At 36.5% G+C, this 122,172-nt stretch overlaps 13 protein-coding genes across 21 annotated transcripts; 6 read left to right on the top strand and 7 right to left on the bottom strand.

Moving 5' to 3' along the window:
• The first annotated feature begins 6,655 nt into the window (after positions 1–6,655).
• On the top strand, positions 6,656–16,338 carry LOC130748700 (putative ABC transporter C family member 15). Its single transcript, XM_057601942.1, has 12 exons — positions 6,656–6,803; positions 6,884–6,963; positions 9,438–11,785; positions 11,901–11,987; positions 12,228–12,884; positions 13,264–13,428; positions 13,805–14,099; positions 14,261–14,475; positions 14,590–14,895; positions 15,085–15,148; positions 15,230–15,469; positions 15,724–16,338. Exons 2-12 carry the CDS (start codon positions 6,924–6,926, stop codon positions 15,861–15,863), a joined length of 4,557 nt encoding a protein of 1,518 aa, XP_057457925.1. The 5' UTR covers positions 6,656–6,803; positions 6,884–6,923; the 3' UTR covers positions 15,864–16,338.
• A 1,135-nt stretch (positions 16,339–17,473) lies between these two features.
• Positions 17,474–19,404, top strand: LOC130743532 (uncharacterized). The gene is made up of 2 exons (XM_057595780.1): positions 17,474–17,678; positions 18,611–19,404. The coding sequence occupies exons 1-2, from the start codon at positions 17,474–17,476 to the stop codon at positions 19,402–19,404; spliced, it is 999 nt and encodes a 332-aa protein (XP_057451763.1).
• Positions 19,405–22,691: 3,287 nt separating this feature from the next.
• Positions 22,692–29,162, bottom strand: LOC130748197 (ribose-phosphate pyrophosphokinase 1). Of its 2 annotated transcripts, none has more exons than XM_057601366.1 (9): positions 28,957–29,162; positions 28,666–28,857; positions 27,451–27,699; positions 26,476–26,619; positions 25,566–25,733; positions 25,049–25,118; positions 23,936–24,017; positions 23,450–23,609; positions 22,692–22,987 (listed from the first exon to the last, which is right to left on the bottom strand). In XM_057601366.1, the coding sequence occupies exons 1-9, from the start codon at positions 29,065–29,067 to the stop codon at positions 22,970–22,972; spliced, it is 1,194 nt and encodes a 397-aa protein (XP_057457349.1). In that variant the 5' UTR covers positions 29,068–29,162; the 3' UTR covers positions 22,692–22,969. The 2 variants fall into 2 exon arrangements, with proteins under 2 accessions (XP_057457349.1, XP_057457348.1); XM_057601365.1 differs by having other exon boundaries at positions 22,692–23,057.
• A 4,496-nt stretch (positions 29,163–33,658) lies between these two features.
• Positions 33,659–37,881, bottom strand: LOC130742738 (uncharacterized). The gene is made up of 5 exons (XM_057594838.1): positions 37,633–37,881; positions 37,176–37,292; positions 36,627–36,661; positions 36,032–36,132; positions 33,659–33,993 (listed from the first exon to the last, which is right to left on the bottom strand). The coding sequence occupies exons 1-5, from the start codon at positions 37,797–37,799 to the stop codon at positions 33,907–33,909; spliced, it is 507 nt and encodes a 168-aa protein (XP_057450821.1). The 5' UTR covers positions 37,800–37,881; the 3' UTR covers positions 33,659–33,906.
• LOC130742739 (uncharacterized) lies at positions 34,079–40,807 on the top strand. 2 transcript variants are annotated; one of them, XM_057594840.1, is made up of 4 exons: positions 34,079–34,404; positions 38,544–38,686; positions 38,891–38,992; positions 39,074–40,807. In XM_057594840.1, the coding sequence occupies exons 2-4, from the start codon at positions 38,546–38,548 to the stop codon at positions 39,191–39,193; spliced, it is 363 nt and encodes a 120-aa protein (XP_057450823.1). In that variant the 5' UTR covers positions 34,079–34,404; positions 38,544–38,545; the 3' UTR covers positions 39,194–40,807. The 2 variants fall into 2 exon arrangements, with proteins under 2 accessions (XP_057450823.1, XP_057450822.1); XM_057594839.1 differs by lacking the exon at positions 34,079–34,404 and adding an exon at positions 37,986–38,317.
• Positions 40,808–41,938: 1,131 nt separating this feature from the next.
• On the top strand, positions 41,939–48,017 carry LOC130742737 (uncharacterized). 3 transcript variants are annotated; one of them, XR_009021259.1, is made up of 9 exons: positions 41,939–43,181; positions 43,299–43,355; positions 44,532–44,607; positions 44,962–45,041; positions 45,198–45,247; positions 45,344–45,428; positions 45,542–45,640; positions 46,951–47,380; positions 47,665–48,017. XR_009021259.1 is itself a non-coding variant. In XM_057594836.1 (9 exons), exons 3-9 carry the CDS (start codon positions 44,059–44,061, stop codon positions 47,170–47,172), a joined length of 699 nt encoding a protein of 232 aa, XP_057450819.1. In that variant the 5' UTR covers positions 43,107–43,181; positions 43,299–43,355; positions 43,993–44,058; the 3' UTR covers positions 47,173–47,640. The 3 variants fall into 3 exon arrangements, 2 of the variants coding, with proteins under 2 accessions (XP_057450818.1, XP_057450819.1); XM_057594836.1 differs by lacking the exon at positions 47,665–48,017 and adding an exon at positions 43,993–44,145 and having other exon boundaries at positions 43,107–43,181; positions 46,951–47,640; XM_057594835.1 differs by lacking the exon at positions 47,665–48,017 and having other exon boundaries at positions 46,951–47,640.
• Positions 48,018–50,067: 2,050 nt separating this feature from the next.
• On the top strand, positions 50,068–52,233 carry LOC130749021 (glycine-rich protein A3-like). 2 transcript variants are annotated; one of them, XM_057602285.1, is made up of 3 exons: positions 50,068–50,224; positions 50,879–51,169; positions 51,826–52,233. In XM_057602285.1, exons 2-3 carry the CDS (start codon positions 50,890–50,892, stop codon positions 52,053–52,055), a joined length of 510 nt encoding a protein of 169 aa, XP_057458268.1. In that variant the 5' UTR covers positions 50,068–50,224; positions 50,879–50,889; the 3' UTR covers positions 52,056–52,233. The 2 variants fall into 2 exon arrangements, with proteins under 2 accessions (XP_057458268.1, XP_057458269.1); XM_057602286.1 differs by lacking the exon at positions 50,068–50,224 and adding an exon at positions 50,239–50,260.
• A 1,631-nt stretch (positions 52,234–53,864) lies between these two features.
• Positions 53,865–55,883, bottom strand: LOC130748447 (uncharacterized). The gene has a single exon (XM_057601666.1). It carries the CDS (start codon positions 55,585–55,587, stop codon positions 54,154–54,156), a length of 1,434 nt encoding a protein of 477 aa, XP_057457649.1. The 5' UTR covers positions 55,588–55,883; the 3' UTR covers positions 53,865–54,153.
• A 7,103-nt stretch (positions 55,884–62,986) lies between these two features.
• Positions 62,987–67,523, top strand: LOC130745907 (uncharacterized). Its single transcript, XM_057598329.1, has 3 exons — positions 62,987–63,188; positions 65,096–65,763; positions 66,608–67,523. Exons 2-3 carry the CDS (start codon positions 65,156–65,158, stop codon positions 67,290–67,292), a joined length of 1,293 nt encoding a protein of 430 aa, XP_057454312.1. The 5' UTR covers positions 62,987–63,188; positions 65,096–65,155; the 3' UTR covers positions 67,293–67,523.
• Positions 67,524–80,899: 13,376 nt separating this feature from the next.
• On the bottom strand, positions 80,900–104,402 carry LOC130748668 (uncharacterized). Of its 2 annotated transcripts, XM_057601907.1 has the most exons (26): positions 104,208–104,402; positions 103,830–103,910; positions 102,829–102,966; positions 102,021–102,131; positions 101,872–101,922; positions 101,673–101,773; positions 100,858–100,951; positions 99,628–99,759; positions 99,220–99,480; positions 99,043–99,121; positions 97,497–97,588; positions 97,328–97,411; positions 96,035–96,109; positions 95,439–95,486; positions 95,167–95,262; positions 89,717–89,946; positions 86,101–89,609; positions 85,919–85,995; positions 85,692–85,772; positions 84,404–84,475; positions 84,223–84,328; positions 84,045–84,099; positions 82,885–83,013; positions 82,676–82,793; positions 81,786–81,868; positions 80,900–81,663 (listed from the first exon to the last, which is right to left on the bottom strand). In XM_057601907.1, the coding sequence occupies exons 1-26, from the start codon at positions 104,370–104,372 to the stop codon at positions 81,240–81,242; spliced, it is 6,492 nt and encodes a 2,163-aa protein (XP_057457890.1). In that variant the 5' UTR covers positions 104,373–104,402; the 3' UTR covers positions 80,900–81,239. The 2 variants fall into 2 exon arrangements, with proteins under 2 accessions (XP_057457890.1, XP_057457891.1); XM_057601908.1 differs by lacking the exons at positions 99,628–99,759; positions 100,858–100,951; positions 101,673–101,773; ... (3 more) ...; positions 103,830–103,910; positions 104,208–104,402 and having other exon boundaries at positions 99,203–99,323.
• A 975-nt stretch (positions 104,403–105,377) lies between these two features.
• LOC130746943 (pentatricopeptide repeat-containing protein At2g29760, chloroplastic-like) lies at positions 105,378–107,467 on the bottom strand. The gene is made up of 2 exons (XM_057599740.1): positions 106,001–107,467; positions 105,378–105,967 (listed from the first exon to the last, which is right to left on the bottom strand). The coding sequence occupies exons 1-2, from the start codon at positions 107,200–107,202 to the stop codon at positions 105,388–105,390; spliced, it is 1,782 nt and encodes a 593-aa protein (XP_057455723.1). The 5' UTR covers positions 107,203–107,467; the 3' UTR covers positions 105,378–105,387.
• Positions 107,468–107,647: 180 nt separating this feature from the next.
• On the bottom strand, positions 107,648–113,745 carry LOC130746944 (protein NUCLEAR FUSION DEFECTIVE 4-like). Its single transcript, XM_057599741.1, has 3 exons — positions 113,225–113,745; positions 109,148–110,049; positions 107,648–108,262 (listed from the first exon to the last, which is right to left on the bottom strand). Exons 1-3 carry the CDS (start codon positions 113,531–113,533, stop codon positions 107,776–107,778), a joined length of 1,698 nt encoding a protein of 565 aa, XP_057455724.1. The 5' UTR covers positions 113,534–113,745; the 3' UTR covers positions 107,648–107,775.
• A 699-nt stretch (positions 113,746–114,444) lies between these two features.
• Positions 114,445–120,406, bottom strand: LOC130748117 (uncharacterized). 3 transcript variants are annotated; one of them, XM_057601264.1, is made up of 4 exons: positions 120,145–120,406; positions 119,910–119,966; positions 118,822–118,871; positions 114,445–114,919 (listed from the first exon to the last, which is right to left on the bottom strand). In XM_057601264.1, the coding sequence occupies exon 4, from the start codon at positions 114,906–114,908 to the stop codon at positions 114,522–114,524; it is 387 nt and encodes a 128-aa protein (XP_057457247.1). In that variant the 5' UTR covers positions 114,909–114,919; positions 118,822–118,871; positions 119,910–119,966; positions 120,145–120,406; the 3' UTR covers positions 114,445–114,521. The 3 variants fall into 3 exon arrangements, with proteins under 3 accessions (XP_057457247.1, XP_057457246.1, XP_057457245.1); XM_057601263.1 differs by lacking the exon at positions 119,910–119,966 and adding an exon at positions 117,544–118,141 and having other exon boundaries at positions 120,145–120,405; XM_057601262.1 differs by lacking the exon at positions 120,145–120,406 and adding an exon at positions 117,544–118,141.
• Positions 120,407–122,172: the final 1,766 nt, after the last annotated feature.

Here is a 122,172-nt window from a genome sequence, read left to right on the forward strand (position 1 = left end):
CAAAAAAATTGTACTCTATTCATTATAGAGAAGAAAGATGAGAGGAGAGACCAAAATTTATCATACTAACAATATACTCTTTATAAAATAAAATAAAGTAATTATAATTTTTTCAAAAAAATATTGATAAAAAATAAAAAATTATAATTATTTTTTAACATTTTACATTAGGGTAAAAAATGTCATTTACATAATAAATCATATTATATTTTCTCATTTTCTATGCAACGAGATGATATGAAGTAGTATCCTTATTCTCTATGTACATTCTCATTTTTATTTCTCTCATACCTTTACTCTTCCTCTCACCACTTTCCCTTTACTCACATTCTCTCTCCCATTTTTTTCTTCTATTTTTCTCTCCTAAACCAAACACAACATAAGAAACACCATATGACCATATTTTTTTTGAAATTAGAAATTGAATATATTGAAGAATAGACAAGTATAAAGTCTAACTCCAAATGGAAACAGAACCCCAAACGAGACCAAAATCAGAAGAGAAATAACCGACCCCTCAAAAACCCAAAGAGAAACAAAATCAAAAGCTCTAGGAACATCACTAGATAACAAAGCCGCAACGAAAACAACATAAAACCCAAAAAAACCCGAACCAAACAACCCATAATAAGAAAAATGGGCATCCCAAAAGAACCTATGCGAGAAGGACCAGGATCAACAACAATAAATAGAGAAACCATCACTATTTAAAGGCCATGCGAGCACGAATTTAGAAGGCAATCTGATTCAGAGTAGTCTTAGTCTTATTTGTTGTATTCCACAAGTCCAAGACTTAAAAAAGGTTTCCAGATAAATCATATGACAAAACATTGTGACATCATTTAATTCATGTAGTGGAAAAAATGTTCGATTGTTGCAACTAACTAGATAATAAGTATTGTAAGTTTCATACAAGTTCTCTCTCTAGAAGAAGATACTTTTTAATGATGAAAAAATGACAAAGCTTGATGACAGAATAACAAAGCTTGATGACAAAGACGACTAAGCAACAAAGTGTATATTGAAGATCTTCATGAAGAATGAGAAGGACCAATGCAAAGAAAGAAGCGTCAAAATTGCAAAGAGAAAAGTCAACTAAAACACACAAGACTAACTCATCAAGTGTCCCCACATCCTTCCAAGAGCCCCAGTTCTGGTCTTAATTTCAAGTTTTTTGGGGTCAACAACCTTTTGTAGCACATCCTCGTGGGGCATCTCTTCTCTTTGATTCGCATCAGCAGAACGCACAAGAACCTAAATAGTCACCTGATGCGGAATCCAGGCATAAAATGGTTCACATGGGACCTGTTCCATCCTATAAAACCTACAAAGAAAGCTCCAATCAAACGTGTTGTTGCTTCAATACCATAGGTGGTGCACTAGATCCAAAATGGGGCATGCACAAGGAAAATTTTGCTAGAGACAACATTCACATCGAAGGTATTAAGCATCACAATATGGCAATTGAAGATCGAGGGCCCCGAACAGAGCATCGGGTCTCAATCTTGTGAGGAAGAGGTGAACAAATTCTGCCCCACCTAATGGACCTCCAAATGGTTTCCTTGTTTCACGCAACTTGTAGGTTTTATAGGATGGAACATGTTTACCACATTGATCTCCTCCTTCTCATTGTCGTCCAACTTAAAATTAGGGATAAACTCCATGACGCCAAAAGTTCAGACATAGAGAGCAAAATAGCGAACACATGGGACTAGAGATGAAGAAAAAAAGCTGAAACACCACGTGAGGACTCACCACACCAACACTGCACGACCAAATTAGGAACAACACTAAACAAAGGACACAAGGAAGACTGTCACATAAATACATGTCACGACCAAATTAGAAACAACACCAAACAAAGGAAACATAGAAGACCTTCACAAAAATATACGTCATGACCAAATTAAAAACATCACCAAACAAATGGAATAGGGAAGATTGCCACGGAAAAATATGTCATATGAAAACCCTAATCGTCCGTTTTCAAAAACCCTAGGACTAGGAGAGACATATTCATAATGTATAGTCTTCCAATCAAAAGTGTTATAAAAGATGCACATTTTGCATGTGTAGAGGACTTTCAAGTTTAGGAATAAATGACGCAATTACATGAATTTGTGGTTACAACCTTTAGCCGTGCCTAATTAAATGTAACCATTAGACATTATGGTAAAGTGCAACTCTACTCTTTCTACTTATTTGAGAAGTCCAATATATACAAGGAGATAAAAAATTTGCAAAATAGAAAGAAAAAAAATAGCTAGTTCTTGAAAAATTATATATTTTTTGTGCTTATACTACTCCTTATGTTTTAGGGCCCGTTTGGTGCGACGTATAGTATAAGGCCTGATAGTATAAGACCTGATAGTATTAGGCCTGATAGTATAAGCTCTGATAACTTTCTTATACTATCCAGCGTTTGGCCATACTCTGTATAATTTACCATATCCTTTAAATTAATGCAATTTTATGTTTAATGAAGTATTGAATAATGATATATAATAAAAATCAAATATGGAGGTGATTATAACAGTGGTGGCGGTGGTGATGGAAGTGGTGGTAGGTTGGTGGTGGCAATGGTGGTAGGTTGGTGTTGGTGGCGGTGGTGGTGACAATGGAGATAGGTTGGTGGTGGTGGTGGTAGCGATGGTGGTTGTGGTGGTGGCGATTATAGGGTGGTGGTGGTGGTGGTGGTAAGGCGGTGGCGACTGCGCTAGGGTGGCAGCTACGGTGGAGGGTGGTGGCGATAGAGTGGTGGTTGTGGTGTCGGTGGTGGCAGTGGTGGCAATAGAGTGGTGACGACGATTATGGTGGTGGTGGTGATGGCGGTGGGGGCAACACCAGTGGTGGCGGCAGCGGTGGTGGTGGTGGTGGTGGCAACGATGGTGGTTGTGGTGTTGGTGACGATAGGGTGGTGGTGGTGGTGGTGGTAAGGCGGTGGCGACTGCGCTAGGGTGTCGGCGACGGTGGAGGGCGGAAGCAATCGTGGTAGTGGTGGCGATAGGGTGCTGGTTGTGGTGTTGGTGGTGGCAATAGAGTGGTGGCGGCGATTATGGTGGTGGTGGCAGTAGGGCGGTGGTGGTGGCAACACCAGTGGTGACGGTAGGGCAGTGGTGGCAGCGACAGTGGTGATCGGGTGGTGGCGGCAACACCAGTGGCGGTGGTGGTGCCAATGATGGTGTAAGTTGGCAACAATAAAGAGTGGTGGTGATGGTGACTTATACGTCACAATCTTATCATGCCTTATCCATCACTCACATGATGAATTAAATAATACGTCATTTTAACGTATAAGGGGACTTTAATGGATAAACTTATACAATATAATGTCATCACCAAACAATGGATAAACTCATAATGTATTGTATAAGCTTATACTATCATGCCTAATACGGCGTGCCAAACGAGTCCTTAGTTTTTTCTTCTTTACAACATTTCTTTAATTTTTAAAACTTTTTCCCATTATTTGTTGTCAGTGAGTATGTGTTCCATGAACCTGTTTCAAGTTGTGTCCGACTGACTTATGCGGATCCTAACTAGCAGGATTCGAATCTATATGATAACAGACCATAGTTTAATATCAGATATCGATCCAGTTGTAAATTTACTGTATCAATCTCATTACCCCACTGGCAATCTAAACTCAAAAATTTAGACTTATTCGGATACAAATTTCTTTATTTTCCTAAGTGCCAGTCATTTTAATTTTAACTACTCTAGACACATGTCAGCATTAATTATTTAGATCTTTTAAGATTTTTTTAATTGAAAGAATAAATCCACTTTATTTTTGAGTCTAATTTATATGTACTCGCAATATAAAGTTTTACACACACATTTAATCATATTACTCCATTTTTGGTTGAAATTTTTACAAATTTTTAACTTTAATTAAGGCATGATAAATTGATAAATTTTAATTGGATAAATGTATTTTATAATACAAATACATAGTAATTAAACTTTTATTGTAAACTTTAAAGCACTACTATATCAATTTGATTTATATACACAAATAGTCGTACGGTGTAAAGAGTTTTCTACATACATCCTATTAAGTGTCTCCATTTTTTTTGTTTTAAATTAAATTTTTTTTATGACATAATAAATTGATAATTTTAAATGGATAACTACGTACAACTTTTTTACACCATCAGTTCAAGGAGTATGAGAGGAAAATCACGCAGTTCAATTTGATTTTAACTTCTTTATGCTAAAACTCAATAATTCCATGTTGCACCAATTCAAATGTTCAATGTGGTGGAGTTGGTCGAGATTCCGACGGTAGGTGGTTGTTTGGATTTTTCCGGAATTTGGGAACTTTTAATGTTGTGGGTGGAGCTTTGAGGTATCTTCACAGTTCTTTCCATAGCTTGGGCCAAGGGCTTCCCTAAGTTGATTGTTGAGACTGATTCAAGTGTTGCGGTCCGACTCATCAATAACGATTGCGACCCGAACCATCCTTATGGTGGCCTTGTTAATCAGATTCAAGCTTGGAAGGAGATGGATTGGGAGTACCCGCGCGTTCATGTTTGTCGGGAGGCCAACCAGGTTGTTGATTGCTTAGTGGGTTTGGCTAATGACTTAGGGCTTGGGAATCATGGGTTGAAGAGTCCTCCGCCTAGTTGTTATAACTTACTTTTGTATGATGTTGTGGGTGTTTCATTCCCCTGGGCTACCCGCATGTAGCTTCTTCCTCTTTCGGGCTTAGGCCCTCCCTTTGACAAAAAAAAATAGTTACATGATTTTATATTTTAATTATATTTAAATTTTTTTTGTGACTGATAAGTAATTCTTTAATATTAGTTTAAAGAAGTTTTACACCGTGGTAAATGAGAAGTTCTGTTTCCAGGCATGAAAGAGCTTGTTTATGGATATCCATCTCCTTCTGTTTCTCAACGACTCAACTAGGAGGTTCACTTGCGACATATTACTCGCAAAGTCAATGGTCCTAGGAATTACCTTGCCAAAGTTAAAAGTTAGTGCTCAATGTCACTTTACATGCCTTGATACGCCTATAGGCATTGTGGTTCCTTAGCTGTATGCTTTAGCTTGTTTTAGTTTATTTTTCACACTAAAAAGTTTTACACCATGAAAGTGCATGTAGATTTTCATAAGAAAAGAATTGGTTTTATAAATATACATAGAGAAGGTTCACTTCATGCGAACATGGTGCTGCTAATCATTTCGTTTTATTTCATCTTTTCTCCCTATATATAATTTAAAGTTGTGCATTTCAAAACAAAGATTTAAATTATAGACTTCAAAAAAAAAAAGAGGAGAGTAGTTATCTTCATTTTTTTTTTGAACGTAGTTATCATCATTGAACAAACTGATTAAAATCATAATAATTTTTATCAAATAAATAGACACATATAATAAACTTTAAGGTTAGTAAATCCCAGCCAATAATTCTAATACTAAGTGCCAAACCCCAAATCAATAATGTCAAGTTTTAACCTACATATAAAAAATGTTTACCCACAAAAACCAAAACATCAAAATCAAATTCTAGTGTGGCGTGATTGTTTGTGAGGGATCGATTCACCACCTCTCACTCACACAGTTCTGATCTTCAAAACCAATACCAAACACTCGTTGTTGTTGAATCATGAGATTGGGTTTAAGATGTTGACATGTGAATTGATGAGGTATGCGATGCAAGTGTTAGATTTCCTTCACAGTTTCTTTATACATGAAAGAGAGTACTGTTCATTGATTTTACAATCTGTACCACGTACTATTGTACAATTAATGTGATATTAATTGTTTATTTTATTCGATATTCGATTACAAGGTTTTGTGCGATTGAAGAATTTTGGTTTTTCATAACCAACCGTCTTCAACCATTTGTAGTTGAATGCCTCGTACAGAGTTAGACAAGAAGAATTTGATTTGGTTTTGAGGGAAAATAAGAAGTTATATTGGGATTATTATTATTTACATTCACGTGTATCTCAAATTATGAAAATTGTAGTAGCAAGTAGTATATATTTGATTCTGGAGGCGAACCTAAGCAATAGTAAAATGGGGCTATAGTGTCCTGCAAAACAATCTTTGTTCTTATTAGAACAATATTCAAATGTTATTTTCACCATACATAGTTTTCCTAATTTCACCCAGTTTGATATTCATTTCAAGTAATATCTCAAATTCGAGTTTTGGAAATATGAAGAACTCTCTGTAACGAGAGCTAGACTCACAAGGATACCGTATGAATGTTTCCGGCTTAAATTAATTAACTTTTGTTCAGAATACTTTGTATTAGATGAAAAAAATAATATTATGAAATGTGTAGAATTATTGTTGTGGTGCATGTTTAGATACTCGGTAAAAAATCATAATGAAGCCAAAATCATGTTAAATATAAGCACAAACTAAAAAAAATTACTTCTGTCCACCATAATTTTGAAACCATAATTTTCTAGCGTATATTCAAACATCCACATCGTCCAATTCAAGTGGCTCTGCTTTTACCAATGTTTGGTCTATCAAATATGTTTTATTTAGTTTAGTGCAGCTGGTATGCTCCTCAACTCTGTTGTCCTACTCAAAGATGAAGACCCCAAACCATCAATCCACACATGACGCCAAAAACCAATTATTTAGACTCTCACGTGACATGCATCTAACAGTCCAACTTTCTTTCTCTCTCAGTCTCTACTGAAAAGTGACCAGAAAAAATAACATTTATATAAGCCACACTATTTACCTTTATAAAATGTGATGATGCTCTTCTCTTTTTTATGTACTAATTCTAATGCTTTTCAAATCTGCTCTGTTTCTTTCGGATTCTTTTGGTAAGTACTAACCTATGCATACTATATATTATCAAAACCTGAGAAATCTAAGCCAAATCATATTGTAACATTTCCTGCAGAACCAAAAGCAGAGTTTGAGCTTCAAGTTGGGAACCAAGCATGTCGTTGGAGAACTTCTTCAACATATTTGGTGCAACAAGTAAGTCCTAATCAATATTTACAAGTGCATGAACCATTTCCTCACATGATTTACTCTATGGAAGTTGAATAAATCTTTGAAAGATGAAAGAATCATTTTACTGGAAAAAATAAGATCCCATAAGAAGTAAATCATACTTGTACTTGAACCAAAAGCAGTTTGTTTTTGAAGTTCTTGGTAACTCAGAATGCATTAAGAGATTCTAAGATTAGAGAAAAATCTGTTGGAGTATCCATTGTGCAGCCTTCAAGCATCACTGAATAACACTGGTCAATTTCAGCAATGATATTCACAATTACACACAATTGAATGATACAGAGCTATTCAGTGTAGGAAATTACTTCATTTAGATTTCTTCTATTGAGAAAAGTTATATATGTGCTTGTTACATGTAGTTGTGGGCTTGTGAGCCTTCAGTATTTCTTAAAACAATAATCATAATTAGAGTCTATTTGGATGCGGAGCAAAGAGGCTTATTTAGTGTGATTTTTTTGTAAAGAAGCTCCAACACAAATATAATATCTTTATATTCTTTGTGATTATTATATTATTCGTTATTCCACTTAGTGCATTCCTAATAGGTTCCACAAATTGGAAATCAATGGGTTTCTGATATTGAAGTGACAAACATGTTGTAGCTGTCAGCAACTCCGTACGTTGTCTTCGTGTGTGGATTATTGATCAAATTTTTACTCATATGCACTAATTTCCAATTATATAATTCTACATGTCATGGACCAATTTCGTTGGAAAAATCGAAATTGCATTCCTTTGGCATCCTGGAAAGTTAGAATAAAACAAAAGCTAATGGGGAATTTGAAGTTGATGTGATACCACTTTTTTAGAGTAGATAGGTCACTTTATATCTTTACAAAATTTGAGATTGATTTCTCATGTGGGTCGGAACTTACCCGACAAAGAATTTCGCTACCTTAGAACTAATATAGTTATGGCTGTCGTTCACCATGGTTCGGTCGCCGGCTCCCCTGTGTTAAATATATTTTGAAAAAATTTATAAGGTGATTTGTTTGAAATTTTTAAAATTAGATCAATGTTGAGTTGATTATACTGTCATCTTTCAAGATAGCTATGTAGTGTTTACTCCATTTTTTCACTTTTGATTTGGTTTTGTTTGTTGTGTGTGTAGTATTCACTCTGACAGCTGTGCACTGTGATTACTTAGCGGTGATACCAAAACTATCTCATTATTTTGTTTTTTTACTTTTTAAAACTACTAAGTTAAGTAACTCAAGTTGATGAGAGGTTAAACATGAGTTAAAGAAAAGGACAGAAATCAATTCAAAAGTTAAATTTGGAGAAATTTCTTTTCATCGTCCATTGGAAATTAATTACGTGTGATTGATTTCAATTATAACAGGCAGTTTGCAATATTAAAAATGATATGTGATACAATCATACACGAGTCTGTGTCTACTTAAGCTATTTTAAATGATTTTTTAAGATTGGTGTTTTGATTAGTTTATTATTTGTTTGTTCCTGTGTCTGATCTGCACATAGATAAATTGTGTATGTGTTTCAATCATTTTCATTATATTCTAAACAGCTCTTATTTGTATTGTCATCCATAGTTAATGTAATTCGTTTTTCTTATTTTTAACCAATTCAAATTCTTCTCTAATTTACATTTTTTTAATTTCTATATATAGCATCAACAATTATATTTATGTATTAACTACTATAATTCAAAGAAAATACAAAATGCAGTTGTATGAGAAGCCAAACCAGAAAAAAACAAAGAACAAAGGAGTGGTTCTCCTAGATTTAGGGTACTAACCCATTTTCAAGATTATGCCACCTACCCCTTTAACTCTTATGATTAAGCAACCAAACCATTATTTTCATGATTTTAGCCACTAACAATAAACAAACTTACATAATTGAAAACATTATATTAGAAAAACTAAATTGAAAACTCAATCAGCTGGAGTTAGTGCTTACACGGTGAAGCTAAAATCACAGTGGACAGTCTTAAATGTCCTAAAAAAACTAAGGAAAGTTACTTCTATTCATCGTGATTTTGACTCATTGTGATTTCCCACTGTATATCTAAGCATGCTGTTAGTTGCTTCGCGGTCCTGAAGCACATAATTAACAAGATGGTCTTTTGAAATTGTTTTCATGTATAATGTTCACTTTACTTTTGCCATTTAGTGTGACTTGGTTAGGATGCAGAATTTAATTTGGGTTTGGTTTAACTAGAAGTTATAATTCAAATCCCTAATCATTTGAATACTGTACTAACATGTTTCATATAGATATAAACGAGGGATGAAATGGAGGATTAAAGGAAATGACATCCTTTTTCACCTCCATCGACTGATTTATTAATTCAACTAACTACTTATAATCCATTTTAATTAAATTTAACATTATTATTAACTTTTACTTGAACTACATACCATGTATCATGTATCTTGATGACTTTGACATCACTAGTGGTTTAACTTTGACAGAGCTCAGAAGTCTGCTTTGGACTGCATGGCCACCACTAGACTCAACATGCTTGTTGGAGCATGTAACTCTACCTGTGGAACTTGGGTTCTTTATGATCTTGCTAGTCCAATTCCTAAGAAAATGTATGAACCTGATCAGAAAGCAAAGCAAGGTCTTAGATCATGCCACAGAGATGCGTCCAACTGCAAGAAAATTCGGTTTGGCTTTCAAACTCAGCTTTGTTTGCACAACTTTCTTGTTGGCTGTTCGCATCTTCATGCTGATACGAATGCTCGATCACGAGGCTCAGTGTACCTCTAAACTCCAGGCTTTTTCATCAGAGATAATTCAAGTGTTATCATGGGCAATTAGTCTAATAGCAATGTGCAAGATAACAAAATCAGACACTCATTTCCCTTGGATTCTAAGGGCTTGGTGGCTTTTCAGTTTCCTTTTGTGCATTACCAGCACAGTGCTTCATGCACATTCCATTTTCACCAACCAGGGTCAGATTGGTGTACGAGAATATGCAGATTTCTTTGGATTGATGGCTTCTACATGCCTTCTAGTTATTTCAACAAGAGGGAAGACAGGCATTGTCATAACAACCGCCGCAAATGGTATATCAGAACCACTTCTGGGAGAGAAAACACTGAAACAGAAACATTCTGAGTTTCAAGGTGAATCTCCATATGGAAAAGCTACTGTTCTGCAACTCATTAACTTCTCCTGGCTCAATCCTTTGTTTGCAGTAGGGTACAAGAGACCCCTTGAACTGAATGACATTCCTGAAGTTGACATCAAGGACTCTGCTGAGTTTCTAACCTGCTCCTTTGATGAGAAGATTAGACAAGTTAAGGAGAGAGATGGGACTTCTAACCCATCTATCTACAAGGCAATCTACTTATTTGCTAGGAAGAAAGCAGCAACCAATGCGTTTTTCGCAGTGGTGAGTGCTGCAGCATCATATGTTGGTCCATACTTGATCACTGACTTTGTGGATTTCCTAGGCGAAAAGGGAAACCGGGGGTTGAAGAGTGGGTATCTTCTGTCACTAGCCTTCTTGTGTGCCAAAATGATTGAGACCATAGCTCAGAGGCAATGGATTTTTGGCGCCCGGCAGTTAGGCCTTCGCCTCAGAGCTGCATTGATATCTCATTTGTATAAGAAGGGCTTGCATCTATCAAGCAGATCGCGCCAAAGTCACACAGGCGGCGAGATAATGAATTATATGAGTGTAGATGTTCAGAGAATTACAGATTTTGTTTGGTATGTGAATGTAATATGGATGCTGCCTGTACAAATTTCTTTAGCTGTCTTCATTTTGCATACAAATCTTGGATTAGGTTCATTGGCTGCACTAGCAGCTACACTGGCAGTGATGGCTCTGAACATACCTCTTACAAAAATACAGAAAAGATACCAAACGAAGATCATGGAGGCCAAGGACAACAGGATGAAAGCCACTTCAGAGGTTCTCAGAAACATGAAGACTTTGAAACTTCAAGCATGGGATAGTCAATTTTTTCAAAGGATAGAAGCATTGAGGCAAATAGAGTATAGCTGGTTATTGAAGTCATTAAGGCAAGCAGCATTTGCTGCTTTTATCTTCTGGGGATCACCCACATTCATTTCTGTGATAACCTTTTGGGCATGCATGTTCCTGGGGATTGAACTCACAGCTGGAAGGGTCTTATCAGCATTCGCCACATTTCGAATGTTGCAGGATCCTATATTTAGTTTACCTGATTTGCTCAATGTGATTGCTCAAGGGAAAGTTTCAGTTGATAGGATTGCTTCTTTCCTCCGGAAGGAAGAAATCCAACGTGATGTAATCGAACTTGTCGCGAAGGACAAAACAGAATTTGACATAGTTATTGATAAAGGGAGATTCAGCTGGGATCCTGAGATGACTAGTCCAACCATTGATGGAATAGAATTGAAAGTTAAGAGAGGAATGAAGGTGGCAATTTGCGGAACTGTAGGCTCAGGAAAGTCTAGTCTTCTCTCAGGGATTTTGGGAGAGATCTATAAACAATCTGGGACAGTGAAGATTAGTGGAACAAAAGCTTATGTTCCACAATCAGCGTGGATACTAACTGGAAATATCAGGGACAACATTACCTTTGGAAAAGAGTACAATGATGAAAAATATGAGAAAACTGTGGAAGCATGTGCACTGAAAAAGGACTTTGAGCTATTCTCAGGTGGTGACCTTACAGAGATTGGAGAAAGAGGGATTAACATGAGTGGAGGACAGAAGCAAAGGATACAGATAGCTAGAGCAGTTTACCAGGATGCTGACATATATCTTTTTGATGACCCTTTCAGTGCTGTTGATGCTCATACCGGCACCCACCTCTTTAAGGTCAGATATTTTATTTTTTTTACTTAAAATTATATAATTATTTCATGGTCTGACCGTCTGAGGATAGATTTTAGAGAAATTTGCTTCACTAATTTGTTCCACATGTTTCCTACAGGAGTGTCTTATGGGGATTCTCAAAGAGAAAACTATACTTTTTGTTACGCACCAAGTTGAGTTTCTTCCAGCAGCAGACCTCATTCTGGTAAATGCAGTGTGAAAGTTTGGTTCTATAGTTATTTAGTCATTGAAGAGGACATTAAATTATTCTATTTAAGACATTAAAATCTGTTAAGTTGCTTTTACTGTTTAGGGGAGCCATTACATTCCTTAATCTTGATTTACATTTTCCATTTTTATCATGCTTATGTATAGTGAATGAGTAGGACTGAAGCAATGTAACATTGTGTTATACTGTATCTCAACTGACCCAAATGAAAACTAGGTGATGCAAAATGGAAGGATAGCACAAGCTGGAACCTTTGAAGAACTTCTTAAGCAAAATATAGGTTTTGAGGTTTTAGTTGGTGCTCACAGCAAAGCTCTAGAGTCAATTCTTATGGTTGAAAATTCAAGTAGAACAAAATTAAGTCCAATAGCTGAAGGGGAATCCAACACCAACTCTAGCTCAAGTCTTAAACTCGAGCATACACAGCATGATGACTCGGTGCAAGATAATCTTCTTCCAGATAGCAAAGGCAATGTTGGAAAATTGGTGCAAGAAGAAGAAAGAGAAACAGGAAGCATATCAAAAGAAGTTTACTGGTCTTATTTGACCACAGTTAAAAGGGGAATCCTGGTTCCACTCATACTATTGGCACAGTCTTCATTCCAAATATTTCAGATTGCAAGTAATTATTGGATGGCCTGGGTTTGTCCCACAACAACTGATGCCAAACCTATTTATGAGATGAATTTCATACTACTTATTTATATGCTGCTATCTGTTGCTGGTTCATTCTGTGTTCTGGCGCGAGCCATGTTGGTGTTAAATGCTGGACTTTGGACAGCACAGACGTTTTTCACCAAAATGTTGCATAATATCCTCCGAGCCCCCATGGCGTTTTTTGATTCCACCCCAACTGGAAGAATCTTGAACAGGGTAAGCACTCATGACTGCTCTTAATGTTCATTATTACTTTTGAAGACCCACATTGATTAGAGATATGGCCAAAGCCAAATTAGTCTTTATAAAGGGTAGAGCAACCCTCACCTATGAGCTAGCTAACTTTAGGGGTAGAGTTAGGCCTAATCCAAATTCTGATAATTATTACCACTATAGTATTTCTTAACTCAATCACCACATAAAAATGTAATAAAGGGATTACAAGGGAATAGGCTAATGGGTTCATTGTAGTGTGACAGAAAATAGTGCCAGAGTTCATCAGATCTATGTGGAGAAAAAAATTACTATTTCTAATGTAGATTCCAAATAAAATAGAAAAGGTAATGATTCTAATACCTGAAAGATTTCATTTCAGGCCTCTACAGATCAGAGTGTGCTAGACTTGGAAATGGCAAACAAAATAGGATGGTGTGCTTTCTCAATAATACAAATTCTGGGCACTATTGCAGTGATGTCTCAGGTGGCATGGCAAGTGTTTGTCATCTTCATTCCTGTAACTGGAGTCTGCATCTGGTATCAAGTATGTGATCCTTTTTCCTGTTTGATATATTCATGATGAACATAAAACAAGTGAGACTTATTCCTAATTTCGAAATTCATGCAAGATATGATATGATTTCTCCAGTTCATGTAATACACAAGTACAGTCAAGTTAGTAATGTAACAAAGTTAAAACAAAGAGATTGAATATTGCCAGATATGTGAAGAATATATTCAAATTTTATATCTAGCATTTGAAGCAGATATAAGAGACAATACTCGTCTTAAAATAATAGGTAGAAAGGATTATATTTAAGTTATTTGTGTTCTTACTATGATTTCATTTTCTTTCTCATTGTTTTTCTCCACCATTTCTCTATGTTATCCTAACAAGAACTGAATGATGTTTTTTTCAGCGATATTATACGCCAACAGCAAGAGAATTGGCTCGGTTAGCACAGATACAAATTACTCCAATTCTCCACCATTTTTCAGAATCTTTAGCAGGAGCAGCATCAATACGAGCTTTTGATCAAGAACATCGTTTCGTATACACAAATCTTGGCCTTGTGGATGGCTTTTCAAAGCCATGGTTTCACAATGTGTCTGCAATGGAATGGCTTTCTTTCAGATTGAATTTACTTTCAAATTTTGTTTTTGCCTTCTCACTGGTCATGCTAGTGAGCCTCCCTGAAGGAATTATCAATCCAAGTAAGTGCCTACCCGTCTTTAGTTGGAAACAGAAACAATTAATTATAGTCAAGAATAATTATATTCTTTAATGTCATCAAACATCCATGTATTTTGCAAACATACAAAGTTATTCTCAGATAATGCACCTTTTACCTTTTTCTGCAATCTATTTGTTACAGGCATTGCAGGGTTGGCTGTAACATATGGAATCAATCTAAATGTCTTGCAAGCTTCAGTTATATGGAACATATGCAATGCAGAAAACAAGATGATATCAGTTGAAAGAATTCTTCAGTATACACATATAGCAAGTGAAGCACCTCTTGTGATTGAAGACTGCAAGCCACCAAGCAACTGGCCAGAAACTGGAACAATATGTTTCAAAAATTTGCAGGTTCGCGATAGCAAGAATACAAATAATAACATATTTCTTTCAATTACATGAGTTTCTAAGTCCAGAAGCATTTTCTTATATTTCTTCTACTATCCGCAATAAAATGTTTGACAGATACGTTATGCTGAACATCTCCCATCTGTGTTGAAAAACATCACTTGCACATTTCCTGGAAGAAAGAAAATCGGTGTTGTAGGACGCACCGGAAGTGGAAAATCTACCCTCATTCAGGCTATTTTCAGGATTGTTGAACCCAGAGAAGGAAACATTATCATTGACAATGTGGACATATGCGAGATAGGCCTACATGACTTAAGGTCAAAGCTAAGCATTATCCCACAAGACCCAGCCTTGTTTGAAGGCACAGTTAGAGGAAACCTGGACCCATTGGAGCAATACTCTGACATTGAAGTGTGGGAGGTAAATATTGTAATCAAATAGCTAGATAAAAAATATGAAAATGAAGTTTAATACACATACAAGCACGCCAGTGCGCAAACACACTTATTTAGTTTGCTATTTGTAGAGTAGGTAGAATTTTGTTGCCCTTTTATTCTCTCAAGATTAAAAAGATTATTATCATCAGCCAAATGATTTTTTCGTTTTCAGGCTCTTGATAAATGTCAGCTAGGACACCTAGTGAGGGCCAAGGAAGGGAAGCTGGACTCCCCAGGTTAAATTCATCAGCTTTGAACTTTGCATTGTTTGTTAAGCTTTTGACAATGATGATTACTAAATTGAAATGCTTATTCAGTTGTTGAAAATGGTGATAACTGGAGTGCCGGACAAAGGCAACTATTTTGCCTTGGAAGAGCCCTGCTGAAGAAAAGTAGCATACTAGTACTGGATGAAGCAACAGCCTCCGTGGATTCTGCAACTGATGGTGTGATACAGGATATCATCAGTGAAGAGTTCAAAGATCGAACTGTGGTCACCATAGCTCATCGAATCCACACAGTAATTGATAGCGATTTGGTTTTGGTTCTCAGTGATGGTAAGTACACATGGGGAGTGTATTAAGCGAAAATATAAGATGACAAGAGTAAATGTTGACTATTTAATCTTGCATGGATTGATTATCATGATTAACTCTTCATTTGGGTGAATATTCCACACCCAAATGAAGTCACAAACACATCATGCACACTAACACCAACATATTGACATAATGCATACATGAAAATGGAACTAGGACTTGATATACAAGAATGCCAAATAAATTGCTTAACACATAGCTTTACTTTGCAGGGAGAGTAGCGGAGTTTGACGAACCATCAAAGTTACTTGAAAGAGAAGATTCCTTCTTCTTCAAACTTATAAAGGAGTATTCAAGCAGATCACATAGCTTCAACAGCTTGGCAACTCAACATGTCCAGAGCAGGGAATGATTCAAAGAATATGTGTATATATTAATGTGTTATATGTACACCAGAGTTCCAGATTGGTACTTGTTGGAACAGAAAGGCTCCAAACTGTTCCAACTGCAGCTTCATAAAACAACCTGGGATACATATAATGGAGCTTCTGGTCCCATGTGAGGTGACATTGTTGTTGTACTTTTCCCCTGTATAAAAGCAAATCCTCAAATGGCTCTTCATTGAATGTATATGAAATTTGGAGACCCCCATAGCTAGTTAGTTAGTCAAAGATAATTAGTTAGAGAGAGGGGGGATAAGAAGAGGATATAAATAATAGAAGGAAAATGTATGTGAATGTGAGATTATTCATTCAAGGAAGAATTGGGTGGGGTATTTGGAGATCCTCAAAGTTCTGTGATATTGGTTTATCTATCCCCATTTTTTTATGATAAAATACCATTGTGACATTCAAATGAATTGAATGAATGCATGTTTGAATCTACAAGTCCAGAATAAAATCATAGGCATGAGGTTACAAATCTATATACTTTAGAAAAGAGGAAGGTTGTGAGCCCCACCTCCATGATTTGGCACTCCAATAATGGCTCTCACCCACCTCCCCTCTTTACTTGACAAGTGTCACCGTCTTATTGTTTTGGACTAATATAGTATAAGCCCATTTTGATTTCAGTTTTTTTATGGAGGCCCATTATTCAAAGTCATTCAAGTTTTTGAAACTGAATTTTCATTATGTTTTTAAAACGGATATTTTTTTGTATAAACCATTTATTAGGAGCAAAAAATTCCATTATAGGTTTTTAAAACATTCCTTATTTAAAATCTCCAACAATTTTGTGGTTATGGATTTTTAAAAGAAATGGAGGAATTAATTCAATTAGCTCTATTTTTAACAATTTTTTCGTTTTTTTTAATTTGAAATAAATCAAGCAAAGATCAAAATTTGAAAAAAAATGTATTAATTCAGATTTTTTTATAAAATATAAAAACCACGAAAATTGGTGTTTAATTAAGGAAAAAAAAGTCAGGCCATTCATTAAAAAGGTTTAACTCAAATTGCAAAAAAATAGTGTTAATTTTGCTTAAAAAAAGTCAAGAATTAAAATGGTGTTAATTTTGTTGAGGAAGTCACGGTTGAATTTCATTCAAGCATTAACACCATGTTAATGTTGTTTGCAAAACAAGTCAAACCTAATGAACTTAGTGTTATTTACCATCAAGGTTGCTCGACGATTTTAACATATTAATTAATTTCCTATTTAACTGTATTAAGACCATGTTAATTATATATCCTATTTTCATATAATAGGAAATTATGATGAGTAATTCACGTGCAGCCTTCAAATTTGGTCCATATTAATTAATTTTTATACAGAACATTGAGCTGAAATCTCACACATGCAGAATTTGATTCCAAGTTTGTGTAAAACAAAAAATCAACAATATGGGTTCCTAGGAAAAGAGGCCTTTCTCTTGGTCGATTGCAATTTATTGCTCCTGGAATGGGAGAAAATTACTACATGCGGGTTTTATTAACTAGGCAAAAAGATTGTGACAGTTTTAAAAGCATAAGAACTGTTAAGGGTGTTGTTTATCCCACATTCTGCGATGCATGCGAAGCGATGGGATTAATGGAGGATGACCGAGAGTATGTTGATGGAATTTCAATTGCAAGTGAACTTGGTTCCGGATCTCAGCTAAGGAAATTATTTACTAGAATGCTGATGACAAACTTGATTTCCAGGCCACAAGAAGTTTGGAGAAAGTCTTGGACTCTTTTAAGTGATGGGATTTTATATGACAGAAGAAAAGCACTCAACATTCCAGGTATTTCATCAAATTAATTTTTTGGACACAATTAGTAATATTTACTTTTTTCTCCCTTATGAATTAGTATGCGTTTATTTTTTCACATGTATAATTGTCCATGGCTATTACTATTTATTTCCATATGTTAATTGAACCCAACAGTATTTACCGTATTTTAGAAAGTACGCCACAACCTAAGAGATTGGACAACTACCATATCATAATTATATACCATATCTATTTTCTAATTTTTATAGAGATATTTTGTTCTTATACTCAAATTAACCTATAATTAGTTTTCCCAATAGAAAAAAACAAAGATTCACCTACAAATCTCACTGTTATTTGTTGCAGGTTAAAAAAAAATCAGAAAAAATCTATATCAGAGCTTCTATTGTCTAAATAAATGTGTCAAGTTTTTTTTTTAAAGTTTTATACCTGAGTATCACGTTAAAAATAATACAATTTTTTTAAAAAATATTCCAAATTTGACATTATCAAAATATGACGAGTCTTATTAGAAGGAAAAATTTAAGTTGTGTAAATGCATTTTCTTTCTCAAAAAGAAAAAATTAAAACTCAATATTTCTCATTTAATTTAATTTTCTTATTTAATTTATTTTCCTTATTTCATTTAATTTCCTTCAGATCTTCGTATAGAGGATGAAGAATTACATAACTTATGTATGATTGAGATTGAAAAAATATTGCAAGGCAATGAAAGGTCACTCAAGGAATTTCCATGTTTACCATACCCTAAATTTTCAGAAATTCATAATTTTGAAGATAGATTCGTTGCAGATGAGTTGAAATATAATAGGGCTGAAATGGTAAAGATTCATGATGAATTGGTCAGTTCTCTTACTTCAGAGCAAGAGATTTTTATAAGAATGTTTTGGATGATGTTTTGTCTGATAACAGTTGATTCTTTTTTCTATATGGTTTTGGAGGAACTGGAAAAACATTTGTTTGGAATATATTATATGCTGCTTTGCGTTCAAGGGGCCTTATCGTCTTAAATGTCGCATCTCGCGGAATTGCATCTCTATTGTTACTTGGAGATAGAACTGTTCATTCAAGGTTTTCTATTCCTATTTCAATAAATGAGATATCAACTTGTAATCTTCGTCAAGGTTCCCCAAAAGCTCAATTATTGAAAAAAGCAAGCCTAATTATTTGGGATGAGACACCTATGTTAAACAAACATTGCTTTGAAGCTTTAGACAGATCTCTAAATGACATTATGAAGACTCAGTCTACCCATGGTTATGACATTCCATTCGGAGGTAAAGTTGTGGTACTGGGAGACGACTTTAGACAAATACTTCCAGTTATTTCTAAAGGAAGCCGTTCTGAAATTGTCGGTTCAGCTATCAATTCTTCATATCTGTGGAAGCATTGCAAGGTAATGAAGTTGACTGTTAATATGAGATTGCAAAATGCTACATCAACTTCTACAGCAGCAGAAATAAAAAAGTTTGCAGATTGGTTGCTTCAAGTGGGAGATGGTACAGTTAAAACGATTGATGAGGAAAAAACACTTATTGAGATTCCTCCAGATCTTCTTATTGAACAGTGTAAGGAACCGTTGCTTGAATTAGTTAATTTTGCATATCCGAAACTTGCACATAATTTGCAAAAAAGTTCATTCTTTCAAGAAAGAGCGATCCTTGCACCAACACTTGAAAGTTTAGAGGAAATCAACAACTTTACGTTAGCAATGATTTCTGGTGATGAAACATAATATTTGAGCTGTGATACTCCGTGCAAGTCAGGCAAAGATTCAGGTGACAATGCGGAATGATTTACATCTGAATTCTTAAATGATTTCAAATGCTCTGAAATACCAAACCATGCAATTAAATTGAAAGTTGGTGTCCCTATCATGCTCATTCGAAACATAGACCAAGCTGTAGGGTTGTGTAATAGCACTCGAATGATAGTCAACGCATTGACTAAATATATAATTGTTGCTACTGTTTTAAATGGAAACAAGATGGGTGAAACAACATTTATTCCAAGGATGGGCTTTACTCCATCTAATTCTGACATTCCATTCAAATTTCAGCGCAGACAATTCTCTGTTACTTTATGTTTTGTGATGACTATAAATAAAAGTCAGGGCCAATCTTTATCTCATGTTAGACTGTATTTGCCAAGGCATGTCTTTACTCACGGGCAGCTATATGTTGCACTTTCTAGAGTTAAATCTAGAAAAATGTTGAAGATGCTCATCATTGATGACGAAGGAGTTGTATCTAACACTACACGCAACGTAGTGTATCAAGAAGTCTTCGATAATATTTGACATGTAAGTGCTGATTTATCTTACAATTAATTTGAATTTAAATTTTAGAAATAGGAAAACTGATATGATTATTCTCTTTATTGTTGGTAGCATAAAAATATAACAAGCAACTTGAAATTATACACTGTTTATATTTGTATTGGTTACTGATTTTTACACTTATAATTTGTTTTTTTCCTTTCTAGGTTCTATAGCTCAAATATGCTTATTGACAACAAGCTCGATTATGAAGTTTATATCATTAATCATGGACTACAATTTTGAATAAGGGTTCATGTTGCTGTCATTGTTATGTTTATCTTATTTTAATTTCAATGTAATGCATTACTTAAAAAGTTGTTTTTTATTACTATTCAAGTGTTGACATAGTTAGGTATCTACAACCTCATCAAATTAATCTATTTACTGTGCTATATTCATCTACATGTTTGTAACATATGTTCGGTTTCATATCTTTTATACTTATTGAAAAGAGCCTAAACTAAGTTAAAACACATTACTACTGATTCATCTTTACAATAAATTTAATCGCCGTGCAACGCACGGGTAAAGAACACTAGTAGGTAGATAAATCGATAATCTACAAATACATAAAGATTTTAAGATAGTAGTTCACAACGAGCACCTCACAAAGCATCCAGAGGAGCTAGGGATGGAAGAGAGGCCAGCACCACCGCCACATCGCGGAGGAAGAAAAGCTACTCTGATGACCCTTTTCAGTACCTCTTGACTTTTACAGTATTCTATATAAATACCATATGTTAATGACAAATTAACTTTAATCCTTAATTTACACAACTTAAATTAGGAATTTTAATATATTGGTCATTAATACAATATTAAATAGGAAATAAGAATAATAAAGAACATCTCTCCTTAAATTCATACCGGTGATCAAAGAAGCATTAATTTACTAATAGAAACAAGTGATGAGGACGAGTAATGGTTTTAGTGAAGAAACTTATAAGAAGTTGCGACAAGACATGAGGAAAATAGATAACATGATTATCTAGAGCCTCACGAATAGAGTGACAATCCACTTCATATGCTTAGCGTGCTCATTAAAAAACGAGTTGATACCAGAGAGACGTAGCATCCATTTAGGGGATTCAAGTTCAGCCAATAAATTATGGAGTCAAGTTATTTCATAACAATTGTATAGATAGCTCGATATTTAGACGTAATGGATGACTTGGAAAATTAGGCCTGATTTTTTTTTCTTCCAAGAAATTAGGACATGATCAAGAAACATACACCAATTTGTATAACCCTTGGAGTTTCTGGACAACCCGCGCAATCTGTATCACTAGAGGCAAGAAAAGTAACATATGTAATTGTCCAAAAAAGCCCTGATGAGAAGTTTCTTTCAAATAATATATGATGCAACGAATAACAATCAAAGAGAAGATGACAAAGAGTGCAAAAATTGGCTAAGTGGTTGCCTTTACAAGAAAATATTCAGACGTGTAATAGTCAAATAGTTAAGAACTACCCACCAATTGACAATATAATAAAGGGCCAGGAAAATGATCACCTCAACATGATGGTTTTGGCACTAACTTTGAGGGAAGTATCCACATGGGCAATAAACTGAAGATCAATTAAAGAAACTAACTCCTTGATATGCATGTGCTAATTGAGAAAGATACATTTGGAGTAAGAAAAACTAATAACTCACCAACTCTTTTCTTGCAGTGCGACACTTGGATGCATGAGGTTCTTATAATTTTTCTGTATTATATCCTTTATATAGATTAAAAAAAATTTAATGAACACTAAACCAATGCAAATCATTATCAGACACTCATTTTTATGACGGTTTTTAACCGCCACAAAGTGTACTAGCAATAAAAAACCGCAGAAAAATGAGGTGTTCAAGAGTGGCTCGGAGTATTTGGTATTTTTGTATTATTGCTGATATAGATTGGTTCAAATTGCCATTTGCACATGGTTGGCATGTGAGAGGCTTCTTTCAGTCTTTCATATGAAGATGCATATACCTAATTGATAAGACGCGATCAATATAATTGACCAAAAAAAAAACACATGATTATTAACACATGGTGAAAAATAAAGCCGTGATGGATTTTTTTATTGTCAATTAAAATCTGTGCAAAATATTGGTCATCTTTTGAGCGGAAATAATCTATGAACCCACAGATTTAGCCAACTTTTACAGCGCTTAAAACCGCTGCTATTTCCTTTATTTTTTACGTAACTTGTAGGCAATTATTTTCTAGTTGTTAACATTACACGTTTCACTAAGCTGATCGTGAGTAAGTTGATTGTGAGTCTGTTTGCTTTACCTATTCTTAATGAGAAAATAACTTATTTCAAAATAAAAAACAGCAAAAAGAACTTTAACAAATATTTAGTGTTTGTTTATATCTGAAAAGCGATTAATTTCTATGCACCGACGGTGTAAATAAATTTTACACCATCATTCAATAACATCCCTTCATTTTTTTATCTCAAAATTAATTTTAAATTTAATAATATCTGAAATAGAAAATGGAAGATTGTGATTGAATGATGGTGTAAAACTTTTTACACCGTCGGTACATATAAATTAATCTCATCTGGAAAATCATACCCAGAAAAATATTTAGTGTTTGTTTATACTTCGATTACAAACATCAAATCATAAATGTTAAATTTAGTTTGCATTTTTGTTTAGGCCAGCATAAACTATGCATACTTTTGATTTTGAATAGAATGTTCCCTTTGAATACACTAGGACAATCAATAAAGTGGCAGTAATATAGTTTACACAATTCATTACTCTTCATGCAGTATGATTCACCATTTCTAGTTTCTACTTCAAAACTGTACGTACTCAAGAAAAAAGAACAGCATAGAGGCACAGTTTTCCGTTGTTAATTTCACATATACCTATGATAGTATTTTACACGTACAAAAAACTCCATGAAACATCTCTCTAGAAGAAGGTATTCTTCAAGTAAAGCTTTTGCTTTAAATCGCTTTTACAATCTGTCACTTGTTACCGCAGCGTCATAAGCTGTAACCACCATAACATGGATACAAATTGTTCAATCAATGCCCAAGCTGGAATAAGGTTCAATTCCACCCTGACAAAGATAAAAGAAAAAGGGGAAAAAAAGAGAACAGTTGCAAGATAAATCTATTTTTGTCACTACTCCATCCCATAATAAACAAAACTAGAAAAAATTCTAGCTCAAGTGAAAATAAAAAGTTCAATGAAAATAAAAAGGGGTAACATACCACTTGATAAATGGAAGTCAAATTAAAGCGCCAGGCATGCAATTAAATAACAATTTATTGATCAATTGAAAGAATCAATTCCTTACTGCACACTCAATGTTTTCCAATTAAGTTATTTGAAAAAATTGATTTATATATGGATGCAATCAGTGGTCTCAATTGTACTCAGACATTTTGAACTTTTTCTATAAGCAGAATGAAAAATAACCAACTAATTTTACTGAAATATGCTACTCACTGAGCAGTCATCATGAACACGCCATATAGTCTCTCCCAGAAGGTTGGCCACTGATAGGACAGTTAGTTGGGGGAAATAGTTCTGTTCCGCCACTGGAATTGTATTTGTAATGATAACTTCTTGAAACAAACCGCTTGACAACCTCTCTATAGCAGGAGGACTGCAAAGGCAAGAATGATGCACAAGTCATGAGTAAGACAAATATGTATTAACCATCATTGCAACCGGATCAGAATGTAGGAAGAAAATGTGTTCATTCTCAAAACAATAGTTCATACAGCAAGAACTAGTGCCTACTGCCTACTGATTTCTTTTCCCTTAAATATGCTAAAATAATGAACAGAGAGCTGAATTAAAACTTCACAGAGAAAAATCTGATTGCAATTGGCTTCAGTAGCAGATTCACCATAATTGACGTGGTTAAAGTGCCTCAGTGCAAACCAAAGTTGAAATAAATTATTACAGAATTTAAAGCCCAATGTATACCTGAAAACAGCATGAGTAGTGCATGCATAGACTTCTCTAGCACCTTCTTGATGCAATAGAGCTGCACCTTTGCTAATAGTTCCTATAAAAAGTCAATTAATTAGGACATTGATTTTTTTTTCAAGTGCTATGTTCCCCCACTTAGCTAGTAATACAGAAACAAAATAACAACCAAGCCTTTTTCCAACTAGGTGGTGTCTAGTCATGCGTCAGTCTAGCCATAATGTTATGTCATGCATTGAGTTAGATTATTTTACAGATTGATTATTTACTTTTAAATATCACTTGATTATTTCACTTAATTTTCTCCTCCTCATCATGTACAAGAGTTTGGGCATAGACTTTTAAATATCACTTGATTATTTCACTTAGTTGTTAGTTTGGGCCTGAATTAATAGGCCATTCTAACTGTTAGTTAGGTTGTTGAAACAATTGTTAGTTAGCATTCCTATAAGAAGAATGAGGAAGTTGTTAGGGACGTTATCTGGAAAGTAATTAAGTTGTGGGAGAGTACTAGCCTCTTGAATGCCAGCACCTTGTATACCCATTTTCAGTCTTTTTCCATAAGAGGACATTTCTTTCCTCTCAGTTTCTGGTCCAATTCTATCATAAGTTCTAATTATCAGAGGATGAGGACCTAATTAATTTAGATTTGCATATTAACAAAAAATCAAATATTATACACTGTTCTGTTGTAAGTAACTTTGACAGTTAAGGAGTTAAGAACTCAAAAATAGCACCAATAAGAAAGATATGTATGTAAAGTATATTTTTTTTTTATCAGAAGTGATTGAAGACCAAGCAAAAGAGACCAACAACTTTACTTCTTAAACATAAAACTGTCTCTTTGTTGAAGTAAATAAAGATTCCTTTTTAACCTATAATCATACAGTTTGCCAGTTTTTCTACACCATATATCATCACTTCGTGTATGATTAAGCAGAAATGCTGTACTATTTACCAAGAAAAAAAATTGAAACCAATTGAGAGAGAGAGAGAGAGAGACATAACATGCGAGTTTTGAGGTTGAGGCACTAATCTAACTGAATATAGGGTCAGAGACAAACTACCATTATTGCACTAGCACATTAAGAGTTTTACACATGAACTCACCAGCAGTATCAATCATGTCATCTACCATAACTGCTACCTTTCCCTTCACATCACCTATCAAATTCATCACCTGAAATGTGAGATTCACCCAATCAGATAGCAAAAGGTGCTTCATTTATGACTATAAATATAAAATGCTTTATATTAAGGGAACAACTGTGCTCAATGGTCACCCCTCAGTGGTCATAGACTAGTTTTAACTCCCAAATCAGAGTTACCTGACCAACCATATAAACAATGGGCTATCCCTGTTAGTAGTTTAGACTAGTTTGAACACCCAAATCAGAGTTACCAGACCAACCATATAAACAATGAGCTATCCTTCTAGACTAGTTTTAACACCCAAATCAGAGTTCCATATAAACAATGAGCAATCCTTGTTACCAATTTGGATTATACATTTTATACTGCAGAACCATTATGGTAATCAAATTAGGTTGAACCATCCCTAACCCTGCTGGCAACTAATCTAAATCAGGATATCTAAACTCAAACTTAAGAAGAGCAGAGATCATACCTCAGCAACATTATGCCCATGACGCCTTTTATCAACAATAGCTAAAGGAGCATCAGATAATTTTTTGGCGAAAGCACGTGCTCTAGCAACACCACCAACATCTGGTGAGACAACTACCAAATCATCTGAACAAATAGTCTTGCTGGCAAGGTAATCAAGTATAACAGGCTGGTAGTGACAAAAAAAGAGTAAATGATTAATCACTGAACCAAATTACACTGACAGTTTCAATGTAAGAACTTCTGCAAAATTCATAAAAATATAATTCAACGCAAACTGTATAAATCATTAGGAGATCTCAAATATTGTTACAGAAAATGGCAGGTACCATTTGTAATGCTAAATCATATATTATCGTATATAGAGAATTTAGGCTAGGCCTAACTCTACCCCAAAAGTCCAAAACCTTGTATTGTCGTAACCTTTACAAAGACTTTTCAGCCATATCTCTAGTCAACGTGACCCTAACACACCCCTCACACCCAGGACTAGACATCTCGACCATGGAGATTACAAAAATAATAAATTTATGAAAATGCTCTCACACCCATCATATCTATAGGGGCAGATTACCAAAATCCTTTGAGAATATCAATTTGTTAACCGTATAATTAACAAATCCGTCTTTTCAAGAGACATCCAAGTTTAGACTTTAATGAATATCTTGTAGACATGATATTGCAGAAGAAGCCAGACAATTCTCATTACCACCACTAATCACAATCATCATCAAATAGCATCAAGATCAACACTTATTTACGAGAAATGCTAACAACACACTCTTTTGCAGTAAATTATTACAAATAGATAACATATCACATGTTTGTTTATGTTTAATAGAACACATATGCTTTTTAATTTTCCACGCTAGTTTACACTAGTGACACACCCAAGTACTGTTTTCCGTTACCTGTCCATACACATGATCAACTGGAATATCAAAGTAGCCCATGGACTGCCCAGAATGGAGGTCACAAGCAAGAACACGATTTGCACCTGCTTCAGTAATCAAATTTGCTACAAGCTTGGCAGCAATGGATTCACGCCCTTGAGTCTGCAAGAGTAGTTGCAGATCATATTTAATCTAAACTAAACTAGAATGTCAGATATTTTCAGTTAATATCATCAACATTGGCTGTGAAATAACTTTTATGTAGCAATGTGCAAGTAACATTAGGTAGCAACTTTTAGGGCTAAAAATTTATGTTGTTAATGACTTCAATATCATCCATCATCTTTATATCCAAACTATGATACGCAGATATCCAAAGCAAGAGTTGCTTGTACATCCTTATTACATGTATGTCTTACACTGTCATACTGATACTCATTGGAATGTATTTTGTAAACTTTTTCCCTTATTGTGGTTCTGGAAGATACAGTCACAAGTGTATATTTTGCGTAATTTCTCATCAACTATCAAAGGAAAGTGTTATGTATAAGTCTTCACCAAATAAGTTAAGCTTTTGGGAGAGTTCGTGATTGACAGAAAGAGTCAAAGAAAATAATGCCAAGGGAGGTGGTTATCAGTGCAGATGCTACCAAATGCAATAATTAAGACAATGTGTCATATTCAAGGGATAAATAGCTTCACAGATGATTATGTAGCATGTAATAAGTTTTACATATTCAAATCTCTCTTAAATATTGTTATGTAATATGTTCTATCTTCTCAATCTTAACTGCATCCTATGTTTTCGGGGAAAATGGCACTGGTTTGCAGATAATTGTATCCATATGGGCCACATATGTGCAAAATAGTAGCAAAATCACAATACGCATGTAACACAAGAAAAATATGGTGGAATTTGAAGAAGCATAAAATGTCATCACAATCACAAGTAACAAAAATATAATGAATATGTAATCAAACTGACAAGCAGACCTTTCTATCAGCTCTAGCATATCCAAAATAGGGAATGACTGCTGTAATATTTTTGGCTGAAGCTCTCCTGCAGGCATCGATCATTATTAGCAGCTCCATAAGATTTTCATTGGCAGGAGGACATGTGGGCTGCACAAGAAACACATCACAACCTCTGACACTTTCTTGCAGCTGAACGTATATCTCACCATCAGCAAAACGTTTTATCTTTATTTTTCCAAGCTCCAGTCCCATGTAGCATGCAATTTCCTATTTAAGTAAAAGTTAATCAGACATTTCAGTAAATAATTAAAGGCTACTTGGTGCATAATATAAGATTTCAGATATTAGTCAACACTTAACAATCAAAGTATGTTCAAAAAGTACAATATGCTTTCCATAAGGACCAAAACATTATTTCCTCTTTGTATAAAAAAAAGAGAAATGAAAATGAAATGGAAAATATGCTGTTTTGCTTATTTTTCGGATTTCATTTTCAGATGATATGTTTTCACCAATATTTTCAGAAAGGAAAGCTCCAGGTACATGTAGCAACCAATATCCTATTAAAGTACATGACTACATACAAATCAGACATTTCACTTACAATACATCACTAGTAGTTTTACACAGACGTCTAATCATATCTAACCATCGTGGCTTTTTAGTTCTTTTAAAGAGTTTGATAACTATACCCTAATAGTGTAACACAATCATCCAATTAGAATTCACAATTTTTCCACATTATAACTCAATTCAATTAAAATTGATAATGAATAAAAAAGGAAAATGTAGAAATGTGATTGAATCTCTGTAAACTGTAAAACTAATCAGACTGCAAGTGAGTGCATATTAATTAAACTCTCTCTTAATTCTAATTTAATTACGATGTGATAAATAGTAAAACATAATTAGATGTATTATACTGTCAGCATATTATATTTGAGCTTATCATATAGCATAAGCGATTATTCAAGTGTTTAGAAGAGCTTATGTAAATAGCTTATAACCTAGTATAATTTATATTTTCATAAGTTCTTCATATCAGCTAATGAATAACATTTATAACCTATTTTAAGCTCATTTCGACAAATTTCTCAAATTAGCTTATGAATAATCGCTTATACACTTAATTAAGCTCATCTCATTTGTGCTTTCATTAGATATCAAACCATTAGCCTACAATCAAAATTGAACAAGTAAAAGCGAGTGATGAAACACGAATTGAGGATTGACCTGAGCAAGAGCAGGGTTAGCGGTACCGGAAAATATTCGAAGGCGAGTGTCATTTCCGTTAACCAGATCCTGGATGCGCGCGTTTGGCGCCACCAAGAAGCTAGGAATCGCACTTCCGCCGCTGCTAACAGCAAACTCAGCCGGACTTGGCCTCCCATTGTCAAGCCTCACCGCTCCGATTACCTTACATTTCTGCAATCGCAATTCACATACAGTATCAAACAATCAAACAAAACAAACACAGTTCGCTTTTCAAAAGCAAAATCGGGAAGGGGAAGGTGGGTGACTTACGACGCCGTTTCGGAGTGAGATGCGAGGGGAAGAGAGGAATGGAGTGATGTGAGAGAAGGAGGAGGAAGAAGAAGAAGTGATGGTGAAAGAGGAGTGAAGTAGCGTAGACATCGCGATTCTCGTGAGTGAGAGCGGTTATGAGAAATTCAGTTCAGAGTTCAGACTATAGGATTATGACACTTTTTCAGAGTTCATAGACTAACAGATTACTACAATTGCGTGTTTTCGGATATATTCTAATAATAGTAATCATAAATAATCTTCAACCATTTTTCATCCACAAGACTCTTTCCTAAGACCCGAATTATAAAAAAACCCCACCACTCTCTCAACCCTACCTTATTTCTTTATGTTATTGATTTGCTTTACTAATTTTGTTTTACTTTGTTTTTGTTCACAGATATGGGTAGAACTCGTGGTAGCAGACGTCGCTATGCACTCGCCCCCATTGAAGATTGTTGGGTTCCGACCGCCTCAGCATTAAGAAGCGTGGTGGTGTTCGGGTGGACCATGAGGAGGAGGACGAATATGAAGGGGACTTGGAACCGGAGCAATAATAACAAGTATGAGGATGATGACGATTATGGAGGTCATGATGATGTTATAGTGCATGGCGGGCAACAGGGTGGTGGCGGTGGACACGGTGAGGATGTCCGGGAGTAGCAGCAGCTCCTACGGCAACAGAAGCTGCAATTTGATGAGGCTTACAAACACTTGACTTCATTCCCAAGTGGTCTGAGGGATTTGTCTTTGTTGCAGAGCTATGACACTCACATTGTTGGGCGGGTGCAGAACTCTTATATTAGACCACAACAGATTGTTGACAGGGGAAGTGTTGAAGGTGTACAATATTGGGAGGAAGTTTTATGGGAAAGGATATGGAGACCCTTACATCGTTGCGGTGGTTCAAAGGTCGGGTCTTGCCCCTCTTGTGGACTGCAACTTCGCATGATTGGCAAGGGACTAATTTATGCATTTGTTGAGAGGTGGCATCTAGAGACATCATGTTTCCGTATGTCATTTGGTGAGATGAAGATCACCCTAGATGACGTATCATCTATACGGCATCCCCATCCGAGGGAACTTCTTCACACTTCCTGATGCAGATTTAGATGACTATGTGATGGCGTTGGTTGAGCATTTAGATGTGACTAGCACAAAGGTATTGGCGGAGACTTAGAAGTGTAGGGGCAAGGTTGTAAGCTTTTCTTGGATGAAGGTGGTTAAAAGAAACATTAAAGATAAAAGACTTGAACTCGTTGTTAAGGCATTCATGCTACGCTTCGTGGGCATGACCTTATTCACTGACAAGTACAGGATCCATATAGATGTTCGCTATCTATCCCTGTTTAAGGACCTCACGAGGGTGGGCTCATATGCACGGGGTGCAGCAGACTTGGCCTATTTGTACGACCATCTCTATGATGCTAGTCGGAGGAGATTATGCACTATGGGAGGCTATATATACAGAAAGGGAACCAACATTGAAACATCCAGCAAATAAAGACATGTCATATAAATAACTAAAATACAAAAAGAGGATTGTATAGCCAGGTCTAAGAAAAGCTTGGCCTATTTTCTTCTTTTGTTTGCTATCAACAAAAGAAGAAAATAAACTGGAAATTTTCTCAGGAGAAAAAAAAAATCAATTAACAAGATTCTTTTCACCGACAAAAGTACCCCAGCCAATAGTGAGTATATGTTACTTTGGGTAACCTGAAAGAATAACCACAATCCACATGGTATTAATTAAGATAAACAAGCATAGGAATATAAAATTCTCAAATTCCTCACCCCAATAATCTGCCAAACCTAGTGATTCAGGATGGATAAACAAGGACCATTGTCCATTAATCTAAACTCTTTCCAAAAACTGATTTAGCACCCAAAGAGTATAAAACATATCTAATACTTGTAAGATTGAACATCAAGAAAGCTCATTTCACCCCATGAGTTCACAAACTACATAACACTAATGTCATCGAACATGTAGTGGTAATGCACAACCTAAAATAACTTTTAGTCTCTACATTTGTTAACTCTAACAGGCCCAACTTAAGGTTACTAGAGCTTTTTTGGCAATGCCACATAGGCGCCGTCGTGACACATAAGCCCGGTGATCAGCGCCACCCTTCCTGCAGGCCCAATCAGGACAATTTCCCATAGTCTGAGGGCCTATTTTGGAAGTTACGTCGGCAATGAACAAAAATCAAACATCGCTCATAGTTCAAGGACCAAAAACGTATTTAACCCAAAATAAAAACTCTAACGGGCTCAACTCAAAGTTACTAGGTTTAAATATGTTTATGTCCCCCTAAAATAGCGAAATATTGAATTTAGTCCCTCTATAATTTTTTCGTTGATTTTAGTCACTCTAAAATAATGAATTCTTGATTATTCCCTCAATCCATTTTCGTGGCATTTTATGGCAATTTAAACAGCCACTAACACATTTTGTTACGGTTAAAAACCGTCACTAGGGTACATAAACCGCAACAAAATGCCACGAAAATGGATGGAGGGACCAAAATCAATAATTAACAATTTTAGGGGTCTAAAATCAATGAAAAAATTAAAAGAGGACTAAAATCAATATTATGCTATTTTAGGGGACCAAAAACATAGCTATCCCAAGTTACTATCACTATTAAGTGTTAAATATGTTTTTCCCCATAAATAGTGAATTATTGTATTTGGTTTATGTAATTTTTTAGTTGATTTTACTCCCTCTAAAATAATGAATTATTGACTTTGGTCCCTTCATCATTTTTGTTGCATTTTGTAGCGACTTAAATTGTCACTAATATATTTTGTTGTGGTTTAAAAACTGTCATTAATGCTCAAAGGCCTGCACAAAATGTGTTAGTGGCGGTTTCAATCGCCCGAAATGTCACGAAAATGAATAGAGATACCAAAATCAATGAAAAAATTAGGCTTAATACATCATAAGGCCCCTGTAATTGTAAAGAGAATCAAATCCAGGGCCTAGAAAATTTTTGCATCAAATTGGGTCCCTAGAAAAAAAAATTTAATTCAATTTAGGCCAAAGTGTGCCAGCCCTCAATATTGTCCCAGTCATCAATACCACGTGACTTTTATTATTATTTTTTGATTAAAAAAATAACTTTTAATTCCAACTCAATTAAATAATCAGAAAAAAAAATTAAAAACTTAATAAAAACCTAATCTAATAATCTCTTAACTAAATAATCTAATAATCTAAATAATAAACTAATCTAATAATACATAAACCCAGAAACACATAATCAATTTCCAGCAACATCTTGAAGAAACCCAGCAAAATCTTGATCCAACAACAAATGCTACATGTAAGGAGAAAACATGCTACTGGCAGTAGCAACAAATTCAAAGGGTTGAAATTCAACAACACTTTTATGCCTGCAACCAGATTAGTGAACCAAACCTCCTCACCCAAACCCTCCTCCACCTGCAACAAGATCTGTGAGCCCCACCCCCACCTGCAACCAGATCAGTGAACCCCAACCCCACCCCACCCCCATTTGCAACCAAATCTGAGGACCCACTTCCGATAACGTGTTGCTGGTTCTGATCTTCATCGCGGTGGCGTTGTATCTGGTGAACCGGAACAAGGGTTTAATCCAGAGAAGCGTTTCGGTTCTGAAGCATTTGTGGGAGCAGGCTCGATTCTGCAAAATGTGAAGCTCCTTCTCCGCGTGGCTAGTGGTGGCGCTCGTCATCTCTATGCTTCTCTCTCTCAGGAACCCCAAATCCACACCAAACGAAAATCAGAACAGGATTTGGGTGGGTATGGTGGCGGTGGGGTTGAGGTTGAGGTTGGGGTTAGGGGTCGGGTTGAGGTTGAGGTTGCAGGTGGGGAGGTGAGGTTGCGGGTGGGGTGGGGGTTGAGGTTGAGGTTGGGTTGCGGGCGAGGATGCAGGGTAGGGTGGGGAATTGGATGATGATGATGAGTTTTTTTTCCCTGTTAATAGGGTTTTTTTTTTTAAAGTGTTAATAGGGTTAATTAAAGAGGATGAGGAAATGTATCAGGGATTGGATGATGATGATAGAGATTTTTTATTAAGTTTTTAATTTTTTTTTTCTGATTAAATTATTGAGTTGGAAAGAAAAATAATTTTTTAATTAAAAAATAATAGTAAAAGCCACGTGGTATTGATGACTGGGACAAAATTGAGGGCTGGCACACTATGACCTTAATTGAATTAAAAAAAATTTCTTAGGGACCTAATTTGATGCAAAAAAATTTCAGGCCCTGGATTTGATTTTCCTTACAATTACAGGGGCCTTCTGATGTATTAAGCCATATTGAGAGACTAAAATTAATAATTCGCTATTTTTGGAGGAAAAAAAACATATTTATCCCAACTCTAATTTATTACTTGAAGGTTTTGTTAAAGAAGCAAATTTGAAGCTATGTCTCTACTTTGACATTGAAATTTTCTCAACCAAAAAATGTATCGTTATATGTCTTTTTCAAGGGGAATAACCCATTTCCTTACCAGCAAAGAACCTAACTTATCAACTCCATATTCCTAATTAGTTGTCAAATTATTAATTGTTTTCTATTGAGATTCCCAACTACTAATTGTTAACAAAATAACAACTCACCTCTGCTCCAGTAGGGGGGAAAAAGAGGATTTGGTAGCAAGAAATGAACAGATTTTATTTCCAAGTTTCAACTCTTAACAAAAATGAAATAGCATTAAAACCAAACAGCCACTAACTAGAAGCCAAACTTGCATGGATCTGTAAAGAGCTGAAGTCTATACATTGTAATTATCCTTATTACATTTGAAAATGTCATCAGACATCAAAGCACTCTTCTGAGCTAAATTGACAATGTCCTATTGATATGTCAAAACTTTCTACATGGAAAACCAAAGCATTTCTCAAGGATTCAGGATAAGATTTTAGTGGGGGTGGACGTGACCATTGGAGGGAGTCCAAGTTTCATGAAGAAACACCATGCGGAAGAAGCGCAGCAGCCACAATACGACCTTCTTCATTCAGTATGTTGTAAGTTGATGCAGCATTTCTCTGGTAAATAATAAAAAGCAGTAAGTAAATAAATCAAGTAACATTCAAAATTCAAAGAGCAGTCAATCTGGTAGTGGCCATATTTTAGCTGATCAATTTTAAGCTACTGGAATAATTGTTCAATGATTATATAAAAGGATTTCTTCTATAGATCGATTTAAATCATTGTTCAATAATTAAACATAATTGCAAATTAAGTCACTCTTTCAATGATATGGCAACATATTGAAGGAGTGTAAAATAGTCATGATTTTACAGTCGATTACAACGGCTCACCCTCAGCCGCCGCCAGATGAGCCTTGCATGTGCCTCCCCCTCTCTCAGCCTTTCAGTTTCACGCACTGGCGTGTAGATTCTTTTCACCGCTTGCTCTGTTCTACTCACCGCACTAGTTCTTCCCCTGAATCTGAGGTCAGGTTTCATTTCCTCTATCTAACCTGTTGAGATATCTATTAAGAGATATCTATTACAATATATCTTGTTGAGGCGATTTTTTAGGATTAGATTTTAATGTTATGATAGATTAGGATAAGATTAGGACAAGATAAGATTTTGTTATTAGATTTTATTGTTTAGAGTCAGTAGTTGATGAGGAAACCTCTAGAAATCTAGTCTATAAATATTGTACTTCTGAATTGTTGAGAGGCGAACACGGCGGTGGCAGCGGAAAACTATGACAGCAGTGGCCAACGGCGTCTATGGCGGCCAGTGGTGCTTGCTTCCAGTGGGTAAATCAGAAACAGAATGGAGTTACAAATTTTAAGGAACTCAACAGCGGAATAGTGATGGCACGGGTCACAGAGGATGATACCACTCTGATATACCATGTTGAAATTATAGGATTTACTCTTTTAGTTTATGAAGAGAGAAATTGGAAGAGAGAAATTGGAAGTATTCTAAATAACTATTGACACTTGATTGGTACTTAATTCCTTCATACTTGATTCCAAAGTATAATATTTAAAGAGTACATTCCTAGAGGTTTCCTAGTCAACTACTAACTCTAAAACAATAAAATCTAAATGATAAAATCTTATTTTATCCTAATCTATCATACCAATATCATAATAAATATAAAATCGAATCCTAACAAACCATATCCTAACAAAACTATTTCGACAAGATATGTCCTAATAGATATCTCTTAATATATCTCAACAGAGAGAATTAGTTTTTGACTTGCATCGATCTCAGGCAGATCAAGTATGAGAAGTTGTCTTTTGAGTTTTACCTGCCCATGGATTTAGCAGAAGTTCGAAAGGTTATTCAATTCAAATATTCACCAAGACCTTCATTATTAAGAGATATATATCTCTTGTTCAGATAGATTCGTTACAAGCTTAAAGCTTCATAAGCTTTAGCTTGAGGGGGAGTGTTGAAATATATTAAGAGATATCTATTATGATATATCTTGTTGAGATAGATTTGTAAGGATATGGTTTGTTAGGACTAGATTTTATATTATTATGATTTTGTTTTGATAGATTAGGATAAAGGTTATATTTTACTACTTAGATTTTATTGTTTTAGAGTTAGTAGTTGACTAGGAAACCTCTAGGAATCTAGTCTTTAAATACTATACTTCTAAATCAGTAATTAATCAAGTATCAAACAATTATTCAGAATTCTTCCAATTTCAACAGAACCGTAGTCCTAAGGGTATGTTGGGACAGGTCTAGCACCACCATGTATGAGGAAAAAGGACCCAAGATGACTTCAAAGCCCAATGTAGCTCAGCTGAAACCACTGAACCCCAATGACCATCCTTCATTGAATGGTACCTACCATCTTGATGGGTGGAACTATTTCAGTGGGCCCAGCTCGTTCGAACCACCAGAGCACTACGCTATATTGTCGTTCTATTGCCAATTTGACAACATTGCTATATCGTCGTTCTATCGGCAATTTGACAACATTGGGAGTACCTAATTGTTTACTTTAGATTATTTTATTATTGATAATCATTAATAGTAACAAGCACTAAAAATGTAAGATGAAGTCAAACACAGGTCTCATAAATTAAAGCAATCATATATACCGAGTCAACAGCTTCTAACTTCATGCCGGTAGACCGAATAAACTTTCTAAGTTCAGGATCTACAGGCTGAATGTTCCTTCCACAGCCAAGAATCAGTATCTCTGAAAAATAATTCCTTCATGTGTCAGTTACTCGGTTAATATTGATCAAAACCATTGTGAAAGGTGATACATCCATGTACTAATATAACGAGAAGAAACCTGAGTCTACTAATTAGCTAAATGGTTTACTGGTTAGCTAAAAGTGATTTCTGATTAGCTAAAAGGTGCAGTAAAACCGAGAGAGAAGAAAGAGAATTAGAGAAATTCACAAAAGTGAAATGACATTATCAAATAATTTGCATCCATTATGACAGTGGGCTTAGCACTTAAACTACAAGTGCATGTAAAAAGACTGACCACCAGTCTTCAATCTAGCAACCACTTCCCAAGTGAATTAAAAAGTAAGCTGCAAATTCAGTAACTTTTATCTATGGGATAACACATTATCAAGTATCCCCAAATAGAATATATGTAAGGAAAATTAGAATTGCATCCAATAAAAGGGAAAACCAGAAAGTCAAGGAAAAAAGAACAGCTAAACTAAAAAATCCAACCTGGAATAGGGCGAACAATTTGGAAGAGTGACAAGCTGTAACAATGAAGAAATGAAAACAAATAAGATATCAAAGCAAGATAAGTAATGCATATTCCCCTAGTACAAGACAGGTAACAGGTTCACCTAGAATGTTAAGACATTCATTTCTCACTGTTTGCTTGCCTGTTTAATAATTATCACGAATGTATGATGGTTACATTATTTTTATAAAAAGGGATACTTAATCAGATGAGTCATTTCCATCTATCAGAGGATCACAGATTATCATTCATGACTTCTTTTATCAAATGTGATGATATGTAAACACAAATGGATTTAACAGTTAACACTATAAAAGTGGCAGTAGTATTCAAAGATTAAAGGAAATGGAGGGTCCTACAAATATCTTTTAATCTTATAAGGAAAATAAATTTTGAGAGCGAAGCAAGCAAGTGCATAGACTGAAGGAACAAGAGACTACAAAAATGCTTAGTTGCTTACCAAAAGAAAACCAACACTAGTAAAGGATAATGAGGAGAAACAAAGGGCAAAGAACAAAAAAACCTACCTATCAGCAGTGATTTCTGAAAACTTGTTGGGTTTCCAAGACAAGAGCAAATTTCCAACACAAAGCAAGCTTCCTTCATATTCAACTCTATTTACAGTAAACCCCGTATCACTATACCTAAAAAATTGATTGCAAACAATGTTAAGTCCCTGCAGAATATGATCTTATAGCTAACATTATTCACATTTCAGAAAACCCATTTCACATTAAACACTCTTCCTTGAACCCCATAATCAAAACTTAATAAAGATCAAAAATTTAAGACACCCCATTTAAGCAATTGCAAACAATGTTAAGTCCCTGCAGCAATTATAGTCTACCATATGATATTGGCTAAGATTATTCACATTTCCTTGAACCCCATAATGAAAACTTGATAAAAATCAAAAATTGAAGACAACCCATTTGGCATAATGAAGTGAAAATGGGAATTAGCAGAAAATGGAGTGAAGGGTACCCTTGAAAGCGAAGCTGGTCATCGGGGAGTTTGTCAATGACGTTGATCTGATCGTAGAGAGAGAAAGCGCGACGGAGAGAAGGTAAGGCATGGTTTTGTTGAGGCTTGAGAGGTTGTTCATTGCGGAGAGTGCGTATCAGGTTTGGAAGTCTTTGCTTGATCGACATGTTTGTCTGCCTCAAGTTCCCAACACCACAGGCCTCAGCAGCCTGAGGGGATTTGGGTTTGGCACCCCACCCTTTAGGCTACGCGCCCCAGCATTTTTTTTTTATTCCAAAACTACCCATCGGTAAATGATTTGCCGATGTCAAAATACCAATCGGTAAATCATTTACCGTCATTGTTCCTCAGTATGAACACCTTCATCCCATTACCCAGAACACGAAGAACAATATCGGTTAATAATTAACCGATTCTAATATTGTATCGGTATATCATTTACCGATTTGTAATCTGGAAGTTTGATCACCTTTTCACCATTACTCCTCCCTCCACCAACCCCTCCACCATTACTCCTCCCTCCAACAACCCCCCACCAGCCCCCCATAACTCGCCCAAACTACCTTATTCTCCATTACTCCACTCCTCCCTCACATTTCACCTTCCCACCACCACCACCATCTCCACATTTCCACCACCACCACCACCAACACCACCACCACCAAGGGAAAGCTTTTAACTTCTGGTAAGTGTTGTTAGCTTTGGTACTTTATTTATAGTTAGTTTAAGTAGTTAGTTGTTAGTTTAAGTAGTTAGTTTAGTTAGTTAAGTTGGTAATTTAGGCTGCTGAATCGTGAACTGAATCGGTAAATGATTTACCGTTATAGTACCGGAATTTGATTTACCGTTATGGGGTCGGAATTTGATTTACCGTTATATGGTCGGTTATTGATTTACCGTTTTTGTTCCAGGGATGACAGAGTCATTTTTCTTTGGTGAATCACAATTGATACATGCTGCTGGATTGGAAAATGATAATCCAGAGGAGCAACCATCACTAGCTGAACCTCCGATTATATCTATAGATGTCTCTCATTTGTATCATACTGATCAGGTACTCATTGCACAAATTTTTGCATGCTTTGTTTGCTTTGTTTATGCCTTGTTTTATGCCTTATGCCTTGTTTATCCTGAAACAGCGTTTCCCTTTGAAAGATGATCTTATGAAATGCCTTATGCCTTGTTTTGTAAGGCCTTGTTTTTTGTCCCCCTTGACTAACCGTTCTAATTTACTTCTCAAACGATTTCAAAAATTTAGGACCCCACGGGTGCCGTTGATGCTAGCATCCACCGCAAGGCATTTACTCACAGTGAATTTGCGAATGACATAACTGTTGGATCTGTTCTCGTTCTCCAAAAGGTCTGAAACCTAAACATGAAACTTGCTTCATTTTTTGGACAGTTAAGCATGGTTTAATTAAAGTATACATTTCACTTGCAGGTTGCTGTGTTTGCACCTAGAGGAACTGTTTGTTATCTTAATATAACATTGCCCAACCTAGTGAAGGTATTCCCAAAAGATTGCGGACCCCATGACTTCATCGATATCACAGAGGAATAACATTGCCCAATCTCCGGTAACCCGCACCAAGGCAGGTGATACAAACCCGTCTGCTGCAGCAGCTGTCGCACAGCTGTGTGGGCCTCTGAATCGCCATCACAGGGGAGGTTCCATACCTTCCCCCCAACAGTGGCCACCCTCAATGTCCGACGGTCCACGTACCGCGGGTCTGTGCGAAGAAGTGCCTGCCACGTCCAAGGAGCCTTGTGGTCAGGATAATGCGCAAGAAGCGACAGATCCTCAGGCCCCCCGGGAAACGGTGCCACCCTCTGGATGAGGTCGTCATCCGCGCCGCCCTCTGCCACCACATCTGGCACAACATCAGCAGCATCAATCTCCTCCTGGAGAATAAGAGGCTCCTTCTCCTCACCACTGGCCTCAGAAGCAGTCTCAGAAGCAGTCTCAGAAGCAGACTCCTCGCCACTGGGCTCCGAAGAAGACTGTGTAAGATCAAGATTTGGTCATGTGGTACAACTCTATGTTTTGATGATAACAAGTATTTATTTGTGGATGAACAACTATGATACTCTAATGTTTGTCTTGAGTGTTTTGACAAACAGGTTCTGATTCTGACACCAGAAGATATATTCGTCAGAAGTTCTGAAGATCAGAGGATCTGAAGATCAGAGGATCAGAGGATCAGAAGATCAGAGGATCAGAAGATCTGAGGATCAGAGGATCTGAAGATCAGAAGTTCTGAAGATCAGAGGATCAGAAGATCTGAGGATCAGAAGATCTGAAGACCAAAAGCTCTGAGGGACCAGAGGCTCTGAAGGTTCAGAAGCTCTGAAGGTCCAGAAGCAGAAGTTACGAAGGTCAGAGGATCCAAGCATCCCTCTGACTCTGATCACCAAGCTTCACAAGTTCCAACACGAAGCATTCCTCTGATCAGAAGTCATTGGTTAAAGGCAAATGTCTCTATCAAGAAGTACAAGAGCAGTGTACTATTCTGAAAAGCCTACCTACCAAGGTTCAACCACAGCAGGTTCTGGAAGTTCCAGAAATGCCCTCCAACGGTCATATTCTCTCAACAGAAATATCCTTTGCACCTTGGACTATAAAAGGCTGAAGAAAAAGAAGAAAGAGCGAGAGAAATCAAGAGCAAGGTCATGGGTTCGAATCCCCCGGCTAACACTGGGGGGGAGATTGTTGGATTTATTAATCCAGCGTCACCCTTAGGATTCGATGGGCTTAACATCCCACCCCATGGCGCTTAACATCGCAGCCCCTTGAGGACTCTGTGCTATAAGGAAATAAAGTTGCGCCCTCACTAACAGCAATTGCTTTTGGCGTAGTGGTAAGCGCTGGATCCAATATGTGGTATCAGAGCCAGGTCCCGTGTTCGAATCCCACGGAAGGCATGCTGTGCAGCTAGTTTGGCTGGCAGGTGCTGGGGGGGGATTGTTGGGTCCAGGTGGGCCAGCATCCTGCCTGCAGGTAGCATTCGAAACGGGGCGCTGTCTGCTACGCTATAAGAAATAACGTTGCGCCCTCACTAACACCAATTGGTTTTGGCGTAGTGGTAAGCGCGTGATCCTACAGATTGCTCGCCAGATGTCTCCTCAAGAGGTAACTCAACCATCGGAGAGACCGAAGTAGGATGAGGCTGAGGCTCAGCCGGAGTACCTGACGGAGCTGTAGTAGATGGACCACCTGACGGAGGTGTAGCAGACGGACACGGAGACGGAGCCCCGGCCGGAGTAGCAGACGGAGACGGGGCCGAAGCCTCAACCGCCTGACTAGCTGCTCGATGGTCGCCGCGCCGCGTAGAAGCATGCAAGCGCTCGTGGCGATCCTCTGCATCATCGACTGTAGAAGATCGAGACCTCTTCCTCCCGCCCTTCATTCTCCTATGAAAAGCAAACAAATTTAACATCAAATTACAACTTGAACAACTTTAACAGTTACAACTTGTACAAACATCTCTCATATAGCAACAAACATCTCTCATATAGAAACAAACATCTCTCATATAGCATCAACACCCTTTCTAATTTGTCAATCTAGATAACTAAAATGCAACATTAAGGAAGTTCCCTAGTTCTAATAAGCCGATACCATCAACACCCTTTCCCAGTGTCATGACACTAAAATATTTGAAAATTTGTACAAAATATTCAGCCCAATAGATGGAGGAAAACTAAAAAAAACTGGCTTAAAAAAACTGCCTTAAACTGCCTTAAACTGGTTTAGAATCGGGAAATGTTTTCCCATTACAGAATCGGAAAAACATTTTCCATTACAGAATCGGAAAATGTTTTTCCGATTTTACAGTAACCCAGAAACCAGAACTGGAAACGACCCACTCGTGCCCATGACCGTTTCATGCCATTTCAGTCAATAAAACCTACCTCTAATCAATAATCAACTACCCTAGTGTTCAACATTCACCTAATAATCCATCAACTACCTCTAATCATCAATCAATGTGAGAGAATCAATAAAAATGGAACTTACCTTTTGAATGTAATGGAATGGGAGTTCCGGAGCTTTGAGGAAGCTTTGATGATGATGGGACCGAACGCAAGTTTGGGAGAGATTTGAAGAGGGAGTGATTTGGGGAGGGAAATGGGTTTTGAAAATTATGTTTCAAAACCTATCTGATGCTGTTATATCAATACGAATCGGTAAATGATAAACCGATACGTATCGGAAAATCATTTACCGATATTAATCCTGAGGGTTTCCGGTAATTTCCCCACTTTAAGTGGGGCGGGAAGCCTAAGGGCTGGGGTGTTAAACCCAATTCCCCTGAGAAAGCCCTTGGTGGTGGTGGTAAGAAAATAATAATAATAATAATAATAATAGGTAAGAAAATAATATATGGTTTTTTTCTTAAGGGGTGATACGAATATTGAAGAGGATGGCACCCCAACCCTAATACCATAGGGTTGATTTGTCATAGAAAATTTCAAATTGAAAATTAGATCATTAAAAACCTACATGTAAACTTCAAGGGGTTGGATGGACTCCAACGACTTTAGGTCGGAATATTGGAAAAGCTTACTATGAGATAGATTGCTTGTAAAATGTGGACATTTTCACTCATGAGAGATTCAAATTCCATGTATGCGCTAGTATAACGGGCATCCACCTTCTTTTTGCGTCAAACTAGGACGTTCGCATTCATCATATTCCTTGGGAAGTTAATGACTATGCAGATTATCTAATGGCTTTGGGGGCTAGCCAACAATGTGATTTTACTAATATTGATGTTCCCCTGAACAATGTTGCTCAATTGTTAGCCAGAGATGCTTTAGCGTTGTAGTTTCTTCGTCTTTATTTTCCCAATCACCAAAAAAGACCTCAAGGGGTTGATATAGTGGAGTATGACAGAGTGTTGTACTTGACGTGTCATAGGTTTCAACCCCTACTAGTCTGTTGGGGTTAAGAGGTAAATGTACGTATTTTGTAATTGTTTTTTGAGCTCAACAGTTTTTTCTACCTTAAACTAAAGCACCATCATCGCTCATCCTAAATTTAAATTTACTGTAACAAAAAAAAACCCTAATATGTCAGCATAACACATCATCACTAAAATGGGTGGAAAGACCCAAACCTCACACAAGTTATTAAGTTAAGGGTTGATTTTGTTGAAAATTTTATTTATATTTAGTGACCAAATCTAGTTCAATGAGAAAAAAAACACATTTAACCCATTAAACTGAGAAGGGGAAGGAAGAGTGGAAGAGTATGCATGAATGAATGGCATGTTCCCATTTGCTGAAATTACACTTCCAACATCGCGACAGCTTCTATGTCACTGCTCCGACCGCTAATGTTACGACGAGTGTCACCCTTTCTTATCATTCCCTCTCTCACTCCCACTCCTTCTCTTCCATTCTGTTCCAACTGCAACCTTCATTCTTCTACTTCTCCTCAAGTTGCAGTCCAAGACCAACAACAACAACAACAACGAGAGCCTCATCTGCATAGCACACAACTCGTTGCAGCGGAATATGCTGACCTCAATCTCTCTTACGACCTGGTCATTTTTCGTCTTTTTCATTTGCCTCGCCTTTGTTAACGTATAATGTTCAAGTTTTTGTTATTTTGTTCTTTTGTGGATTTTCTTATCACTATTATTGTTAATTTGTGATTTCAGGATCTGGGTCATGTCAGGATCAGGCAACATGTCAATCCTCTTAGCTCTTCTTTCTCTGTATGTTACTTTACATTTTCAGATCCTCAATTCTGTTGTTTTGTCCTAGGATAATGCTCATCATTATTGTAAGATTGGATACTCTCACCACAAATTGTGTGTGAGGTAGACAATATTATTTATAATAGAAAATTACAGAATATGCTAAGGAATATTTTGAGGTATATTACAAAATATAACAAATAATAATAAAGGAATATCCTGTAGGATATTATGGCTATTAATCTCTAACAATTATGTTTGTTTTATTTGAAAAAAAGGGACTTTTTCTCTTTTTGTTTCTTCAATGAAAACTAATGATTAAGTGTGTGTTTGGCTTAACTCCAAAACTCAATTAGCATCAGTTAGCATCCAGTGGAATAGCAAAACCCACTTTCCAATCACAGGAAGAAATTGGAGCAACAATAAACCAAATACAGCCTAAATCATTAAGAGAGAATTAGATTAAGTAGTCTATCATTAAACTTAATGCATGATAGGATATTATGGTGTCATTTGATCTATATATCTGACTTTACCTCGCCATGATTTATGTTTCTCTCTTCTCACACATTCATATAATCTGTCTTCTATTGAATAGGACAACTCTTTAGCTTATACTCACATGTTCATATTCGTTGTATATGTGCGTGTGAAGCAATGTTGTTATTGGTGGACGGCGGACCATGGCAGAGAGCCAAAAACCAGCCATATTTGATAAATAATGATGGCGGATGGAAGATTATGGCGGAGAGCCAAAATCCACCATGAGATTTTGCCATGGCGGGTATTTGATAACACTGGTGTGAAGGTGTTTAAACTACTTTGTCAGTCTCTATGAATGATATTTACTCTCAATCTGGTCCTATACGAATCACGCTTTTAATTTAGTCCATTTATGTACAATCATTTTCAATGCTGTCCTCAGTGATCTGTTGCCGTTAGTTGGATTTATTACATCGAGTAGAGTAAGGAACAAATTGAAAACAAGTGTGAAGCATAGGAAACAAGAACATATTTTAACCTATACACACATGCATATTCATTTTATGAATGAAATATTGATAAGTAGAACCTGATACACAAACCGTACATTAATAGGTTCTGGAACACTCCGTTAGCATTTGGTTCAGTAACTTCCTCCTGCCACTGAAGGAGTCTTTTGCTTTTCACTAATGTAGTTCATTTTCTTAATAGGTTCCTGCACAAGTACCAGACTGGAACCAGGTCTTTGCTGACCCATCTTTGCCACTGATGGTGGATATTGGATGCGGTAAGCTGAATTTCATGATGAACTTATTTTATACATTTTTCCTAGATTGGTTGATAACTGTTAATGTGTCTGTTATGGAATGGTGTGGATTGTGTATGTGGAAGTAGACAATGATAAAGTTCATTAATTACATAATCTATTACTGAAGTTGGATTTGACTCTTTCTGATTTATTAACCCAGAGTATATCTTGTTGAAATTGATATACCAATTATATCCGTTTATCCTTTTCTCTTGCTGTCATTTTCTGATTAAAAAGTAGCACTAGGACCAGGATCAAATAATCATTTTGCTACTTAAGAAATCTAAGGACAATTACTTTTTTCTGCATGTTTGTTGTTGCAAACAATGTCAGGCAGTGGCAGGTTTCTCATGTGGCTTGCTAAAAGAACTCCTAAAGAGAGAAATTATTTGGGATTGGAAATACGGCAAAGGGTATGGAAACCTTTTTATTTTTGTCACCTTTTGTTTCAAATGCCTTCTATAAGCACTCCCTTTCAGTTAAGTTTGATTTATTAGCTGTTATGGTACATTCAGCTTTGAATATAGGGGATCTCATCTTGTATGAATATGTAACACTTCCATGTGCAGCTAGTCAAACGTGCTGAAATATGGGTAAAAGATCTGGCTCTTGATAACATGTACTGTCCTAAACTTATTTCAATGGTGAGATAAAATATGTATGTGCTTATTTTTATCAATGCTGAAATAGTGATTGTTGTTACACTAAAATGCAGACATTTCTTGTTCGCAAATGCTACAATTTCATTCAAGCAGTTGGTAGAATCATATCCTGGGCCGCTGCTGTTAGTTTCTATTTTGGTGAGTCTCTTCAACAGGCTGTCACCTACATGGTTTACTATTTTTTTGTACTAGGCCTTGTTATCTAAAAGGCCTTTTATTTCTGGTTAAATGATTTCACTGCACACTTGCAGTGTCCAGACCCACATTTCAAGAAAAAACATCATAAAAGAAGAGTTCTGCAGAAATCTTTGGTTGGTTCTATTGTAGATAATTTAATGCCTGGGGGACAGGTATGTAAATTTCCTGCATGCTTTATTACCCTTTTAATTGATTGTAAATCTCAAATGTATATACCTCTAGTGTTTTGTTGAATACCCTCCTGTAAGGTTTGCTCCATATGTCATCTTATTTGAATTTTAATGAATGAGAATTTGGTAGTATTGATTGTATGAGAGCAATGCTCCATATCCTGACACTTCCCTCGTCCAAGAAAATATATTAAGACTGTAGATAGTGCAATGCTATGACCATTTAATAATTGTTGACATGCATACATTACTATTTAATGAATTTTGAAAGAAATGAGAATGTAGAAGAAACAAACTTTTTCTTTAAAATCTGTTTGATAACCTGACTGTGTCACACGCAATGATCATATCATCTACATAGACTAGAAGAAGAGTATGATTGCCTTCCTGAGACTGTTCTATTAAGAGAGTAGGGTAACCTTGGCTTTGCCTATATCCCAAGGATACCATAATTTAAGAGAGTAGGGTAACCTTGGCTTTGCCTATATCCCAAGGATACCATAATTTGAGCGAACCTCCAAACCATGCACAGGATAATACCTTCTTTAAACTTCACACCTTATTCCCTCCATTCGTCAAATCATATCTAGGTGAGATCTACATGTACACTTTTTCCTCCAGATTTCCATGCAAAATTCATTTTAACATCGAACTGGTGTGACTCCCAGCCAAAGCGAGCTGCTAAGGACAACATGATCCTGACTATATTCAATTTAGCCACTAGAGCAAATGTCTCCTCAATCATTCCCATATGTTTGAGTACATCCCTTTTCCGCTAGTCTAGCCTTAGACTAGTCTAGAGTAATTGTTCTTTGTCTAGTAATCTTTGGTAACTTTAAATCGTACCTAGGGTTTAGGGATATAACTTAGATAATTATTTGTGAGGTTTATGATAAAATTATGAGCACCACTAGTTATTACAAAATGAAATTCACTAAAAGAAATTTCCACCAATCACAGCATTTGTCCAAGTATGTGATTCAGGGAGATGGGATAGAAAAGTTCAAAGCATAACAAACCACTTTACACATCATCTGTAATCTTCGTCTGGTGTACCTTTTGTAATAAGTAGCATTTTCCTCAAATTATTCTGTCTTGTCATTTAAAATTATTACAACAAACACTACATATCATTCATATATTATATTTCCACGATTTTTTGTATTCATGATTCATACAATTCAATATGATTTAATGATTCAAAAATTAGCTTCATGATTCGTGATTAGAATTGCAATTTGATAAGCATGATTGGCAGAAATTCATTGACAGTTGTGGCTTTGCTATGACAGGTGTTCGTACAGTCTGATGTGCTTGAAGTGGCCCTTGACATGAGAAATCAATTTGATGAAGTTGATGCACTGAAGCACATTGATGATTCGAACCCGGCTATGTTGTGTGACTCCGAAGGATGGTTGTTAAGCAACCCCATGGAGATAAGGACTGAGAGAGAGATACATGCAGAGTTTGAAGGTGCAAAAATCTACCGAAGGTTGTACCAGAGATGGGTGTGATTTGTCAAGCTTGAATAGTTTTCCCATAATTAATCTTCAACTGTGAAGCACCAGAGGAACCTTGTTCATCTGAGACAAACATGGAAGGGAACACTCATGCTAGACACAAAACACCCCCACATGACACCTCAAATAGGCTACTTGGGATTTTGTTGTGTCTGCAGTGTGCTAGTGTCCTGCTTTTTATGTGTTTAATCACAATAGGAAGGTATGCATGCTCTTAGAATGCTTACCAGTATTTTTTCTTGTATGGTTAGATATCAACTTTTATTTTTATGGTGTACTATTATGATGTAATATCCAGTGAGGTTTTATTTTTGGTTGGAATATCCAATAGCTGGTGGTAAAGAACCAGATATTGGCGATATTGCTGAGCGTGACAGACTGGATTAGAGTTATGAACTTGCTATCTGTAGCACTGATATGATTTTCCAGTTAGGGTTATCAGATGAGATTAGACTTTCATTATTTCTTTTACTTTGCTTTTAATAGATGAGGAATGAGGATGGTAACACCTACAAGCTTAAAGTCTCAGTTCAAAACATCATAGCCACCCTTGGGCCTCAGTACTTAGAGTTGGGGGAAACTGTTCCGGACTGAGTATCTTGCTCAAATCTTCTGCACTTCGTTGCTGGGCCGAACCACCCTATAATGAATCAAGATCCAATATGGTTTAGAGAGATCATTGTTATCCTTTGATAATTCGGAATGTCCTATTAATCACTACATATTTACATAAGCATGATAACTAAGATGAAATCCCCCACCCCCCCTTTTAAATGTCACATACAATTCAATTTTATATACAAGTGTAACACCACCTCAAACCTTAAATGGGTTACCATTATAGTCCTTGCCTTTCCATGTTATCGAAACCCAACTTGATAGTAACTTGATCCCGACCCACGTCTTAGAATCTTACAATTTTACGATCCGGGTCCCACGTAGGATCTCATTGGAGCATAATTTGTCCAGGATCTCGATCTTTGGGGGCAGGATCCCGATCCAATCTCAACTAGTGTTTGGGACCCAAAGAGAGACTCACGTGAGCTGCAGGACCTCCCCAACCACTTCCCATCGTCTTCTCCATTGAACTCTGCCACGACCTCTGTTGTCAACCGTCATGCATGACTATTTGAGTCGTATTTCTCTAACACTCACATCCATATGTTTTAAATTTAAGAACTTTCAATGAAGTTTATCTTCTAAAAGTTTTAAAATAAACTTGATGATTTTTTTGTTTTTGTTTTATTATGCCCTTACTTATGGTGGTCTAACACCACCTCAAATGTAGGACTCAATTATATTATAAATTCCTAGTTTAAGTTCATGTGAATCAAATTATTTTCATCATCTATGTACATTTTGATATGTGTTTATTTTATTAAGTATACATTTGGATTTCTAGTAGGATTTTACGATTCAATCTTCCGATCTACGATCTTTTTAACCCCCCAATCCTAAGTAGAATCCCAATCTTGATAACCTTGGTAACTTGCATCATAGTGTCTTTGGAGGTTCCCCTACCATTCACTCTCTGGAGACAAATGTCACCACATAGAGTGGCAGTGGTGATGCTGAGTGATGGCGACGGTGAAGGGAGGTAGATGTGGCGGTATTGGTGGTGGCGGGTCGTGGCGGTATGTAGGGTTGGTGGTGGGTCGTGACAGTGTGTGGTGGTGGCGAAGACAATGATGGTGGAGGGTGGTGAAGGGGATGGTAGTGGTGGACGGTTGTGGTAGATGGTGTTGGTGGAGAGTATTGTGGTGGTGGCAGTGTTGTAGGGCGGTGGTGGCAGCAATGGTAGTGGGTGGTGGTGGTGGCAGTGTTGTAGGGCGGTGGTGGCAGCAGTGGTTGTGGGTGGTGGTGGTGTTGGAAGGTGATGATGATGATGGTGGTGGGTAGTGGCAATGGCGATAGTGTTGGCGGTAGAGGCGGTGGTGGCAGTGGTGGAGGCGGTGAAGGTGGAGGGTGATGGTGACGATGGTAGTGGCAGTGACAATAGCGATGGTGTTGGCGGCAACGACGGTGGTGGCAGTGGTGGAGGTGGAGGTGGATGGTGGTGGCGGTTGATTAAATATTTTCATGTAGCTTATACATCACGGTCTTATCATGCTTTAACCATCATCTATATGGTGAATTAAATAATTCATCGGTCATTTTAATGTATAAGAGTGCATTGATTTTTTTTTTGATGGGCAAAAAAATATATTGATATGAAGTACAAGGTGTACTTCAACCCAATACAAAGAGATAAGAGTGCATTGATGTATAAGCTTATACAATATAATGTTAACACTAAATAATATATAAGTTCACAATGTATTGTATAAATTTATGTTATGATATCTAATACGACATACCAAACGATTCCTTAATTAAAATAAAAATATATTTTATCATGTAAGGAAAATTAGTTAGATTCTGTAATCAAACAATCTTCCAATGGAGAAAAAAAAATTCACAAACGCATTAACTTTTATCTAAATCTACTAGCATTATTTAATTTCATGCATGGATATCTACACACATTAGTAACGACAGTTATTTTGATCAACTTCTCATTCATGGGAAATTCAGAATCAATTCTCTTTTCTTTCTTTTCCAAGGTATTTCACAACTAACAATCATGAGACTAATACGCTCGAGAAGAAAATCACATAAAATGAGTTGGTCTCTCTCAACAGGTCTCCATTCAGAATCAATTCTGAAGCAAAGATAAGTTTCACTTCAAATTAATTTTGGCTTCAGATATAATTGTAAATGGATTTCAAAAAATGCAGTCAGTGTTCAGGTAAGCAAAGGCGTCAAAGCAACGCGAGCTTTTCAAATATTTTTTCTATTCTTTTCCATGACAAGCATTTTCTCTCCTCACCTTTGGAATATTATAGAGAGAGAGCACCCACAATTTCCATGAATATATGCCTAGAGAACCAAATATTAGTATATATTTTTTTGTACCATAAATGCAAACCCAATTTTGTGTGTGATGGAATGTGTTCGTTCTGCGTTGAGTTTGGTTTGACATGATATAATTCTTCTTACTTTCTTGGTAAGTTTCAATATCTGTTGCATCATAATCAACTAGGTTCTCTATGGTTTTCTCCTTTGTTTTTCTCTGATCCTTCACTTACCCTTTGGTCTTGATCATGTTAAAACCAAAGTTGGTTTGTTCAAGAATTTTTTTTCTGAAATTCCACATATTTTGTCTTTCCCTACCTTCTGGTTCTAGATTCAATCACTAGTACTTTCTACTGTATATGTGATATTGATTTCCTTTCTATCTGAAATTTGATCATTTAGCTTTGCAGTATTTGAGTTACTTTTTGGAAAGATTACTGTGTTTGTATTGAGAATCATCACAAACAGATAATACTAACATAAACATTGACATGCTTAGAAATTACTGTTACATTAGTTTTTATCATTGGAGCAGATGGCTGGAACAGATTCCTTTCACTGGAAATTGTTTTACTTTCAGAAACATGATGAATTGAAGTTGTGTTCTTCGGTTTTCCAATTAGTTCTTTAATCATGCTTCTTTTAACCTTACTAGTTTAAAGTAGATAAATGAAAATTCTCAAGACAATCATGAAGTAGATTCCATTTGATTATTCTTATTATTTTTTAAGCAATTGATGTTATTTTAGTTGGATAGCAGTTTCTTAATTAGAATCCTTTGTTTCTTATCATGGATGAATTTCAGGTTGAATCAACATGAGCTATGATCATGAGTCTAGTGAGAGATGTCTGTATTCACAAGCAGCAACAGGCTATCATCATGCAGCACCCTCCTATTCCTGTCCTCCGCCTGGATCCTACCCTCCAACTGCATATGGCGGTGGCTATCCCCAAACAGCCTACCCACCAACTGCATATCCACCTTCTGGAGGCTATCCACCTGCTGGAGGCTATCCACCTGCTGGTTATCCTCATTCAGGATATAATTCCTCAGCTTATCCTGCCCCACATGGCTATCCAACTCACTATTCTGGAGGTACACTTAGCCATCTTAATTTGTTATATATTGAGAATATTATAGGATTTTGTTTGCAATTGAATTTGGAACAGGAGTCTTGGCGCAACAGTAATAAGTTGCTGCCATCTGACTGAGGTCATGAGTTCTATATTAGAGCATGTGGTTGGACCATTCCCTGGATCCCGCGTATAGCAGAAGCTTTAGTTCTACCCTTTTATGTTGGCAATTGAAATATTACTTTCCAGTATCATGTTTTCTCATGTCAACAACACCACCACCAACAAATCTTAGTCCAACTAATTTGGGTTGGTTACATGGATCAATTGAGTATATACAAGCCATACTTTTAATATATCTTTGTATAAGGGCAAACCTGGTGTTATAAGGCTTCTGCTATGTACGAGGTTCAAGGAGGGGCCGGATCCACTTTATAAATCTAATGTAGGTAGCTTTACCTTGGATATTTGCAAGGGGTTGATTCACGGCTCGAACATGTGGCAGTAAAGTCACATGGCAGAAACCTTACCGTTGCGCCGAGGCTCGGCCTCTATATATTACATCATTGTATAATTAAAGTAAATTGCTTCTCATGCTTTGGAATAATTGTTGAAATTGGGAGGGTTATGATTTAATTTTTACATGCAATTTGTAACTAATTTATTGTTGTTGCACAGGGCGAGGGTCTGGTATAGGAGGATTGTTTGCAGGGGGTGTTGCTGCTGCAGCTGCATATGGGGCTCATAAATATGGACATGGATCTCATCAATATGGACATGGATCTCATCATTATGGACATGGGGCTTCCTATGGTCATGGAAAGTATAAGCATGGGAAATATGGCAAGCATGGGGGATATGGATATGGCAAGTATAAGCGTGGGAAATTTGGTAAGTGTTGGAAGTGATGCAGTGACCAATATACTAAGTATGTGACTCTAGACATGGTCATGAAGGTTTAATTCTGGAATAAATAATGTTGTACGTTATTAGCAGCAACATACTGTTTCAATTGCAGGGTTGCAATTAATACTTTCTATGCAAATGTGTGGCTAGTGGACTTATATGAGAGTCCTCATTTAAATATTTAGCTTGTTTTCTAACCATGAATGGATTCAAGTTGAGATAACAATTCAGTGAATTTGGAATAAAGTGGCTTCAAAGTCCTCATTTGGAAAACATGTTATTCAAACTGTTTTAAAAAATTATTTCTGAAAATTGTTTTAAAAACTGAAAACTAAAAATGCAATCAAACAGACTCTAAGCATTTGGTATGCTTCGAAGTCTTCAAACAAGGAGAGCATAACTGCATTTTTTTTTCTATTGACGTTTCATTCAACGAATACCTGTTGATGAAATTTTTTATTTTGAAAACCCTTTATTTCTAGAATTTGAATTACATCTAACTCTATGTAAAAGTTAAGTCTAACTCTATTCCAAAAGTTAGCTTAAGTGAGGTGGTTTTTTCTAACCAAAAAATATTTTAATTGAAATTCATAAATTAAAAGTAGTTTTAGCTTAAAAAAATGATGAATGTGCATTTCCTTAAGGGATTTCGCCTAGGCTCTTGATCCGGGTTCAATCCCCTCTGAGGTAAAAAATAATACATTTGTGGCTAGAGACATCAATACCGTAGAGACGGGTGCCCAAAGGAAAAAACAAAAGCTTAAAAAAATGAGGTGGAAAATGTAATTGTAATTTGGCAAAAAAATTGTTTGGAACCCTAATTGAAATGCAAGTAACACAAAGCTTGCTCGCTCTCTCTCAGAATCCAACAACACCATCTTCTCTGTTTCGCTCTGCTCTGCTCTGCCATCTATCATCACTTTTTGCAATCAATGTACGCCTCAGAGCTTCTCACTCTGTTTCTTTTTCCATTCATCGCATCTATGTTTCAAATCTAGGGTTTTCAAATTTTGCTTACCACTATAATTCAATGTTTTGTTTTCGCCTCAGAGCATAGTTGCATGCTGTTTTGTTTTCGCCTCAGAGCATAGTTGCATGCTGTTTTGTTTTCGCCTCAGAGCATAGTTGCATGCTAGGGGAAATGTTAGATTGTACAATATGTGCACATTAGTAAACTGAAACAGCTTCAGGAAAAAAGAAATTCATGATATGTGCTTTGGCAAATGAGACTGCCCTCAGTGAGGAGTAAGTTATACCGAGTCTGAGATAAAAAAAAACTAGCCAAAAAACTACAACCCACAAATAAATGGCAATGTCACTTTCATGTATGCAATTCAATGGTTAAAGGATTGGACTGCATTAAACAAGACACAGAACTAAACCATGCTCCATCAAAGTTCCTACGGACAAGAAATCGATTTTGTATGTTTTTTTCTCCTAGTATGATCACATGAACAATAAATAGCAGTCGATTAAGATTAAAATCTTATATCTGCTCCATATGGATCCTTATGACACTAAACAATCTGAACATTTTAAGTCTATAATTAATAAGTCATGCACAGAAACTGATTAGATTTTAGCATACATAATATTACTTTCTCAGCATTCATGTAGTCCACAAACCTCTTCATTTATCCATGACAATTTATTTGATAAAATTTAATGACGTAATATGATTTTTTACCTCAGAAACCTCTTCTAATCTCTTGTCGTTAAATATAAAATTTCCATGGAGTTCAGTTAATTGCAAGCAACAACCATAAATAGATAAGCATTTACTTACCTCAAAAATAAAAGATGGAAAAGACTTCGACTGGAACTCTAATGTTTTCTTTCAAGATCCAAATGGAATATATACAAAATACAATCTCACAAGATGATATGATATTTGCCTACTCCTGGTCCAATTTTGACTTGCCACATACCAGAAGTTCTTGTTTAAATTAGATCTATAAAATCTGAGTAATTAAGCTAGCCTGAAAAGACCTACCAAATGACAATAAATTCTTGTATAAAAAGCACCAGTCCTTTTCCTCAAGTAAGCCAATAGCAAAACTCATTGATCACCTAGAATGCATTTACTAAGAATCCACAGTTTTACCAACTTGTAGAGTCAGATGATTGCTCACTCTTCTGCCGGTACCCATAACTCCCGTCTTGTTGCAAACCCATATCATAAACTTCAGAATCTTCATCTTTAACTCTTGATGAAGCATAGCCAGAAGTTTTCTTAGTATATTTTCCTGCACTTCTGCCAGCAATGGAATTACTCCCTCTGTGTTTTCTGCTAGTTTCAACTCTCTCTGAATACATCCTGTTTGACCGATCAGCATCCTTTGACAAAAGCCTCCTTCCGTTCCCCTTCGTCGCCAATCTGCTATTGGCAGACTCATCCGACCGATCACCATACTTGGATAAAATCCTCCTTTCACTCCCTTTATTCCCCAATCTGCGATCAACACTTACACCATTCCTCCCAGAACCCAAAGATGGAGAAGAACCCTCTCTATCACCCGAGCCAGCAATATCCTTTGGAAATAACTTCCTTCCGTTTCCATTTTTCCTCATTCCGCCATCAACATTCAACCCATTCCTCCTATAATTCGCAGGAGAAGAACGCTTTCCATCGCTCGACCTATCAACATCCTCTGACAAAAACCTCCTTCCATTCCCATTCTTTCTAAATCCACCATCAACATTCCCTTCATTCTTCCCATAATTCAAAGGAGAACTAGAACCACCATCTCCATCTTCAGACCGATCAACATCCTCTGACAAAAACCTTCTTCCTTTCCCATTCTTTCTAAACCCTCCGTTCCTCCCATGATTCAAAGGAGAAGAAGAACCACCTTCTCCATCGTCAGACCCATCAAAATCCTCTGGCAAAAACCTCATCCCATTCCCCTTTCTGCTCAAACTTCCATCAAAACTTACACCATCAGAAGAATACCCTCCATCGCTGTCATCTTCCGCATCACCGAGTCCCGCCTTCAAGTCATCCCCATCAATCTTCCTATAAGGCTTGATACTATGAACAACCCCTTTAGGAAAAAACCTAGCAGAAGGCAACTCATCAGGGGCTTCAAACAACTGAGGCCCATCCTTATCACTCCAAAGGTCAAACCCACCAGGCTTCTGAAACCTATCAGCCAAAACCTTAACCTGCTCATCAGCACTGACAGAGAACAACTTAGGAGCTTTCTCAACAACCTCCCACGGCCTCTCGAGGTCAGACACCGCCGCCTTCAGCTCAGCCCTCTTCCTCATCTCATATATCTGCCTCTCCCGGCACAACCGCGCCTGCATCAACTGCTTCGCCTTCTTCGCCTGCATTCGCTTCCACTGCCACTTAGACACCCCACCCGGGTAAGTCCTCGGCCCGCCGCCCATGCGGATTACAGTCCTCCTCAACATTGAAGGCACAACCACTGTAACAGACACCAAATTGTTGCTCTTTCTATGCCATTCTGATGTTGACAGAGATTTGCAGAATGATAATTGCTGTGCAATATTGGGGATTAACACGTTCATTTTGATTTTAGGGTTACAAATTGGGATTTTCAATGGGGCATGAGGTGTGAAATCAACATCGTAATACAGAACGGAGCAGAATTCATCAACTAGAAATTACCAAATTCGAGAAATTAACACAGTAATTCAACGAACGGAGAAGAAGATTGAGAAATTGAAAACCCTAAATCCACAATTGAAAACCCTAAATTGGGTAGTGCAAGTACCTGAGAATTGAGAGATAGGAGATGAAGTGGAACAGTGGATTACAGAGAGACAGAGGGCGTGAGAAGAGGTGTGTGGCATAAATTTTTTGAAATAATTAAAAAATATAAAAAAAGAAACGTATGGCTTAAATATGATTTTGGTTTTTGGTTCTTTCCATTAAAAAAATTATTTTTGTTCCTGGTTTTAGTCTTGAATTTTTTTATTTGTTTCTAATGTTGGAAATATATATATATATTGTAATATGTTTTAGAGATTCACGTTAAGTTCTGTTTACGGAGACTCATGATTCACCAGGACGCGTTTACTATGGACCACTTTTTGGTGGTCTATAGTTGCACCACCCCTTTTTGACCTACTATTGCATGTTACCCGGTTTAAAAAAAAAATACATATTTATTAATCACAACAATTAATTTGTGATAATTTTGATTAAGTTAATTAAAACCTAATCTCTCCTCTCTCCTCTTCATCTTCTACCCAGCCACTGTAACTAATCTCCCTCCCCTAACCTCCTCTCCGACCACCACACAACCACCAACACAACCTCTCATCACAACCAACAAGGCAAATCAGTATCTGCAGAAACTGCTAAAAGTTAAAGAGTGAGTCAGTGAGAGATTACCCCCACCCAGAACCCATCACAACCCACCCCACCCGCAACCCATATTGAAACCCCAGCCACCACCCCCAACCACACAGCACCATCACCCCAACCACAAACAAACCTTTTTTTTTAAATCAAACCCAGAAAGTTGCAAGCTTGGAGGAGATCTGGAGAGGAAATGAAACCTAAAAAGTTGCAAACTTTTTTAAAATCAAACCCAACCCAACATGAATTAACCAGCTTGTTCAACACCCACACCACAAAATCGCAAAAAGAAGAAAACTTTGCAGAAAAATTGATGAAAACCCATCCTCTGCATCCCCTTTCTTCTCTTGCTCCGATGATGATGGTTGTGGAGGTCACGGTGGGGGTTGCGTTTGTGCGGTGGAGGTGGGGGCAGTGGTGGTTGTTCACCAGAGGGGGTTGTGGCTTGGGCGGTGGGGGTGGGGGCAGTGGTGGTTGCGGTGGTTGAAGTCGGCGGTGGAAGAACAGAGTCAAAGAAGGAGGTGGTGGAGTTTGGGAGGGAATCGAAGAAGGTGAAAAAAAAATAAAGGAACCTAAGAGAAGGAAACTAGGGGTCCGTTTGGTATGTTGTATAGTATAAGGCCTGATAGTATAAGGTCTGATTGTATTAGGCTTGATAGTATAAGACCTGATAAAAATTTAATACTATACAATGTTTGGTGTGACATTGTATAACTTGTCGTATTGTTAAAATCAATACAATCATTTGTTTGGTGAAGTAATAAATAATTATGGATAGTATAAAAATTAAATATTTGTTCAAAAGTACCCTTTAAACATATTTTATAATACTTGCCAAAATATTTTCTTGATTTGAACTATGAAATAATTTAACAATCTTCTAATAGCAATATAGAAATAGTTTTGATCTTGGGCCGTTGGCCCTCCCAATTATCAAAAAAAAAAAGAAATAGTTTTGATCAATTAAAAGAATATGCCACACCTAGTCCTAAACACTTATCAAAACCAAGGGATATGCAAGCTACAGTCACGCTCATTGGCAAAATAACAGATACTACAAATCAGGTGTCATTCCTCCAAGCACGATCTCCCATCTGTTCTCCCTTAAAAACCACTCCATTCCGATGTATCCAAAAGCTCCAAAGGCCATGGATCATCATAAACATGACATTGAAGCTTGTTTCTCTCCAAAATATCTAAGGCACAAATTTCATAGAGAAATATGTTATTTTTCTTTGAATCTTGGTGATATGAGGTCAAAAACAAGCCCAGAGGGTCGAGAGCTTACAGAAATCAGGTTCTGGAAATTTTCCGACGAGTCTTCGCCGGAGAAGAAGGCTGATGACGGCGGCGAAACTCGCCGGAGATGAAAATGCAGAAGGGGATTGTTCCTCTCTTCAATCTGATTACTATGGTGACGTTTTCGCGGCCAATGGAGGTTGGAGAAGAGGGATTTCGTTATTTGCAGATCGAGTTGCTCGCCGGGGAAGCGTCCAGATCGCGGCGGAGCTTCCTCCGATGGGTTCCTGGGTTGTTCCTCTTCAAGTTGCAGGTTAGAAGCGGTGATTTTGTGGAGGTTTTGGTTCTGGTTCAAGAGCCACAAATCTCACAAAAAGAGAAATTAATCTAGTTCCTAATTGGGGGGGGGGGGGACAGCGTGAAAGGAGAGGAAGGTGAAAGGAGGATGAAGAGGAAAAGGGGCCAGGAGAAAAAATAGAAAAGAGGAAGAAGAAGAGGAACAGGGGAGGAAGAAGATGAATGAATGCCACATAGAAAAGAAGAGTAACGTGTGATGACAGATGAATGGGGTTAGGGTTGGAATATTTTTAAATAGCTAATACATCAAAACTTATCAGGCCTTATCCTCCCTTTGAGTGATGTATTAAGTTATCCATCATTTTAATGTATTAGAAGAGATTGATGGATAAAGTTATCCAATACGATGTAAGCCCCAAACACCTGATAAGCCTATAACATATTGTATAAGCTTATACAATCATGTCTAATACGGTGTATCAAACGGACCCTAGATCTGAGAGAAGAAGATGATGGTGCTCTCTGGAAAGGTTGAAGCTTTGAGAGAGAGAAAAGGGGAGAAGATTAGGGGTAATTAATTTAATTGAATATATTAAATATTTTAATTTTGAAAAAAATAAAAATAGAATAAAACCTGGTACCAGATCAATAGGTGAGTGGTGCAACTTTACACCACCGAAAAGTGGTCCATAATAAATTTTTCCGATTCACCACTCCTACTTACACTTTATTTGTTTGTGCAGAGTTAGGCAAGAGAGAGTTGCAACAGATGGAGCTAGGCAAGAGAGAGGTATGTCACCCTCGTTTGGTTTGCTTGGGGAGAGGAGGAACTTTGTGAAAAATGTGGGCCCTACACACTTTTTCAGGTCTCCTTCTTTTGCGAAGAGAATGAGAGAAGTGTGCATACATTTTGTCATCTACCATTTATGCCCTTTAGCTTTTATTTCTTCCAATATTATAGCTGGAGCCACAACCTCAATTTTGCAATTCATTCACTTCTGTGCTGTGCAATCATCCATTGCATTATTTCATTTCTTTGCCTCCATTTTATTAAATTAAATGGTGTAGTGAAAAAAATATATATATAAACTGTATTGATTAGTTTACTTTGAAATTGTTTTTTTTTTCATATAATCAATTTATATAAACTATTTTCATATAATCAATTTATAATAAACATTTTCATACAAAGTATATATACAGTTTTAGATTTATATAAAATGTATATTTTATATATTTATAAACGATATGTATTTACATATTTATTTAATATAACTTTATAATTAATGTGTAATATTATATATTTTGGGTAAAAATGTCATTGTGCACAAAAAGCAACATTCTCTCTTCTCTATCTCTCTTATCTTTTTATCATACCAAACAACCTCTAAATCTACTCTATCTCTCACATATTTCTCTCTACTCAACTTCTCTCTTCTCTACTCTCTCTTCTCTATCTTTCTCTACTCTACCAAACAAAATGTTAGTGTTTTATTTTCTTTCTAATCTAGCATCGTGGGACCCACGCATTTACACACCTCAATTGTTGTCGTTAATTTTTGCTTACGTGACTCACAGGTTTCTCATGTGCGAAGTCTGTGTGGCACTGAGTTGTGTAAATGAGTGAATCACACTATACCGAATTAGATAAAATAATACCTAGTAGGAATGTGAATCATCATTATGTGATTTCACGTAAGCAAAACTTAACGACAATGACTGAAATAGATAACATTTCATTTTTCTACGGAATAAAAACTAAAATATATTTTGAAGGACTAAATCCAATATTTGCTATATTTTCAGGATGAAGGTGCGCTGACAATGGTAGACATGAAGAAAGAAGGGGAAAACAAACATACTGAAACCCCACTTATTTGGGTAAGAACCACCTAAAGTGGTAGATACCCACTACTTACGGGGCAAACACCTTTAAAAGAATGAGAGTAGCCTCCCTAATGGAAGAGAGGAGACTCCCAAGGGGGAGAAAGTCCCATTCAAGGTGGCAGCTTAAGCTTTACTAAAACCCCAGCGGAGGGAAAATAATTGTGTTTTTTTTTCTTCTTTTAGGCTTTGTAGGATTGGCCGTAAAGTGTTTGAGCTTGTCCCGTGGTTCGGGGTTTCGCCCAATCTCTTATTTAATGAAAGTCTATTTTTTTTATAGACAAATGTTAGTTGTTAATAATATTAGTAAATTAGTTATCCTTAGGGTTCGAACTTTAACCTTCACCCTTATCCCATCCAACCCTTATATGTGTCCAAACTCTTACCACTTGAGTTATCATTTAGGGACGTATGAAAATCTATTGATAAAAAAGAAAAAAAGAACAGACAACATCATGCAAGCACTTTGACAAAAAACAAATTAAACATCATGCGAGCACTAAAATAGAAAACTTAAGGGTTGTTCAGTGTCCACCATCTCTTCAGATATTGTAAATATGGCTACTATTTTGCTCTATTTTTTCAAGTTACAAATTTATTTCACATAATTGCAAATCATATATATTTAAGTACGTGTTCCAATATACCATGTTCTCATGCTACACAAAGCAGCAAACTTTGCGTTTGGATGATGCATATATAAAAAATTAAAGTGACACAAACAGTGATGGATCCAGAAATTTGATGGTGTGAGGGTAATATACACATATAAATTCGTATAATTCTTTTTAATATATACTATTAAAAGTGAGTGCATATTTTACCAAATGAGACACAAGTAAGGACATTTTTTACCAAATAGGTCATAAAAAACCACACACTTTTACTACTCAAGTGAGGACATTTAGCAATGTGGAATACAAGTTAGGGCATTTAGCAATGTGAAACACAAGTGAGAGCATTTTTTATCAAAAGAGCCATAAAAAACCACATACTTTTACTACTCAATTTTTTTTCTAATGATTTTTTTAAAAATCAAGTGAGGGTGTGCCCCCATAGTCTTCTACATATATCCGTCACTGGACACAAATTACACAAAGATATATGAGACAAAAAAATAGAAAAAGTGGTGTAGATAAACCTAGCTAAATCAACGTATAATTTTTTAAAAAATTCTAAAAAATAATCTCTTTTGTTTATACACCTAAAAGTCATTATTTTTAATTTGAAACAAACACACTCTAAATTAAATTTGAGATTTTTTTTAAACGACACAAATTACATAAAGATTAAAGTTTCTCATGAGTCATTTAGACAACCCCAAGATTAAACTAGGGAACTAAAATTACAATGAAACCATATATTGTATTTTAAAGTGAAACATGATTTCATCTGCGTATAATACAAATATTGAACTAGTAGAGAAATTGTTTTGAACCCATCCTCCAACCATTCTTTTTGGATCGATAAACGCATGATATTGATATGTAAATACAGTCTAACAACATTGCATCTGTTCATAAACCTTAATAGAAAACATAGTGTGTGTATGTGGACTAAAAGAAAAATAGAAAAAAGATGAACATGGGGATGAAGTCAGGCACATGCATCTGATAGCGATTCCTAACTTGATTTCTTTGGTTTACAGCTGTATTCACGACCTTCTTCTTTCTATCTGTTAAATTCCTATATTCTTAACCTCTCTTCCAATTGTTTTTTCCAACTACTACTATTTATTTTCAATTTCTTATGATTAATTGAGATAATGTTTTATATTTATGACTCCATCAACCGTAGACTCAGACAGACTCTCACAGATTCAAAGTTTCCTCTTCTTCGTTTTCATATGGCGGTCGACCTGTTTTGATATTCTCATCATGGTTTTTTTAAGACAGCTGTATTTTTTAATTTTTAAGTTTGAGCTAGCAAATTGATATAAAAAATTCAAAAACACTTACCAACAATAGAAGTCCTTTTAATAAAATAATTAATGGTGCAATGTTTACGATACTAAATATGGTAACATTAATAGTGTTTGTTTTCACTAATCTTTTAAAAAATGTGGTGTAAATATTGATCGTGTCTAAACCCAAGGAGAGGCTCATAAGCTCGCGACAAAGCTGGAAGATTCTCGAACCATTTTCCGGTTGAAATCGCTTATTGGACCATTGTTTTCACTTTTCCATTAAATGTAAGCATGCATGCTTTGTAACATATGCCATCTCGTTTGATTGTACACATTATGAGATTCAAATTCAAAGAAGTAAGTTAGTAGAAAATACATTTTTTAAACCAAATTCAAATAAGAAAGTTAGAGATTTTTGTCCAAATAAGAGGGGGTGCTTACTCACTTACTCTTTCATAAAATCAAGTGGAAGTAAGTTAACATTTCTCTTTATTAATATAAGATGTTCTTTTATGTTATTATATAATTTCAGCTAGTTTAACAATTAGTTTTGACAAACATATTTGCAATCAACTTATATTTCAACTTTCAATTTAAAACTTTCAACTGTCAGCTAGCTTATAAGCTTTTAGCTACTTTTTCACCTTTAAGCTAACTTATCAATTAGACTTGCCAAACATATCTTATTTTGCTAAAAATTGTAAGAAATTAATGTGCATTTTTTTGGGTGCTTTGGAAATAAAAACAAGAGAAAACTGCGAATGCATGGTTAGTGTAAACTTCTTTTACACAAACAATCAATTAATTTCCCAACACATCAAATATTTAATTAAGATTAAAAGTAAATATAATTATTTGATTTTTTTTTATACATTGAAAAACCTAATCATTTGATAATGTGATTAAATGTTTTTGTAAAACCTATTTACACAAAAAATATATATTATTACTCTCTTAAATTAAACAATGAAAGAAAAGTAAACAAATAGAACGATACATAAATTATGGTAAATGTTTGGACACCCACTTTTGCAGCGGTTTTTGATCGTCACAAAGTGGAAAATAAAATAAATTATGTGTTTTGTGGAAGTTAAAATCGCGGTAAATATAGGTGTTTGTGGTGTTTAACTCGTAAAGTGGTCCACCAATCATCTTTAAATAAATATATTCCTTTAACAGATTTTACAATGTCCTCTGTTCGTGGGAAATGAAATGATGAAGAGAGAATAACCAATTAATTAATTGATAATGTAATACTACTATTAATATTCAATCACTTTCTCTATCATACACAAAACACTGAACACACAAAAAGTATAGCATTTTCATTTCTCTTTCACTCAATTTTTGGTAATCATTCTCGTGATCATGGCTTCTTCTTCTTCTTCTTCCCTGTCCCTCTCTTCTTAGTTTGTTTCCTCAAAACCCCATCTTCTGAAATCACCCATTTCAAGTTTTGAAGTTTGGACACTGGAAAAGGTAAGATTTTTATAGCTGTGTTTTGTTAGTTTCATCTATAAAGGAAAACCCATTATTTCCTGGGATTTTTATGTTGTTTTTTGTTTCTGGGCTATGATGTTTTTGTTTTATAGTTACTTTGTTTTTGTGAGTACTATTATTGTGTTTATCTTAGCTTTGAGCTCTGTGTTGAAGTGTTTTGATGCATTATTTGGTTACTAGGTGAGTTGAGTTTGCATTTTTGTTGCTACATTTTTATTTATCTGTGCTGGAGTTTGACGTTTGTTCTGTTGTTCTGTTGTGTTTCTTCATTGTTGTTTTCACTTGCTACTTTTGTCTAATGCAATTTATGGGCCACCCCACATCATGGATGGGATTGTTGACACGTTTCACTTGGCCCTTTGTAGTCATCGATCACAATTGACTCCTTCTCAAACAGTTCAATTTTGTTCCAAAAGTTTCTCAATTGCTTGAATTTGTTGTATTGAAATAATAATATAAAACCATTCTTGTGGCTCATACTCAAAAGCTAAGCTCTTGGTATAATTGGTTGTTTGATATGGTATCAGAGCTTGGTTTTTTTCTCTGCTTTGCTCAATTCCTTAAGTCTCCGGGGTAATTGAGTTTGATGAGGTTGGCTCTGGTTAGAGTTTGTTGAGGTTGATTATACTTGTAGCTTTTCTCTCAAGCTATAGATGCACTTGTTAGCAATCTCTTGATTGAAAATTATTCTTGGAGTTTGAGCTAAGCTGATCAGTTATTTGGATGTGTTAGTTTATTTTTCTTTTGCCATGTGTGCCTCACTCTGAAGTTCATGTTGTTTTATCTATATCTTTCCTTAAATTGCAAGGAAGTTGAGAAAATTTATGAGACTGGTAAGTTTAACAGATTGCTTGGTACACTCATTTAACAGAATTTTGTCCCCTTTATAAGCTTACCTATTCTCTATCATTTTCCACTGGGAAATGAACCTTTAACACTTAGAGAATGGCACATGTCTGTGCTGTATTAAGAATCAGAAAGCAAAGTTGATGAATACCAAGCTTATTCCTTTCAATATGATCACTTCTACTGCTACATGAATAAAAGATTTGAAATAATATCATATTCCATGGTCATGTGTTCCATGAAACAAAAATACACTTTTACAAATGATGTATTCTGGACTTATTTTTGAAACTCTCTAACATAATGATCAGTATTGAACAGAACAGTAAACAGTTGTAGCCACTGTTATTCGATTCAAAGCATTTAGTGCTTGGTAAGATTAGATCTTTTCTCTCATGATGCAGAAAAATCTTATCTATTCTTTTCTTCCCTTTAAGTGCTATAACTTTTTTGAATTGTTTTGAATGCTTTACAACCTCCAAATTAAATTTCTAAACAATGTCAAGTGAATTTTTCATTTTCCATGCCTCAAACCTGGAGTCTTAAGGATGTATGCATCAAATTGTTAAGTGGCAAAAATTTAGAGTAGGATAGTATGCATCTTTGATGGGAATAGGGAAAAATCTGAAAAGTAAACATGGAAACCTTCATTTTCTGTAGAAAACTTCAAATCAGTCACTATTAAATACAATATAGTTTGTGTCAAAACAAAAAAAAGGTTAAGTTGAAGCAGAATATCTCAAGGAATTCTCTGGGAGAAGTATTCATATACTCATGACTAAGCTTTTTGCTTTGTTGCCTTATCCAACGCATGTTGTTCTTCCCCGTGATTAGTTTGTTTCCAATATCTCCACAATAAAGTTGTACACTCTTTGAGTCCATGTTATGTAAAATGGTTCTCCCTTTTATTTGCCTTCACATCATTTGCTTCATTGTATGCTAACTTATGTAAGCTGGTCGTTGTTCTAATACTAATGAAATAAATGCTTGCTTTTTCTTTTCGTTTCTGATTTGATTATCATTTGTCAAATATTTCACAGGACATCTTAGTTTTATAAAATTAGTGCTTTGGATCCAATGAGGGGACAATTGTGACAATTATGGATCCTCAGGCCTTCATTAGGCTGTCAATAGGCTCTCTGGGGTTGAGATGTACTGGAATCGAACTGAGCACTGGAAAATCTGGAGTTCACAGATTCTCTTCATCTTATGTTTGTGAGATACGACTTCGAGGTTTTCCTGTTCAAACATCATCTGTCCCCTTGATAACCTCTTCTGAAGTTATACCTGATACTCAGAACATTGCTTCAAGCTTTTACCTTGAAGAATCTGATTTAAAAGCATTGCTTGCTCCTGGTTGTTTCTACAATTCAAATGCTTGTCTGGAGATTGCTGTATTTTCCGGGAGGAAGGGATCCAGTTGTGGAGTCAGCATCAAAAGGCAGCAAATTGGGATTTTCAAAATGCAGGTCGGCCCTGAGTGGGGTCAGGGAAAGCCATTGATTCTTTTTAATGGGTGGATAGGTATTGGCAAGAACAAACAGGAGAACGGAAAACTGGGTGCAGAGCTACATTTAAAAGTAAAACTAGATCCTGACCCTAGATTTGTATTCCAGTTTGAAGATGTAACGACATTGAGTCCTCAAATAGTTCAACTGCAAGGATCTATCAAGCAGCCAATCTTCAGTTGCAAGTTTAGTAAAGACAGGTGATATGAAGTATTTTACTTCCAATTATGTTGAGTTCTATTGGAATTATTTAAAATCATGACTTATTTTCTCATAAATTAGATCTATGTTTTAAAGTCTTAGTCAATAACATGTTTCAAAGAACCGTAACTCTCCCAAGTCCCTGCTCCACATATGTTTTTTGAGGTAAATGTGTTTGATACGGATTAGGATCCTATGTCACATGGCATTTTAATGTAAAACTTTGTTTTTATTTCTCTCTTTATAAATATTTAGAGGGTCTCATTCATTTAAAAGGTATGAAGTGAGAGATATACACAAAATTTCAACATAACACTGTCATGTGAAGTTTCCACAAGAGAGGATCATGATCCGTTTGATACTAAGTTTGCTGCCTGGTAAAGGTTTTCCCGATTGGTTCATTCATAGAGTTCTACTATACAATTAACTCCTTTCAATTATTAGATTGTAATTTTTAAGAAAAAATAATTTACTTTTATCCTTTACATAACAAATCACATTACTTTTTTCATATAGAGCTGAAATGTTTCTTCTAGGGACGTAATCAAGTATATTTTTCTGTGCTTTCTAAAGCTAAAACACAAATAACAGAATGCCCTTGTAGACTAATGTAGTTAACCAACCAATGGAAGTTTAAATTATATAAGCCATTTTGTCAGAAGAAGTCCGAGGTCTGATATTTTTTGAACATGGAATTTAATCCTTCTCTCAAATCAATATTTCAAATGCAAAGTGGTAGCTGATTTGTTCATTGTTTGTGCCAATTGGACCTTATATCTATAATACACAACCTTTTCTAAAAAATTGTTATTAATAAAACTTTTGGTAGTTATGAAATGACAGGGTTTCCCATATTGACCCGTTGAGCACATACTGGTCAGATTCTATGGACATTTCTGACTTCGAGACTGAGAGGAGAGAGAGAAAGGGGTGGAAGGTGAAGATCCATGACCTATCTGGCTCAGCTGTAGCTGCAGCCTTCATAACAACTCCCTTTGTTCCATCTTCAGGTTGTGATTGGGTTGCCAGATCCAACCCAGGAGCTTGGTTGATTGTTCGTCCCGATGTCGGTAGATCCGAGAGCTGGCAGCCTTGGGGAAAGCTTGAAGCATGGCGTGAGCGTGGCCTCAGAGACTCCGTGTGCTGCAGATTCCATCTTTTATCTGAAGCTCAGGAAGGAGGTGAACTCCTCATGTCTGAAATACACATAAATGCTGAAAAGGGTGGAGAGTTTTTCATAGACACTGAAAAGCACATGCGAAATGCCGCAGCAAGTCCAGTACCAAGTCCACAAAGTAGTGGAGACTTTGGTGCACTGAGTCCAGTAGTTGGAGGTTTTGTCATGTGCTGCAGAGTTCAAGGCGAGGGGAAGCGGGGCAAGCCATTGGTACAACTGGCATTGCGACATGTGACGTGTGTGGAGGATGCTGCCATCTTCATGGCGCTTGCAGCTGCTGTTGATCTCAGTATCGAGGCTTGTAGACCTTTTCGTAGGAAGATCAGAAGAGGTAAACAACATTCTATGTGAAGAACAAGGCTAATGTTAGTACAAGCATTGTCACTAATTTGAATGCTCTTCCTTTTCATTTTCATTGCTGCAATAGTTCAAAAAATGTACAGCATAAGTTGCCACACGTTTCCCACTTCAGAATTCTTCAACTTATTAGCATTGTGATGTCGTTGGCTACATGGCAATGGAGCCTTTGTAGTTTGTACAGTTAAGATGCATGAAACTAGCTCAAGTCAATCAACTTTTCTAGATTTGACATCATTCAAAAAAGCTTCTACTCTGATAGCTGTTATTGTCACAAGTCAAATATCTTTGCTTCATTGTTGTTGTGAATTTACTAAACTTGATGCAAATAATGAAAATATTTTAGTTGGAGTTAGATTAAAGGAGCAATTAATAGGAAGGATGAGATAAATGGGAAGGATTGAACCAAACGTTAGACATTCAACAAGCAAGAATCTATGTAGGCACAAGTTTTGTATTGGAAGACGAATCTATTAATATACTAAATCTGAACCGCGCGATTAATAATTAGAGCACTCTCATTTCTCGACTTTTCAACTTTCAAAAGATATTTATTAGCAGGTGAAAAAAACTGGTGGATTTCAGAACCGGCAAGAACGAGTAAAGATCTATTGAATTGATCTACCATAGGTGATGAAAACCAAGTTGAACCGATTAATTTTTAGGCTTAAATGCATTTGGTGCCCCTGATGTTTCAGGTTCGTGTAAATGACACCCCCCATCTATTTTTGTCAATGTTTGTACCCTCAATGAAACAGAACAGTGTAACGAGTACCCCTCCGTTAGTTTAGAAAACGTCAAACTAACGGAGGGGGCTGACGTGGTTTTTTTTTTTCCTATTTGACACGTCATTAAATAAAACTCAAAACTTGGAAAAATGGTTAAGGGATTCGAACCCAAGACCTCAAACTTGCAAAACACACACTTTACCATTTGAGCTGCACAATCAATTAGTTATATTATGAACAAAAATTTATTTATATCATTATTCCCCTTGTTCTTCTCAATTCTTCATCATCTGCTTTATCTCATCATTGTGTTTACCATCTCCATCCCCAACCACATTGAAACCCAGATTTCAACATCTTGCTCTTCTTCTTCATCATAGCCAACTAAACCCAAAATCAGAACCAACCTCCATAGTCCAAACCATCTCCTTCTCCAATCTTCTACCTCTCCTTAGCAACACGAAAAAGCAAAATAAACAACAACCCCATGAAATGAGATTCCAACAACCCAGCCAAAAACACCGTTCAAAAACCCACAGACTCAAACCCAATTTCTAAAAACGATTCTAACTCTTTTCCCTCTAGAATTTAAGCTCGTGAGGCTTCATGCTAGACTTCAAGGAGAACCTGGAACCTAGGTAAGCCTTCAGGTCTGGAACACTCTCGATGGCGTAATTTAACAATGGTACCAGCCAGTAATTTAACATGAGAGTGAAGCCAAAATTACAAAACTCAAAAGGGATTGATTTTGAACAGCTAGCGGATACAGTGAAGAACCAGGGAACAACCTCAGGCACTCATTGAGCTCTTGAAGTGATCCTCCAACGCTCCATCAATTTGTGCTTCTCTTCTCAGATCTGGAAACAAAACCAGAAATCGAACTCAAAAACAAACCCATAGATCTCATTTTTCTGCAAAATCAAACCTTCTCAAACAGCCACCGCAGCCCAACCTCACTTCATCCCTACGGCAAACCTTCTCAAACAGCCACCCACACCCAACCTCACTTCATCCCTACCGCAACCCACAACTGCAAACCTTCTCAAACCCCACCCCCATATCGGAAACCTAATCCACAGCCTCATCCTCGCGCCGCTCTGCTCCACCGCCATCACCCAACCCCCACCACCGACTGCTGGCCACCACCGCATCCCACCCCACCTCCACCCCAAAAACCAGAAACCCACTCACCTCCAACCACCACCGCAACCCACCCTACCCCCTTCCCAGAAACCCAATCGGTAACCACTCAAAGGGAGTTTTACCATAAATTGGGGGTGAAAGATGAAGAGAAGGAGAGAGAGAGAGAGAGAGAGAGGGGGAAGGATGATCTGAGATCTTTGCACATCGCAACTTGGATCTTCACACGGGCTTGATTATGGGTTGCTTCAGGTATTTTTGAAAAGGAAAGGGGGAGAAGAAATTTGCACATCCCACTTAGGCTCTTCTTGTTTACTTTGGTTATGTCTGTTGCCAGAATATGAGGTTTGGAGCTTTGGTTAGCAGTGGGAAGAAGATCTGGGTATAGGTTTAGAGGAGGCTAAATGATATAAATAAAATTGTGTTGCAAAATATAACAATTATTTATGTAGCTCAACTGGTTTAGTGTTGGTTTTGCCACTTCCAGAGCTTGGGTTCGAATCTCTCTCACAATTTTTTCCCAATTTTAAACGTTATTTCCACGTGGCAGGTCTAAAAAATAAAAATAAAAGCCACGTCAGCCCCTTCCGTCAACTTTTTAACGTCACTCTAACGGAGGGGTACTCGCTACACTTCTTTATAACATTGAGGGTACAAACATGGACAAAAATAGATGGGGGTTGTCAGTTGCACAAACATGAAACATCAGGGGCAATAAATGCTTTTAAGCCTAATTTTTATTTGTAATTTTTAAGAATTAATTTTTTTGATACATCAGAAAGATAAATTACCCCCTTTAAGGATGGATCCTTGTACCTCCTCACCCAACTCATATGTCCCCTAACTCTTACCACATGAGCTATCATTCGGAAACAATTTTAAAAATTATTCATAACCCTTTATTATTTATTTTCTATCATATAAAATATATAAGATAAACAACCTATAGCAATTGAAATTTAGTTAGCCTAAATTTCAATTATGTTTCCAACAATACAATTATGTTTTCTCGATTATAGTTTTAGTTAAATATTTAAATATATTAAGTTAAACAATTAAATATATTATATTAAATCTGAAGCGCGAGATGTGGAGATGTTGTGTCAAATTGTTTCTACTTTTATTTCATGCTGTATAAGCAATTTTGAACATTTGAGGCACTCACATTTCTAGATTTTTCAACTTTTAAATGATAAGTTTTAGTGTTCTGAAAACCGGACCGACTGGTCTGATCATCAACCACTTGAAAAAACTGGTAGATTTCATAAATAACAAGAATCAGTCAAGATTGATTAGACCGGCCAAAAAAGTGAAACCATTAGAGATCGGAGCTCATGGGGGCACATTGACATAGGGAAACCATTTGGGAAACGAGGCATGACATGACAAACCAAGTTTCCCTTCCAACTTGAGATTTTCCCTTGAAAACTCATTTTCCACCCAAATTTGCATAGGTTAGTCTAGGGAAATCGATCATCGGGGCAAGAATTCTCGAATTTTGACATCGGAGCTCATGGGGGCACATTGGCATAGGGAAACCATTTGGGGAACGAGGCATGCCATGGGAAACCAAGTTTCCATTCCAACTTGATATTTTCCCTTGAAAAGTGAAAACTCATTTTCCACCCAAATTGGCATCGGTTATCCTTGGGAAAAGCATCATCGGGGCAAGAATTCTCAAATTTTAACATCGGAGCTCATGGGGGGACATTAGCAAAGGGAAACCATTTGGGAAACGAGGCATGCCATGGCAAACCAAGTTTCCCTTCCAACTTGAGATTTTCCCTTGAAAACTAATTTTCCACCCAAATTTGCATAGGTTAGCCTTGGGAAATCCATCCTCGGGGCAATAATTCTCAAATTTTGACATCGGAGCTTATGGGGGGGCACATTGGCATATGGAATCCATTTGTGAAACGAGGCAAGCCATGGCAAACCAAGTTTCCCTTCCAACTTGAGATTTTCCCTTGAAAACTCAATTTCCACCCAAATTTGCATAGGTTAGCGTTGAGAAATCCATCATCGGGGCAAGAATTCTCAAATTTTAACATCGAAGCTCACGGGGGAACATTGACATAGGGAAACCATTTGGGAAACGAGGCATGCCATCGGAAACCAAGTTTCCCTTTCAACTTGATATTTTACCTTGAAAACTCCTTTAACACCCAAATTTACATAGGTTAGCCTTGGGAAATCCATCTTCGGGGCAAGAATTCTCAAATTTAAACATCGGAGCTCACGGGGGTTCATTGGCATAGGGAAACCATTTGGGAAACGAGGCATGCCATGACAAACCAAGTTTCCCTTCCAACTTGAGATTTTCCCTTGAAAACTCATTTTTCACCCAAATTTGTATAGGTTACCCTTTGGAAATCCATCATCGGGGCAAGAATTCTCAAATTTTGACATCGAAGCTCATGGCGGCACATTGGCATAGGGAAACCATTTGGAAAATGAGGCATGTCATGGCAAACACAGTTTCCCTACCAACTTGAGATTTTCCCTTGAAAACTCATTTTTCACCAAAATTTGCATAGGTTAGCATTGAGAAATCCATTATCGGGGAAATAATTCTCAAATTTTAACATCGGAGCTCATGGGGGCACATTGGCATAGGGAAACCATTTGGGAAACGAGGCACGCCGTGACAAACCAAGTTTCCCTACCAAATTGAGATTTTCCCTTGAAAACTCATTTTCCACCCAAATTTGCATAGGTTAGCCTTGGGAAATCCATCCTCGGGGCAAGAATTCTCAAATTTTAACATCGGAGCTCACGGGGGCACATTGACATAGAGAAACCATTTGGGAAACGAGGCATGCCATGGCTGTAAGACCCTAAAATAAATAACTAGATTATTGATTTATTTTCGATGAATTGATTATTTTTGTGTGTATTATTCTATTTTAAATTTAGGTAATTATATTCCCAAATTATCTCTTTCTTTTATGAAGAGGTAACCTGCACTAACAGGTTATCATCCCTAGTTACCTGTGATAGCCTATCACAAAGGAATATCCTTTATTCCTTTTTTCTCTCAACCACTCATTCAAAATATCTATTTTCCTATCACTTTCTCTCTCTTCGTGGGTCCCACATTCACCAATCAGACTTAACTTCCTCCCTCTCTCTTCTCCTACGCATTTCAATCTTCCTCTCCCCACTCTTCTTTTTCGTTTTCTTTCTTCCTGCTGCAGCACATGACCATCTTCTTCTTCTCTTCTTCTCATCACCATGTCTGCTTCTTCTTCTTCTCCCATGGCAACCGCCACCACCATGCCTCATCTTCCCTCCTTGACTGAGCAAAACCATCACCACCTCTCTCTCAATCACGAGCCAGAGCACCACCCTTGCACATGCTCTGATGTTGCTATCCATGAGAACCACCATGAGCGAACCGCCACCCCCTTGGCCTCTCCTTCGCGTGCACCACCACCGTCCTTCTGCTGGCCCAGCCGCGAGAACCATCATCACCAACATGATGAGAAACAACAGAAAAATAGAGGAGAAACCAAACCCTAGCCGCCACCTTCAACCTCCGATCTCCGGCGAACCGCTCACCTTTTGGAGAAACCAACACCATGGCTAAACTCCCCTCATCATCCGCTTCAAAACCCCTCAATCAATTTGACGATCGGCCACCGTCACTCCGGCGACCGCCGCCACCACCGCCACCGGCGTTTCTCCGGCGAGATTTGTTCCGAGAAAGAAGACCAATTTATTGAAGCCTTTGATCTCCTCTACTTGAATCCAAAGCCTAATCATTTCTATGAGTTATGATAGCCTTCAGAGAGAGGGGAGATGTAACGCCCCAATTTCTCAACTGAGGAGTCACATTAGTAACCTAACAAGTATAAGGGCTATTTCTTAATCCTAAGAAAACACAATATATTTTTTTTTCCTTTTCGAAACAGCTGAACATAATTGAATATATAACATAGACTTTATTCAACAACCCATTCCCGACATAATAATAATAGTGTCTTACATCATCATGAACAAGTTTCCAAAATAAGTACGCTCACTTAGACAAGTGGCGAATATAAGGTTTAAACAACAGAGTTTTCAGAAGGAAAAAGAAACTCAGACATAGTCCACCAAAAAGGAAGAAGCAACTGCTTCATCCATCTCTACTCGACCGCCCACAGTCACGGTCTCCAACTTGAATAGCTAAGATTCAGCGGAAGGCTCTCCATCGCCTAATAGCGTTAAGCGCCCAAACAACAAGTAGCAAATAGAAAGGGTTAACTCCATACAATTACCATGTATGAAAGAGAAAATCATGCTATTCAAATTTAATTACCTAGCATGGTAAATAACCTAGCAACATAACTCAACTCATATATCAACATCTTAACATATAACATCAATTCAGATATCAATAAACCAATAACTAAAATCCAACAACATAGGGTTAGGTGTTAGTTCCCTATAATGCAACTATATGCTTCTACCAAAATGGATCGATCAGCAACGTCTCTCAAGACGGGACAGACATGTGGAACGACAACCACTGAATGCCACTTAATATCGCCTCACAAGACGGGACAACCATGTGGAACGACAACCACTGGATGCCACTTAATAACGCCTCGAAGGACGGGACAGACATGTGGAACGACAACCACTGAATGCCACTTAATAACGCCACGAAGGACGGGACAACCAGGTGGAACGACAACCACTGAATGCCACTTAATAACGCCACGAAGGACGGGACAACCATGTGGAACGACAACCACTGGATGCCACTTAGTTCAGCCCTATATGCCAAAATCAATCAACAATAATCACGTCTTATCCACTTGAAAGCAGTAATGACGGAAACCAGTAAACGGCCGAAGCCTCTCAGAAAACGGAGACACACGTCTCAATAAGTTCACTCGGCCGGAGCCTTCAGAAAACATTTGGCACAAGCCTCAGAAACAGTCAATATAAGCAAGCATACAACATTGCAAGCATAATAATCATAATCCAATGCCAATCAATATAAACATCTTCATCTCAAACGCAGGCAGTGCGATAAAAGCAGGTAAGACTCAAAGACGCGCTAAAACCGAGTTACCCTTACCTTCGTGAGTAGAAGTTGGGCATGGAAGTTGTGAACCTAGAACAAGGAAACACAATCATCAACACAAGCCCTACTAGAAGTAACACTATCTACTAACGCTAATCGAAACCGGAAAGAAAGCTTTTAAAGCTTCAGAGTTCCTATTTAAGCACAAATTGACAACGGAGACTTCGTTCGCTAAAACGAGCATAACTCGAGCTACAAAACTCGGAATGACACGAAACCAGCGCCAAAATTTCGACAATTGAAAGAGCTACACAATGGCTCAGGTCATAGAGACCCAAAAATTATTTTTGGACACGGTATCCTAAGCAATAGGTTTCGGCCACTATGTAAAATAGGGTTTCCGAACTTTTTCTTCGATCTAAATCGATTCCTAGGTATTCTTAGGCGATATCTAGGCCAGGGAAACTCTCAGAAAAATTATCGGATCGAAAACTGTCGCAGGGGTATTTTGGTCAATATTTTTAGCTCGGAAACTCAAACTCCGAATTTTGAAAAACAAATTAGATGAGGTCGATACCAACGACGATTATGACAACTAATCCTACTAACGCTAAGCTAAGTCGTGAGTTTTCAGCTTAAAGGTTGTGACTTTGTCCCAAAATGGGTTTTTCCTATAGAAATGAATTCCGGCAGCATTTCGGCGACATTCTGCAAAATGTAATCCGCTAGAAGTACTCTTGGGTACGTAGGGAATATGTTTAGACACTAAAATCAAGCTATTTGGACAGTTTTACAAAAAGCTCAAAACTTGGAGCACAGAAAGACATAACAAAAAGCGACGAAATTTAAGATCAGAAGAAAGAAATAACATCAGTACCTTGAGGCCTTCGCGTAGCAACGAACAGAACGACGATCGGTCAAGAACCGGAAAAAATCAAATCTCCTCCTTTTCCTCCAAGAAGCTCACGGCCGTGTGTGTGTGTTGTGTGATTTTTTTTTTATTTTTTTCATTTTTTGAAGTCCTATTTATAGGAAATTGAAAACGTGAGAAAATGATTATTTCGAGATTCCGATTTTTCCTACTGATTCCAACGTATTTTAGACACGATATTCTTCCCGCTGAATCTTCTAATTCTTCAAAGAAATATCAGTATGATTTTTGGTTTTCGAGGCTTGTTTTTTAATGTTTACCGGCTTAAAATGCACTTTATGCACTTTATGATTTTGACCTCGGATGCAGAAACTTCCTTCTGAAGAAAGATTTGGAACGTCGATTAGAGTGGGCGTACGCGTGTGAAATCTTCGTTTGAAGTTCCGAATAGAAAAAGTCTTCATCGTAGGTTAATTTAATAGCTCTAGAAAAACCAGGGATTCAGTTTCGGCAAACCTCCCGGTATCGGAAATGAGTGTTCGTAAATTCCAGGGTTTCGTATCGAAACGCTTGTCATGGAAGGATTTAGAGAAGTTCTAACATTTCTCTGAAGATTTTTGGAATTAGTTTCCATCGTGTCTTTAAGTGCGAATTAGTCGTTTACTAACGTTTTCGTCCTAGGTTTAAGCGAATATTAATCGTGCTATAACTTTTATCGACCTTAATACAATCCTTAGCCTTTTCCTGAACTTTCTTCTTCATAATATAAATCCAAACATTAAACGAAAGTCAGGTTCCCCTCACGCTGACACAAAATCCTATGCGTGAGTTGGAAATTAATTATTTATTTAATTCTAAAATCCAGGGTCTTACAGGAGACCACGACCAGAGAAGATGGAGGAGTTCAAATTAGCCCCACAGCCTTGAGAACTGAGGGTACGAATAACGGAAGCGCTTGGCGACGAAGCCAAAGGACAAAAAGAAGCGAGCCGACACGGGAAAGCAAGGATGTGATTGGATTGTAGATGCAGTTTAGGCAGGAAATTGGCTAAGGTAAGGGTAACTCAGTTTTAGCGCGTCTTTGAGTCTTGCATGCTTTTATTGCACTGCATGCGTTTGAGATGAAGGTGTTTAACTTGATTGGCAATTGATTGAAATGTTGGCATGTTTTGCAATGTTGTAGCTTGCTCATGTTGAATGTTTTCTAAGGCTTGTGCCAAATGTTTTCTTGAGGCTTCAGCCGAATGAACTTATTGAGACGTGTGTCTCCGTTTTCTGAGAGGCTTCGGCCGTTTACTGGTTTCTGTCATTACTGCTTTCTAGTTGATATGACAGGGTTATGTTTTCCAACACTGAATTATTGATTCATCGCTCAATAGAGCTTGATGTGTTTGTGCGAATGTTGTGATTATGAATAACATGTGATTATGTTGATTTGATTATTGAATTTGAGATTGTTGTTTGAGTGACCACTGAGTTGGATGAGATGTTTTGGTTTGCTTGAAGTGGCGATGAGGTGGGTTTGTCCCACGGGATTGTCCCGTCCGTTGTGGCGTTAAGTGGCAATGAGGAGGTGTGTCCTATCATTGTCCTGTCTTGTGAGACGCTAAGTGGTGATCAGGAGGTGTGTCCTATGATTGTCCCGTCTTGTGTGACGTTTAAGTGGCAATGAGGAGGTGTGTCCTATCATTGTCCCGTCTTGTGAGACGCTAAGTGGCGATCAGGAGGTGTGTCCTATGATTGTCTCGTCATGTATGTCGTTATAAGTGGCGATGAGGAGGTGTGTCCTATCATTGTCCCGTCTTTCGAGACGCTATTCATTGACTCATATTGTTGGTTTTATTGATATCTGATTTGATGTTATATTGTTGAGGTTATTGATATCTGATTTGATGTTATATTGCTGAGGTTGTCGATATCTGATTTGATGTTGTATTGTTGAGGTTATTGATATCTGATTTGATGTTATATTGTTGATTTTATGGTTATCTGATTTAAACCTAGGGTGTTAAGTTGTGGATACCTGAGTAAATATATGTTGTTAAGTTGTTGATATCTGAGTTAAAACCATATCGTTGATTTTGCTGATATGCTGATATATGATTTGATTTCATGTTGGTAGATATATGGTGTTATCTATCTTGAATTAAGTTGCTAGCTTATGTGCCATGTTACGCACTTAAACTTTGATAGCATGCTTTTCTCTTTTATACGTGGTAATTGCATGGAGTTAACCCTTTATGTTTGTTATTTGTTGTTTGGGCGCTTAACGCTATTAGGCGATGGAGAATCTTCGAAGGAGCTCAACCTTTGTGCGAGTAGAGATGAGGACTTGAAGGACAGTGGAGTACTCGACGAGTAGAGTCGGGTTTAAGGCTAGAGCCTTGGGTTAGAGAGCTTACCGTTATTGGTTTAAGCTTGCATAAAGATTTTAGGAATTTATATTTGAGGTTTCGGGTAGGTTCCGATGCATTGCTTTCCTGCGGTTCCCCGATGTGGAGATCGTAGGGAGTATGTCGGATTCATGGTATCATTGCATAATAGGTTTTTTGTTGAGTTGTTTCTATTGGTTAGGTTTTATAGTTGGGAGTATGCATGACATGTTTTGGAAATACATTTGAAAAGAAAAAAAAATACACTCGTGTTTATACATCCTTTTGGAAAACATTGCATATTTATTTTATCAGATTGTTACCGTAACCCCTGAAATTCGGGGCGTTACAATGGCAAACCAAGTTTCCCTTCCAACTTGAGATTTTCCCTTGAAAATTCATTTTCCACCCAAATTTCCATAGGTTTGCCTTGGGAAATCCATCATCGGGGCAAGAATTCTCAAATATTGACATCAGAGCTCATGGGGGCACATTGGCATAGGGAATCCAATTGGGAAACGAGGCATACCATGGAAAACCAAGTTTTCCTTCCAACTTGAGATTTTCCCTTGAAAACTCATTTTTCACCCAAATTTGCAAAGTTTTAGAGTTAGGAAATCCATCCTCGGGGCAAGCATTCTCAAATTTTAACATCGGAGCTCACGGGGGCACCTAGGCATAGGGAAACCATTTGGGAAACGAGGCATGCCATGGGAAACCAAGTTTCTCTTCCAACTTGAGATTTTACCTTGAAAACTCATTTTCCACCCAAATTTGCATAGGTTAGCCTTGAGAAATCCATCATCGGGGCAAGAATTCTCAAATTTTAACATCGGAGCTCACGGGGGCACCTTCGCATAGGGAATTCATTTGGGAAACGAGGCATGCCATGGGAAACCAAGTTTCCCTTCCAACTTGAGATTTTACCTTGAAAACTCATTTTCCACCCAAATTTGCATAGGTTAGCCTTGAGAAATCCATCCTCGGGGCAAGAATTCTCAAATTTTAACATCGGAGCTCACAGGGGCACCTTCGCATAGGGAATCCATTTGGGAAACGAGGCATGCCATGGGAAACCAAGTTTCCCTTCCAACTTGAGATTTTACCTTGAAAACTCATTTTCCACCCAAATTTGCATAGGTTAGCCTTGAGAAATCCATCCTCGGGGCAAGAATTCTCAAATTTTAACATCGGAGCTCATGGGGGCACATTGGCATAGGGAAATCATTTGGGAAACGAGGCATGCCTTGGCATACCAAGTTTCCCTTCCAACTTGAGATTTTCCCTTGAAAACTCATTTTCCACCCAAATTTGCATAGGTTAGCCCTGGGAAATCCATCCTCGGGGCTAGAATTCTCAAATTTTAACATTGGAGCTCATGGGGGCACATTGGTATAGGGAAACCATTTGGGGAACGAGGCATGCCATAGCAAACCAAGTTTCCCTTCCAACTTGAGATTTTCCCTTTAAAACACATTTTCCACCCAAATTTGCAAAGGTTATCCTTGGGAAATCCATCCTCGGGTAAGAATTCTCAAATTTTGACATCGGAGCTCATGGGGGCACATAGGCATAGGAAAACCATTTGGTAAACGAGGCATGCCGTGGCAAACCAAGTTTCCCTACCAACTTGAGATTTTCCCTTGAAAACTCATTTTCCACCCAATTTTGCATATTTTAGCGTTGGTAAATCCATCCTCGAGGCAAGAATTCTCAAATTTTAACATCGGAGCTCATGGGGGCACATTGGCATAGGGAAACCATTTGGGAAACGAGGCATGCCATGACAAACCAAGTTTCCCTTCCAACTTGAGATTTTCCCTTGAAAATTCATTTTCCACCCAAATTTGCATAGGTTTGCCTTGGGAAATCCATCATCGGGGCAAGAATTCTCAAAATTTAACATCCGAGCTCATGGGGGCACATTGGCTTAGGGAAACTATTTGGGAAACGAGGCATGGTATTGCAAACCAAGTTTCCCTTCCAACTTGAGATTTTCCCTTGAAAACTCATTTTCATCCAAATTTGCATAATTTTAGCGTTAGGAAATCCATCCTCGGGGCAAGAATTCTCAAATTTAAAATCGGAGCTCACAGGGGCATCTTCACATTGGGAAACCATTTGGGAAACGAGGCATGCCATGACAAACCAAGTTTTCCTTCCAACTTAAGATTTTCCCTTGAAAACTCAGTCAAGATTGATTGAACCGGCCAAAAAAGTGATGAAAAATGCGTTGAACCGGTCAGTAGTTGGTATTTAGTTTTTCGCTTTTTAATTTTAAAAAAAATATTTTTTACCCTCTTTTGTTCATTTTTTATTACATATAATCAATGTTAGCAAAATCTATAGCAAAATCGCAAAATCCTAAGATTTTACGATTTTGCAGCACTGTTCCGATTCAAAACGCATGCAAAATCTTTTTTTGGTGGAATCCCATAGAATCTTAGATTTTAATCGTAAAATCCTATTGAATCTTACGATTCTAGTATTTTTTTAATTTTTGAAGCTGATTCCTAAAATTGGGGAAACTAGAGAGTTTTTTGACTTTGTGGAAAAAACAACCCACCACCCAGCATTTAGGGGATTTCGAAATTGAAGCTCTAATTGATTGTAGTTGCCAAATTTGAATGGTTAATTGACAAGAATTAATAACTGATTGTATATTTCGAAAAATCAACCTATGTGACCCAACCTTCATGCCTTTAATTGCCTATTTAATTCACTCATAGTAGAGTGAATTGAATCACGCATTCATGCTCTGTTTTCTGTAGTCTCTATCTAGGTCTCTTCCTCTTATGTTTTCTCTTCATTCTTCAACATCTTTGTTTTCCTTCATTCTTCAACGTCTCTGTTTCATCTTTTAATTTCATGTTCTAGTACTCTTATGATTTTGGATTGAGATTATGAATTGTATGGATGTTAATCTGATGAATTTTTATTCCAATTTTTGTTAAATGATGTGACTTACAAGATATCAATGCTATTTTTTTGTTTTTCTATTTATGGTAGAATCTTACGATTCAATTTACGATTATACGATTATACGATTTTGAACCCTCTCTCCGATTCTACGTAGAATCTAGTTTTTCACAACATTGCATATAATATAAAAGATGAAAAGATAGAAGATGGAAGGAGAGGAGAGGGAAGCATAAGAGGAGGATTTGCATGGCGGCCATAAGAAGCAGGGTTTCTTTTGAAAATGCTTAGTTTAATTTTAAAATTTTTACCTTTTCAAGATTTTAAAATTTTGTATAGGAAACAAAAAAAAAAAAAAACTACACAAAACTTTGAAAATAAGAACTAAAGTAAATTTCAAACAATAGTTTTGCAATTGAATTTGATACTAAACAAAAGCCAAACACAAATTAGTTTGGTGACACGTCACACGATAAACTTGCACAGTCAAGCAGCTCAAATTTCAATTGATGACACGGATTTAAGAAAAGATTAGCAATTCTAAGAAAATAAAATAACTTCAACTACCTGTTTTATCTTGTATACAACCTTGTGAATAATCTTAGACACAATTATCCACACTATTGTACAGAAATTGATACAGTTGCCTAAAATATGGACCTGCATAAAGTTTAACCATCCATAGGATTATACAACACTGCTGAACCAGCTACAGACCCAGGGTGACATGTAACATGTTCCTCATGGTTCTGCATAGATTTTCCAAAAATACATACAACAAATATCCTTTGCAAAAGTTTTGTTCTGTTGAGGCAGTACAGCTACTGCTCTTCTTGCATGGATAATACAATGAATACGACCTACTAAGTGCACAAGAACCCTGTTCACTAGCTATCAATGCTTCCTTTCCCACTTCCCTTCGCGCCTGATGTCTCTGTCTCTGTCTCTGCGTTCCCCGAGTTGCCTTGACTTGCTTCCCCTTGAACTCTGCCTTTGGGATCCATATCCACTAGACTGGCCATCAAATGCTGATGCCAATTCTGGATCTCCAATGCTGCTGGCATCACCTGAATCCTTGCTTCCATCAACATTTTCTTCATACATGCTGCCACTGTCGTCCTGTCGGTCGCGTGACTGTAAGATGGTAGGCACCTGGCCTGAAAATGTCCGGGAGCCAGAAAGAACTATAGTCGGTGATGCTGTAGTTGATGAACTAATTGAAGGAATTTCAGGCTGTAAGCTTCCAGTACCAGCTCTAGCGCTCCCATCATTTACGGATCTCCCATTTTCTCTGTCACGAAATCTATCCCTAGGACGACTACAATGAGAAACCCAAAAAACCAGGTAAAGGAAAGTTAAAGCCAAGGAAAAGTTCCAACAGAACAGAGAGAAATTTACTTATAACCCGAGCATTCACTGCAAAGATAATGTTTAACTTACTTAGTGTGGGTGGAGGAAGGAAAATCACGCCGAGATGGTCGGAGTCCTGATTCTGCTTGCTCTATTTCACGCTGAAGTTCTTTCTGCATAAAAATGAAAGGTAACATTATCTTAATAGCCAGAAAGAAGAAAAGTAAACAACTATTTTTCATAGCCTTGAAGAGAGAAAAAACATAATTAGTCTGGAATAATAAGTTTGGATTTGAATTTGATATGCTAACACTAGGACTTAACTTGTTTAAACTTGATATGCGGATACAAGGGGATAAATAGGAAAAGAAAACTAGGCTAAACCCTTGTTGACATTTCATTTTGAAATTTGAGAAGAATGAAAAATAAGAGATACCATGCGGAACTTTTTAAAAGGCCACACGGTGCTTGTAAAGTAATATTAGTGTGAGTACTGAGTACCTCACATTCCAGACTGAGGACTCTCGTTGAATTTATACCATAGGGGAGGACTGGCATTGTTGGAAAGTATCTCCTATTCAGGAAAACATCTCCACTTTAGGCGCGCAAAAAAAACATTTAGCACTTTTGTCTCCCAAAGTCACGTTGCTAACAGGACCCCAGTAGTACAAGGGGAAGATTGAATGAAAGTATCCATGACTTTCCATGGATATCTTACTTGGATGCAGTTTTACGGGGGATATATAGAGATTTATGAATAAATCGATATGACACATGTTTGCTAAGAGGTCCTGGACTCAATTATGTATGTAACTACTAACTACATGCCAGCTTCAGTGATTGCATTTAAATGTAAGTTTAGTAAGTCATAATGGGGTGGGCTTGTACTACTTGAACTAAATTAATAGTTTGAACAGTTGTTGGAAATCAGTATTATAACACAATTCAGAATAATGATTCCTGTTTTCAAGAGTGATTACCTGCGTTTGTCTCTCCTTCTCCATATCAAGATTGTGACGCAATTCCCTTGTTTTAGCACGCTCTAATTCTAGTAATCTTTGTCTTTCCAGCTCCTTTTCAATTTCAGCCACTCTCTCCCTATTGAATAGTTGGAAAGGGCTCAGCTTCCAGTTCAAAAATCATAACATAAATAAAACAAGCAACAAAGTCCTGAATATAGATCTAGAACCTATCAAGTTCTTGTACAAGTTCTGCTTCCCGTAAAGCTGCTTCTTCCAAATGTTTTTGATGGGTGTGTCTCAGTAGTATTTTCTTTTGCCTACGGCCTAGAATATCTTCTTTAAGTTTGGTCTTCTCCCTGATAACAATACAAAAGGAACAAGTTTTCACTGAGTCACAAATCTCAGCAGCATAGATGATCAAGGTTTCAAAGTAGACGATAAAAAGTAATCATAAGAGGCATCTGTTACGCAATACCAAAAACAAGGAAGTTACAGTAAACCTAACCAAGCTAGCAACTAGTTATATGTTTGAATACATAAGAAAAAGTTAGAACACGTACGAACACTACTGAATATGTGACTTTATTGAATGGAAAAGTAACGCCAAGAAAAAGTATTTTAGTGTATTGTGTAGTTTAGAAGAGCTCCTGTTACACTGTTACCAGTAACCTGTTGCAGCCTTGCAGGTACAAGTCTGTTAGATTATGTTCATGCTAGTTCAGATTCAGTTAGTAGTTAGTACTCAGTGTAGTCAGTAGCTTCTGTTGTAAGCTTCATGCAACTCGGCTTAACATAATATATGTATGATCTCTCTTGTACTTCACATTCAGTGTTGTGAATTCAGAACTATTACACCAATTGTCTCTCAGTTTTTCTCTCTGGTTTCTAATATTCTAGCAAAGTAACACCAGAGCAACAGCTCCTCCAGAGATGACTCTCCTCTCCTGGACTAAGCCTTCACACCAATTTCTGACAGACTCAATGCCCTGCAACAAACATGCTAAATTTTTCCCTTTCCAGAATTCACATCCAGTCCCTATCTTGCTAGAAGTCTAGCTTCCTTTTATACACTTCTCTCCTAGTCCACGCCCAATTCATCTTCTATTATCGGGCCAGTTGCTCTTGTGCTATCGGAAACTTGGAATAAGAATTCACATGATAATGGGTACTTTGCACTGCCTTTCTGTCTTTTATTCTTTTTTCCTATTTTCAACTTTTGGTTGGGAAGGTTAGCAATAACAAGATAGTTTAACTTAAGAGAAGAAAGTAATCAAACTGAAGATGAGGATGGCCTCGTGAACAAAAACAAATGAGGTAAGCAAGAAATACCATAGAGAGCAAGCTAGCCAGTCAAATTTGGCTATCAGTCAAAATTAAAATCACTTACAGGGAACGAATGCACTCTCTGATTTGTTGAAGCCTTGAAAGATCCTTCCCATAGGCTGTAAAGTTCAAATTATTAAAAGATACAGAGTCGAGGAGGGCTGGGGGCCATTCAGGAACTAACTGTAAAATGTTTCTAAATAACCAAACAAAATGAAAACAAGTACTCTATGAAAACTTACAGGGTAGAGTTGGTGTCTGATTCCAACCTTTGGAATCCTCCATTCGTCCTGGTAATGCATGTTCCTTTTGTATAATGTCTAGTTCCATCTCAGCCTCCTCTACCTCCTAGAAAAATATTCAACTACATGTAACTAATCAGATAGGTTGTAAAATAATAAATTGGTTAATGAGAACTCATACCATAGCTTCTTGGTTAATTTTCTCTGAGAATACATCAAAATATGAGTGAACTGCTGTTAAGTCGCCAAGGACCTGTTGAAAATCAAGAATGTTTGAAAACCATTATATAAAAGTTAAAATTTGGCTATTCGCAATTATGTAAAAAAAAGTATGACAAGTCAAATCTAGCAACATTTCAAGGGTGTGATCATAACGTTGCTGGACAGTCGCCGCAATAGCAGAGAAATTTGGCAGATAACAGACTAAGATGAGAGGGAGGAAGGGTGTTCTGCCCTTTCCGAACCCCTTTTTTCCTCCTAATGATTTAGCTTGTAGTTTTTCTTAGTTTCTCCCTCTCTCTAGCTTTTGAAATATCCTCTGTTTGATCTACTTTCATTACTGGGCTTTTGTAGGTCTTCTTTATACATGCCCAGATCACCTAAAGAAAACTCTACAATCTTTATATAGATATAAGTGCTACTTTCTCTCTAATGTTCTCATTTCTAATACCATATTCTCTAGTGCGTTCACCCATCTATCCTATCCTTCTCATCTCTTAGGGACTTACCATCCAATATTCAATTCCTTACAAACTTGCAAGTCTAACAATTGTACTTTAAAGTTCAAAAATCTTCCCTTGAGTTTGAATGGTACTTTTCTATGAAAAATTATACACGAAACATTCCTCCATTTGACTCAATCTGCTTAAATCCTAAAGTTAACATCTCCCTCAATTTCCCACTTCCCAGTCATTTTGTAAAATGGATCATTGATAAAATCGCCGGTTCTCATGGCTGGCTTTTAGGCTCACCACCATGGCCGATATCCCGCCATAATCCGCCGTAGGCCGCCAGTATGTCATATATGGCGGGTTTTTGGCCTGCCATCCGCCATTAACAACCTTAAAATGGAGTTATGCTGTTTAATTTTCTTTTGCTCACTTGAACAAATTTGTTCTTTTATTAGGAGTCCTAAAAGAGGAACAGAGTAGTCAATACTCAATAGCAGCATTTGGAGCTGCTAGTAACTGTATTTGATATGAATCCTGCAGAGAACATTTAATGCCTATATTTGTAAATGATATATATAAAGGTGCAGATTCACTTATGAGTGGGTTTCACACAACTGTAAGTTAGAATAAATGCACATGATAAATTATGTTACTCTAGTAGTATCAGACAAGAAATAGAACCATACAGTCAAACATATGTTTTATATTTAAAATGACTAACTTCGATGCAAAGTTGTAAACAAAATTTTGATTTTCATGAAAACTGAAAAGAAGACGTCGTTGTTTTAAGTATTTTACCTGGAGAATAGATTCACGCATACTAGCAAAGTCTGGATCATGCTGCTTTGAAGAATTTGAAGAAAGTACTTCTTTCAGTGCCTTACATAAAAAACATAATTCGAAATTCATTTCATTATGGGACAAGAACAAGCCTAAAATACTAAAATATGCTTTGAACAGAAAAATAATTTCATGTGCTTTATCTAAATTGGTATGAATGGCTAGTCTCACTATAAAAGATATACCTCTTTCGCCTCATCTCCATCCCTCAATCTACAGAGGACTTGACAAGTCTTCTTTTCAAGGTCTCCAAGCTTGCCATCTATAAAAGTGATAGAAAACAAATTAAGAAGTTAAAAGTACACATAACATTCAAAACTATGATATGACATTTCATACAGATATGGCAGGGATAAAGATCTAATACCATGTTTTGATGACCCTAATGTTTCAACATTTCCCCATACATTTTCGGGAATCAAAGAAATATCTTCAGGTGATGAGTACAGGCATGCATAAGCAATAAGTGCTAATGAAAGTTGTAGGATAGAACCCTCATGTGATGGTTGTGCATAGTGGAAACAACAAATCCTATCAGCTGCCACAAGAAGAGATTGCAAGTGATGGCGCTCAGCAAATGGAATGTAATTTGAAAGAAGTGCCATTGCATAAACCCTTATTTGAAATGATGTATCAGATGATGCCAGCACAACAATCTCATCCCAAGTACTTGAAACCAAATGAGATAAGACATGATCAGGAACATGTAGAGCTAACTTATTCAGAACAAAGTCAGTGCAAATTTTTGAATTTAACACTGCACTTTCTCCATTTGTACATTGGCCAACAAGTTTTCCCAAATGTTTTATTGCTATCATACGTTGTTCAGGTTCTGCATGGCCCAGCAATGTACAAAACAGATCAGTGAGAGGAACCTCACTTTCTCGAATGTTGTAGATACCTCTGGCGATTAATGAAGACAGCCACTTATCGCTCTGCAAACGCCAAGAGATTTTAGGTGCACTGAAAGAAACTTTCTTTATTGCAGAACATATCAAGCCTACCACATTATCCAGGCAGAAGCTACAGGGTACTCCAAGCAGACAATCAAGAATCAAACTAGAAACTTCCCAGCAACTGCATTCTTGAAGGGTAATGATCAATTCAGAGAGACCTTCAAGACCAACTCTCCAATGAAATGTGAACAGGTCAGATGATTCAGCCAGTGAAGAATTTCTATCATCACCATCTTCAACATTCTTAAATTTTTTAGAAACTGATGTCAAACATTTTGAGAAGACAAAACACTCTGATGCCGTTATCGTCAACTTTCTGGTAATCTGATGATGAAGATTCCAACAGCGCTCAATAGCTGGATTAAGCTCAGAAATGAGATCCACCATGTCTTTAGATAAGCCTTCTAAATCATCAGAAGATAAATGACAATGATCAACATCAGCAACAGAACAGTTACTTTCTACGTTAAGAACATCATTCTCACGAGAAGTGTGACAGATATCACTGAGAAACCAAGGATTTGGTAAGTTATCATCAGAAAGCCGACCATCAGTCACATGAGGAAAAGGCGGCAGCTGAATAGGAATAACACCAAATGCTGTTAATGCATTCACTAGCAGTAATTTGCAGTTATCCATAACACACTGAAATGCACTAAGATAATCATGGAAAGAAGTTGTCGGCTCAAAAGCAGCAAAGTTTGCAAAATTTAATAGAGACTGCAGAAATTCCCTTCTATATCGAACAGATAAGTCAGGAAAAATTGAAGCCAAAATAAAAATAGCCAGTGCCACATTGTATCCTTTATCTTCAGAACTAGGTTTGATCTCATTCTTCTGTTTAATTCTACTGAAAAGAACATTAAAGCATAATTCCTCAAAGTTAAAACAGGAATCACCATCCAATAACTTTTCATCATGAGAGACCTTGGACAAAGAACAAGAAATAATAGGCTTTAACAAACGCAATGCAGAGTCGAGAAATGATACATCACAGTAAGTAGAACTTGAAAGTGACACAAGCACTTGCACCAATTTAGGTGTCTCAGGAACCATAGCTTCCATGTGCTCAACAATAATAGCTTCAAGCACATAAAGAATTATTGCTCTAGCATTCTTTGCATTATAACCTTTCAAATTGTCATTACTGATTGAAGAAGCAACGGAAAATGGCCATGAACACAACTCAGAAAACCAACACAAAACATCAGGCACAAGAGTAGAAGAAACAGATCTCAGCTGCAAACCAACTGCCTCTAAAATGGCTTCTCCAAAAGATTCAAATTGCCTTTTCATATTAGGAAAGAATCTCCAGAGTTCAGGGTAGATTGCAGAAAAAGATTGTTCCTCATTATATTGGTTACTTCGTTCAACTTCTCTTCTAACAGAGGAACCAAGTTCAACCCGTGAATCTTCAATTTTAACCTCTTCATACTTTTTATTGACAACATTATCAACAACAGCAAGATCATCAGCAAAAATAGAAAGTAAATATGTCAGCTGAGACAGATCAGATGCAAGGAAAATCCGGTCCTTCATATACTGTTTTGCATTACGAGATACTGCCATCCAACCAAGAAATCGAACCAAAGGGTACACAGAACCAGAAAAATGAGAAATTCTATGCATCCATGCTGAAGAGGGAATTAAATTTCCAGAGAGGTAATTATTTTGGATATGAGTTCCAAATTTTTCCTCTTCACCTCCACTGCTTGAGGCCATTACCAATCTTTGTAACAGTAACCAACGCCGCTCTATCCCACGTGCTCTTTCTTGTGCCAAATGCAAACTACCAACCTTCAGCTGAGGATGAAAAGATGCCAGCATCCTGTTCAAGTCTTCAGCATATTTTAAAATGATATCAATCACATGTTCTGGAGGGCAAAATAATTTGGTGCCCGTATGCAAAAAATACACAAGACATTGCAGGAGAATTTCATGCATTGAGATTTGGTCTCTTTGCAACCGATGGATCAAAAATTTACACAGTAGAGCTTGGTTTTGTCGAACCAAGGTAAGAGCATCTGCATATTGTACATCAAGGGGGGACAGCTTGATAACCTGTTCATCAAAACCTGCAGCGGAATAAGGGCCATCTTCTCCATCAGATACTGTTAAATGATATTTCCTATCCAATTCTGCAGCCTCAAGAAGTATGTGAAAAACAAGTTTATCTCTCTGTCTTTCTATATGGGCTATTGTCTGTAAATTATGTATATTCCTTCCAGAAGCCGTGTTCAGCTCCAGATTATCATGAGTCTGCCCGAATTTACATTCATTGATGTTCAAAAGGTCTGAAAGTTTTGAAGTGGTTCCTATAGATGACATAAAATATGGATTTACATGGCATTCTGCTGCCAACAGTAAAGCATCAATCGCAGCATCATGGCTTTCAATAGTGATGTTACTCTGAGAATGCAAATCTAAAGCCAAGCGTTTAAACTCAGAAGCACGAAGCTCACAATCATGGTGGTTTAGAAGTTGAAAATAATCTGCCTGCAGGTGGAAGTATTCAAAACCAAGGCCAGAATCTATGACAACATTAGTAGGAAAATGATGGCTGGAATTTTCATCAACAACACGTTTGGATTCCAATTTCATATCCCTAATGTTAGAAACAGAGCTATTTTGGTTAGGTGCATTAGAATAGTTTGTCAATGTAATATTCTGCAATTCAGATGGGGCAAAAAGTAGATTACGATCATCAATAGAATCAGATCTTCCTAGTGTTTCTGATACATCTGCTTTTCCATCAGGATCATCTTGACTATTAGACTTGGAAATGGCACCTCCAGCATTGGTGTCAGAGTAAAGAGGCAAAACAGATGCAGTTTCATGTTCAGTTAGTCTTGAAACAGACTTGCAAAGGTCAACATCTGGCGGCATTAACATGTGTGGTTCCAATATAGAGAGAAGCACACTACAGATGAAGGTGAAATATTTGTAAATTAAAGACAATATTCACATAGGGATCAAAATGCTTATTTTGGCATTGAAGAATAATGACATAATATGACTATTCATTACCTAGGAGCCACAGATCCATGTCGCCATTCTGATTCCAGAGAGGGTAGCACAGCTGGCTTTCGCACTGCAGTACGGATGATATTAAGAGCAATCACGCAATTCTGCTCCTGCTTTTCTGGAAACGAAGAAGATAGATCACCAAAAGCTATTTTGCTTTTCGATACAGCAATGGCAGGATCAAGAAAAGGCTCAAGCATCTCCACAAGAAAGAGGATTCTGTGTTTAACTTCCTGGAAAAGGCACATTAAACGTTATAACCTTATTTGGCTCTTTTGTTTTGTTTGTATTGGAAAATTAAACTCACTATCTTGACCAATAAAAAGATGGATCATTTCATCTTCAGAAATTGATAAGGATTCAACATAAGATAATGAAATATACCAAGACAAGATTTATTTACCAATGAGATGCATATACTCCTAGCACAACCCAAGTTAAATTTAAGAAAACCTACATGAATATACCCTACGTACAACAATCCATTCCATGCTAACTTGGTGAATGAATACTAGAAGATTGTATTTAACAAATCTCCTTATATAACTGGGTTTTACAATGAAATACACATCAAAGTGTATGGTGACCTATGGTATCAGAGGCATGCCCTGGCCTGTGGTGGTTACCGGAGCCAAATCCACCCAAACTTTACTTTATCTGGAAAAAATTCCCTGTTTTTGTGGACTATGGTTCAATATACTTTTCATAATGTGTATCTGAAGATTATTAGAATTAAGTAGCAGTTATTGCACTTCAATTAGGATTGTAAATGGTTGGGCACTCCTCACCTCACGAGCTAGCTTAGGGTTAAGTCAGGCCTCACCCGAATTCAAGAGTTATTATTGACAACAGGCCAGCAACTAAATTTATGACCTACCTTGAGAAGTACGAAGTGAGCATTGCAGATGGGTCATCGTCCTCAGTTGCAGCTATTGGTTCGATCACTCTGTCTATAGGTTTAGCTCTGAAATCTGTCCTCTGCGTACCAGATCAGTCATGCAATTTGTTGTCTGTTAGTAAAGTCACTAGAAACCAAAAGTTTTCCCTAAATTTCCCCATTTCATTGCCCTTGTCAGGATCATGACTCAGACATGATGATTTTGAAGTTGAACCTATACCTATATGAGACATGCCAATTTCTTTGGGAAAAGGAAAACTATTAGGATTCCTAATATTATTGGGCCTGAATGTTATGATGGGCCTGTAGGGGCTGCACAAGGGAGAGCAGGGCTGCCTGCGTTAGAAGGGTAGCATATAGCGCCTGGAAATCCACTTGGGATTGGGCCAAGTAGGCCGGTGTTAGATGTTTGGGTAAATCACTTTGGGCCTAGGTGGCTTGTGGGCCTAGGTTTAGTTTTATTTGATATTGTTAGTTGGTCAAATCTATCTTTATCTGTTAGTTGGTAGTCTATCTTTAGGTTAGTTGGTTAAGTCTCTCTTTATCTTTATTTCATTAGTAGGGCCAGATTAGTATAAATAGGGATAATGCCATTAGGTTAGGATTAGGATTTGAGTACTGGAGTTTGTCAAAGGGTTTTACCCTTGGAAGGGATTCTCCCTTGGAAGATGGTTCTGCTACTTGGATCGTTTTCAGTATTAATTCAGATTTCAGAAATTATTTCAGTACTTCTTCTCTTTGTTTTTCTAGTTGCTGTTTGCAGTTAGGATATTTAAATACTAACACATCCCCTCACAAAAGATCCCATCAGGCTTGAAGCGTGAACAATGCACAAGCCCACTTACATTGTGTCGAACTTCAACTTTTTATCACAATAATGTCGGCGCCAAGGATCAAACTGATGAACCAACTATACAAACCATTCATGTGTCTTAAACTTGGATTAGGCCTAACTCAACCCAAAAAGCTCGAGGGGTGAGAATTACTCTACTCTTTATAAATTTCCCTTTGGCCATACCTATAGTAAATGTGGGACTTTAACACACACCCCTCACCCCAGAGCTAGACATCTTGAACATGAAGTTTGCAAGAATTCACATCTGTGGACTGTGGGTGGCACAACAAACGGTGACAGACTATAATACCATCTCAAATTCGGAATAGATATAAATTTACCTTAAAAACTAGTTCATAAGGTGAGGGTTGCCCAAACTTCTATTACTTCTACTTTAGCCATATCTCTATTTGTGGGACCTTAACACAGAATTATGTCTACCATGATAGGACCAAGAATGTGGACATTGACAGACACTTCATTTCAGAAAAGATAGAAGAGAGAACAATTGGCACAAATTATTTCTTAAAGCCTTCAAATTGCTGAAATTTTCACAAAGGCTTTACCTAGCACATCATTTAACAACCTGAGTTTCGATCTAGTCATGACCAATATCATTTCCCAGCTTGATGGGACACGAGGTTTGTTACTTATTCTGACTTCTGAGCAATTTAACAGAATGAATTAGCAGCTTTGTAATTTATTTTGATTTAGGAATGATAGTGACAGATAGTTTAGGATTCTAGTTTTTTTCCCCTTGTATAGTAGATTGTCTAATTTCTGTAATTAATATAGATGGACCATATTCTGATTTTAGAAACAAAATTTAGATCCCAATATTATGGGAAAAATGTAACGCCCGTAGTCGATTAAATAATAATCGGGGAAATTGTTAATTTTTAGCCGGGAGAAATTAATATTAGAATAGTATTATTTTTAGTAGCATGTTAATTAAGTAAGAGGGCTTAGTTTTGTGATGGTAATAGTAATACTGGAATTATAATATATAATAATTAGAGTAGTCAGGGGGGGTTAAAAAAAAGAAAGAAAAAGAAGGGTTTGGAGAGGAAAAAAGGAAGAAGGCTGTGCGTGAAGTAGCAGGAAGAGAGGGAGAGCGGATCGGCTTCGGAGAATTCGATCGGGAACGGGGAGCTGCACTCAATCCAAAGGTAAGGGTGGGATATTGAGTTTCTAATGGAATTATGGTGAATGATATTAGGGATTTGGGAGATGTGGAATTGTTGCTGTTAATGATGTTCTAGAAATCTGATTTGAAATCCATTGATTTTAGGATTTTCTTTTGTGTGATTGAACGGGGTGAGGGCAGAACCACAGTATGCTAGGAGTTTTGGGTTGAGGTTCCCTTTTGATTTTCTTTATGATCACGCACATAAGGACTGTTAGGTAGCATGCTTGTTAGGTTTTGTGTCTTGTTTGATGAGAAAAAACTTTAATCACTTATTTTGGAACATAAAACGGACTGGTCATTTTCCTGGTATGAACCGTGACTTTCGAAGCCTTTTAGAGCCTGTTTAGAGTGCTCGAATAATGTTGCGTTGAACTGAGAAAGTGTAGGCCTTTGAAAGAGCTTTCTGGAATGATATGGTACATAATTTTTGGTTGAGAGACGAGGTCTGTAAGTTCAGTTTAGTAAACCATGTTTTTCTGCGGTCTGTATCTGCTATCTCTGCCAGTGAACTTCAACGTGATTTTTCACCTTGTTAATGTGCCCAGAAAATTCTTTGATGAACTAGAAAGTGGTAGAGTTTTCTGTTAGCTTTTCAAATTGAGGTCATTTGTAATTTTTGAACAAGTAACGAATCCTGTAGGTTATCTCTACTGAAACATGTTTCTGCTGTGAGCGTAATTCCTGAACTGCTATATGAACTTTAAAGCTGTCTTATAATTGGTTTTCTTTCCTACTGCAAGCTAGAATGAATCAAATTGAGTACGTAGTATAACGTTAGTGTTTTATAGTAAGATTAAGGATTTCTTGAATATGAGCCAAAAGAATAAGGTGCTGAATTATGTGGTTTTAAGCGATGATAGTGATGTGGTGATATAGGTGCAATGCCTCATGTTGAAGTGATGATTATGAGATGTATACGCCCTTTCGAGTCGCATAGCATCTGCATACTCTGTGATGGCCTGTATTGGCGTTTTGTGATGAAGGCTTATGCCTTGTGCCTCTAATAATTGGCAATTAGTGATGAGGGCTGAAGCCCTGTTGGTACCTCATGCACATGCATAGTCCTTGTTGTGTTCAAGTTGCATCCGAGTCGATGACGTTATTTGTGACTGTTTTAGTAACTGAGCTATATGAATGTAAAAAGAAGTGGTGTGGCATTAATCTAGCATATTCATTGCCATTCTTATATTTATGATACTCGATATCTCACCCCTTCTGTTTGAATGTTACCCTTGTTGGTAACGTGCAGATAATCAGGAGGAGTAGTCTATAGCCTTTATTTCGAGTTGGAGTCCTTGCTCTGATACGTAGCACTCGGGGGGATGGACGCTTGTTTCGTTTCTGTTATATTTGTTGTTGAATTAAGTTATCATTGAGGAGTTGTTCTTGTTAAGTTGTGAACAAGATGCTATGTTTTCTTTAAGTTTTAAAGACGTTATATCCGCTGTTTATTTATTGATTTAGTGAACTATTTTTATTATTAAAAATTAATTATCTGCCACAGGAATAGTTATGTTTAACGCAGTTATGTTCATCATTTTTATGTTCGTCTGCTATGAGTCCTTCTCAAGTTTATGTGCTATGTATCTGTTACAGGAGTATTATGTTGATGTTTTAAGTGATTATGTAATGCCTCATGATCGTTTGAAATTTTATCATTCTGATATTTGCAATATATATACCGATTAGAATTGGGGTGTTACATAAAAGATACCCATTATCTGTATATATTGTATCTCCCTATTGCATTAAAAATTAGAGAATAATCAAAATCTTTAATATCCTTGTCAAATTTATAAAATGATGCAAAGTATAGACTAAAATTTACCAAATTTTGGTCTGCCTGACCTATTATAAATGTCAACTCACAGCGACCCTAACTCAAAATATCTATTGATACATGCTTAAAAATATATGTTCCCTTATGCTTTCAGTCTTTCAGACACTCGACCTTGGCTTTTTTTTTAAAGCGTGACTTTAGTTCAAGATTGTATTAGAACAAAGGCTTTGTTCAAAATACTTTGTAAATTTTTTAATAGTCATTTTTGTTTGATTGGTCCTGTAAATTTAGACATCCTGTAAAATTCTAAAATCAATATAGGCATAGCGATTCCATAAACCATAAGGCCATAATAATAACATATTAACTACAAGGATAGGAATAATATTCTTGGAAAAGATAAATATTATCAAATTTTGTCATCACGTTGTAAAATAATATTAAATATTGTTACACGCACATAGATATAGATATTGATGCAGATAGTCAGCTACTTAAGATATTCTATTTCTTAAACAAAATTATATAGTCATGTACTTTAACCTAAGGGCTTAAGCTTTCAAGATAGATGGTTCCTAATAAAGACAATGCAAAGACCACTGTCAACTAGCTTAAATTTTGTAATAATTTGGCACTAAAACTTTTAATTACTTACATTGAGCACATGTCAATATAACAAAAAAAGAGAAGAGGAAACGAAGGGAAGGGAAAAGGCAATAGTAATTACTCTGATTTTGAGCAAGTGAAGTACCTTATATTTCCCTAATATGTCATCCATATGCCCGGATAGAGCTAGCACAATATACTTCAAGGCAGCACGAGCACGAACAAGTGAATTGTGAGCATCCTAATAGACATGGCAAAGTCTTGAATAATAAGCAACGAGAAAATGATGCAAGTATTGAACTAACTTTCTAGCATGGCAATCTAAATCATTCAACAAATGGACAGTGCAAGGGGTCTGTGCTAACTAGCCACGTAATTTGAATGCCACAAAGCAAGAGACTCGTATGCCAAACAAACCTGGATTAGGCCCAAAAGATCCTCCACAAGCTCCAGAGCAAGATCAACCTATGCAAAAGAGGCCCATAGATGAGGAAGCAAACAATATTTGAATGGCAATTAACAATAAGTACACACAAGTCCATTCCCAGACATGTTTTAACATAAAATTTATATTTACATTTACATTTTTTATTTGAGAATGAAGAAATATTAGAATAAATACACCGTAAGTTGTAACATCATATTTTTAATCGTTTCTAATTAAATAAAAGCAGAAATTCATTAGGATGAAGAGTACAAAAATGAAAAAAAAAAAAAAATTGGTCCAATGATTTCTAGCACACTTCACATTCACCACAAGGATGAACAATGTGTATCATAAAGAAAAACAAGCAGAAAACATAAGAACAAACAAAGAACTGATTTTTAGCAAGCACCACGCATAACATGCGTAAATTTCAACATGATGTGGAAACACAATTAGCAAATCCATATTTAGGTATTCTGAAGGTGATGATAATAATAAAAATACAATAGGGGAAAAAATTGTAAGAACAACAATATCCAGAAAATATCTAATAATTTGTGGAATCAGGTTCAAAATTCAAACATACCTTTGCTATCACCTGAGTAATCCAAGGTGCTAGAACACCAGAGCACAGATCAATCAGCACACAAGCAGCCCTAGCCTATAAAAAAGTTAAGGTCAAATCAGCTGCTAACCCAGAAAAGGTAAACTTTAGAACCTGAAATTCGGTCAAGTAGGTGACTCTATATTTATAAATTGTTAATATTATAATGGATAAATCTATCCAGTTTATATTTTTTTTTTTTAGTTTAGCATTACATATACAAATAATTGAAAACCAAAAAAAAGTAAAAACAATGTAGAATTTTTTAAGTATAACCAAGAATAGAAAATGGAAACGGAACAGATTCCTTTAGAACAGGTCCTTGTTGACCAGGAACAACTCTCCTAAAGCTTCAACTTTGGTTTCATACTCCCCCTCATGCAAGAGCCTTTTTTTAGGTTAAACCCATTTTATGTAGAAATTCAACTAAATTATGAAGAATCAAAGCAGCAAAAATTTGACTCCTAACCAATTGAACTTACAGGCTTGGATATCATGTTAAATATCAAATACCACAAAAGTTTATGCTTTTAGATGGAAGCCTAAGAATGGTTAGATATTTACTCCCTTTGTCCCCAAATTATAAGACCCTTATCATGACCTCTTGTATTTTTTACACTTTTGTAATTCCAAAATTTTGATTAGAACTAGTAATTAATGCTTTTCCACACTACTCAATACATTAACTAAGGGTAAATCTAGAAGATTGTATAAACATTTTTAAAACCAATACTTAATTAAAAACATTACATGTTTTCTTAATAAGCGTAATTGTCTTAGGAGGTTCTTATAGTTAGGGATGGAGGGAGTATAATACTTGTAATTTGATCAGATATAATAATTAATGTAACAAAATAATAAGAAAATCTTTAGATTATTTTATAACTTATGTCTCGATTCCTTAATCAAGTTCTGTCTTAATGTTAGTCTGTTAGTAGCCTTCAGTTTGTATTAATAGTTTTAGTATTTGAACAAAATATTATATAAATAGTATTAGTTGAAATCTGGTGCAGCATTGTAACCTAGGGCCAAATCTGTAATACTCAATAGAAAAGAAACAAAACATGTAGAGTGTGCAAAGTGTAGTTGTGCGAAGCTCAGTCCTCAATTGACAAGCTCTGGCTTTAGTATTTCTTTAATCAATAGAAACTTTATCCAACGTCTAAACTGATGAGATATAATTATACAGCTTACAAATCAAGCAGAAGACCATAGAATACAGACGAGAAAGCTCAGGTTCTAGTTTAAAATTAAGAAAAAGCTAGTTTGACTTACATGAGATGGAGAATATGAAGACAGATAACCAGCACAAGAATAAAGAAGTGAGCGATAGGTAGCTGATGTTGCTGTAGTAACAATCTGCACATATGACAAAATCAGGACAACAGTTTGGAGAAGTCACAAAGAACATCAGTTGGGTCTATAAAAACTCCTTGAATAAAACCTGGGAGAAGGCTTGTTGTACAATAGGCTGATTCCACTGAGAAAAAGTTTCATCCACAACATCAAAAGAATTGCTCACCCATGGGCGTAGAGCTACCAAAAAACGCGCCAGAAAAAAATCAAAAATTGAAGGAAGCAGTTTTAATAAAAGCATTTATGGTAGTTTCATTCAGAATGAACTAAACCTAGTACATTCACAAATGTGATATTTTATTGATGTTCCCATATCATTGTATTAGAGATACTTGCAGAACTATAAGTTAGTCAAACTCAAACTGCTATGGAATACTGTGTATAGTTGGTAAACTGCTGTCAGTTGTAATATGTTGAAACTAACACAACAGACTATTCTCTGTACTGTGCATTTTAGATCGGCATCATCACAGTATATTAGAGGTGATGAGTTCCTTTGTATGAGAACTTACCCTTAATTGGATAGTTATTGTAAAACTAAATAGGAGAATGACAGTTACCTAGTGGTTACAGGAAAAAGGTTTGGGTGTTAGTTGAATAAAAGGGAGAGAGAGATTGCTAGAGGCATCAAAATTGTAAAATTCGAGTTTGGGAGAAAAGCAGAGGCTCTCAATGTACTCAGCTGTTGTATTCATTTCTCTGTGCTGCTCTGAATCTGTGTCTACATTGGAGCAGATTGGGAAGTTAGGGTCTCCTGAACAAAATCAATTTTTCTTCTCTATTGGTACCAGTTCTATCAAAATCGCCATTGTTTGGAGAATGGGAATGGAACAGACATATGATTTTGAGAAATAAACTTCTCATTTAAAGGAATCTAGCGACCAAATCCTTCAATTACTTAAAGGTGAGAGATGAAAGGAACTAATCGCACAAAAGGATTCCAAATACCAAAATGCCAAGTATATTTATTATTAGTTTGGTTAGCTATGATGTTTCTTCATCCCAAACACGAACGACTGGGGTTTCTATTTTTCTTTACTTTCCTTTGTTTTGTTTTCTATTTTAAGAGGATTGTTGATCCCCATGCACTCTACTGCTCTCCTATCTTATTCTTCATAAATAAAATAAATAACATATTAAGGATTTTTCAATGTTTTAAGTTGATTTCATTAATACAGGAATTGATGTATTGATTAATTTTTAGGTCATGTTCTTCCATTTAATATTCATGATTAGGAGATAAGAAGTATACATACATAGCTCATGCGTTTTAATTACTTGGAGTTCTGTTTAAAATTCACATGGGTATTTTAAATAACAAAAACCTAGTGTTTTTCACTTTTCCCACAAGCATAAGTATTTTAAACACAAAATTTCTATTCTATCACCTCCTGCACCTTACCCCCACCCTTTATCTGGAACAGTTAAAACATGCTATTTTATGTTTCTTCCTAATTTGCAAAAACCATTATTTGCTTCTATTATATAGGAACAAATAAAGGGGAAGCAGGAGATTTCAAATTCAAAACTTTTCAGTATTTCAGACATCAGAGTTGTGCCCAAAATGGCTTCATTAATCATTATGTCATGACCCTGTTACTGAACCGAAGAGTGATTTATTACTAAAATTAAACCTGGCAGTAGAGCTTGTACAAGAGGCAGTGCAGCCCAAAAGTCTGAAGTTCTCTCAGCCATCCTGCTGCAATGAACAGGCTGCAAACTGAAGTGTGTTAAACAATGTACATAAAAGACTCCAAATTTTGAAATAAAATATACATCAATGAAGTATATAACTTGTTACAATAAGGAACCTGGGATGCACAAGAATAAACAACATGTAAGATCCCTTCTTCCACTGCCCCAGTATCTACTATATTAAGATAACTGCAATCCCATTGCTCATCTGGGATTCGGAAATCCTCACCAAACAGGTTTGAATAATCAACTAAAGATAAAGGACTAGACAGTTCTGACTTTGATTTGTCTTCCGAAAGAAAAATAAATTCATTCTGAGGGTTTGATACATCTTGCTCAGTATCAGGATTTATGAGCTTCTGCATAATTGTAGATGCCTGAAATAAAGGGCAAGATATACCCAGATAATTCCATGAGCAACAACAGGACGATCACAGATAGAAAAAAGGGGAAAAATGCACTTATCCTGTAAGTCAAAAGTAAAAAGGATATTTATTTAACTGAACTAAATAAGTGATACATACCATCCTACAAACAGAGCCCAGATCAGAATCTTTATATGCCTTTCTCAGCAGCACAAAAATTGCATCTGGCCGAAAAACTATGGCACGATATGCAGACGAAATGAAAGGGGACGAACTCCGTGATCTCCTGGGCTGCATTTAAAAAAAATATGTTGAGGGGGGAGCTGAGGAGTTGTTGAGTCATACAGCTGGCTATAATTTAATAGTGTATACAGGCAAAGCTATGTAATATAAAGCAAATAGAAGTGCAAAGAATATTGATGGAATTCAGATGTCAAAACAAATATGAAGTGAGAAAATGAAAGTCATTTCCTATATCAACTGAGAAACAATCCACCTTCAACATTGCCCCTCCTCTACCCAATCAAACAAACTGTAAGGAACATTAGAATTAATAATTTGCTCCTGCTTTGTAGACTCCACAAAGCTCATATACTCCTAATATTTTTTCTGTATTTTTTTCATGTGTAAGAATTTTATTTTTCTGTTGTCTGGATATTTGTGCATTTTTTATCGAGCGCAATGGCATAGGGTGATTCATATAGCCGACCTCACTTAGTAGGACAAGGCTTTTGTTGTTGTTATTGTTGCTAGATATTTGTGCTGTTAAGTTTCAAATAATTTTGGATAAAACACGATTTGTACAGAGAGCTTGGAACACCTTCCTCGTATGCCATTTTATGGGTTGTGTCTGGAGTTAAGGTGAGGTCTACAGCAGTATTGGTGGGCGGAGATATGTCGGAATTTGCAAGCAGAAGTTCTTTGCTATTACCACTTTTGCGGGATAAACTGACATCCATAGCTTCGTTAAGGTGATTAATTAGTGGCTGTTTGAAATGGATTTTCTGTCACATATTGAGAGAACAGCCCCCTTTGGCAGGTTTGCTTTCCTTCTTCTTTTGTTCTTTTTTTTTATTTGGTTGCTCCTTTAGGAGAACTCCATATCCTCTGCTCCAGAACTTCCTTTCTCCTGTTTAATTAAATTTATTTTCTTGTTGAGAAAAAAGAAGAAAAAATGGGCCTTGAAGAAAGTGAGGATTATAAACACCATGCAGTAATCAATTTTGGCACGCAAACCGACAAACTTATTCCGTGAAAATCAAACACCGGTAAACCACGGGGTGGTGCAAATAATAATCACGCTGTCAGTAAGGCAAGATGACAATATAGCAGGAGAAGTATATCAATGTGGAGCTATATATCAGGAGAAGTATATCAATGTGGAGCTACCTCAAAGTTAGAGGAAACAGTTAGAGCCGGTGAGAGTTGACTACTTTTGGAGACATCAAGGTCAGTTGTATTGCCTGGAGTCCTTGAAGATGTTCTGTAATTACACAAATTATCATACATATTAAAGCAAATAGAAAAAACAGAAAATATCCACACACATGGATAAATAAAACTTGTACAGCAGTAGCTTGCAAAAGTAACTCCGAACTTCAAGGGAAATTTGGACTTTGAACTGAAAGTATTCGGAATAATTTATTGACATTAACATGATTTAGAAGTACAATATTTAATACCAAGTTTCCTGATCCTAGTCAATCCCTAGAAATTAGGGATTACACAATCAACTAAATAGGCAAACTATACCAATAAGATAATAACGAATAAAATCTGATGCAAACGGGACAATATCTCAACAGAATAAAATATGATGCAACCAACATGTTACCCATGTGTCATAATATCGTTATATTGAGGCTCCAGAATGTTTTAGAACAATGAATAGTGAATAATCTATGCAAGAGCTTTAGATACAATTACTGAAAGAAAAACTTTGAATGCAATTTATATCGACAAGAAAGAAACTACAGAGGTATCACTATTTTCCACATCTTGACAATGACTTATAGAAAACAGAAGGACCAGCACCTTCACTCATTATGCTTTGTGTATATCAAAAAAATCATTTTCAAACGTCAAAAAACACACATCTCATTAATTAAGAATAGAAAACCAAGATCACATACTATGAACCAAATAAAACTAACCACCAGTGACATATAATTGAACGGTGACTAGAGTATAAAAGGTACACTAACCTTTCATTCACCACATGAAGAATAGGATAAAAAGGACCAGCAAGCATGGCAAGAAATCGCAGATTAGATTCAGGATTATCTGGAAAGCTGGCAAGGTCTGTCTGCAGTTTTATATACAATGCTGAATGGCATAACAAAAGTATGGAAAAATAAGGTGAAATTGTGAAAAAAATCATGAAATTAAAATGCTCAAGTTTACCTCTAGTTGTGGAAGAAATACATGCAACCGGTTTGTCATGTCTTGCAGTAACTATAAACAAAACATCAGAAAGGAAAAACAAATAGTAAAAATAATACAAACACAAATGACATAATAAGCACTTTGATGGCAGTACAGATGAAATCCACCTGAAGATGCATATCATTAGAATCTTGTTTGTGAGATAGAATATGTGGCAGCAAGTAATTAACAACCGGTTGAAATTCAGGTTCAAGACCAGCCACAGAAACTCCAATTAGCTGCAAGAGAGGATAGGAAAACAAGCTCAGTAATGACAAGTGACAAACATTTGGAACCTTCTTCTATATAAATTTGTATTAGAAATAGAAAGAGAAAACAGTAAAGACTACAGGAAAAGGAATCCTTAGACTAGATAAAGAAAACCAAAAAAAAGACAGAAAAACAGAAGTTCTATAAGACTAATAAATGTAGAGGTAGACATGCCAACGGAATGTGAAGCCCTATTATTTTTTGGTCTTTGTATTAAACAATGAACATGCTTGTTTAGTAGCTTTCTTAATGTACAATATATTATTCTCCTTCCCTTTAAACTCTTTCTCAGTCCTTTTAGTGATTTCATCTTTTATTCAAAAAAGGAACAAGAGATCAATTATAGAATGTAGATAGGACATTCCCTTACCAAACGACCCAATTAATGTCTACACACATTACCTTTTAAAATGTCATAAATGATATCCAACCAAACACACAAAATTAAGAAATATAACAGCACATGTAGAAAAGATTTAGACGTCTACCATCAAGGTTCTTATTAAGAAGTGTGATACTGCTAAAAAAATAAACATCCTACTATCTATTTAACCTAATAGCCTAAGGCTAATAAAAACAAAAAAACTTCTTAACAATTATGTAGAATATAAGATTAGAATAATAACAAATGGCGAAGAGCAGAAAGGTAAAACAATTATAGCATACCTGAACAAAGAATATAGCAATAGGGTTTCCACGCAAACAAGATATCCTCACATATCTACATGGAGTGTAATTTATAGGGTAGATCATATCACGTCTAGGCGCTTCACAACGTGGGCGAACTTTTTGGAATGTCTCTGGCTGGCAAGTTAATAAGAATCAGCAAAGTGTGCACCATGATATTATTCATATTAGATATGCATAATTAAAAGCAAGTAAAACAATAAGTAATGCTGAAGTGAAATAACTCAACATTCTGTTGATAACAAAATAACATCCACACCAAGTGAAATTCACGATTTGACCTTCACATCCTTTAAAATCAAGTTGTTAGTTCAATATTCATGTTCCAATCAATTAATTTATAATCATCTATTAAGCACAACTTAATTTATTAAAAATCCTGAATGGCCAGTCTGTCAAGAAATAATTCGAGAAGAATGCATCCTGTTGACAATATCCTTAGTCAGTAAAACAACAGGAGCCTATCCACAAAGTCTTCAGAAAACCCTAATGAAAGACAATGATCAGACACAAATTCTAATAAGATTGATCATACCAAAGGTTCAACCAAAAAAACGAGAAATGTCATTCATTTTGTCCACCATTTCCAGCCAACACTCAATTTTGCTTTTAGAAGATGCAATGTCAGAAAGTGTTCAATACTTATATACCAGTTGACCAATAAATACTCAATGTAATGCGTAATAGGCGTTACATTACACACTGGTACCATTTATCATGGAACCTCCTGCATATGATCATTGGATTATATACTAATGACATTCATTAAATAATAACCAAGCCAAATAGAATACTTCCAACGATCCTCACATTGGCATACCACAAAATTCCCCTCTAATCTTTATAAAGCATCGACTAGCCTAAATAAAATTTTACAGTAGACACATAATAAGCTTTATAAATCAATAAACTATACATTATAAAAAAGAATAATATCAATTTCCATGATCCCTTTGCTAGACACATTTCAAGCGCCTAACCTTGTACCGTAAACCAACTGCAATCTCCCACTCAAGCACAGACTTGTTATGAATCCGAATATGCGACAATAGACACGGCTCCTGAAAAAACAAATACACAACAAAACCTACTTAATAACACAAAAAAGTACCCAAATGCAAGTTCAATTCAAGTCCCCAATAACTTGTGAACTAGTTACATTACAATAAACTCTTCCTTTGCAATAAAATCCAGAAACTCCTTCCATTTACATAAAATTGATTATTGATTTTCAGCATGAACACACAGATTGACTAGTTACAGTGTTTGAGAGTTCAGACATTGATGAATCAAGAGAAACAGCAACAAGTGAAAATGAAGGAAGGAGATAGGGTTTAGGAAGAGAAGGACGCACGCACGTTGAGTTCGAGGAGTATCCATTCCTTGGTGTTGGTGGCGGTGGACCAGTGAGAACGGAGGTCGGTGTCGAGGACATGGAGGGCTTTCTGCGACGGCGATTCCCTGGACATGGCTTTGACCTTGAACGGAAGAGCCTTCACGCGAGGCTCCAACTCCACCTCCATTTTTCTTTCTTCGATTAACACTGAAACTGAAACACTTGGGTTCAAGTTCTGGTTTTATATGCTGCAGTGTGAACTAGTAACACCCTTCCACTTTCTCAATATAATAATATATTTTAGCAATTATTTCTTGGACTAAACATTTTTTTAAATGTCATGCATAATAATAAATGAAAAGATTTTAGGAATTAGCTTAAATTTGGTTGAATTATTTTGGTTATGAAAAGAAATAAGTTAAAACTAAAATATAGATATAGATATTTAAATATCAATATATTACAATTTAATGTAGTTTGTAAGAATAGATTTTTATAATGATTTATAAATATTCCATATGTTGACTAAATAAATGTGAATACTAATTGCAGATTTTTTTGACAGTTACAGAAATTACATAAGTAAAATTCTCATTTTGATAGAATAGTTAATAAAACAAATTTAAAATAATGAGTGTGATTTCATGAACAAGAGAATAAAATGTGAGTAAGCACAAAATATTTTATATTAATATCATTGTATTATTAAAAAAATGAGAATTAAAATTTATTGAACAAAAACAATTTACAATATTGTTTTGCATTGCTAAGATGATATGATGTTTTTTGTTTGCTTTCTTTAACTTAAAATAATATGCATCTTGATTTTGTTGATGTTAAAATCTAACTATGTTTCTATGGAATATTTGGTGAGAGAAATGTAATTTTAGACAATATTTATAATATTGTATGATAAAAATCTATTTGGATATCAGTCTAATGGCTTGCTCCCACCTTTCTTCTCTTTCCTCTGCTAGGGTTTCAAACCTCGTTCTTCTTGGAAAATATATGTGGAAAAAATTGATACAAAGTTCGCAAGTAATGAGCAATGAATTGGGTGAAAGTGTAAAATTTGTGTAAATTTGGAGTTTAGTGTCATATAGAGAACTGTGGAGTGTAATTTACTCTTTTTTTTTTCAACTTTCCCCTTAACTAAGATTAAGAGTGAATATAACAATTAACAAGTAGCCTATTTTGCTGAACTACCAATAATCCTTGCAAGTACAAGCTCCGTTTTTAAAACAATGAAATCGATTCCTATCACGCACCACAATTTCTCTGTTTTCAATTTCAGACACTAATTTAAAAGCAGTATGACAATCCTCACACACGCGGAGATTCTTCATTATCCTGATTGGCATTCCAGGTTTGGTGTTGATCAACCCATATACAAGTGCTAATTTTTCACTGTGACGATAAAGGAAAATCTCCTTCTGCTCATCTTCCATATCAAGAAGTACAACTGAAGTATCCGGTATATATCCTTTCATCTTCATCTTCACAAGTAACTTTTCCCACATCTCAAATATCCCCTTAGCTTGAGGATGAGTCTCGTCCCCAGCTACAAACTCATGAACCACTCCATCTATTGTGATCGAACTGCATCCCTGTGTTTTCTTCACCCCTCTACTTTTCATCGACCTTCTGATTCTTGACACTTCTTCCCACTTTCCCGCCTCCGCATAAACATTCGACATAACCACATAGTATCCATCATTTAACGGATCCAATTCAGAAAGATGTCTCATAGCTTCCTCTGCAAGCTTAATGTTCTTATGAAGCCTGCACCCACCAAGCTTAATGTTCTTATGAAGCCTGCACCCACCAAGCAAAGCCCCCCAAACAACCCCATTAGGTGGCACTGACATGTTCGCAATAACCTCACGAGCCTCTTCCAACCGCCCTGCACGACTCAACAGATCAACCAAACAACCATAATGCTCAACTCCGGGCACTATCCCATAGTCCCTCCTCATGATGGTGAAAAACTCACGACCCTTGTCAACCAATCCCACGTGACTGCAAGCATGAAGGACCCCAATGAAAGTCACGTGATTCGGCTTCATCCCCGACCTAATCATCTCTTCGTATAGCTCCAAACCCTTCTCTCCTTCCCCGTGCATCGCAAACCCCACAATCATGCTCGACCACGACACCACCGTTCGTTCCCGCATGCCATCGAAAACTCTACAACCTTCCTCCAAGCACCCGCACTTGACATACATATCAATCAAAGCATTGCAAACATAAACATTCCGCAGAAACCCATTTCCTTCAGCGAAGCGATGAATGCTCTTGCCAAACTCCAAGTCCCCCAACTGAGCACAAGCCACGAGAACAGCCACCACGGTCACCTCATTAGGCCTCGAACCTTCTCTTTCCATCTCCGAGAACACCCTTAGAGCTTCCTCAGACATCCCACACTTGGCAAGCCCAGAAATGACCGAAGTCCACGACCTCACGTTCCTTCGAGGCATGGAATCAAACAAGTCACGGGCAGCGCCCACGTCACCCGCGCTAATCAAATGGCCGATCATTATGTTCCAAGTGGCAACATCCTGTTGCGGCATTTTATCAAACATGAGGCGGGCGTGGCTTGTTTCCCCACAGGACGCATACAAGTGAAGAAGCATGTTCTGCAAGATCAAGTTGGACTGAAACCCGAGCTTCTGGACGTACGCATGGATGATTCTTCCGGTGACAATGTCAGATGAGATGGTGCAGGCCTTGAGGAGGAAAGAGCAGGTGAAATGGTCTGGGAGGATGCTCAGCTGGCGCAAGCGGAGGAAGAGGGAGATTGTGTCGCATGGCGCGCCGCGTTCGGCGAAGAATTTGAGGCATGAGTTCCAGGGAACAATTGCGGGGACATGGGCGAGGTCGACGTGGGAGAGAGGGGCGTTGGTTTTGATGAGGAGGGCGCGGGCTTGTTTGAGATGATGATTTTGTGAAGTGGCGTGGTCGAGGTGTGTGGGTTTGGGTATTTGAGGTGGGAGCGTGGAGCAAAGGCAAAGCATCATAAAGATTTTCAGTTGTGTAGCATTGCTATGAAAAGAAATAACACCAAGTCTTATATAGGGAAATTGAAATTGTTATTGTAAAAATATATAAATAGCCATGGAAAAATTAGAAGGGTTGTGAATGCAAGACGTGGTGTCTGTTTTTCTTAGTGTTTTATTTCCTTAGTTAATTGGCTTGCGACTCCCCTTCTATCCTCCAACAACTGGTATAAGAGTCTTCCTGGGTGACATGGATGTTAGGTGACGTCTTGTTGACATGATGAGAGAAAACAATGGTATAAGCAAGAGAACAACTTCAGGTAAAGGGTGCACCGTAATGTGGTAGTGACTCACTCTTTGTGGAGAAAATTGTTGTGAATAAGTGTGAGTCTATAGTTATCATATTAGTTAAGACAATTTAAAGAAATAAGATCCACATACCCTTTTGGGGGAGATGTGGAGTCTGTTTCAAAGGTTTTGTGACTTTAAAATATAGGTGGAAATGATCCCCTACTTTTTTGGTATTTGTGATGGATCATGTTACATTTAAGAGCATAGTACGATATTCTTCATAGAAGAGTTCTAATTCTGGAGCTAAGTGGTCTGTGTTCTGTTTCTGTTTTTATTTCTTTCAAAATTGTCATAAGCCTGCCTAGTCCTTATGAAAAGCAAGAAGCTTGAAACCAATCCCACCATTGAAATACAAGCCCACCATATAAATGTCTGCAGGTAGCACTTTCTCCCCATGCACATGGACATTTCACGCAGCGAAATAATTTCATGACTTGAGCTCATTACTGCATTGGAGTCATAAATCAATGCTGCAAGAAGGCCATAAAGGCATGAGCCTAAAGGGATGTTGGTGATGAGGATGTTGTGGTTCACACCAACACTGTTTGGACCAAATAACTCTGATGTAATTGATACTGCTGCAGAGAAAACAAAGCCAGAACTCAGCCCAATCAAGCTGGTGCCTATGTGCAATGCTGCTCCACTGCCAGATATAGCCAGTAAAATGAATGCAATGGGTGTTGGCACCAGGGCTGCTGCAAACCATCCAGTTCTTGCAAAGTGTATCTTTCTGCATTGTCACATACAACATTAGTGAATTAATTAGTATTTAAGTAAATGGTAAAAGAAAAACCAGACAACCTTTTTTTTCCTTGACTTTTTGACAGAATGGTGAAGCCATGACATAACAATAAGAAATTAAAAAATGTTGGGGGAGGATGGGAACCACAACATGCCATGAACTACATTATCTTTTCCAACAATTATAGAATTGAACTTGAATCTAGTTTTTATTTAATTTTTTTCCAACAAGCTTAAATCTATAGCATGTTTGGATAAGCTTTTGTTTTTTCATAACCAATTCTGAAACTCCAAAGCTACTAAGAGAAGCTTCTTCTCAGAAGGGATTTCAATTTGATTCTGTCCAAGACTGGTGCAAGCACAAAGATCATTAAGTTGTAGTCGTTGAATGAAAATCGGACAGGCTCAGATTCTAAATTCATGTTTTTTTTTTCAGATCCAAAGTTAAACTGTCGGATCTCCATTTTATGGCTCTAGTCTTTTTACTGCAATAACAGCACCATACATGGTCTGCAACAAATCTAGGTTCCCCAAAAGTTATTCCGACTTTAATAAATTAGAAAAGACTTTTAATTAATGTCCATGTTTGGAGATAGTTCTACAATTGACTTTAAAGCTAAATTCAATTATGGGGAGAAGTTTATGTGAATACCTTTTGTGTGTCAGAATTGATTATTTTGAAACAGAAGCTGAACCAAACATGCATGAGGTATCTTTTCCAACAGTTATAGAATTGACCTTGATTCTAGTTTTTATTTTCCAACAACCTTAAGTCTAGTTGAATTCTATCAAAATGCAGGCTAATATTTTTGTTCTAGTTCATATAAATCAATCACTAGTCACTACCTACAAGCAAAGAGCTTTTGATACATACCCGCTGAGGAAGTCAGGTGCGGCTGCAAGAAGGCGACCAAAGAAGGAACATGTGGAGTAGAGTGTAACAAGGGAACTAGTCTGAGAATTGTGTCCAAGTGACTGTGCAATTTGCCCCAAGTTGTTGCTATAAACCAACCCAATTGTCCCTCCACAGAAATATGCCATGTAATATAGCCAGAAATCCCATCTACTTAACAGCAACCTAGTTGAATGCTCTTCCCCAAGCACTGTAATCTGCTCTCTATCCAACACACTCACAAACCAACACTTCTTCCCTCCTCTCATGATGCCTTGTGAACTTCCATTCCTTGCAGTACTATCCTCATGAACACTAATGAGTTCTTTGTGAATCTCATCATAATGTTCATCAACAAGAGTGAAACTTGAATCATATAAAGAAAAGCTTGTTGTGGGGACAGTGAAGCAAGACCATTCTCTAGAATGCACAATTTGAGGCAAGAACAAGAGAAGTGCAAGGAGAAAAACAGCACCTGCGAGGATCACACGAGCTAATGCCGGGGTAGAAGAGAGGGAATAGAGTAAGAGGAGGTAGAGGCCTGTGATGAGTGCAAGGATGTTGAGGCAGAGAAAGACCGAGGTATCGCGCCGAAGCGTGTCCGCAGAATCTGACTGAGGCTGTGGTTGGTGAAGAATAGGGATGAGTGCCATAAAGGAAATGAGGACAGGAACAAGGGCATTGAGCAGTAGATAGAGATTGTCATCATTGGAGGTTATTGCATTAGCAATGAGAGTGTATAAAGCTGCACTCACACCGTTGAAACTGATGCTCAGTGATAATGCAAGTGAACGGTTAGCTGTGAAGTGTCTGATGCATAAGACATAGCAGATGGTGTTGAACCAGCAGATGCTGCATCCAGCAACTAAGCATAGAAAAAAGACCTGTTCATTGTGCAGCAATTTAATACTAATATCAATCAATTTTGGATCTTTTCCCCAAAAGTTTATAAACAAGTTTGTCATTTTACATGATGAAAAAAATGTTACCAAAGTATAGTGATAGAATAAGAAGAATAAGACCCCTTCATACAAAGGATAAATAGGAGAGTTGTAGGGGATCAAACTCCAAGTAGTTAGTTTTTTTTTATCCAAACCCCAATTAGTTCATCAATGAGCCTTGCTTATTGGGCCTGAATTTCAGTTAGTTAGATGTCTATAATCATGATTGTCTTTTCAGTTAGTAGTTAGTTTTGGAAGTTGTAATAAGTTTTGGGAGAGAAGTAGCCTCTCGAAGGTCAGGTCATAGATTTCTCAGTTTCCATACACTTTCTCTCTGTACTTCTACATTCTCTTGTTTCTCTTCTCCACATTGGAGCAAGAGAATTCAGAAATAAAGATTCTTTTCTTTTCCATTATTTTGGTCCAGTTCTATCAACCGGTATCAGAGCTTTCCACCATGTCTCTAAGCTGCGAACGAGCATCGCGGGTGGTCATGCAGGCATTGTAGTGTTTGCTCGGGACTAGTTAAAAGGGTTAGTGCACAGCCAGCCCTAATGTCAACTTTTGTGATATGGTTGTACCAAGGTTCTAATCATCTACATGAGCTTAATCACATTAGTTTGTAGTCTCAACTAGATAGTGAAACTACTAACTTGGGTAGTTAAAAAGCCAGCTTCCTCACTGCTACATAAGGACAGAAGTAGTGTGTGTTCTCTATAAAAAAATCATGCCTTGTTGGTTAAGTTACCCCTAATGTATTATCTTGTTGAATCTTCCTTCCAATTTATAGACTTTGGCATACACCCTGTTTATAGTAAACTTTAATCTTTTAAAATTAGTTGGCAAATTGTTAACTTTAGCCTGTTTTCTTTTCATCCTACCTTATTCCAATTAGTCAAGGAAATATAGCAACAAATTCTTTCCATTCATTAGCATGGTGCAGCACAGCTTGATGTATAATAGCGATTCATGGAATCCTTGTTAGTTATTTGGTTGAGTCTAGACTCAGGTGCCTGTAGGAAGCTGCTGAAGTTTGTAGTAATTTTCTGGTACATTTCATTCAACTTATAACACTTGGTTGTTGAAGCTGAGATGGCATCAATTGCTACCGTGGAGCCTGTGAATATGACTGATGTGCTAGACATGATAACATATTTGGTACATTTTACTGTGTTTGCTGCAGAATTGGATCCTTTGATTGTTGTAGCACAAATTCAAAGTGCTAACTTGTATGCAAGAAAAGTGTTGGATATAATAATAACAAATCTCATCTCATGATTTGTATATATGAGAAGTTCAGTTGTACATTGAAGTTAAGAATGAAATGATAATTCTTCTACATTTTATCTCAGAAACTCTCTAAGCTGTTTAACAGCTTCTTCTCTGTTCTTGCTTCCTAATATCACTATTCAATCTTCTTCATTAGGATGGATGATGATTTATCTTCGGTTATGGATGATGGAGAATTTTTTACTATCCCAAAATAGGTATTTAACAAGGAAAGAAAAATCAAATAATAAAGCTTTGAGTTAGGTGAGATTGTACTTTTTCTGTTTGCACGAGGTATTTCATAACCGACAGTTGAAACTATTCTACTCGAGGCTCTCTCCCAACATATCGAACTTGATACACACAGCCCAATGATCATAATCTCAACTAAATGTTTAAGAGCTCGAACTATCTTATCAATTATGTTGGCCTTTAGTGGTGTTGGGTAAGATTGTATATGCTACGTTTTACATGTGTTTTGCATCTTCTATGACTTTTCATAATAAAGTGATACATTTTTATATATCACGTACAGTGTTTTCACTTAGTGATGAAGCACTGTTCAATTAATAGAACAGAAGAAGACATGTTTACGTGATAAAGACTTGTAGCTATTTTCTAATAAAAATATTCCTCATTCAATGCTAGCAATAAATGAGGAATTGGACCTTTTATGTGATTTGATTTTCGATTTAATATATGATTTTATTTTGGACATAAAAAAGGGGTAAATGGTATTTTTATTTTCAAACTAGAAAGTTATATGATATTTTGTAGAAACAAAATATATTTTTTTGGTTTACTTATAGAAATAATATGGCTTGAACATTAAGTTTATATTAAAGATAATATTTTATTAAAAAATATTAAAAATAAAATTTAAATATAAATATATATAGCTGAAATAAAAGTTTTATATTTCTCCCATTTTTCAATTACAATTTTTCCTAAAGAAATAAAATGTTCCCAATATTATGAAACATAATTTTTCGTGGGTACATCACTTGCACTTTTTAGTAGTAGTATAAAGCTCCCTGGCACTAATAAGTAATAACCCCTTTACTTTAATTGAAGAAAAACAAATTTTAATTATATCTTTTGCTTACGACAACCACAAGCACTACCAACCACCCTTTACGTTACTTAGCCAATGGCTCACGAAACGTTAGTTAATTAGAGATAAATATATTGGCACAAGGGATAAATTTTAAAATATTTATTCAGACTCTCATTTGTTTTCTATGTCTTTTTAACCATTCAAAAATTAAAACCGACACTGATCTTGATGTCTGCGGTGAGAATTGTGATCATGTGGCTATAAGAGGTTCACTTATTTCCCTTTCATGCTACTTATTAGTAATTTTTTCCTTTCTTTCAATATGGTGGATTCTCTTGCCATTTTACATACTAAAAACTGGTATAGAAAGAAGTTGAGTTTTGATTCATTTACGCCTCTATTTTTCTTTCATCTCATTTTTCCTTACTCTCTTTTTCTATCTCTCGTATTTCACTATTTATATATCTCATTTCTCCCTCGTTTCTTCATTTTTTTACCCTAGGTGGAGGGGTCGCTAGAGTGGGAATGAAAACTTATTGGATTGGAGTTTTCACGTTCTTAATTTTTTGGAAAATTAGCAGGAAGTGTTAAAGGATATATAAATTAACAACTTAAATTATTAATCTATATTATATATGCTAGTGCTTCAAACAAAAATCTTTCATAAAATCCAGAAAAAAAGGGACATTGTTTAATTGCTTTTTCAAAGTTTCTTGTGAACTTCATTGACTTCCTAGTTTAATTTCACCAAAAGGCAAGAAAAAAGAGGAATTATCAGTGATGAGAACTGACCAGAATATAAGGCAAGGTGATGAGTCTTTGGATGACAAGCCATTGGATGCCATAACCAAAAAACCCCAAGAAAGTAGCCATGAACAAGACCACCCACAATGGCAAATACATGAGTGAGAGCCCAGAACACCACCCAAATGCCTTTCCCATGTCTGAAGCCACAGAGAGATAATTGAGCTGAAGCTGAGTTATTTGAAGAACAGACTTGAGATCAGATGAGTAGGATGAGAAGTCAAAGTTTGTCCCAGTGAATGCTTGTATCCAAATTGATGCTATCAGTATCACCCACTTTCCTGATTCCCCAAACATTTTTTTGCCTCTTCTTGAAGAATATTTTCCCCTTCCTCTGCCTCCTCTATTATGCTCTTCTTTCAATCACCAAGAAACAGGAGAAGCTTTCTTTCTTTGTTTCTTTTTTACTCACCAGTTCTGGCTGAATTTGGTGGATGCCTTGCTTAAAGAGAATGGATTTGGTGGTTATTTGCTCCTTTTTTATTGTGTTTCTCTACCTGTCCAAAGTTTTGACTTATGAGTTAGTTGGGAAAAATTTGAGAAGTAAAGACAATGTCATTATTGTACCAAAAAATGGTAGATTACTTGAATGTCCTTTTTCTTATTAGTAATAATTTGTTCTTAATTTACTTTATTCTGTTTTACTTTTATCTCATTTTAAAACACTTTCTTTTCCTATTTCTTTTTTCTCTATTATATCATTTATGCTATTCTTTTATCTTTTTTCTGCCTTATCTCATTAGGCGTCGATGCATTTTGAGGGTCAATAAAACATTTTTTTTTGTCAAGAACAAGAAAGGTCCTCCAATAGTTTAAGACCGGTGAGTGAGAATACTTTTGTTTAAAAAAATGGATATCTAAACTTAGCAGTTAGCATTGGCAGGATGGCTGTTAATTAAACCTGAGTTTGTGTGTATTCTCAATTTCGACCCTAATCTTGATGAGGAAAACCAGTTTTAGTCATGTATTTGTTATTTTGTTTAACAAAAAATGAATTTGATCAACACTATAGTATCCTACTGATACCATATCCATTGCCATCCATTGGCATGGTAACCCAAATTGTGAATTTTTTACAATAGTTGGTATCCCAAAACCATAGTATCCGGCATAGGTTAATCCAATTTACAATAATAAACGCATATTAAGATAATTAAGTCAATCCTCTTTTAATTGCGTCCAACTCAAATACTTCAAAGAAATGAGACTAAAGTAAAACAGTACGTCCATTTTATTTTAAATTACAAAAATATGTACTTGGCACAAGACTCACTTCATTCCAACCTTATGAATTAGGCCAAGAACTATTGGTATCATCTTCATCATCAAGGACTAGTTTAACTCCATTGTTCTTAAGAGCATTTACAACAGCCCAAATCTTGGTTTGGTTCTTAAATCCTTTCTTCTCCACTTCTTTCTTTACATTCACATGAATACCTCTTCCTTCTCCTTCATTGAGCCCCTCAACTTTCAGCCTCCTGGCCAATACCTCCCCAACAATAGCAGCTGCTTTTGCATTGCAGGACCGGCCACACTCGAGTGACTCTTTCATGGCGTGTTCTACTGTGGACGATGTCGCTACAATTCGTCCGTTGTTTCTGTCTACCACGTTGGCAGTAATGTACTTCAATGATGTGAACAATCTCAGCACATATCGCTTCATAAGCGTCATTCTTCGATTATCTAGTAGCAAATTGAAAATCAAGCTTAGAAATCAAATTGAAAAGAAAGAATAGAAGGAGAAAGAAAACAATGCCCCACATAATAAAAGGAGCGAATTCATGTATCACTGCAAACAGGTTTTCTTTCCATCTTTCATTCATTCATGATTTATTTTTACTTTTCACTCAAATCTAAACAAATCTTGATTGAAGTGTTTAAGTACTAACAACAACAAACATACAAATCTACTAACTCTTGGTTCAGACGTCAGAATACTATGCCATCAAAGAGTCATTGACATGTAACAAAACATTAAAGGATGTTCTTGAGCTGTTGATGCATGCCATCAAGATCAATATAAACTAACATGTGTATCTATTTGGAGTGGGGTTTTCATAGTTTATAGACTCTTAAAACAGAAGAGGATGGAGATGCAAGTGCATGGAAGATAATTTCATTCAAAGCAAAAATTAGCACCAGTACATGCATACTTGCTGAAAAAATTAGCACAAGGGTGATTAGCCATTTTGAGTTTTTTTTCTGAAGTAAGCCATTTTGAGTTATTGTGCTAATGTATATGGCAGAAATTATTCAGTAAGCATTGCAGGCACTTGGAACATCTCAAGACATGGTAGAGTATGAGATTATGCAACTTGATCGAAATAAAATTAAAGGAAGATTATGACTACTAATGCGAAGATGAAGATTTGGTAAGGATATTACTGCGTAAATTTGTAGTCACTCAGCACAAATGGTCCTGATGGTAAGTTATTGGTGACTATTGGTCAAATGCCATGCCCATGTAATTATTTGAAATGCACGCTACTTTGCATTCAAAGGGTCTTTCTAAACAGGAGGGTGCTTATGAAGATGTGAAAAACCCGAAGATGAACAGAATGAAACGAAACTTGAAAGGTAATCCTACTGGTATTGCAGAGAATGGAAAACACGATGCTTTTTATGAAGATTTGCATGCATTTCTTTCTTCAATAATATCAAAAACTATATTAATTGACATCAAATTGAAATTCAATTCCTATTTCCACACTCAATACCCTACATTGACCTTGTTATCAAATTTATAGCAGGGAAATGATTCTACAAGTCATATTTCCAGCAGCTGGTATATGTAACCAGTAAAGTATGAAATGATGCACAAGCACAATTCTCTTATGTTTTTCAAGAATGCTGATTTTCTCGCGCCTATGAAAACAGGTGTAATTTTACAAGCACATACAGATACAGAGAAGCAACTTAGAGTGTGTTTAATTTAAAAGAGCTCATTTAAGCTTATCTTATAGCATAGGTGTTTGGCTAAGTTTACAAAAATAATTTATGATCTACCTATAAGCTAAACTTCTCAGATTAGCTATGAATAATTATGTATGCCTACCTATAAGCTCTTATAGTTATAAGCATATTTCATTAAGCTTCTCAAATAAGTTTCTGATAAGGGAGCATATGGGAAAACAGCTTAATTAAGAGCTTATTATAAGCATATTTCATTAAGCTTCTCAAATAAGTTTATGAGTGAGGGTGCATTTGGGAAAACAGCTTAATTAAGAGCAGGTTTATTGCATATGCGCTTAATCTTAAGCTAATTTGAGAAAGTTATTGAAATGAGCTGAAAACAGCTAGGTTATATCATATCATATGTAAGCATAAACTCTTATTCATAAGCTAATCTAAACATCTTATGAAAATCCAAAATGCACCCAAAAACATCTAAACATCTAAACATCTAAACATCTTATTCATAAGCTAATCTAAACATCTAAACATCTTATTCATAAGCTAATCTAAACTCTTATTCATAAGCTAATCCAAAAAAACTAAGCCCAAAAGCATGGACCTAAGGCACTGCAGTTGCCTGAAGCTCTCGCACACTGAATTTGCAAACGGTGCCGTGGGATTGGGATTCTTCCATGTCCAATTCGGACTGACTCTGTTCCTTCCGCAAATACCACAAGGTGACCACTCCTGAACTCGCTTCATTTCTGCTAGCTTACTACCTTATGCTTCACTAGTTCACTTCTGCTTTGTTTTCATCACAATTTGTCAACAATCTATAACTGTAGGGATCATTTTAAAAATAATACTCGAAAATCAGAATTTTTTTAGCTTATCTACGATCTTTTGGAAAATAAATGCTGAGATAGTATAAGTTCATTAGCTATTTTAAAATACACTTTAGGGGTACAATACATTTGAATTATATAATTAGGGTGTGTTTAGATGAACGGCTTAATTAAGCGCTTAGACTCCATTTGGAAGAACTTATTTGAGCTTATCTTATAACATACGCGCTAATGCAAGTGCTTTGGAGAGCTTATGTAAGTAGTTTATGGTATATCTATAAGTTGTTTTGAGCTTATTTTCATAAGATGTTTAGATTAGCTTATGAATAAGAGTTTATGCTTACATATGATATGATAAAACCTAGCTGTTTTACCACCTAGATGTCCCACATGTTTTACATTTCTCTCTATCTTCATCTTCACCCCAATATAACATACAATCATTAGGGCATGCATGTATCTTGGTGTACTTAAGACCAAGCTTGTTGATGACTTTTTTAGCCTCGTAACCCGATGCGGGGATATTCGCATGTTCGAAGGCTTCATGTAGCAATTCAATGATCATACCCATTGCTTTGTCACTAACTCCACACAAACACTTAATGTGATATAATTTCACCAAGAAGGACAATTTTGAGAACTTTGTACATCCTTCATACAATGGTTGCTCTCCATCTTGAAGTAAATCATAAAATTCTTTAGCACCACTTGCCCCATATTGTCGTTCAGGCATGCCTCCTCCACCTTCATCACCATGTTCTGTTGATGATGGAGAGTGTTCTTCATTATCATCCATTCTAGAAAATCCAAAAGCATCCTTTAACATATTCTGCATTGGGTCTTCAATTACTGTATGTGGCATAACATTTTCATCTACAATGCTCTCTTGAATAATAGGCGGACCAGAAACTGATTCCCCCAATAAAGTCTCCCCATGGTCACACCAGAATGTGTAAGTTTCGGGAAACAGTTTACATATTAAGTGGTCAAAGACTTCTGGTCGAGTCTTCCACTTCCTAAAACCACATTTATCACACGGACATATAATTGTACCCTCAGAAGAACTGTGTTCAAAGGCAAAGTCTAAAAAACCATTTAATCCTCGATGATACTCAAGTGTGTTGCGTGGCTTTTTAATCCATGATTTATCCATCACACCAAGAATCTTCAGATAGAAGAGGAAGGTCAGGAAAGTATCAGAAGCAAAGAAAGCATGAAAATTACTCTTATGTGTGTCAAAACTAATCCAGATTCCACTAACAACACTAAAGCATTCACTAATCCAACCAAGACACATGTATACTAATTGATTCTTTTAGCTTAATATCTTATTTCTTCCTTGACTTTGCATACGTTTTCAATCTTTAGGCTATTATTGTCAATTAACCATTCTCTTTTGCAGTGTAAAGAATTGGCTTATACATGTTATAGAGAACTACAACATACAAATAACATACTACACAACTAGGTTTATACATTACTGTCATAAGAAACTAGGCATATGGACTAACACTAATAAGCATATAAATTGATTTCCTCCATTTAAGAAAGAGCAGAAAAGCAACAACAAGAGTAAACAAGAAAAAAGAAATCAATCAAAGCTAGCTACAGTGAACTGGTGAAGAAATCAATGAAAGCTAGCTACAGAAAAGAATTTTCACATGAGCCACTACAGTAATTGCAGCAAAAAAAGATATTTAGTTTATGGTTACCATTCTAATTTTACAGATAGTAATAATGTTTTCCAGGGTAATAATCTAAAAGTAAGTCAAGCTGGTTACCATTCTAATTTTACATGGACGGTTGAGAGTTGAGATTCTAAGTAAAGAGAGAACAAAATCAAACCTTTGTTAGGTTGAAGATACTCCAGAAGCTGGTGGTAGAAGGACCCAAAACTGAAATGGAAAAGACTATGTTAGAAGCAAAGAGATATAGGAGAAGCAAGAAAAATGGATATTATCAATTATGTGCATTTATTCATTGCATTGTATGTACACTACAGGTTACTTTAGTTGAAGTATCCACATAATAGAAACAAAGAAAAAAACACCATTTACTCAGAACCCCGAGATTCAAAAAGCAATAAATAAATCTCATATGTTATGTCACAAGGTCCAAATAAATGTAAATATCACTACTTCATGCTTCACTAAAACTCAACCAACCCAAATCTGATTTCAGGGATAAGCTTCAAGTTGCTAAAAACACAGTAATAATTCTTAAAGGTGGGCCAAGAAACGAATTGAATCATAAGTGAAAGAGACAAAACAGCTTGTATATGGCCAAAACAACATAAGTGAAAGAGACACCCTAACTCCAAGGAATTGAATCATGAGTTTTTTTTTTTTTTGAATAGGTCAAATTCATATATTAATAGAGCACAAGATGTGCTAGTAGATACAAACAGGATACAGCCCCAAGGCCAAAAAGACAGAAACAGAGAAACATAGAAAGGCAGGGGAAAGCAAGAAACATATGGAAAGAAAAGAGTATCCAGCCACTACTTGCTATAGCAGCAAGTTCTAGTCAGGAGCAACGGGAAAAAAGAGTTACAGAAGTAGCAGTATGCACATAAGTTTCTCAGAGAAAACAAGAATAAATTCCCCAACTATGCATTAAGACCCTCATCAAGCCAAACTCTCCAAACCAGTAGCAGACGCAGGAAAGAAACCCAACTAGTGATACTCTACATGATTCAATTTTAGTAAGCATCAATATATAAGCCAAGACAACAAGATAAATTCCACTTAATATAATACTCAAATTACAATCATACAAGTCATTGTATAATTATTAGAAAAATCTGTATAGTGATTGTGTTGACTGAAGAAAAATACAAGCTCAGATTCAGCAATAACAATGCAATTAACATGTGGCTTTGAACTAATGATCGAACAGTTACAAACACCATGAAAATAGAGAGATGGTAATACCGATAGAAGAGGAACTTTAGATTGAATCAACTTCAGATTCCATCACTTCTTCAGATTCTGCAATTTAAGATAAATGTAAAACAAAAATTAACAAAAATCAGACTAAACACAACCCTAGATTTTCAGATATGAAATCAAAGTGAAGAGATCAATGATACTCGGATTTGAAATCAAAGTAAAGAGTAATCTCAGATCTGCAATCGAAGATAACAGAGATGATTGCAATAAAACTCGCCTTCAGTGTGAAGAGATCGAATAAATCGAAGGTGGCGGAGAACGATGGTGCCGAGGGAGAGGGACGATTTCCAAAGAGAGATGAACTGCGACGGCGGAGAACGATAGCGGAGAACGATGGCGGAGAACAGTGGTGGAGAACGGTGGCGGAGAACAGAGAGAGAAGGGACGGTGGCGGCGAACAGAGAGAGAAGGGACGGTGGCGCGAGAGTGAGAAATGAATGAGTGAGACTGTGAGAGTGAGAGTGAGGAGTGAGAAATGAATCTGAAAATAGGTTTAGGTTTTTTTAGTTTTTTTTTTAACTATAAATAATTTACTGGCGGTTGAAACCGCCAGTAAGTAAAAACAACCGACGTCATTTCCCATCGGTTGCTCAACCGCCTCAAAGGAAAACATTTAGTAGCGGCGGTTTCAATAAACCGCCGCTATTCAACCGCCACTAAGTCGCGAATATTGTAGTAGTGATGGGGCAGGGAGGCGTTTATATCTTGCGCCTGAAGCAAGAGGACCGGGTTGGCAAGGAAAAACATTTATCCAGAAAACAAGAACAAAACGGAGGCTTTATATATAAAGTGCTAAGTTATAACCATGCATCCAAGTTGCTACCTCTGTGGATAGAACTTAATCACTTTTGAGTGCTCTCAATCCTATCAAGCAACCATTTACGTGATACTAGTAATTTGTCTTTCCTTTCATTGCACACCAATGTTTATTAATCTTGCATGTTTCAATTATTCTACAAAACGCAAGTTTTTCTTTACAAGTAGACAAACTTGTCAATAAAATATTTTAGAGTTAAATATTTAATATATGTGCCTGACGAAATCAATGTTGTTATATTCATTTATACTTGTTCAAAGATTTTGTTAGTGGGATCTCATTTCTCACTAATAAAATACTGCTAAATAAAAAAATAAATAAACTATAAACGACTTACTTGTGTAATTTTCATTTTTTTTTGGTCAAAGGAGGATAGTTTCCAGATTCATTGATAACGGGCAAAATGCCCAGACAAATTACAAGTCGAACATAACCACGAGGCGCTCAAGTGAGCCCAGCCTGATGCCTTTACGGCTCTAAAGGAGGAACTCAAGATAATTCACTTGCAACATCAAGGAGTGATACAACAATGCAAATCAATCATATAATACAATAAAAACAGAGCATGCTCACTCAAGCCAGAACCAGAAGTTACTAAAAACCTTCAGATACCCAACAATCCTGAGAACAATCACCAGAGCGTCAAAAAGATTTTTAGAGCAGTGTAGGTCTTCCATTTATACTCAGCCACTCAACTTTGCAACTCAATCGACTCTGCCGAAGTTGCCTTCTGACACTGCCTTCAAAGAAGTCCATAGTAACTTCAACGACACAAAGGGTACTCTAGTTGACATCACCAGTGAGAGGGAAAGGGGATCTGAAGATCTGTTCAGAAGCAAAGAAAAACAAGGGAAGGGGAGGGCAGTGGAAGTAAATACAGATGCAGAGAGGGTCGCGGCTGAGGCACAGCGAGCACGGCGGCACGACTAGGCTTCTTCCAAAGGTATTATTATGGGATTGGCTCGATGAGACAACTTGAATAGCCAGACCAAAAGTATGGACTGGGCTACCAAAATTCAAGTACGATCTAAATTTGGCCTTGCCCAAGCCGATTCAAAAAAAATTGGCTCGATATGGGCTAGCTTGTGAAGAGCTTGGTGGGTATGGCTCTATTTTTTTTTTTTGTTATAAACATGTTAAAAATATATGTAAAGAAAAAGATGAGAATAGTAATTAATTCTTTCAATTTTGGAGCATTTTATGTATTAGAAAAAAGAGTTTTTTTTAACTTGAATTCCTTTTTTAAAAAATTAGATGAATTTTTTAAAAAGCAATGCCTCATGGGCCGATCCATTTGACCACAGTGTGTGATGGGTTGGGAGGAGTTAATAACTTAGTAGCGCACGCATCATATTTAGCTCAACTTAACTTGACTCGAAAAATGTGATCCCCTTTACAAGTCGGCTCGAATGGATTGGGCCGAACCGA

Source organism: Lotus japonicus, chromosome 3 (genome assembly GCF_012489685.1).
Source record: "Lotus japonicus ecotype B-129 chromosome 3, LjGifu_v1.2".
In the NCBI taxonomy this organism is placed as follows: Eukaryota; Viridiplantae; Streptophyta; class Magnoliopsida; order Fabales; family Fabaceae; genus Lotus; species Lotus japonicus.

Excerpts from the sequence above, each read along its gene's own strand:
- LOC130748700 (XM_057601942.1), top strand. The coding sequence starts at position 6,924 with ATGTCGTTGGAGAACTTCTTCAACATATTTGGTGCAACAA. Across the intron at positions 12,885-13,263 it reads CTGGAAGAATCTTGAACAGG|GCCTCTACAGATCAGAGTGT; the intron begins GTAAGCACTCAT and ends ATTTCATTTCAG. Across the intron at positions 14,896-15,084 it reads CTGACATTGAAGTGTGGGAG|GCTCTTGATAAATGTCAGCT; the intron begins GTAAATATTGTA and ends TTTCGTTTTCAG.
- LOC130743532 (XM_057595780.1), top strand. The coding sequence starts at position 17,474 with ATGGGATTAATGGAGGATGACCGAGAGTATGTTGATGGAATTTCAATT. Across the intron at positions 17,679-18,610 it reads AAAAGCACTCAACATTCCAG|GAACTGGAAAAACATTTGTT; the intron begins GTATTTCATCAA and ends ATGGTTTTGGAG.
- LOC130748197 (XM_057601365.1), bottom strand. The coding sequence starts at position 29,067 with ATGTCTACGCTACTTCACTCCTCTTTCACCATCACTTCTTCTTCTTCC. Across the intron at positions 27,700-28,665 it reads CTAACCCTGCTCTTGCTCAG|GAAATTGCATGCTACATGGG; the intron begins GTCAATCCTCAA and ends TTACTTAAATAG. Across the intron at positions 25,119-25,565 it reads ATGGGCATAATGTTGCTGAG|GTGATGAATTTGATAGGTGA; the intron begins GTATGATCTCTG and ends CTCACATTTCAG.
- LOC130742738 (XM_057594838.1), bottom strand. The coding sequence starts at position 37,799 with ATGTCGATCAAGCAAAGACTTCCAAACCTGATACGCACTCTCCGCAAT. Across the intron at positions 37,293-37,632 it reads GACCAGCTTCGCTTTCAAGG|GTATAGTGATACGGGGTTTA; the intron begins GTACCCTTCACT and ends TCAATTTTTTAG. Across the intron at positions 36,133-36,626 it reads AATTGTTCGCCCTATTCCAG|AGATACTGATTCTTGGCTGT; the intron begins GTTGGATTTTTT and ends ATTATTTTTCAG.
- LOC130742739 (XM_057594840.1), top strand. The coding sequence starts at position 38,546 with ATGACAGAGTCATTTTTCTTTGGTGAATCACAATTGATACATGCTGCT. Across the intron at positions 38,687-38,890 it reads ATTTGTATCATACTGATCAG|GACCCCACGGGTGCCGTTGA; the intron begins GTACTCATTGCA and ends TCAAAAATTTAG. Across the intron at positions 38,993-39,073 it reads CTGTTCTCGTTCTCCAAAAG|GTTGCTGTGTTTGCACCTAG; the intron begins GTCTGAAACCTA and ends TTTCACTTGCAG.
- LOC130742737 (XM_057594835.1), top strand. The coding sequence starts at position 42,951 with ATGTCACTGCTCCGACCGCTAATGTTACGACGAGTGTCACCCTTTCTT. Across the intron at positions 43,356-44,531 it reads CTCTTAGCTCTTCTTTCTCT|GTTCCTGCACAAGTACCAGA; the intron begins GTATGTTACTTT and ends TTTTCTTAATAG. Across the intron at positions 45,641-46,950 it reads ATTTAATGCCTGGGGGACAG|GTGTTCGTACAGTCTGATGT; the intron begins GTATGTAAATTT and ends TTGCTATGACAG.
- LOC130749021 (XM_057602285.1), top strand. The coding sequence starts at position 50,890 with ATGAGCTATGATCATGAGTCTAGTGAGAGATGTCTGTATTCACAAGCA. Across the intron at positions 51,170-51,825 it reads TCCAACTCACTATTCTGGAG|GGCGAGGGTCTGGTATAGGA; the intron begins GTACACTTAGCC and ends GTTGTTGCACAG.
- LOC130748447 (XM_057601666.1), bottom strand. The coding sequence starts at position 55,587 with ATGAACGTGTTAATCCCCAATATTGCACAGCAATTATCATTCTGCAAA.
- LOC130745907 (XM_057598329.1), top strand. The coding sequence starts at position 65,156 with ATGGATCCTCAGGCCTTCATTAGGCTGTCAATAGGCTCTCTGGGGTTG. Across the intron at positions 65,764-66,607 it reads TGCAAGTTTAGTAAAGACAG|GGTTTCCCATATTGACCCGT; the intron begins GTGATATGAAGT and ends ATGAAATGACAG.
- LOC130748668 (XM_057601907.1), bottom strand. The coding sequence starts at position 104,372 with ATGGAGGTGGAGTTGGAGCCTCGCGTGAAGGCTCTTCCGTTCAAGGTC. Across the intron at positions 99,760-100,857 it reads CTGTTTCCTCTAACTTTGAG|CCCAGGAGATCACGGAGTTC; the intron begins GTAGCTCCACAT and ends TTTTAAATGCAG. Across the intron at positions 84,100-84,222 it reads TCAGACACCAACTCTACCCT|CCTATGGGAAGGATCTTTCA; the intron begins GTAAGTTTTCAT and ends TGAACTTTACAG.
- LOC130746943 (XM_057599740.1), bottom strand. The coding sequence starts at position 107,202 with ATGATGCTTTGCCTTTGCTCCACGCTCCCACCTCAAATACCCAAACCC. Across the intron at positions 105,968-106,000 it reads GCTTTGCTTGGTGGGTGCAG|GCTTCATAAGAACATTAAGC; the intron begins GCTTCATAAGAA and ends TGGTGGGTGCAG.
- LOC130746944 (XM_057599741.1), bottom strand. The coding sequence starts at position 113,533 with ATGTTTGGGGAATCAGGAAAGTGGGTGATACTGATAGCATCAATTTGG. Across the intron at positions 110,050-113,224 it reads TCACCTTGCCTTATATTCTG|GTCTTTTTTCTATGCTTAGT; the intron begins GTCAGTTCTCAT and ends CACAATGAACAG. Across the intron at positions 108,263-109,147 it reads GCACCTGACTTCCTCAGCGG|AAAGATACACTTTGCAAGAA; the intron begins GTATGTATCAAA and ends GTGACAATGCAG.
- LOC130748117 (XM_057601263.1), bottom strand. The coding sequence starts at position 118,129 with ATGGATAAATCATGGATTAAAAAGCCACGCAACACACTTGAGTATCAT. Across the intron at positions 114,920-117,543 it reads AGTTAGTGACAAAGCAATGG|ATAATCGAAGAATGACGCTT; the intron begins GTATGATCATTG and ends ATTTGCTACTAG.